This window comes from Sapajus apella, unplaced genomic scaffold (assembly GCF_009761245.1).
Source record: "Sapajus apella isolate SASKATOON/1434 unplaced genomic scaffold, GSC_monkey_1.0 scaffold16, whole genome shotgun sequence".
Lineage (NCBI taxonomy): Eukaryota > Metazoa > Chordata > Mammalia > Primates > Cebidae > Sapajus > Sapajus apella.
The window spans coordinates 16,936,132-17,078,101 of record NW_022436956.1 but is presented as its reverse complement, the minus strand read 5'-3'; the positions used below and the strand labels follow the sequence as shown (position 1 = coordinate 17,078,101).

The 141,970-nt window shown below is 45.7% G+C and overlaps 5 protein-coding genes across 11 annotated transcripts in view; all 5 read right to left on the bottom strand.

The window, feature by feature from the left end:
- SCN4B (sodium voltage-gated channel beta subunit 4) overlaps positions 1-20,773 on the bottom strand; it is a 23,629-nt gene extending 2,856 nt beyond the window's left edge. The window contains exons 1-5 of one of the 3 annotated variants that reach the window (XM_032285353.1): positions 20,468-20,773; positions 8,834-9,006; positions 7,635-7,863; positions 5,029-5,158; positions 1-993 (exon numbers count right to left, since the gene is read on the bottom strand). The exon at positions 1-993 is cut by the window's left edge and continues 2,856 nt beyond it. In XM_032285353.1, coding sequence (XP_032141244.1) covers positions 900-993; positions 5,029-5,158; positions 7,635-7,863; positions 8,834-9,006; positions 20,468-20,729 — 888 coding nt within the window. In that variant the 5' untranslated portion in view covers positions 20,730-20,773 and the 3' untranslated portion in view covers positions 1-899. Of the gene's footprint in view, positions 994-5,028; positions 5,159-7,634; positions 7,864-8,833; positions 9,007-16,574; positions 16,706-16,996; positions 17,363-20,467 lie in introns of those variants that run through there. The other 2 variants (XM_032285355.1, XM_032285356.1) reach the window with 2 other exon arrangements.
- A 6,393-nt stretch (positions 20,774-27,166) lies between these two features.
- SCN2B (sodium voltage-gated channel beta subunit 2) lies at positions 27,167-41,042 on the bottom strand. 2 transcript variants are annotated; one of them, XM_032285351.1, is made up of 4 exons: positions 40,736-41,042; positions 32,915-33,081; positions 32,424-32,634; positions 27,167-31,446 (listed from the first exon to the last, which is right to left on the bottom strand). In XM_032285351.1, the coding sequence occupies exons 1-4, from the start codon at positions 40,803-40,805 to the stop codon at positions 31,247-31,249; spliced, it is 648 nt and encodes a 215-aa protein (XP_032141242.1). In that variant the 5' UTR covers positions 40,806-41,042; the 3' UTR covers positions 27,167-31,246. The 2 variants fall into 2 exon arrangements, with proteins under 2 accessions (XP_032141242.1, XP_032141243.1); XM_032285352.1 differs by lacking the exon at positions 40,736-41,042 and adding an exon at positions 40,305-40,329 and having other exon boundaries at positions 30,213-31,446.
- A 12,356-nt stretch (positions 41,043-53,398) lies between these two features.
- Positions 53,399-92,499, bottom strand: JAML (junction adhesion molecule like). Of its 4 annotated transcripts, none has more exons than XM_032285346.1 (10): positions 92,351-92,499; positions 75,131-75,193; positions 72,393-72,547; positions 70,493-70,718; positions 65,756-65,865; positions 62,958-63,195; positions 59,931-60,069; positions 57,431-57,524; positions 56,147-56,233; positions 53,399-53,891 (listed from the first exon to the last, which is right to left on the bottom strand). In XM_032285346.1, the coding sequence occupies exons 2-10, from the start codon at positions 75,171-75,173 to the stop codon at positions 53,802-53,804; spliced, it is 1,182 nt and encodes a 393-aa protein (XP_032141237.1). In that variant the 5' UTR covers positions 75,174-75,193; positions 92,351-92,499; the 3' UTR covers positions 53,399-53,801. The 4 variants fall into 4 exon arrangements, with proteins under 4 accessions (XP_032141237.1, XP_032141235.1, XP_032141238.1 ...); XM_032285344.1 differs by lacking the exon at positions 92,351-92,499 and adding an exon at positions 87,319-87,341; XM_032285347.1 differs by lacking the exon at positions 75,131-75,193 and having other exon boundaries at positions 92,351-92,481.
- Positions 92,500-94,087: 1,588 nt separating this feature from the next.
- Positions 94,088-119,887, bottom strand: MPZL3 (myelin protein zero like 3). The gene is made up of 6 exons (XM_032285349.1): positions 118,875-119,887; positions 107,329-107,495; positions 104,006-104,216; positions 102,403-102,568; positions 100,466-100,529; positions 94,088-96,982 (listed from the first exon to the last, which is right to left on the bottom strand). The coding sequence occupies exons 1-6, from the start codon at positions 118,945-118,947 to the stop codon at positions 96,956-96,958; spliced, it is 708 nt and encodes a 235-aa protein (XP_032141240.1). The 5' UTR covers positions 118,948-119,887; the 3' UTR covers positions 94,088-96,955.
- Positions 119,888-120,036: 149 nt separating this feature from the next.
- Positions 120,037-131,413, bottom strand: MPZL2 (myelin protein zero like 2). Its single transcript, XM_032285350.1, has 6 exons — positions 130,981-131,413; positions 129,815-129,981; positions 129,321-129,531; positions 126,997-127,144; positions 123,846-123,921; positions 120,037-121,893 (listed from the first exon to the last, which is right to left on the bottom strand). The coding sequence occupies exons 1-5, from the start codon at positions 131,036-131,038 to the stop codon at positions 123,858-123,860; spliced, it is 648 nt and encodes a 215-aa protein (XP_032141241.1). The 5' UTR covers positions 131,039-131,413; the 3' UTR covers positions 120,037-121,893; positions 123,846-123,857.
- Between the last annotated feature and the right edge of the window lie 10,557 nt (positions 131,414-141,970).

Sequence of the window (141,970 nt, the reverse complement as noted above, 5' to 3'; positions counted from 1 at the left end):
GTGCCCGGAGTGGCCATGGTCCTGCCATGCCAGGGGAGGGGTTGCCAGCTTTGACAGGGCTGGGGCAGGCATCCCAGAGACCCAGGACACTGGCTTGCTACCCCTGTGGCCCAATTCCCCAAGTAGAATACTAGGAAAGGTATAGGGAGCACTCAGGTGCTGCAGGAAGGCTCATGGGGGCCCTTCCTCAGCCCCTCAGTAACCCGGAGAGCAGAGGAACAGGCTAGGTGGGCAGGACCTCTCAAGACCAAGGCAGCCAGCCCTGGTTGGGAGGGCTGAAAAACTCTGAACAGGGGAGGGGATAGGCACATAGGGTCCTGGGGCAGGGGAAAGGAAATTCCCTACTTGGGGATCTGGGGGGAGTCTGGCATCCTGTGAAGCCAAGGCAGCTCTCACTGTGGGCCCGCCCCCAGCAGCCCCCACCCAGGTCTTTTCAAGAACCCTCGAGCCCCCTCCCACCTCCAGAGGAAGCCACCTCTTCCTACACCCCATCTCCAGGGCCCAGCTCTTAGGACAGCCCTCACGGATCCCCCCAGTCCCCTGTGAAGAGGAGTCTGGAGGAAAACCAAGGCTCCGCTTGTGCAGGGTGGGGAGACCGAAGGAGATCCCATCTGCCCAGGTGTCAGGGGACCAGCCCCTCCACACCACCCTAGCCTCTCCTTTCTTGCTCTTGAATCTTCCACAGACCCCCTCCACTGGCCATCCCTTGTCCCTGGGGAGCCCTGACTGAGAAGGGGACGGGCAGGCTGGGCAGGACTCCGGTTTCTTGTGCCCGGAAAGACTACAGTTTGAGCCAAGCAGCAGATGTCTCAGGCACGTGGGTTCTACGGACGGGGCTCAAGCATCAGTTTCATCATCAGAAAGGGGGCTCCCTGCAGCTGCCCAGCCGAAAGCAGGGCTCACACTTTTGAGGGTGGTTTCTCCTCTGCCTTGGAGCCAGGCAAGCCGTTCTCCGTGTTGTCATTCCCCGAGGAGCTCACGAGACACTCCTTCCTGGAGAGGAAGAGAGGGGACAATGGCGAGGAGGAGTAAGAGCAGGGGTGGATGGCAGTGGGAGCTACGGGCCCTGCACCCAGCCCTGTGCCTCTCCCTGGCCTTCTACACAGCTAAGGCAGCCACAGGCTCTGTCACCTAACCTCTCCACACCTCAATTCCCTCATTTGTGAAATACATTAAGGGATGACACCTTCCGCGTGGGATTGCTGGAAGGAGGAATAAGCACTTAGAACCATGCCTGGCATGTAGAAAGCTCTCAATTGGCCAGGCGCAGTGGCTCTTGCCTGTAATCACAGCACTTTAGGAGGCCAAGGCAGGCGGATCACTTGAGGTCAGGAGTTTGAGACCAGCCCAGCCAACATGGCAAAACCCTGTCTCTACTAAAAATACAAAAATTAGCTGGGTATGGTAGCACATGCCTGTAGTCTCAGCTACTAGGAAGGCTGAGGCAGAGGAATCACTTGAACCTGGAAGGCGGAGCTTGCAGTGAGCCGAGGTCATACCACTGCACTCCAGCCTGGGCAACAGAGTGAGAATATGAGAAAACAAAAAGAAAAGAAAGTTCTCAATAAAGCTTAGCTGTCACCTAGTTGTCTCAACCTGGCAGAAAGCAAAGGGTACCAGGTGCTGTTCCAGGGGTCACTTTTCCCTGCTATCCCTGGTCTCACCAGTTCTGCCCTCACCAGGTTCTGTGCTACGCCGGGGGGGTGTCCAGGCCAGCAAGGAGTGTGCAGAGGACACAGAGTCCCTTTCCCCAGGGCCCCCCAGACCTTCCTCCCTGAGCTCTCTGTGACCAGAGGTATTAATAGAACAGAGTCTATGGAAGGGGCAGAGCAGGCAGTGGTTTGTCCTCAAGGGTGACAGATCTGAGCAGAGTTTGGTGGGATGGAGCAGAAGGCAGCAGGAAGGAGAGACCGTCCGATGGGAAGACACCTCCGGGAGCCACTCCACCCTGACTGCCCTGAGCTGGACATGCTCTGACTTCAGTTTGCCCCTCCTCCGCAGTAATGTCCAGGCTGAGCACACAGAGCTCCCCAGGGAGCACCTGCACCCCTCTGAGCTTTCTGCTCATGAAAACGGCCACGTCTTTCACAGCTGCTATGGCTAAACTACGTCCTACCCTCACCCTGCGCCTGGGCAGCTGAGATGGAGGCCTTTGGGAAGGACTGAGTATTTTGTTCTCATTAATTTCATCTTGCCACATTTAGTTCCCAGCTCCAGCCAACCAACATCTTCCTAGATCCCATTTTTTTCCAGCACAGTCACTAGGCTTCTGGAAGTTTGATAAATACGACAACACTATTGTAGTTCAAATGTTAATAATAACAACGAACAGGCGGAGCCCTGTGGAATACACCAAAGACTTCTACTCAGATGGATCCGTCTATCTATCTATCTATCTATATTGCTATCTATGTCGCTATCTATCTCTATACCTAAGGTATAGTTCACCAAGCCAATTGATAGCCACCTAACTGTGTTCCATGCAGTCCATAATTCTCTACTGAGAACCTACTGGGTACCAGGCACTGGGTCAGGAAATGTGCACTCTCGTAGGGGATGTGACATTAAACAAGTGATCGTGTCACTGTGGCAAATAACAGGATGGGGGATGCAGGCAGTAGGGAGCCAACCTAGGAAGCCTCCTCCTAGGAGTCTGGGAAGGCTTTTTGGAAGCATACTTTAAGCTGAAACCAAAATGATGAGCAGGAAAAGAGAGAGGGTAAATTCCAGGCAGAGGAAACCACACCTACGTTTCAGAGTCGATGCAAAAGAGAAGCCCAGAATGGATGGTGAGAGGCTGTCCAGTACCTCCCTGTTCTTGAGAAACTCCTGTCTCTGCTTTTCCCTGCCACTCCAAGGACCCCCTCAAGCTTCCCTATGGCCTGTCCCCCGCCCCCAGGCTCTCCCACCCCATCCCTCTGCCCACCATAGCCAGAACCTTTCTTCTGAGGCTCTCTGACCATGCCAGGGCCCTGCAGTCAGAAGTCAATCACAGCCAGGACTCCCAGGTCCCCAAGTGTCTGTCCCCAACCCCCTCTTCAGGCTTTTTTTCTCCTCCCCCCACCCCACCATACCCAGCTCTCTCAACAAACAAAAGGCTTGTCCTCCAGACACAATCCCACTTCCCAGACTTTTTGCCTTGGTGGTGCCTCCATCTGGAAGAAACTTCCCTCCACTCTCCCCAGGGCTTAAGTTACATTCACCTTGCAAGGCCTGCCACAAACACCTATTCAGCCAGAAGTCCTTCCCCAGAATTTCACCCTGTCCAGCAGCATTTTATCAAACCTCTCAACTGGCACAAATCCCCCTCTACCTTATATTACATTTATTTATATACACATTGATTTGTATCTGATCTTCTTTAGTTACGGGCAGAATCTCATTCTTTCCAGAATTTCCTATAGCACCTAGCACAGTGCCTTGCATACAGTATCTCAAAAATAGCCATGAAATGAACAGATAAAGGAAGAAACTCTGGATATGCCCAGTGAGTCAGCAGAACATCCTGGCAATGGTGTAAGCTTTGAAGCCTAATAGAGTTCAAATCCCAGCTCTATCCCTTGCTAGCTGTGTGGCCTTGGGCAAGTCACTTCACTCCTCTGAGCCTCACTTTGTAATATAATAATTATGAATAGTGTATAAAATTGTCTGGTGGGATTCCTAACATACGGCAGGCATGTGATGAATGACAGGGAGTATTATTTTCCAGAGCATCTCCTGTTCTGCCAGTGTCCTATCAAGAAAACAGTTAGCATTCCTCTTTTTTTTTTTTAGGAGATGAGGTCTTGCTAAGTTGCCCAGGCTGGACTCAGACTCCTGAGCTCAGGGCATCCTCCTGCCTCAGCCCCCCAGGTAGCTGGGACTTCAGGCACACGTATGCAGCTTGGTGTGTCTTGTTTTTGAAGAACCCACTGTGGCTCTGAAGGACCGCTATCTTTTCCAAGTGTTTTTAAACCATATATTGACAAATTTGTTCTCCATCCATCGAGGGTAAGACTGGTTGTTAAAACAGAACCTAGTTAAGCTCCACACTTCTAGTCTCTCAAAATCACCAAAGCCCTCACTGCCTCTGGACACAAGGCAGGCAGACAACTCTTGAGCTCTTCATTGACAACCGAGTTCCGGGGTCCTCCCCTGTCCCCAGCCCCAACACTGCTCCTTGTACGTCCCCGCCCTACCTCTAACGTCCATCCCCTCTTTCCAGAGTAAGTTGTGCCCTTTCTGGCAGAATTCCCTCTTCTCAGCGGAGCAGAATGTTTCAGCACCTTTTTGCTTCTCGTGACTGCCTTCACCCTCTCTGTTCCAGTGGAAAGCCATCTCATCACATCTGACTTGCTCAGAACACAGCTTTCAAATGCCTTTCCCTGCTCTAGTTTTGCAAGGTTCACCACATGCTGCTCTGGAGCCTGTCTGATACCACTCCAAAAACTCTGGACCTGAGGGTTGCACCCTCCATGCCTCCCCCATCTTCCCTCCCCTTCCCCTTATAGATGTCTATTTTTATACCCGAACTTAGCCCAGGGCTTCCTGGGGGGCCATATCTGCCTTTTCAAACTTTTTAAAAATCACCGTCATCTGAATTTTCAGCATTTCCTAACAGAAGAATCTCACTCCCATCTCCCTAGAAGGGTCTTCCCATTTTAGAATCTCTGTGCATGGAATCTTACATTTTCTCTAATTTTTAAAGGCTCCCTAAGTCCTTTGGTAAAGCACTAGGTTGGGTGCTATAAACGGAAAGAGAGGCTAATGGAATGGGAAGGAAGGCGGTGGGATGAGGAAGAGCAAGTGGCTGGTGTTTGTGTACTCAATGAATTGAACATATTCAACAAATATATATAGGGAGGATAAAAGTGGAAAAGCGATGAAGAAGGGGCTGAGAGAAGGGGAGGAGGCTGCAAGGATAGAACAGAGAGCGGTGGGAATAGGGAGGGGGAATGAGGAGGCAGGTGGAAGGCCGAAAGCTGGTGGGGGTCGATGAGAGGGTGTTGGGCTCGTGGGAGGACAGGAGAATGCTCCAGGCCAACTCACTTCTTCTCTCGAGTCTTCTTCAGGATAAAGATGATGAGTTTCTTGATCAGCAGGATGAGGATGAGGAGCCCGATGACCCCGCCCACGACAGCCAGGATGATGAGTGTCACTGTGTTGTCCACTTCTTCCACTGTGTGGCCCGAGCAGGGAAGAAAGGGAAGGAACAAAGGGAGCTGGAGTCACCTGGAGCCGAGCACCATGGCAATGCAAGGGCTGTGTAGCTTCCACCCCACCCCCTGGCAGCTGGGTGCATCCACTCCCAGACCCCCAGCCCTCCCCAGGCCTGCAGCAGGAAGCTGGAGAGGCAGAACATGGCATCCATCAGGCTAGGGCACACACAAGGGGTGCCTCTCCCTCTCCCCCGCCGCGCACATGTCCTCCCACAGATGCGCTCACACAAGTTCTGGAACAAATCAGAATTGAAGCCCATAACACTCAAGTTTGAGTCATGATTCGATCCCCAGATTGCCATGCAAAAATGTCATCGCCTCTTTCTAGACCTCCTTTGCTCACACAGAAAAAAATTAAGAATCTCCCTATGATACATCTTAGATGATGAGAAGACTGTGGAGTCAGAGAGTCTAGATTTTAAGTACAGGATTTAACTGTCACTAACTAGCAGATGATATCGGGCAGTCCATTGAACCCTTCTAGCCTCGGTTTCTTCATCCAAAAATTCAACTCCTGACTCCTTCCCGACCCTGCTCCTCCCACAGTCTTCCTCCTCTCCACCACCACCAACTTCATCCTCCCAATCGCTCCAACCACAATCCTTGGAGTCTTCTTTGATGCCTTTTACTCAAATCCTTTATCCGGCCTACCTGAGAATCCTGATGGCTGTAACTTTTAAAAATTCCAGAACCCGACCGCTCACAACCTCCCTGGGCCCTGGCCCCAAGCTGCCTCTTGCGTGGCTGTCTCAATAGCTTCCTAACTGATCTCCTCCCTCTATCATCTATTCTTGGCATAGGGGCCTAAGCGAGCCTGTTCAGGCCTTAACTCCTCTGTTCCCAGTGGCTCCCACCTCACTCATCCTTCCAGCAGGGTGGTTACACAATCTGGCTTGACCTGACTCATCTATCACTCCTGTGATTTTTCATGCATCTGCCTCAGGGCCTTTGCACTCGCCATTCCCTCCCTATCTTCCCAAAGACACCCTCAGAGCTTCTCTTTCAACTCCTTTAAGTATCTCCACTCTATCGCCTTTTCCAGAGAGCCCTTCCCTATTCGCCTTGCTGGCACCCCATCTTCCTTCCCTGCTTAATGTGTTCTTCTTAACACTGGCTATGTTCTCTTTTACAATATCATTTTCTTCTTTATTTTCTATTGCGTATCTCCACACACAGAAGGGGAGGAAGGTAATCTCCACAAAGGCAGGGATTTGTCTATCTTGGTCATATCGCACCCTCTGGACCTCGAACGTCCGTCCCATACATGGTGCTCCGTAAATATTTGTTGAACAGATGGATGAATGAATCTGTAAAGATGGAGAGACGATCCACCTTGAGGGGAGTTGGTGAGGAGCAAAGGAACTAAGGTCAGTAAGAGCACCTAACTCGGGACCTGGCACCCAGAAATGCTCCATAAATGTCGGTTCTCTTCCCTCTGAAAAGGCTGAGCACAAGTGGGGTGATGGGAGCCCAAACGGAAAGGAAGAGGTGACACCATAGGTAGGCTCAGAAAAGCGGATTGGACTGCCTCTGGCTCTGCCCTTGCACACTGAAGATTGAACTCATGGGTGTCTCCCTCTCCAGGGACTCGATGTCATCCAGGAGAGCAGCAAATCCCCGGTACACACGAAACACATCAGAGTCAGGATTCTTGAGTAAGCCCCCTTCCCTTTTTCTCTCTGCTTCACTTCTCTAGTTTTCCAGGCCCTCCCCTCCGTGGGACCACGCCTCATTCTCCAGACCTGGTTAACACGTCCTCCTTCTCTAACCACACCAGGTCTGCTCAGGGACCACCTGGCCCCTTGTCTTATGTCCCTTCCTTGTATGATTGGTCCTCCTGTGTCAGACAGGAATCCCAAGTAGGATGTAAGCCCACAGAGGACAAGGGCCATGTCTTACTCCATCTCTGTTGTTTTCACCTCTACTGTATGTATCATGTATCTCTCACGCTCTGCCCATTCCAGTTATTTATTTATCTTCTGTCCTACCTTGTACTGTGAATTCCTCAAGGAAGAATGTAATGTATCACTCATAGCACTTCTTAGGCCAATACCTGACATTCAATTTTTGCTAATGGAATACCCAATGGTATTAATAATCAGCATATGTGGAGAAAACCCTACTAGCCACAAAACACTCCCAGGTAGCTTCTCTAACCCTCAACACAACCCTAGGAAAATGCAGCCATATTCCCATTTTATAGATGAGGAAAACGAGGCTTAGAGAGGCTAAACATATTTCATAAGCTATTTGGTAGCAGAGTAAGTGTTCAAGCTGAGTTCTTCTAGCTTTTAGATGTAACTCCAGCAACTCTGGAAAGGGTAAAGCAAAAGAAAACACCAACAGGGTCTATTTTGCCATTTCGCTGTAATGCTGAGTTGGGTGCCCCTCAAATCCTTCCCACTCCACCGCCCTGGGCCAGCCCCTACTGCATACGTCTATCAACGACTTGGAGGAAGATGGTGGCGTGGTGCTGGAGATTATTCTCCTTGGGGTTCTTCACATGGCAGGTGTATTTGCCCGTGTCGCTGAACTCCAGGTCCCTCAGCACAATGGAAATGTTGTTCATCTTCTCCTTAGTAGAGCCCACCAGAGTGATGCGGTCATCGTCTTTCAACGTCACCTTGGGGTCAGATTTCTCATTCTTCACAGTTCCCTCTATAAGCTGGCGGAGAAAGGGGATTGGGGAGAGAAGGTAGCCAAGAAAGAATCAGGGTCCTCAAGGGTCATGACATCACACCAGCCCACTCCTTGGGTGCCTCCCCTGTCCAGGACCAGGAAGAGCCTGCAGTCACAGCCTGCTCCTTCCCCCGTGGCTTCCTCTTCCAACGTCAATAGCGCTGCCTGTCTAACCTGAATTTTGTTTGTTTCAGTCTAAATCCATTTCCTTTTATTAAGGTCTCCCTGGAATGCAGCACAGCTCTTACCACTCTCTTCATAAAAGCCTTTTATGTAATGACTCCTGCAAGCACCACACTCATTTCCCTCTGTCACCTCCCACCCAGCCTTTGCTGACACTATGTCCCCTGCCCATCTGAATTCTGGCCTTCTATCAAGACCTGGATCAATCCCACAACTCTGCCCATCAGCATCCTCTGAGGTCAGCATTTAATTATAGCCAGAGTTGGTCTCTTGTGGCTTCCCTGTGACAGTCTCAGGTTGGATCCCCCACTAGATTGCAGAGTGAGTTCTCAATAAATACCTGTTGATTGGTTCACTCCCACCCCCACCACAGCCCGCCAATGCTCCCGAAGCTCTTCCTCCCTTAGCTCTCTCCTTTCCCTGCCAGTCCTGTTTCTCAGCCCTTCTCTCCAAGCTTTCCAAAGGCCTTTCTCTCTCCTGTCTGTTAAACTATTGTTTTCTAAGCAATCCGAGTTCTAGGTGTTTCTTAAAACCAGACAGAAGACTCTAGCCAAGAATTCCAGCAATCCCCAAATTCTGGCAACACGATCTAAGCATCTCTCCCAGTGACATCCTTCCCGGCAGGCTCTGTAAAGAATACTGGGAGAAAGGGTGGCAAAAGGTGGGTTCTGGGGACCATCGCAGTGGGTCTCAGTCCAGAAGGGACCAGAGCCTGGGAGGGGAGGTATGGGTGAGGGAGGCTGGGCAGTCCTGTCCTTCCCCCAAATACTTACAACCCTGAACGCATCACTGCTGTTGTAGGTCCACCGGAAGTGGAGGTCCTCAAAGCCAAAGCAGCTGGAGAAGGTGCAGGGCAGCAGGATCTCCGTGCCGTTGACAGCGTAGATGTCGGTGGCCTTTCCCACAGACACTTCCAGCGACAGGGTTACGGGGAGCAGGAAGAGACCTGTGTAAGGAGCACCTCGCTTAATAAAACCCCACCAAAGCCTCTGGCTGGAGCTCTGGAAGGGGATGCTCGGGCAGGGCGGAGTGGCTTGGCCAGTCAGGGAGGTCTCTATCACCCTCAGTGCCAGCTTCGGGAGGATGACTCTCTACTCCAGTCAACACTGCCTGGGCCACCCTCCAGCATTCTCCATTTCTCCCCTGGACAGGACTGAATTCTGGACCAGGTAGCAGCCCTTGTGGCGCTCTGAATGACCACCAGGGGTCACCCCAACCCAAGGAAACGAAGGCCTGGCCACTCCCGCGAACCTCTGCCAGTCACCTGGGGACTCGGCGCCTTGCCTGGAGGCGCTCCCGCCGCACGCACCCCGGCACGCGCGGGGCGGGCTCCCTTCTGTTTGCAGGGGAATTCCCCCAGGACAGTGCGCGCCTCTCACCAGGTTTTCGGAACTGGAAGGCGGGGTGGTCGGGGCCGGGGAAGAGCCGGGTGCCGTAAGGTTAAGAAGAGAAACGCGGCCGCCGCAGTCCCGGGCCGCAGTCCAGCAGCCTCTTGTCCTCGGGCCCTGGAGGCTTCTCCCCGGCCCCCTGGGGCAGAGAGGCAGAAGGACTGGTTCAGTGTGAACCTCGCTGGGCCAGACGAGTCCGACGCCCTCTGGCCGCCAAACGGGACTCTGGGAACCGCAGGAAGACGGCCGGGCGCGGGGGAGCACTGCGCGGGGCTTGGAGCTGGACGGCCGCGGGGGCGCGCGGGGGCCGCCAGGATGGGAAAGTCAGAGGCAGAAGATACCCTGGGGAGGGATTCCCGGCCAGCCCGAGTGCACGAGCGCGGGGGCGGGACGGGAAGTGCGCTGGACCCGCGGCCCCCTCCTGAGCCCTGCAGCCAGGCCTCCCCCACACAGTCCGCCCCCTCGTCCCGGCGCGTCCCCAGAGCGCCCCTGGGCTTCTTTCCCACGCTTCGAACCTCCTCCCCAGCACTCCAACGCGGCCCCCTCGGCTGGGACGAGGCCTCCAAACTCCCGCTCCCGAGTCCTTGTAAGGGGGCCTGCCTGGTTCCCCACACCCTCCCCGTCCTGCAGATGCTTCAAGGAAATCCCACTCGCCTCACGGTCGGTGGGGGAGGGGAGGGTGTCCGGAAGCGGATGCCTGCCTCACCTCGTCCCTGGAGGAACCCCCACTCTCAGGAATGCCCTCTGTTGTCTAACTTAATTCCCTGTTCTGCATCATAAACCTCTTGTTTTGCCCCCACCCAATGATAATGCGTCTGAGCAATGCTTTTCAAATGACAGAAAAGGAGAGCTCCAAGGAGAGCAGCTTCTTCCTGTGCCCTTAGCCCTTAGCTTCTGATGACAAAGTGGAGTGCCCGTAGCCCCCAGCCCCAAAATCACACCCCGTGGTCCAGTAACCCCAACGCGCCACTGTCAATAACAATAGTAACAGCTGATATTAACTGAGCATGTACTATGTGCCAGGCACATTTCAACCTCCCGCCTGTTATAGCTCCACGTTATAAGTGAGACAACTGAGCCTAGAGAGGTTGGTAACTTGCCTGAGAGACCCGGATTTGCCCACCAGAGCTCCAATTAGTGCTGGGAAGTTATTTCAGTTAGTCCTTATTTTTGGTCAGCTCCTAGGATTTGCAGCCAGCCAGAATTTGTTCTAGAGCCATGGTTTTCAAACTTGAGAGAGCATCAGAATCCCCTGGAGAAAAGTTACAGCTAGCTCTGCCCAGCCCCCGGAGTTCTGCTTCGGTAGGTCTGGAGTGGAGCCTGAGCCTTTACATTTCTAAAAAGTTCCCAGGGAATGCTGTGTGCAGGGACCACACTTTGAGAACCACTGTGCGACAGGATTTGTGTATACTAACTCAAATTTGTTTGTTTGTTTTTTGAGACGGAGTCTCACTGTCGCCTGGGCTGGAGTGCAGTGGCACAATTTGGCTCACTGCAACCTCTGCCTCCCAGGTTCAAGCGATTCTCCTGCCTCAGCTTCCTGGGTAGCTGAGACTACAGGTGCTCGCCACCACATTCGGCTAATTTTTTGTATTTTTAGTAAAGATAGAGTTTCACTATGTTGGCCAGGCTGCTCTTGAATGCCTGACCTCGTGATTCACCTGCCTCAGGCTCCCGAAGTGCTGGGATTACAGGCAGGAGCCATCTCGCTCCACCCTAACTCCAACTTTTATTAGAATGCCCAAAGGCAGGTATAATGTTCCCATTTTATATATGATGGAATTGAGGCTCAGACAAGTTAAATCGATTTTCCCAGGGCCACATAGTAAATGGTGAATTCGAGACTGAGCATTTACTATAGGATAGAAGAGGTATTTTATATACACTGTCTCAACCCTCATAATCATCCTATAAGTTACTATTTTTATTCTCAATAAACAACTGAGGAAACAGGCTTAAAGAGATTACCTTGCACATGGCCAGCCACCCAGTGAGTGGCATAAGCAGCACTCAGACATTAGCCCCCCTTCCACCACTCTGCCACGTGCTCTCCAGGAAAACAATGCTGTCCTGGCATAGCGCTCCACAGAACCCCTGCCTTTCTGTTTACCTCTGCTCTCTGCCCCATCTCCCCCAGAGGTCTAGGGACCGAAGCCAGACACGAGCCCACTCTCCAGGCTGCGGCCAGCACTAGAACCTTCTGATGGGAGACACCAACTCTGCTTCCCACCCTCCAGAGTCCCCACAAACAGGAACTGAATGCAGAGTGGTGGACAGCAAAGCTCTCGGACAAGGCAGCTTCCTGATAACTAATGGCCTCCGTCCGGGCACCAAGGAGTGTGGCAGCTCCTACCACAATGCTCATCAGCATACCGGTCCAGGAATCAGCGTCCCGGAGGAGATGGGGGAACTCAAATCAGTGCCCAAATCTCCCCACCTCAACCCCAGCCAGAAAGAGAGGTTCAAGAGCACAAAAGATACATGTCAAAAGGGAAATCTTGTTGATTGATTTAAATAGAAACAAACAAACAAAAAGAGCAAAAGACGGGTCCAGAAGAGAGGAGAACACTATTTCTTTAAGGTCTGGCTCATGACACAGTACACATTTCTGCCTGGTTTGTGTGCGCCTATGTGGATGACTTAACTCTAATACACTCAGGACTCTGCGAGTGAAGCATTGCCATTTCCTTAATAGCTATGAGGGGAAAATGAAAATCGGCACAAATGGCTTCACAGAGTCCAGAGCCCTGCCCCAGTGAAAGCATCAGAGAGGGTGGGCAGGCCTGGCTTCTTCAGTGCACGGCCCTCCCGGCCGGGTGTCATGCCATCCTGCCAATTACATCTGGGAGGATCCTGCACAAGAAAGCCAAGAGGCCTGCCTTCCATACCCAGTGTCTCCTGTGAGGCTGCTCTGGGGGGAAGGGGACAGCCAGAGGCAGATGTTGGTCCACAAAGGACCCCAAGGGAGGCTTCAGGATGACCAAGTCCAGAGAGGACTGGTGAGCACACACAAGCAGGCCCCACTCTGCTAGCTGACCTTGAGAAAGTCAGAGGTGCCACATTCAGTGAACGGATCCCCACGCCAGGGCTGGGATGCCTGTCCTTCCTACTTCTAGAGCTTGGTGTGAAGCCAAAGCAGTAGATTATAAAACACAAGAAGGGCTCCCATGAGTGGGCACCCTGCAGGTCGAGGAGGGTGGCGTTTGAAAGGGGAGCAGGGGACAAGGGTGTCCCTTATCACAGGTAACCAGGGCACCCCCAGCTGCCCTTAATAACCAGTGTCAGCCAAGAATGTCTCCCAGCCATTGCTACGTTGATCCGTATTTTCACCCTGTGCTACATCTTGGCTTATTTCCATGTGGCCATGTCCCTGAAGTCAAGAAAGCCTTGCTTCGCTTTTCTAAACTTATTTCTAGAATGTTAAAGTGGACATGTGTGTGTTTGGTGGGTGGCCTCTTTCTGGCATTGTGGAATTGACAAGTCCTCCCAGTCATGATCCCCTGGATTTCAATCCTGAACCCGAAAACCTTGCTTTTCCTCACTAAAAGGCCCTATATCCATTTAGCCACTCTCAGAATGGCCATTTTCTTTGCCTTCTCCGAAGTCCTCGGCCCCCTGCCATCCTCATCTGGGGCTTTCTCTGAAGATTGACTCAGGATCACTTTTGTTAAAGTGGAAAAGAATGGGCACGTGCAAATCATATTGTTAAATATTCACACCAGCAGGAATATTATGGCAGCTGCCATATATCCCAAGACAAATGTGAAGGCAAGAAACCTTCCCCCACAGTTTCCCACATCCAGGGATCAGTCACAGCCACACCAGAGTGGTGGGAGGAAAGAGAGTCAGGCCAGTACAGACTCTAAGTGTAGCTCTGAGGGCTTGCTGGCATGGCAAGGGGACACACGACTGACTAATAGGGAGGCTGATACACTCCGGCCCAGGGAGGTAGAGGGGCTCAAAGTTAGAGCTGGGAGGCAGAAAGTGAGCGGAGGCCGGCAGGACTGGACCCCTCCTGGGGTGGAGGCCCTGGGGACCTTGGGAGGCAGGACTGGCTGGCAAGGCCCCTGGGCCAAGAGACAAAGGAAAGATTTCAGCTCCCTCGCCCTAGGCAACCTGCCTGCTTCCTTCGTATCCCCAGGAGCTTTGCTGGGATGGAAGCATGCCCCTGAGACAGCACGGGACATTCAATGAAACCAGCTTTGCAAACAAGTCCCAGCAGCGTGCCTGCCCCTCCTCTTACAGGCCACAGAGCAGCTTGTGTTGGCATGACCCGCCCCTGGTTTATGCAGAGATCCCTACACCTTCCTGAGGACTGGCAGCAGGGCAAGGTGGTCCACTGTGCCCAGTCTCCCTCTCATGCTGATCCCACCAGAAAGGGGGCAGTCATAAGAGCTTTGGGACCCCAGCCTTCTCTCGGGTGCTCCCACAGGCTTGCACCTCCAGCAGGTTCAGGAGAACTAAGCGTGTTTTCCAGATTCAAATCTGTGACTCCGGATTCAAACTCCCTCCACTTCTCCCCTTCCCTCTCTTCTTCCCCACAGTCTCCTTGCTTCCTCTTTCCTTCTTCTTCCTCTGAGTGGGACTGAGCACCCTCTCCTTAACTGCATTCTCTTTAAACAAGCCCTTAATAAATATACACCAGGGGAAATAGGGTTGTGCAAGTGATAATTAAAGTGATAATTAAACACAGATCACAGCAATTAAGTAAATGGGGGAACAAGGAAAGAGTGGGCAGGGCAGAGATATTACCAGTTACATGCTTAGGAAGAGACTGGAATCCACAAGAACCTCAATGGCAATGATACAGCCTTGGAAACTGCTTTTCAGTTTAAGAAAAGAGCATTTTGTTAGGTTATCAAAAATCACTTTGGTCTCAGTCTGTGGGATTGTGTTTGATATGGGGAGAGGGGAAGAGGACTCCTGGGAGTCCACTGCTCTGTGTTCAGTCTCTGAAGCTGTGAAAACAGCAGCTCTAGGCCCCCCAAGCCTGTATCCTTCCACACTCATACCCCAGAGCCTCAATCATTCTTCAGCCCTAAGCACAATCCCTATTGACCTTCCCCCTCACCAGACTTGGGTTAACTGGGAAGCAGTGTGGTGTGACAGAGCCCAGGAAACCCAGATTCTGTCCCATTTGGCCATCAGTTGGCCATGCATCCCTAGACAAGTCACCATCCCTCTCTGAACCATGACTTCCTAATCCTTAGGAGAGCTCTGTGTTCTGGTTCCCCAAGTCCCTGCCAGCTCTGATGCTCCCAGAGAAAACCTCCAGTTGGCTGTGCACTCGTCTCTGTGTCTCCCCCACTGGACTGAGAACAAGGATGTCATCTATGTCCTAAGCTCAGACCAATGCCCCTGTGAGGGCTCAGTCAGCGTTGCCTGGTCAAGGGCCAAGGGGACTTTGGTTGGAGTCCCTCTGCAGACCAGCGGGGCAGGGGCAGAGCCAGAGCAAATGGGGCCAGTCCTGCAGGTCTCCCACCAACAGTCACTTTGCTCTCTCCTGGGCTCCCAAAGGCTAGCTCAGAAATTCATCCAAACCCATATCAATAAGCCTTAGCCCCCACCTGGTCTATACAGCTGACCAGTCCTTGGAGAAGGTGGGGCATGGGCGGAGAGGCCATCCTTCCTGCTCTGTTCCCCAACAGTGTTGGATTAGACAGACATTTCTCTTGCCTCCTCTGGACTCAGGAAGAATGATGACAGCTGGTCAGAGTCTGCCCTCATGCAATTCATGGAGAAGGGTGGCTGTGGGAAGGTTCAGGCGGCTCGTGTCCCATCTACATACTGCTGGATCCTATTGACATGTGCCAAAGCAGCCCTAAGAAGTTTAGGACCAAAGGCCTAAACTTTGGTTTGGCTGGGGGCTCCACTGTCCCAGACAGGCCTCATTCTCTCCTGTTCTCCATTCTTCTGTCTCTTTGCATCTCTCCGTCCCCCCCTTGCACCACTCCTGCACTCACTCACGCTCTCTCTCTCTCTCTCAAACACACACACACACACACACACACACACACACACACACACACAAACAATCATTTTTAGGGCCCTCTTGGTTGCCCACTGAGGCCTGGTTCTATGAGTATTCTAACAAACCAAGGACTGGCATCCCACCACCCAGGAAGGTAACCCAGAGGTGTGAGGTGGGGTAATTTAATGACTGTATGAGTTTGAATTCTTCAGTGACCCCCTACCCCTGCCATGGCCACCATGGAGACCTAGGCTGCTCTGAGGTAGGATGAGGGGAAGTAGCATGGAATGGCGCTGTGCCCATCTGGTGCAAAAGAGCCTCAGGCCTCACTGAGGCCCACTTGGTTAAGGTCACTGTGAAAGCAGCATGACATCTGTGCCAAAGGTACAGGAAAAAACACCGGTGTCTTCCATCTAGAGGTACAGATGTAAATAAACATCCCAAGTACAAGAAATACTGTCTCCCCTCTTCACCACCAGGCACCAACCTGCTAGGCTGCACACAGTTTACATTCGCAGAAACACTAGCCACTTCCTGTATAAGCTTCTATCTCCCTGTTTTCAGCACAAATACCTACACCGCGTGTCTTACCCAATGCAGGGAGCTGCCAAAAGCCAAATCTGACCAATACAAACAGGAAGAGATGCCGTTGCCAGAGCTGGAGTCGGCTTACATTAAAGTCTGGCTATGATTTATGAGATTACATTCTGGACTAATAAATATTCCCTAATCTCTTGGAGTTTGACAGTCAAAACTCTCATGTGCATATTAAAGATATTAATAATGCTTCTCCCTCCGTGTCCTCTGGACATGTGTCCTCTGTCTCCATATTCACTCCAAAAATGAAGAGCCAGGAGCAGGTCAAAAAGGTCTTCCCCATGGAATTTCTTTGCAGGAAGAGAAACAAGGCCCTTCCTAAAGGGCCTTGAATGATCCCGCAAGCCCCTCCAACCCCTTCCAGCTTTCAAGTGCCGCTACAGAGAAGTCAGTGGGCCCTGAAGGAGGTAGAGGGCAGAGGGGCAAAGCAGGAAAATGGCCCAGGAAGAAGGGGACTCCCCCACCCCCCATTGGTGCCTGCTTGGTACCTGGGAAACAAGCGAATGGCTCTGGGCAGGGAGGGAAACCACCATCCCAATAGCCACACGTGCAATCCACCTGGCATCCCCTGCACCCAAGGCACGGACCCCCTCCTCCAGCATCCCGAACCTCTGAACTCGTAGACCGGCGCTGCAGCCCCAAGATCCAGCCCCAAAAACCTGGAGCTAAAGGCTCTAGATACAGCAAAAAAACTACTCCGGAGACTGGCGGGCTGAAGGGGTAGAGGGGGACACGCAGGGTCCCCAGGGAGCACAGCCTCTGAACCAGCGTCCTGGAGGGCTGAAGGGGTAGAGGGGGACACGCAGGGTCCCCAGGGAGTACAGCCTCTGAACCAGCGTCCAGCAGGAAGCCTGCGGCCACCGTCCTCATTCCGTGCTGCACTTCAAAGCCCACCCTATCCAAGGCATCTCCTTCTCCAATGTCCCCTTCTTTGGGGGTGGGAGGAGGAAAGAGAAGAGACCAAGCTGGGGCTGCCTTACCCAAAAGCCCAGTGCCCAGCCATCTCGCCGGGGCTTTGCCTCGGTCCCCAGCCCCGGGCATAGTCCTGTTCTCTCCGGAGCGCGCCAGGGGCGCGAGGATGGAACACTGGGCACAACCGCGCTCTCCGCCCGAGGTCGGCATTCGGCCACCAAGCTGCCCCGGAGCTCTGCGCCGCAGGTCGGGGCTCGGGAAAGTTAGCCGGCAAAGAGCGAGAGGAGGGGGAGGGAGGGAACGGAGGGGGAGGCGCGCTCGCCCGCCGCTGGAAGCCGGCTGCGGGAGCGGCGGCGGGAGGGAAGGAGGAGGAGGAGGAGCCGGAGCAGGAGCGGGAGGAAGACTGAGCGAGCGCCGCGGCGAGCAAGGCTGCGCCTCTGCTCTGGAAGTGCTCCAGCCGCAGGAGGGGCGGTGGCCGCCGCCGAACCCAGGGAACCCCCTCCTGCTGCGCACCCTGCCCCGGGCTCCCAGCCTCGAGGTCCCGGAGCCCCCAGACCAGGCCGTGCCCCCAACTCCCTCTCCAGTGGGGCTGGGCTGCTGCGGCTGGCACTGCAGGGCCGGCCCGCAGCAGCCCGCATCATCCCTTGCGCTGAGCTGCCAATTAGGAGCACAGTTCTGGGGGGAGTAGAGGTGGAGCTTTTCTGTTGTTGGAAGGCTTTTTTGCTCTGCTTCTGGGGAACACGGGGAGGTTAGCAGCTCCCTCTCCCAGGACCCCCAAGGGACCGCTCGAAAGTCCGCAACGGACACTGCCGCAACGGGTGGGCGTGTGCGGGCTTGCCCACTGCAGCCTGCGCCTCCTTGGTGGCCGTGCGACTTGCGGCGCGTGCAGCCTCGGGACCGGCTCCCGCCACCTTAGGCCCCGCGGCTCAGCAACTCCCACGGTTGTTTTAGGAAGCCCGGAACACAGCTTTCCAATTGCAAACTGCCCGGCTCTCCCTCCCCGCACCTCACGCCGCCCCGCCTCACATTTCTGTATGGACCCCTTGGAAATCGTCATGCTCCAGGTTAGGAAGCATGACGGTCCGCGCCTGGTCTGTGGTCTGAGCCCCATTTCACCCTCCCGCTGCACCCCTGCTTCTCATTTTTCCCAGCTAGGCCATCCCCCTCAGACTCTGCCTTTTCGCCCTCCTCCAACTCTCCAGTTTTCTTTGAAACCGCAGACTCCCTCGGCCTCTCTTTTGGGGTAGGGATGGAGAAGGGAGTTCAGGGTGACAACAAGGGCTGAGGTGAGGCTGTGAACGAGGAAGACTTTTCCCAGACAGTTCCAAGTGCAAGAGTGTCACTTAAACAGAGCTACTTGGGGTGGAGGTTCTGTAAATGAGTCGATCTCCTCCTGAGCGCCTTTCCAACCATCCAGGACCCTCCCTGCACCACAGGTCCTCTTTGCTGTCTAGGACTGGTCGGAACTGGGAAGCCCGCTCCCACTTCATGGTCTGGCTTCTGCTGCAGGCACACCAGTGCACCACCTTCTTAACCGGGGGTCTCTGGGTGGACTTCGGAGTGACGCAGACCGCCTGAGGTTGCCGGCAAAATGCTGAATGTCTGTTTGCTTTTTCGGGACAGAGAATCGCTGCCTTCCCAGTAGTAGCACAGAGGCTCTGGCAGCTCCACCATTTATGACTTTATGGCTTTGAGCAAGTTGCACAATCTTCTGGGGAGCCTCTGCTCCTCATCTATAACATCGTGAATGTAATTATGTCTGCCTCTTAGGCTTATTAAGAGCAATGTTGCCCTTAGACCTGGGCAACAGGAGCCTTGGCCCTGGGCTCCTGATTTCAAAGGCCCTCATGCTGGCCCTCCTCTGGCCATGCCCCTCCTCACTGGTGAATGAGTCCATGGGACCAAGGGGGCAGGGCAGGTGGGGGCATGCACCTCCTCCCCTTTGAGGCCGTACTCCCAGTGTCAGAAACTCTGGAATTCCCCTATTCCCCAGGTCTGTCCTTTCAAGAGCTGACCATACTGGGTATACACTTAAGTGCTAGAGAAGTAGGCAAGGGACAGCTGTTTGCAGGTGATGGGGAATGGATGGAACTTGACTTACACCCCAGGCATGCACAAGAGCCCCTCTCACTACAGGACCAGAGAAGATCGTGTACCAGGGAATGGCCTGAAAATTCCATTTTGGACATGGTTTTCCAGGTGATCATGAAGGAAAATCAAAGGCAGAGGATAAAACATCAATCTTAACGCTTTGTTAATCCTGATTAATATTTAGACGCATGTATAATTTCCATTTGTACCTTTGCTCCAGGCCTTGCAACATCAGAAGTGGACCTAGCTGTAAAGAGGGAATGAGATGGGCCAGGCGTGGTGGCTCACGCCTGTAATCCAAGCACTTTGGAAGGCCAAGGCGGGCGAATCACGAGATCAGGAGATCAAGACCAGCTTGGCTAACACGGTGAAATACAAAATATTAAAAAATACAAAAAATTAGCCAGGTGTAGTGGCATGCACCTGTAATCCCAGCTCCTTGGGAGGCTGAGGCAGGAGAATCGTTTGAACCCAGGAGGTGGAGGTTGCAGTGAGCCGAGTCTGCACCACTGCACTGCAGCCTGGGTGACATGGCAAGACTCCATCTCAAAAAAAAAAAAAAAGAGGGAATGAGATATTATCGCATGGAAAAGTGCTTAGCAGACTGCTAGGCACTTAGTACATTTGGACTTAAAGAGGTCTATGGGCCCAGAGACTAAGCCTCCCAACTCTGTCTCTAGGTTCTCAGGCTGACCCTTCCCCCAGGATGTCCTTGCACTAGATCAGCAGGGCCAGGCACACACACTGACCACTTTATTTTTACAGCAGGGGTCATGTTTCTCAGAGCCCTAGACTGAGGGGAGAGAGGAGGTGAGCCAAAGGGAAGGAAATGACCCCTGCCCAGAGCAGGAGGAGGAGAGGGACAGAGCTGCAGGGATATCTTTAGATCCTGGCAACGGGAAAAGGTAGCCAGTGTCCTCAGTGCCCTCTCCCTGCTTTCCCTGCTACCTCACGGCTACCTCACCAATTCCTAGAGTTTGAAGGGTCCTTAGGAAACCCCCATGTCTTAGAGATGAAGAAAGAGGTTCAGAGAAGTAGAATGTGTAACCCGAGGTCACCTAGAAAGTGACTGCTAAAGTCAGGGTCAGAACCTCCCCCATTACTTCATTTCCCCGATCTACACCACAGCTTTCCTCTAAAGAACTCCAGGAAGGCTCCACAGCTGGGCAGAAAGAGTGCTTGGGAAATACATTAGCTTAAGGGCTAGAGGATTTTTACATTTATAGAGCTCTTTCTTCAAAAATTCTCAAAAACCTGGTCCATTGATCTAGCTCAGAGGCTCCTACTGAAGCCGCGGGGAGTGAAGGGTGTCAAAAGGTCAGAGCTCCTTCTCTCTTACCTTTTGAAAATTATCTTTTCCAGCACCCCCCACCCCCATGTAGTGCCTCTTCACCCAGCTCAAGAGTCCCCAGTCACTGGGTAGGGACAGGAAGAAACAGATACCATACCTTGGCTCCTGTCCCTTGGGAGAGGGCAGGGGTGGTGTCTAGTCCCCAGCTGTGGCCGGACAAGCCAGATTCCTGGTGATGGGGTAATGCACACGCCGCTCTTGGGTGGCCTAGCCCAAAAATACATTGAAGAGCAAGTTTTCAAAGATGCAGAGGCAGATTGGGCCCTGTGCCACGGAGCTGTGAGAGAACTGCCTGCTCTCAGGCTGCAGGAGACAGGCCTAGATTTCAGAGGAAGGAGACTGTTTCTTTGGGGATTCATGTATGGTTCTTTGAAGCAGTTGGCCCAACAAAAATCCTCCGGGACCTGGCAACTGACTGTCTCCTCCTCCCTTGCCCTCCCAGGGTGCTAGATTGGAGCTAGGAAGGAGGGTGGGTGCCTGTTTTCCAGGAGGGGCCAGACTGGAGGAGAGTCAGTGTTCTCCTGGGGGAGTGGGGTGGGTAGGAATGGGGCCGAGCTCCAGCTGCCAGCCTCCGGAGCTGCGCTTACAACTGGACAGCATTCACCCCTGGAGCTGGATCACCTTCTACAGATAAGGAGTGGGGGTATGTGGAAGGCTTCTTCCCCTGCCAGTTCTCAGAAAGCCACCGAGACCCTGTGCAGGGGAGGAAGGGCAACAGAGAGCTCCGAGGAGGTCTCCAGCGCTATTTTGAGAGGAGTTCCTCCTAAGTAACAAGAGCCTGGCAGGGAACCTCCTCCCACTCTGGCTCCCCTATTGCCCTTGCCCGCCTGTCTCCTTCTCCCTCCTCCTTCCCCATAAACCCTCGCGCTCCAGTAGGGGCATTGCAGGTAACGGAGGGAGCTCGGTGCGGCGCTGACTCGGCTCTTGGAGCTGGAGGACAACGGGCTCTGCAGGGAGTCCCCCTCCCCCCGCACACACCCACTTCACAGCTCCTCTCCAGAGCAACACCAAGAGCTGCATCTGCCCCTCGCCTTACCCGAGCTACCCTCTGGTTTTAAACAGAACCCTGGTCTTAGGACGGAGAAACTGCAGGCAAGTGATTCTCCACTTGCACTAACAGAATGTCCACAAATCCTTTTGTCGCTTGGGCTGGGGTTGGGTAGACACTACCCTGACAAACTTTTGGGAGCTTCCTTCTGCTGCACCGAGGTCTGCTCTCTACCTTCCCCTACTCACCACCCCTCCCTCCAGCTCAGAGCACCAGCTTGCCTCCAGCCAGAGTCTCAGCATCCACTGAAGTTTGGCAGATGCTGAGGGGGTTAACAGGACAGCATGCACCAAACTAACCCGCAGTCCAGCCAGGAAGACCACACAGAGTCCACCTCACACCAGCGAGTTGGAGTAAAGATAAACTCTGAACCCTTCTCCCAAGGAGAGTGGATCGCTTCTTCTCACTCCTCTCTGCTTTCTAGGGGCTCTGGGCAGAGGCAGGTAGGCAGCCACCTCCTCCATCCATCCTTCCCGTCCTCTGTTTCTGTTTTCTGCCAGGTTCTGTCCAAACATCCTTTCAGGCTAAGGGGGGTAGGGAGCCCCAGACAGATGAGCTCATTGGAAGGAGGAGAACAGAGGGAGGAGGAAGCTGAAATTCCCTGACCAGAGGGCTGCTCACCAGACAGTCCCAAGCTGGAGAGGGTGTGTGCCCACTTCCAGGAGCAGGCCTGCGCTTCCCGTGCAGTAGCTCCAAGAAGGGGTGAGTCCTGGACATCTCTTTACTATAGGCCACACTGGGGTGGGATTTGAAGCCCCCGGGCGGGGGTCAGCCCCCTACCCAACACCCCAGAGCTATATTTCTCTCTCTGCTTCATGGGTCACTATGGCCCCCCACCCGCCCATCAAGGGAGGATGATGGCTCGGGAGGGCTGGGGGCTGGGGGCTCTGGGAAGGTTTGTCATTCACTGCAGCCTGCTGCTCACAGGACTGCCTTGTCAGCTGAATGGCCAGATGCCCTCCTGGACCACAAGACCTGGCCCTGACTCTGCAATGGGCACCTGAGACGGACTGACCAAGCTAGCTGCACAGCATAGCATGGAGTACCCGGCAGGACTTCCCAGATGCTCTGGTCTCATGCATTAGGAGCATTTTAGTGTGGGAGCAGTGAGTCTTGTAAAGTGAGGGGAGAGGGAGGGTGTGGACCAGGAGAGGAAATGTGGCAGGGAAGGTGGGGGACGGAGGAGAGAAAGAGAAGAAGCTTGGGGGCAGAGGAGAGTTCCTGAGTTGAGGGCAACTTAAAGAAGTTGGAATGTGGCTCAGGCTGAAAGGGACAGATGGGGAGACACCTGGCCAGTAGGTGAAGCAGAGGATACACAGGCTTTCGGCAGGAAAGGAGCGGAGCGAGAAGCCAGGAGAGGAGAAAAGGTGGCCAGCAGATGCTGCGGCTGTTTACACAAGCTGTAGGGCCGAGGCCAGGCCATGTAGGGGCGGGCAGGAGGGGCCCAGTGGGAAAACGTGGCCTCTGCTTCTAAACACTTTTGCCCTTATATTGTTGTCCATGGTGCCACCCTTCCCCCACCCCCAAGTGCTTGATCTGCAAAAGCCCAGTTCACTGTCCTTTCTCCTGGTGTCATGTGATGGCTTTGACCTCACCAGGCTCTAAGTGTGAATTTGGCTCTGCTGTTTCCTAGCTGTGCCACCTTGTTTGTACACATACTTATAGTACTGCAGAACTTTGTTTCCTCATGTGTAAAAATGAGAAAAGAATGCATCTGGGCAGGGGTTGCCCGGAGAATGAAGTAAGCTGATATCCATCGAATACCTGAATACCTAGGTCAGCACCAGCCACGGTAAATAGCCTGGGTAAATAGCGGCTCTTCTTAATGATCTAGCCAAGGGTCCCATACTCCCCTTCCTCAATCCCCTTCAAGTTCAGGATGGACATGAAATCCACCCCACAGCCCTTCCAGCAGGCTTAGCTCCAGTGGACAGGCTGCACGGGTGTGAGCATGCTATGGGGGAGGGTGGGAGATGTTGACAGATTTGGCAAAGCTGGGGCAGAGGGAGGCAGGGAGGACTTGTATCTTCCATCTACAGTCTTGACTGGAAAGACAGGGGTTTCTGCCCTGGCTGGCGGGCCTAGGAAGGCACATCTATTCCTATCACCTCTTCCCCGGGAACTTGCTCCCTTTTCCCCTAGGCTAGGCTCCGCTGACCTCCCCTCACCAAGTCCATGTGCCATGTCAGGATTCCAGGAAGGCAAGTTAGACTTGACCTCATCTTTGGAAAGAAGCTCCCCAAGGTCACCTGGTTTCAAATTTCCACCCTCTCCCAGCATATTTCTCACTGTACATAGAAGTTCGCCAACACCCCCCACACCCCTACCATTGATAAATCAGATAAAGAAGAATCAGGTAAAGCGGTACAAGGGTATAGAGGGGGGCCTGGGGAAGACCACAATTGAGTAAGAAGGCAGATGGGCAGATATCTGTGCACACTTGCCTATTCTGTGTTATACTTACCATCAGGCAAGCAAGACTTCTATCCCACTTCAATCATTTGAGTCCTAAAATGAGGACTGCAGAGGGCCGCTATCAGAAAATGTAAAGGCCATCTAAAAGTATGCCCTGATATATGAATCTTCTCAACAACACCCCTAAGCTATGCTTAAATGCCTTCCAGGATGGGGATCTCATTACCTCAAAAACTCAACCCTCTGCACAGTTCTGATTTACATTGGATCAATATCTGTCTCTGCCTGCCAGTCCTAATGTCTTGCCTTGGGACAGAATGGGACAAATCTAATCCCTGTCCCTGAGGCTACAGCCTGGGCCACTCTTTCAGTCAACAGCTGTGATGCACACTTCCCCTCCTGGCTGAACACACCCTCCTCTTCTGCCCATTTTCCCACAGGAAGAACTCTCAATCTGTTGGGGCAAACAGTTCCTAGTCCCTTTGCCACCTGTTTATTGGGAATTTGTCCCACTTGAGAAGCAGAGGCAACTGTGGTTGGGATAGACGTGACTTTGCCAGGGCCCTAGGGGAAAGCCCCGCTCATGGAATCCCAAGTAGCCAAGCTGAGTGCCTGGTGCCCACTTGCCCCTTCTTCCCCAGCACCTCCTAGACCTCAAGGTTATTATTGCCAGAGAAAAGAAAAAGTTGCCATACCAGGCCACCCATTCCCCCACCCCAACACATCTATTCCTATCACCTCTTCCCCGGGGCCTTGCTCCCTTTTCCCCTAGGCTAGGCTCCGCTGACCTCCCCCTGCCAAGTCCGTGTGCCATGTCAGGTTGCCAGGATGTGGTTCTCAGCAGGGTTCCTTCCCCAGGCCCTCATTCACTGGGCTGCCGGAGCCTGTCCCAAGAGGTAGCTGGCACTCTGGACATCAGCAAGGTAGCAGGCAGCCAGGAATTACTAGAACATAGTGGGTTTCAGGGTACGATTCTGTAGGAAGAGTTAAGGGCAGTGCCATCAGGGCTCTCTGAAAAGAGTTCCTGCAGAGCCCTTCCCGTGTGGACCTTCTGAGCCCCTAAGAGCCAATGAAGAAGGCCAGGAGACCTAGTGGGGGCCTGCCCTCCTGTCCTGTGTCCAGTTGCCCAGCCTGCACCCCACCAGACACTACCCCAGGCTCCTGTCACCTGAAGATGTTTTGACACTACTTTCCATGCCTGCAAGATGGGAGGGAGATAAGTAGCCTAAGAGGGGCCATATGGAAACTGACATGAGGCACGTCGCTGATGGGGTGTGGGAACGGGACTTTGGGAACTAGAATTGTCCTCTAATAGGACATGAGCCTACTTGCCCAGGGACATCAGGTCAGCCTAGGGAAGGCCTTTAATGGGGGAAGAGAGGCTTGGGTTCTATCCCAGGCTCTGCCGTTAGCCAACTGTGTGACTTTGGGCAAATCACTTTTCCTTGCTGAACCTCAGCTTTGAAAACTGGGCCCTTAAGGAAGCATGAGTGCCTGTTCTGCACCAATGCAGACCAAGCTAGGGAGGGCAGGGGAGGGGCCTGGGCTTGCGTGTGCTGCTGTGTCGAGCACTAGGCCCGGCACCAGTGGACTGTAGGCAGAACAGCAGACTCGGATTCTGATGCCAGACCCTGTCTCTGCTTGACTCATCATGTCACCTTAAGCATGTCACTTCTCTGTTCCAGTTCTCAGTTTCCCCTTTAGAACAACGAGGAGGCTTGACAGGTATTCCTGGGGGCCCTCCCACCTCTGCTGTTGTAAAGGTCTACTCTGTCACCCTCACTCCTTTTGGTCCAGATTCCTGTTCACTAGCAACCGTCCTCAGGCAGCCAGTGGCTATCCCACTGGGATATCCCATGCATGGGGCGTCCGGTGGGAACTGGGAGGCTCTTGTACAGGTACCTCGACCCCAACTGAGGAGTGCAGGAGACCAAGAATGTTGAGCACCAGGGTGGGAGTTAGTCCTTCCCCTACCAAGGCAGCTCATTCTGCAATCGAAATTACTCCACCCCGCCCCAGGTAGGCTGGGCCAAAGAACCCAAATTTAGGGGAAATGCCTGAGCCAGTTTCAGCCTTCCCAGAAGCCAGGCTCAGTTTGTGACTTCCAAGAGTTTTGGGGGAAAAGCCCAGTGAGGAAGATGCTGCTGGCCTGGCTGAATGTCAGGAGCCTGTGTCCCTCCTGGAAGGAACCAACCAGAAAACCTGGTGCCTTCTGCTTCTCAGTCCCTGTCCCTTGCCCAGATTTTCCTATCTGTTAAGGACAGAAGCATCCTCCCTGACTCCATCCTTGAAAGGACTCAGAGGCTCCAGGAATAGACATCCTTTTAAACCAAGGGAACTTTGGCTGTGTTAAACACCAGCCACCTTTGTTTAACGCTGCCACCTCCTGTCTGACTTCCCTCCCAAGTGGCAGCTGCTACCCTTTAAGGCATTAGAACCACCAATATTGAGGTCTTCTTGGCATATTTCTAACTACTAACCACTGGTGAGGGTCTCTGGGTCACCAGGGAGCAGACAGAAACGAGACAGAAACCAAGAGAAAAGTAGGAACCAACTACTTAAGTATCTCCTTGCCATTCCACAAGTTGAGGTTTTTCTTGTCTGCCAAGCCTCCTAGTTGAGAGAGAAAGAGAGAGAGAAAGAGAGAGAAGCCATGCAAGGAAGGAAAGGAGAGATGGAAAGAGGCAGAAGAATGGAGAACAGGAGAGAATGAGGCCTGTCTGGGACAGTGGAGCCCCCAGCCAGGGGGTCGCCTTTGGTCCTAAACTTCTTAGGGCTGCTTTGGCACATGTCAATAGGATCCAGCAGTATGTAGATGGGACACGAGCCGCCTGAACCTTCCCACAGCCACCCTTCTCCATGAATTGCATGAGGGCAGACTCTGACCGGCTGTCATCATTCTTCCTGAGTCCAGAGGAGGCAAAAGAGATATCTGTCTAATCCAACACTGTTGGGGAACAGAGCAGGAAGGATGGCCTGTCTGCCCATGCAAAGAACAAGCAACATCCGTGGGACAGTCAGCCTTGGGAGCTTCCAGGGTTGTCTTCATCCCCAAAATAATGGAGAGCCTTCCAAGAAGTAGGTGTTTAGCCACGCTGCCCCAAAGTGGGCAGTCCCCAGGGGGTTGGGGAAGGCAAAAGGATGAAACATCCATAACAAATGTGGGGTACACAACCTTACCCTTGTAAGGCAGGGGCGCTGAGGCCCTCAGATGCTGGAGATCGGGCAGCACCAATGGGATTACCAGGAAAGGAGCACCTGGGGTTCAGTCAAGATCCTTGCGAATCTTCAGCCTACCCTGCCCTGCACCCCTGAAGAAAGCCACACTCGAGGGATTTTCAGGGGAGACAGTTTATTGTTGCCAGTAGACCCAAACAATAAGACAAATTGCAAAAGAAAGTCAGTCTGCTCCCAAAAGCAGATACATCCCAGCAGTCGGGTCATAGAGGGCCAGCTCAGTTTCTCTCCCCTTCCGACCACCCCTTCCAGCCTCTCGATAGCACACACAAGCGAGAAAGTGCGTAAGTAGTTGGGTTTTCCCCTCCAAGTGTACAAAGTCCAAGAACATTCCAAAATTTGCCTTTGGTGAATCAACTCGAAACACTGAGAAGTGATTACACATACACACACACACACACACACACACACACACACACACACACACACACAGTGTAACTTCTGGGGTGGGTGTGGTGAGATGTTTGATATTTGTATATATAATATAGCTATACCTATAGAGACTATGTACAGTGCATCAGCAAGCTTCAATAAAGGAAGACTCCAGCAAGAGGCACAGCAAGAGACACAGGCTGCCCATCCTTAAGACATAAGTAGGAAGGAAGATTTCTCGCTTCATCACCCGTGAACTGCACCAAGCCATTCCTATGGCCTGGGACTATCCTTTTGGACCTGCCCAGTATTTTCAATTGTCTGTCTGCTTAACCTGACCTTGTAACTATTTACCAGCCCAACCTCCCCAAGGAGACTCGCAAAGAGAAATATGGATCCCATCAGCTTTTCCTTTTTATAAACTGGAACTGTGATGAGTCCATAGCTAGGAGGCAGATAGCAATTTCCAAAGCCAGTTCCAAGGCACCTCAAGGCATTTCAGTCCTGAAAAATTGTGCTTTGTTCTTATAAGCTAAATCCCATGGGTTAGCCAGCCCGTCTCTCTGTGCAGTGGCCCTTAATTAGGAGGAAAAGACAGATGGGGGGTGGGGTGAGGTGCTGAGAGAGCAGGAGAGGCTGGAGCAGTTGAGAGTCAGCAGACTGAAACCAGCAGAGCGTGGTGGTGGGAACCTGCAGCCAGAAGCTGGGATCGAGCCCCACGGTAGGAAGAGGAGGAACTTGTCAGCGTAAGTTAGGAAGCAGGGTAGCTGTGGAAATGGCCGCCGTGGAAACATCACACTGATTTTCCGCCTCTACCTATAGAAGCCCCATTTTGCTCCCGATCTCACCACCCTGGGGGAGACAGCTCTGAATCCTCTGGAGGAGAGTCTAAGACGCTCCAGAATAAAATGCGTATGAGGGCAGAGCACCTGGGGCAGAGATGGCTCCTGACCCAGCCCCATCTGCTGGGGCCATGAGGCCCCTGAAGAGACATTGCTTTCCCTGGGCCCCAGTTGGTCAGGGCAGAGGGAAAAAGAAGACTCCAGAAATCTTGGGCTTCTTGATGGAGAGTTAGAACTTCTCAGAATACACTAGGAAAGCCCGCAAATAATTCCCCTAAAAGTTAATGGATCCTGGAAAAAGATAAGATGCCAACATCAGCACAGATCCTCACTCATCCTGGGAGAGAAGGACACTTAAAGGGTGACCAAAAAAACAAAATCTGCAAGCTGCAGAAATGTAGACAACCACTCTTGGTCCCAGCTGGCATGACGTGCCCACCACCCACCTCTCTGCCCCCAGCTGGCAGGCTCAAGGATGGGCAGCGTCCATCTGCTGCAGGCATCCCGGTAGCTTAGCCCACCCCTGTTGGCAGTGTGTTGATTGGCAGTTAGGTACTGAGCTGATTAGTTTAGCATTTCCAGATGGGCTTGACTCACCTCACACAGGTGTTACCAGGCTGCTTGCCCATGCCCCACTCTGCACCCACTCTGCCTGGCCTCTGTATCCTTGACCCTGTTATATTGCCCCTCTTCCCTGCTGGGTGTCCCTTCCCAGGGTTCAGATTCTAGAATCTCTTCATCTTCCCCAACTGTAGCCTTGGAAGCAGCGTCTTGCAGAAGTGGAATTAGATGCACCAAAAAGTTAATCTTGGTCCCTACAGTGCTGACCTGGCAGTCCCCAATGCTTATGGCTTTGTGTATATCCCTGGTGCCCCACACAGTGCCTGGCACATAATAGATGCTCAATAAATGGTTGCTGAATTGAAGCAAATTAAGCTGGATCTCCTAGATGATATTTCTCTCTCCCCAAATTGGCCATGTGAGGGGCAGAGGCAGGGATTGGTCCCTGAGACTGTCACTGTCCTGCCTCCACCCCCTTTCCTCAGACTTATTCCCTACCCTGGGCACCTGACTGACTCCCTGAGCAGGGGTGGGGCTGAACTCCTGGAAAGGCTGGGAAGTGCTAGAGCAGGGAATGGGGCATTGCCAGCAGCTGCGCCCTTCCCACTCTGGCTCCCTCCCTCCCTGCTTCCCTCCCGATCCTCCTTAGCCTCAGTTAGAGGGGCTGGGCTCCTGGGAGAGGGGTAGGGCTAAAGGAGCCCATCCCTCCACCTCGCCCCATCAAGAACCAGGCCCCAGAAACCCCTCCCACTGGAAAAATGATGGCTCTGTTGATCCAAACTGGAGACTGAGGAGCCAGAGAAGACGGCAGGACCCTGTTTCTGTCTGTTGGAACCTCAGTTTCCCCCATCTGTAAGTGAGTGACTTGGCTAGTTGATCTCTGAGGGTCTTCCAAGGTCATGTTCTCAGAGGCAGTGTTTCTGTCTCTTGCTCCTTCTCTCATGCCTAATCAATTTCCATTGAATGTGAGTGTAATGGCAGTGATGGTCAGCTCCCCACAATTGCCACTTTTTTTTTTGAGATGGAGTCTCTCTGTCACCCAGGCTGGAGTGCAGTGGCGCGATCTTGGCTCATTGCAACCTCTGCTTCCTGGGCTCAAGCGATTCTCCTCCCTTAGCCTCCAAGTGGCTGGGATTACAGGCATGCACCATGCCCAGCTAATTTTTGTATTTTTAGCAGAGATGGATTTTGTCATGTTGGCCAGGCTGGTCTTGAACTCCTGACCTCAGGTGATCCACCCACCTTGGCCTCCCAAAGTGCTGGGATTACAGGCGTGAGCCACTGTGCCTGGCCCACAATTGCCACTTTTGTCCCCACAAAGGGAGTTGTTGGGAGAGGAGCAAGTAGCGTGGCTGCAGATGGGACAGGGTCGACGCTGGGGTCTCAGGCTCCAGGGCCTCCCTCATGCCGACCTCAGGCTTTCCCTTCCCTCTGTAGCCAAAAGCCAAGTGGAAACCCTGCTGAGGGGAACTGGGAGAGTTCTCACTGAAGTCCCAAATAAAGCTTCCCCACCCTGTGCTCGGCCTCCTCATTTCCCAGCCTTGGCTGCCCCTTCCCAGGCGAGAGTAGTCACGCCATGGAGAAGGTAGAGCCTGTAGCAACCTCCATTCACCATGAAGCTCACCCCTCAGCCCCTCGGCTGACTTTGAAACTGGCCTCTGTCGGTGGGTACCCCGCTGTGGAACACCGCCCCCTACCTGAAGCTGCTCTTCCAGTTCTGGCCTCATCCAGAGTCCCAAGGGTTAGGAGCCAATGGGAGCCCCAAGGAGGCCACTAGCAATGGAAACGAGGGCCCAGCACGGCCTCCTGGGCCAGGGCGCATGTCCAGCTTTGCCCGCAGCCCCAGCTTTCCTTCAGTGCCCTGGAATGCACAGTCGCCCCTTTAACATACCCCTCCAGGTTTCAGGAACTCCAGCCTGATGGCTGCTCTGGGCTGGGAGCAGGGGAGGAGCACAGCTGTGCCAGGCCAAGGCCGCCCTGAGGGAGCTCTATCAGCACAGGAAAGCCCTCTCTCCCTACCAGGCCCTCTCTGAAGCCACTGTCAGGCCAAGCACTGGGCAGGTGGACAGCGGCCCCTCCTCCACCCCTGCCCACCCACTCCCTTCTCTCTGGGGACCTTCACACATGCCTCCTGCCTCCTCCCAGGGACTGACAGGTGGGAGCCCCTTCTCTCCTCTCCCCAGGGCCCACACGTCCCAGAGCATGGCAGGTTTCTCAGATGGAAGAGAGTGGGTCACTCTTGGTGCAGGGCGGGAGATACAAACTGGGGGGTTCAGGAGGCCCCAGGTAGGCCCTGGGGTCCTAGGTCACGGGATGCACACCAAGAGCAGGCAGGCAGGGTCACTGTACAGGGCGGATCGGAAGGAGACGGGACGCGGGAGGCTGCATGGCTGCCCACCCACTACTTGGCGCCATCATCTGCATTGCCCTCGCCGTCTGTCTTGCCCTCCTCCTCAGTCTTCAGGTCATCTGTGCTCAGCTTCTGCTCTTTTTTTCTCCTCACGCACTTGACCACCATCAGCACCAGGATGACCACAGCCAGGAAGCCCCCGACGGAGGCACCCACAATCACGGCCACAGTGGAGTCCCGCTCAGGGGGCTCTGGAAAGAAAGCAGGGCCACTGAGCACCAGGGCCGGCAAAAGGGCCTCCTCCACCACCCCACTCCCCTGTGGCATGCGTGGAGCCATCCTGGCTTTCCTGTCTTTAGCAAAGCCAAAAAGCAATCCAGGTGACTGACCCTGAAGCGCCCCTGCCCCCAAATCCCAGGACACTCAAAGCCCTCAGAGGAGGTAGGGTGATAAAGTATTTAAAAGCATTAACTTTAAGATCAAACAGACCTAAATTTGAGTCCTAATTGTACAACTTATGAATTGTGTGACCTTAGGTAACCTAGCGTGTCTAACCTCAGTTTTCTAACCTATGAAATGGGGATAACAATCGTACCTCCCTCATAAGGTTTTTATGAGGAAAAGATAATGCATAAACAGACCTTAACCCGAGGGCTGAGACACAGAAGTACCCAACAAATGAAAGCCGCCACATCGCTGTCATTGTTACTGTTGTCATTTGAAACAGGGTCTTGCTCTGTTGCCCAGGCTGGAGTGCAGTGGTGTAATCAAGATTCACTGCAGCCTCGACCTGCTGGGCTTAGGTGATCCTCTCACCTCAGCCTCCCAAGTAGCCGGGAGTGCAGGTGTGAGCCACCATGCCCAGCTAATTTTTGCATTTTCTGTAGAGATGGGGTTTTGCCATGTTGCCCAGGCTGGTCTCGAATTCCTGAGCTCAAGCGATCTACCTGCCTCAGCCTCCCAAAGTGCTGTGATTACAGGTGTGAACCACCACACCCCGCCCCATCCTCAAGAGCAGCATCATAGTCTATATCATTACCTGGACTCTCTGGGACATGTTCCCAGGTCCTTGAGGACGAGAGGGAAGAAAATGGATGCTTTCTATGCAGCACAAGGTTTCTCCCACCCTCAGGAGGGCACCACCTCTCCACAGTGCCCTGAGCTGATGCTGTGGACAGCAGGTGGGTGGGGAAGGTCAGGGCCCCGCAGCTGGCACCCCAGCCCTCACCTTCCATAATGACCTCCAGGTGGATCTTGCCGTGGCCACGGTGGCGGTCAGGTGGGTTCATGATGTAGCAGTTGTAAATGCCCTTGTCCTCCAGCTGCACGTTTCTCAACATCACGGACACATCGTACTTGCTGGGGTGCCCCGAGAACTCCACGCGGTCTTGAAACCGCTCCAGCTTCAGGTTAATGATCTTCATGCGGAACTGGAGGAACTGAGGACGGGGCAAGGGACAGGATGGGCGGCTGGATGAGCAAGGAACTACAAGGACAGTGGGGATGCCCCCATCCGCTCTTTTCCTGGGGAAGAGAAGCCGTTACCTCCAGGGGGCACCTGTGGTGTGCAGCACACCTGTGTCAAAGCTCCAGAGCACGCAGCCCACCCAGGGTCCTCTGGGGCCCTGGTCCAGTGCAGGGGCCGGTGGTGGGACAAGGGGCTTCGTGCTGCGGGGCTCCTGCCTCCTCCCCCAGCCCCGCCTCCAGCCCAGGACTCACCATCTCCTCCGAGCAGTTGTTGCACTGCTGGTAAGTCCAGTTCAGGGAGAACTGCTTGTGGTTTACCTTGTAGCAGGAGTTGAAGGTGCAGGGCAGGCGGGCGTCAGAGCCATTGAGGACGTTGAGGATGGGAGGTACTGTGACCTCCATGCTCTGTCCTGGTGGCACTGCAGATGAAGCCACAAGCTGTGAGGAGTCTGGATGAAAGGGCTGGGGAGAGCCAAGCCCCCTGTGCCTGGGGGGTGTTGGGGGATGAGGCAGCACGGAGCTACAGGCGGGGAACTGGGTCCTTGACAGCTCCAGTTAGTCAGGAGGTGGGAGTTACTGTTATTTGCAAAAGAGTCTCACTCTGTTGCCCAAGCTGGAGTGCAGTGGTGTAATCATGATTCACTGCAGCCTCGACCTGCTGGGCTTAGGCGATCCTCTCACCTCAGCCTCCCAAGTAGCCGGGAGTACAGGTGCAAGCCGCATGGAATTGGGCTTTGTTCTTCCTGGCCGGGGCCCGCTCAGCCTCCCCAGTTTGAACTTCTGGAGTGGGAAGGCACTTGGGACACCAGATGTGGTCTTTGGGGCAAAATGAGGTGGCAGAGCAGGTAGGGGAGGAGAGGGACCAAATCATCACATCATCTGTCAAGCCAGGGGCAGCCAAATGGCCCCAGCATTTTCTAGAACCACGGCTGGGTGACCCCCCACCACTTGCCCCAGTTCTGTCACATGCTGGCAGAAGACCACGGACAGGGGGGTTCCCTATGCTTGCCCCCTTATTCTCACCACTTCTAAACATCTTTGTTCGGCCAAAGCCCTTCCCCTTCCAGCTGAAACTGCAGGGCTCCCGCAGTTCTGTTCTCAGGACAGCAGTGTGAGAACAGCTGGAGATTTGGAAGGCCTCGATCTCCATATCCCAAGGACAGAGCAAAGCTGTGTGCCAGCCCAGCCCAGCCCAGCCCCTACTTTCCTCAGGCTTGTGACAGACAGGAAAGAGGGCAGACAAGCCGTGGGGGAAGAGGTGCCCCAGAAGAAGAGGCACCATTCCAAGGACCAACTGATGGGTCTGCAGGGACAGGAGTCCCTCTCAGAGATGTCTGAGAGACACCACAGCAAGGAGCTGCCACAGGCAGGCAGGGTGACGAGACAAAGGCCAGGAGCCCTTGGTGCTGGGGCTGAGAAAGGCCTGTCCCACTGTGATATTCTAAGCTGGACAGAGCCTACAGGGAGGCAAGTGAGGGGCCTGGGGCACGATACTTAAGGGGTATCCACTCTCTGGTCATGGAAATACCTCCTTAAATGTCACGCCAGGCACCTCACTGGACTCACCGGAGTCCAAGATTCTCTGCCTGTATCATCAAAAACCTTATCTCAGAAGATTCCTCTTCTTTATGGAAGATAAACAGCAGTGTTCAGCACCATTCAGTCACTCATTCATCAAATATTTCTAAATCACCAACTGTGTGCCAGGCACCTGGTCTAGGCCCTGGGGGCTACTGCTGTGAACAAGACAGGCAGGGTCACTGCGTCATGAAGCTTGTATTCTGGGGAGAAGGATAGACGTCAACAAGGAAAAACATCATGGAATTGTAGATGGAGATCCACGGCAAGGTAGAGGGGCATTGTTTGATGTCGGGTGGGCAGGGAAGACAGCTCTGTGCCCCCCTGAAGTGAGGGAGGGAGTGAGCCCGTTGAGGTTTTGAGGGAGCCAAGCTCCCAGGCAGGGGTACTCCCAGGGGCCAAGACCCAGTGGCTGGGAGGAGTTCCGTGTGCCTGAGGCAGAGGGAGCAGAGTGACCGAGGGGGTGAATGGTGAGACTTGAGGCCCAAGCATTGGGCATGGGCCAGCTCACAGAGGCTTGTGGGCCAGGATGCGGAATTAGTTTACTCTTGGACTAACTAATAGGAGGTCGCTGCAGGGTTGGGGAGTGTGGGGGCCGCGGGGAGGCTGTCCAGCCTGATAGCGGCTGATATGGGAACAGCATAGACAAGGGGATGCGACCAGACTTGGGTTCAATCCCAGCTCTGGCATTAGAAGCTGGGAGAGTGAGGGCTGCTCTTTTGTAAAATGCAGATGGTGACACCTACCTCCCAGGGTTGTCTTGATAATGAAAATAAGCAGAAAATAGGCAAATGGTAGCTGCCGTTGTCCTCCATTCTCCCTTGCTGCCTTGTAAACAGGAAGGGCTTCTAGAGGAGCCTCTGGCCTGGCCTAAGGGTACCTTGGAGACTGCCCCCCTCCAGCTAATCCATAGGAATTGGCGAACAGCACTGGGCGGGGCAGGGCTCCTATTTTTCAAACTGGCTTTTTTTTTTTTTTTTTTTTGTGCACAAAGCTGCAGGGCCCCACCCCAGAAGCCCGAGCCCTGCAGCCTGTGCGCAAGGGAATCAACGTCTGCCTGGAGCATCCTTCTGCCAGCCCAGCCCCCCAGCCCAGCGACCCCGGCAAGTAGCAGGACTTAAGCACCAGAGATTCTCTGAACTGGCAAAAGCCCTGGATTGGGGGGTAGGGATGGGGACCTCACCTGTCCTCCAACCTGGGTGACAAGTGTCACCATCTGCGTTTTCTAGAGGAGGAGCCCAGGGCGGAGGATTCCAGGTGTCAGCTTAAGTGCTCATTAAGGAAGTTGGGACTGGGGAGGCTGAGTGGGCCCCTGCCAGGAAGAACAAAGCCCAATTCCATCTCCTGCACTTTCATCGCCATTCGGAAAGCATCTGGCACTGCACCAGCCAGGGAGGAGGTGTGCAGAAAATGCCAATAGCACCCCCATCTGCAGAGGCCCAGGGCTCTGAGGGAAAGCATTCACAGCGCTTGTCCTGAGCTTACCTCCCATCCCAGGACTGTCCTGCCCCTCTGGCCCTTCCCTTGGAAGGTCGGTCACCTTCCCAGGGGCTCCCCAGGCCAAACAGTCAGCGTTCTGTGAAGCCGAGCTGACCCTGTGCGGGCCTCTGCCCCACACCAAGCCCAAGGCTCCGCTCCAGATTAGAACTTGAACCCCACGATCTCGAAGGAGCTAGCACCCTGCCGTGGGGGAAGGCAGGATAGAGAGGAGTGCGGGGGCGACTTTTTTGGCCGGCAGGACTGGGGCAGCCGGAGAGGTGCAATGCGGGCTCCGGCTCCCCACCCTGCAGCGCGGCACTGCAGAAGGCACTGCAGAAGGCACCGCAGAAGGCACCGGGCGGAACACGCGTGCCCTCTAGTGGTCACAGAGGTCAAACGTCAAGTTTCATCCTGCGGAGCGAGCTAGGGCTGGGAGTTGGGGGATCCCCAAACCAGAGAAAGCCAGAGCTTAGAGCTGAGATCAGAAACCGTAGCTCCAGCCCCACTGTTTTGCCGGTGAGGAAAGAGAGGTCATGAGCGCCACACGCAGAGAATAAGGACAAGCTGAGGCCAGAGTCATGGTTCCTGGCCCCTAATCCAAGATCCCCACGTGAGCCTGTGGCCTCACCAGAATCCCAGCAGCTCTAGGCTGCTCGGCCTCAGACCTTCCGCCAGTCCGGGGCCCTCATTAAACATGAGGGGACCATGGTTCAACAAAGTCAGAGCTGTGAGCCAAACTCTGGTCCCTTGATTAACTCTCCTGCTTCGGGAAAGCACCCGAATGCACGGCCAAGGCCACAGAAAGGACTTCATCATAATCACAAACCCTTACAAAATGCTTACAAGGAGCCAGGCACTTGTTTAAGAACTCTATGTATATCCCCTCATTTAATGCTCACAAAACGCTGTTATCACTCCTACATTCCGGATGAGGAAGACGGAGCACAAAGAATTTACGGGAAGAGCCCAAGTTCACGGCTAGTAAGAGGCGAAGCTTGAATCTGAAGCCAGACTGCCCGGCTCCAGACAGGTTGAAGCTGAGTGGGGAAGTGATCCCCATTCCAAGGCATCAGGGGACCATACCTCTTGCTGACTACATGGCAGGTCCAACTCCAGTCAGGCCAGCCAGCAGGGAATGGACTCATTTAAAGGAACCTCCATACAAAGTGGCGGGGCGGGACCCACAATCTTCCTGGTCATCCCATTTGAGGCCAGGTCTGGGGCCTGTGTCTCCTGACTTTCAACTCACAGAAGGGAAATAATCATCCACAGGCTGTGGCTTCTGATCTTAGATCCAAAATCTCAGCATCGCCGACTCCCCCCCCCCCCCCCCCCCTCCCCCCCCCACTCCCGCTGTCTCCAAGGCACATCTGGACCCCTCAGGCCTGGTGTCATCCACTGTTCTAGCTAGCCCACCTTGCAGAGACTGTGAACATTTGCTCATCTGCCAGATGCTATCTCTTGCAGAGACTGGAAGTTAATTTCTTCACTCCTCTTTCCACTCTACAGCAACCTATGAGGTAATTATTTTCTTCTTGGTTAAAAAAAAAAAGTGTGTAAACAGGGCAGTTTAGACACTAAAAAGTGTCTCTGGGGCAGCCGCTGCCTCCCAGGTGAGTATGGCATCCAGCCCTTATATCCGCACCTGAGCTGCCTTAGCACCCAGACCCATCCTGCTCCAGGGTCTCCCCAGCCCCAGCCGCTCTAGTCCATCCCCAGGCATCCAGGAGCAACACACCCTCATCACGCTTCACCTCCAACACCTACCCACTGCTTTCCAGATTGAGTCCAGGCTCCTGGGCACAGCTTCCAAGCCCTTTGCCATCTGGGACCAACCTATACCCTAGCCTCATCTCCTGCCAGTCTCTGTCTCCCCAGGTCCCCTTCACTCCAGTGACCCTCAGTTCTGATTTTTGTGAAAACACCTTCCTTGCCTCCTTCATGCCTTTGCACATATTTTGCTTCAGGTTGGGAAGCTCATTTGCCCTCCTGCCCCTGGGACCCTCTTACTTATCCTTCAGGTCCCAGCCCACAGGGCATAGCCTCAGTGGCTCTCCCCAGTGTCCTTGTCCTCACCCCAAGCCTGTTCCTATCTCTTCCACATGACGAGGGCAGACTAGCAGGATAGTTAACCTCCCAGAGATTCTGTTTCCTCATCTGTAATAGAGAGGACGATCAGAGCCCAGCTTCCTAGGGCTGTCTTAGGGCTGAAATGACTTACTACCCGTATGGAGCTCAGCACGGTGCCTAGCACACAGCCTGGACAAAAGCTAGCTGTGACTGTGATTCTCATTGTTGCTGTTATTGTTACCATACATACAATGTTCTCTTTTATTACTTGTTTTCCTGAAGAGGCTCTGGGGAACCGATTCTTATTCATCTGGGTGTCCCTGACACTCAGGACAGTATATGACACAGAGTGAGGACTCAATAAAGTCTGCCAAAGGAAGAAAACACAGCTTTCTTTCCATGTCTGGGTCCCTGCAGCCTTAAGCAGCAGATATGTGCAATGGATGAGAATGAGGACCGGACTTCACTTTCTTCCTTCTTTTTTTTTTTTTTTTTTGAGACAAGGTCTGGCTCTGTTGCCTGTGCTGGAATACAGGGGTGTGATCACAGCTCGCTGCAGCCTTGAACTCTTGATACTCCTACCGCAGCCTCCCGGAGCAGTTAGGACTACAAGCACACAACGCTATGCCTGACTCATTTTTCTTTTTTTTCTTTTCTTTCTTTTCTCTTTTTTGTAGAAACAGGGTCTTGCTATGTTGCCCAGCCTGGTCCCTAACTCCTGGCCTCAAGCAGTCCTCCCACCTCGGCCTCCCAAATCGCTGGGATACAGGCGTGAGCCACTGTTCTCAGCCCAGACTCCCCTTTCTATGCCTCCCCTAACATAATACATACCTTTGGTAACCAGGCCAGTGACTATGGAGTCAACAGTCTCAAGAAAAACTTGAGGGAAGTCCAATCACTTGAATTGTTTCTAGCTAAAACTAGACTTGTATGCTTCTGTCTGGGGTAGAGCCAGTTGCCCACCTGCCCTTTCTCTTTGCCACCTCCTCGGTCATTCCCACAAGCCCAACCCGACACAGTCCCCTCCCTTGTCACTTGTGGCATCCTCTGTCCTGGGAATCGATGCTACTGCAACACCACCGAAGTTCCGTTGTCAACTCAGCCCTCAGCATTGGAGTGCCAGGGGCATGCCTCATCACGGCACCAATCAAGGTCAAGTTCAAAGTCCCCACTCCTTCATCCTCTCCCACTCAGGTTTGCAGAAGCTTTAGCTTCTTCCCACCACCATCTCCCAGCCCCAATACTCAGACTTCTTCATCCCAGGCTCCATCTTCCCCTAGACTGTGCCCTGGCCCAGGGGGCAGTCACTGAACCCCCTTTCTATCTTTACGTAGCTAAGGCTCTCACCAGATGGCTTCCCTCCTGCAGGAAGCACTTGAGGCAGGAGACCTGTTGTCCAGCTGGGGCGCCTTACAACAGGCCACTTGCCCAACTCCTTCTCCTTCAGCCTGTCCTGAGACTCTGATTAGGTATTGTTAACACAGCAATGCCATTTCCTGAACATTGGGGGCAGTGGAATCCAACGTTTAAGAGAATGTGCTGAGATCAGGCACAGGGAGTTCAAATCTCAGCTCCCCTGTTTACAGTAGTCAGGTAACCTTACTGGGCAACTTATGTAGCTTCTCTGTGCCTCTGTTTCCTCCCTGTAACCTGAGTGTAATAGAATCCACCTCCGTCAATGGCTGTGAGTGCTAAACAACATACGCAGCTCGTGGGCCCATGGAAGCATTCTTAAGTTAGCCATTGCTGAGTTCCTGCCGTGTACCGGGTCACAGACACGCCAGGAAGTAGGCATTCTTTAGTTTACCTGGGAGAGAACTGAAGCTCAGAGGGGTTGTGTAACTTGCCTGTGGTCATTCCGTAAATGACAAAGGTGGCTTGAAACCTAGGTCCTGCTCTGATGTTAATATGCCAAGTAACTCAGCAAAGCAGGCTGGCAGGGCATCCGCACTGCCTGTGGTTAGAATCCTACCCCACACCCAGCGCATCACGCCACAGAAAGACAGAGGCTTTGCGATGGGGAATATTCCCATCAACAGTCCTTGGATTTGACTCTCAGCAGCTGCTCCAGCAATGAGTAAGTTTAGGAGCAAGAATGAAACTCTACAAAGCAGGCTTGCAAATAACTTTCTAGCCCACCTCCCCACTGGGAAGTCTCTGAGTGGTCGAATACAAAATTAATATTTGGGGCCACTTGACAGGACAGTCTGCAAGACTGCGCTGGGCAGTTCTGAGGCTGGATTTAAAGGGCCGCAACCTCGCTCAGCCCATGGGTTCCAATTTTTCCTGAATCTCTACACCTGGCCCCTCCTCCATTCCATCCGGCCCAAGCCAAAGGTGCCTTCTCCATCAGTGCATGCCTCAGCAGGTCTCCTCCCTACCCAGATATCATTCCCCAAGCCCGCTTCCCACCTACTCCCACACACGTTCCAACAGATCAGTGAGACTGCGTGCCAGGAAGCCAGACCCAGACTCAACTTTCTGCCGCAAGCTCCCCCACACACTCTCCTAATACCTGAAATCCACCAGAATCAAGGTTCCGAAAAGAAGCCCCTTTGGGGAGCAGTAAGTCCCAGTACCCCACATTTGCGGCAACAACAACAACAACGACAAAAATCCCTGGAGAGACTGCAGATCAGTCCACTCTCTGCCCCACCCCCACGTAGGTCCACTTAGGGAACTTCCAGAGCAGATTCACCTTCCTTGACAATGGTCAGCCCCCAGCAACACTCAGATCCCCTGACCCAACATCTCTGTGACCAAGTAGTCCCAGGGTTCTGCAGTCCCCAGCAGCGTCCCTTCCAGTCCCCAGCACCTCCCTTCCCAAGGACACAGAGGGAAGCGCTAGCAATGTCTCCTTTCCTGTCCCCTGCCCCCATCCTCTTCACATTGCGGCTACACTTCTGAACCCTCGGGAGCATGCAGATGTGAGTGAGTCTAACTTACCCAAAGAGAAAAAGAGACTGAGCCCCGTGAGACTGAAGGCAGGGCGAGGTAGCCAGGCATCTCTGTGCATTTTCAGAGACTGGGATGTTAGTCGGGTGGGCTAAGGGAGAGGGTGATTTGAGGGGGCGAGGACGACAAGGGAGGAATGGTTGGATGCTAAAAAAAAATGCACGGATGTACTTCAAAGACATATACAACATTAAGGAAGCTTTATTTCCATCTCTCTAATATGGCCGGCTTGTATGTTGCTGCTAAAAAGAGAGAGAGAGGGAGTGTGTAAAGGAGAGAGAGAGAGATGGTGGGGAGAGAAAAGGGGGGTGGGGTAAATATTGTGGTTGGTGGATTTCAAAAAGCAGGTGGGAGGGCATAAAAAAAAGTCTCTTTGAAAAGAACAAAATCCCAGAAATTTTTACCCTCTAAAACAAGAAAGTCGTTTTGAAAAAAATAAAATCCCAGAAATTTTTACCCTCTAAAATAAGAAATAATACAAACCCTGCATTTCTACTTCACTGGGATGATTGTTGGATTTTGAAAGCTATTAGAAGAATCCATGTATTTTAAAGATTCTGTAAAGGGGGAACACTTTTTGTCATTTAAAAATGCCCCCAGGCTGGTGCAGTGGCTCACACTTTTAATCCCAGCACTTTGGGAGGCCAGATGGATTGCCTGAGTCCAGGAGTTCAAGACCAGCCTGGGCAACATGGCAAAACCCATGTCTACTAAAAATACAAAATCTAGACAGGCGCGATGTGGCATGCCTGTAGTCCCAGCTACAGGACTGCACTCCAGCCTCGGCCCTGTCTCAAAAGAAAAAAAAAAAAAAAAACCCTAAAAAAACAGAAATGCTTGTGTTGTGTTATTGAAAAGGTTCTGGAAGGTGAATTGGAGAAACTTTCAGGAAGTAATGATTTCCTCATTCTAGAGTTTCCACTGAAAACAGAACATGTTGAAGCAGGCTGATATAAGAATACATAAAAGATCTTACGATCGCATGTAACACGAGCCTTTGGAGAAACCTTATTCGAACAAATCAACAGGAAAGAAAAGTTTCTGAGACCATTGAGAAAAGTTAAATTTGGACTACATATTAGATTATATTAATGAATCATTCTTAATTTCATTGGGTGTGATAAAATGTGGTTTTGTTCTTTAACATCTTTATCTGTTAAAGACACACATGTGTGTTTATAGGTGAAATAATATGACTGGATTTGCTTTAAGATATTCAAAGAAGCCGGGCACAGTGGCTCACACCTGTAATCCCAGCACTTTAGAAGGCTGAGCCAGGCGTATCATCTGAGGTCAGGAGTTCGGGACCAGCCTGGCCAACATGGTGAAACCCCGTCTCTGCCAAAAATACAAAAATTAGCCTGGTGTGGGGGCGTGTGCCTGTAATCTCAGCTACTTGAGAGGACTGAGGCAGGAGAATTGCTTGAACCTGGGAGGCAGAGGTTGTAGTGAGCCGAGATCACACCACTGCACTCCAGCCTGGGCCACAGAGCAAGACTCCATCTCAAAAACAAAACAAAAAAAAGATATTCAAAGAACAAAAGAGATGGGAGAATAGGTAGCACGAGACTGGATGCTGTGGTTGACAGTTGAAACTAGCTGGTGATGCACTCCAGACTCCTGTAAGGGGCTTGTGATATAGTCTCTCTTCTTTTGTGTATGTTTAAAGCTTTTTTCTTTTGAAGAAGGAAGAAAAAAATAAGCTAATGTCAGAAGCAGGAGGACTCAAGGGGTGGAGTCCAAGGTGGCCCTAAGCAAAGATGACCCCCATACTTCTGGGGAGACAGTTAAGTAGAGCAGAGATTCGCAAGCAGCAATCACCTGCATTTGTGACGGGCGCTTTATGTACCAAACGAGGAGCAACTAATATTTTGAGCATTAACTCTGTGCCACTCTACATGTGATATCTCAATTATTTTTATTTTTTTAATTTTTATTTTTTTCGACAGGGTCTCGCTCTGTCACCTAGGCTGGAGGGGAGTGGCAAAATCTCAGCCCACTGCAACCTCCACCTCCTGGATTCAACCAATTCTTGCGTCTCGGCCCCCAGATTAGCTGGAACTACATGCACATGCCACCACATGCAGCAAATTTTTTTGTATTTTTAGTAGAGACAGGCCAACATTTTACCATGTTGGCCAGGTTGGTCTCGAACTCCTGGCCTCAAGTATTCCACCTGCCTCAGCCTCCCAAAGTGCTGGGATTACAGGCATAAGCCACCGAACCCAACCTGTGGTATCTCAGTTTAATCATAACCCCTGGGATAGGTGTTTTCTCACTCCTATTATTTCACCTTTGAGATGGAGTCTCATTCTGCAGCCCAGGCTGGAGCGCAGTAACATGATCTTGGCTCACTGCAACCTCCGCCTCCCAGGTTCAAGTGATTCTTCTGCCTCAGCCTCCTGAGTAGCTGTGATTACAGGCTCTCACAACCACGCCAAGCTAATTTTTTATTTTTAGTAGAGACAGGGTTTCGCCATGTTGATCAGGCTGGTCTCAAACTCCTGACCTCAAGTGAGCTGCCTGCCTCGGCCTCCCAAAGTGCTGGGATTACAGATGTGAGCCACTGTGTCTGGCCTTTATTCTTTTTTTTTTTTTTTTTTTCCCAGGTGGGGTCTTGCACAGCCACCTAGGCTGGAGTGCAGTGGTACAATCTCGGCTCACTGCAAACACCATCTTTCGGGTTCAAGTGATTTTCTCATCTCAGCCTCCCGAGTAGCTGGGATTACAGGCACGTGCTGTCATGCCTGGCTAATTTTTGTATTTTAGTAGAGACAGGGTTTCATGATGTTGGCCAGGCTGGTGTTGAACTCCTGACCTCAGGTTACCTGCTCACCTGAGCCTCCCAAAGTGCTGGGATTACAGGCATGAGCCACCGCACCTGGCCTATTCTTTATTTTAATGGCAAATGAGAAAACAGAGGCTTATGGGGTTCAACCTACCCAAGGTTACCTCTGGGAGTTTAAGGCCAGAGTCAGATTCAAAACGAGGTCTTCGTGAAACCCTGGGTGTCTCCAGCATTCCACATCACTTAGCACCAAGGGAAGGAGACCTGGAGCTACTTGCTACCCCCCAGGTTGTCTAGAAAGGCACCGAGAAGAGAAGATCAGCAAGACAGATGAAGCAATTAGCCCTGCAGATAACATACAAGCAAGGGCTAAGAGGCAAGCCATGGAGGAACAGTGGGAGTCCAGCACAGTGCCTGGCTCAGAAGAGAAACTCCGTCAGCAGGCGGTGAATGACTGCACAGAGGCACACCTGCATGAGCTAATGAATCTGGAGAGGGAAGCGGGGAAGTAGACATTGTGGAGGAAATGAAATCCTGCCACAGGCTCTCAAGCTGTTCTAGGCTGGGGCGGAGCAAGGGGGCCAGAGCTTTGAGGCAGAGTTGCCAGAAGGCAGAAGGGTGGGTAGTCTAAGAGCCCTTTGTGGTTGTCCCTGCCCATATCACACACAGACTCTGTCCCCAAGTACCTCTGTCCCATTCCTAGGGTCTGGCTCTGGCTGGCCCATTCCCAGAGCACAGGGCCCATGGGGCAGAATTGCAGGGAGGGAGAGGCGGGACAGCCTGGGAAGAAAAGTGTCCTTCAGTGGCCGTGCTTGGCCCCATCCCCAGTGCCCTCAAGCCCTGAGGTCTACCCCACTGTCAGCAGCTCACAGCTGTGCCCTGAGGGGCGGACTGCCATGAGCTGGGCCTCAGCTCCAGCTCAGGCGTGCACTGCCAAGTCCCAGTCTGCAGCACAGCCATCCATGCTGCCGCAGACACATGTCAGCCCTGCCCCATTGCCAGAGATTTTTGGTTTGACGTAGCCGGCCTCCTCTTTTTTCTTAATGCAGCAGAGGGTGCTTGTGAGGCCCAGAAACTGAAGGAAGCTGCTTGCCTGTCTCACTTGGTCTCACATTAGGTCCAGAAGCCTCTATTTTGGAGGCATCTGAGGCAAGAAGTGGATCCAGAAGTTCTGCTTCTAACCAGAATTCAGCAAAGAGAAACTAGGTGTCCAGACTTAGAACAACAGCCTTTGTCCAACTCAACCCCCCAGGACCAAGGCTCAGGAGGAGCCAAATCAAGGGTGAGGGGCAGTAGCAGGCAGAGTCAAGGAGAGAGAGGAGGAGAGCTACCCCGGCACTTCCCCACAACCCACTTGGGCCTCCAGACACCTGTTTGCTCCAAAAGAGTAAACCCTCCCTAGGAGCCAGTGAAAGTCTGGGAAGCAGCAGCTCTAAGAGGTTTTGCCAAATGAAGACACCATTGTCAAAGATGCACTTTTTTAGGAGTGAAGCCCTGTGGTTTTGGCATTGGTGCCCAGGATTATTTATCACTGAAAGTTTTATTAGACAGCACTCAATTACCTACCCTACTGGGAGAAGTGGTGTTGCAAGTAACTCAAAGGCAGGTAGTTCCCTTTTACCTTTGGAATGCCTCACCAAGGCCCTAGAGAGCCTCCCTCTTTATTTTCCTTAGAGCCTCACTTCTCAAAGTGTGGTCCGCAGGCCGGCATCATGGGTGTCACCTGGGAGTTCGTGAGAAAGGCAGAACTACAGGCCCCATCCCAGTCCCAAGGAATCCGAATCTACATTTTTAACAAGACCTATGGGTGATACTTGTTAAAGCTTGAGAAGCACTGCCTTCAGCCTCAAAAGGTTTGCATACTGTGAGCAAGGGGCCAGGAGAAGCCAGGCTTGGGTTCAGGGAGAGGGGTGAAGGAAGCAGGAACAAGCCTCAGATGCAATGCTGGCCTCCTGTGATCTGCAGGGCATGCAGTAGTCTGCTCGCAAGCTACGAGGATGGGATGCATTTCACTCACCTCTCTTCTCTGTCCCACACCCTTCTGAAGCCCTTCCTCACCAGGCAAATTTTCTCTAACCCCGCATGCAGCCTCACATCTCTATGTCTTTGCCTTCACCATTTTCCCTTGTAGGAATGCCCTTTCTCCCTTGCCTGCCCATCAAGCTCATGGTCTCTCTTCAAAAATGTGCTCCAAATTCACCTACTCCTGCTCTTCTGAATACCTCTTCTCTCTGCTCCTGTGACCCTGGGCACATTCACTCATTATCAGTCAAATTTCTCATTCAACAAACTCAAATATCTGTGGAACAGCCCCTATGCACTAGACACTCCACTAGAAACTAGAGACCAAGAAATGAATGAGATACAGCTCGCCCTTGGAGAGCTCACATTCTAGATAAGGAGATAAATACATACACTCGCAACACAGCATGGTGGGTGCAGTCCCACCCACAGGAGGCATGGGAACCCAGGAACACCTTATATTGAACAGGAGTCAAAGCGTATTTTTATTAGTTGCTTACCCATCTGACCTCCCCAACTGAGATTGCGTCTTATTCTTCTGAGCATGCACTGGGCCTCTACTGGTCCTTGAGCAGACGAAAATAAGTGAATATCTACTTCACATCTGGGGAAGGGGCAGAAATTCCATCAGCGTGATCTTCCCCATCCAAGGTATGGTACAATTGGGAATGGGAGCCAGGTCCAGCTGCTCCCTGCCCATGCTGTTCCCCTCCACCGCCCTGCCGCCCCCATTCAACAACGGATTGTCTCCCTTGGGGTCAAATGCTACAAGATAAGACCTACAGCAGAATTTTCCTTTTTTTAAACGGTCTCACTCTGTTGCCCAGGCTGGAGTACAGTGGCAAGATCACGGCTCACTGCCACCTTCACCTCCCAGGCTCAAGTGATTCTTGTGCCTCAGCCTTCGGGGTAGCTGAGACTACAGGTCTGCACCACAACACCTGGCTAATTGTTGTATTTTTAGTAGGGACAGGGTTTCTCCATGTCAGCCAAGCTGGTCTCAATCACGTGGCCTCAAGTGATCCACCCACCTCGGCCCCCAAAAGTGTTGGGATTACAGGCATGAGCCACCGCACCTGGCCTAAAGCAGAATTCCTAAGAGTTTGAGATCTCTAAGAGAAAACAAAGTATCACACCCATGAAACAATTAGAAGACAATGAAAGACAAAAGCAGATCAAGTGCAGAGACATCTAGAAAGAGGTGAGAAGAGCTCACCCAGGTAGGTGACCTCAAGCAGGGCCTTGAAGGAACGTTCATGTGGGGAGGAAGAAGGAAAGGAAGAGGGCATCCCATGCCAGAGTACACCAACAGCAGGAAAGACAGCAACGCACAGAGCAGAGGGCTCCTGTTATGGAAAAAAATGAGGCATGCAACATCACTAATCATCAGGAAAATGCAAATTAAAGCCACACAGAGATAACACCTCACACCCGCGAGAATGGCCATAATTAAAAAGTTAAAAAACGGATGTCGGTGTGGATGCAATGTAAAGGGAACACTTTTACACTGCTGGCGGGAATGTAAATTAGCACAACCACTATAGAAAACGGTGTGGAGATTCCTCAAAGAACTAAAAGTAGGCCGGGCATGGTGGCTCACGCCTGTAATCCCAGCACTTTGAGAGGCAAAGGGGGGTGAATCACCTGAGGTCAGGAGTTCAAGACCAGCCTGCCCAGCATGGTGAAACCCCATTTCTGCTAAAAATACAAACTTTAGCCGGACATGGTGGCGGGTGCCTGTAGTCCCAGCTACTTGGGAGGCTGAGGCAGGAGAATCGCTTGAATCTGGGAAGCAGAGGTTTCAGTGAGCTGAGATTGTGCCACTGCACTCCAGCCTGGGCAACAAGAGTGAAACTCTGTCTCAAAAAAGAAAAAAGAAAAAGACTACATATTGGGTACAGTGTACACTGCTCAGGTGATGGGTGCACTAAAATCTCAGAAATCACCAATAAAGAACTTATCCGTGTAACCAAAAACCACCTGTTCCACAAGTTTTGCTCTTGTTGCCCAGGCTGGAGTGCAATGGTGTGACCTCGGCTCACTGCAACCTCTGCCTCCCAGGTTCAAGCAATTCGCCTGCTCAGCCTCTGGAGTAGCTTGGATTACAGGCACCTGCCACCATGCCCAGCTAACTTATTGTATTTTTAGTAGAGACAGGAGGGTTTCATCATGTTGGCCAGGCTAGTCTCGAGCTCCTGACTTCAGGTGATCCACCCACCTTGGCTTCTCAAAGTGCTGGAATTACAGGCGTGAGCCACCGTGCCTGGCCTAAAGCTATCTTTTTTAATGAAGTATGGATAGGCAGACAAGATGGCACCAACATACAGAAGGCCATGAACATACAGGGCAGAGTTCACACAGCTTTAAAATTCTCAGACCGGTAAATCACTATTGCTCGCACCATCTAAGAAATGAGAAAGGTCTCAGCTCTCTGAGAAAACTTCAAGTTCCCTTATTTTTTTTGAAGAAGGGATGTTTCGATGGTTGGGTTTTACAGAAGTGGTCATGGATTGCCTGACCTCCCTAGAGCACATCTGCAAACTAGCTGGCCAGGACCGAACGTCAGTGGTTCTGGGAAATTTTGTTTATGCTGAATTAAGAGAGTAACTGTAACCGCAGGCTCTGCAGCTCCAAATAACTGAGCTAATGCAGTGGCTCCCGCCACCACACACACACAGACCTAGTGTCTTATGAAAGAAGACAATTACTAACGTAGACAGGTGAGCATACCAACTAGTCAAAAGAGAGAAAAGGACCCTGGGGTTGGGAGCAACGGGGAACAGACAACTAAAGGGCTGGCAGAAGGCTGCAGGCTTTGACAGGAGGCTCAGCTCGTCTTCTGCAGATCCTCAGTGGACAAGTGGACCTGTTTTCCGTTGCAATCGCCAAATTCTGAAGCTGCTAGGTTCTCCATTATTCATGAGTGGCTCCACTCCTGCCACCCTTGGGGCTGCTTTCTGTTGGCAAAGGCCTGTGTACTCTGCAAACCTTCAAATATGAGAGCATCTGATGTTCCAGGGATCTAAAATACTGCAAATTCAGACAACAAACTGCTTGCTAAAGGCTCTACTACAAGGACCTTCAGTATCTTTCTGGTCCTTCAAAATCTGTCTCCTCAGAGCTATACAAAGCCTTAGCCTAAGCTCAGCTTCCTAACTCTGTCTTTCTTTGGATGGGAAGAGGGATTTAGGGATTTTGGTAAAGGGCTTTTTGCCCATAAAAATCAAAACTAACAAAGGACGAGGACTGAATCACCGGAAGATATTGTCATCCATACTGGTTAATTATGTTATTAAGATTGAATATCAAAGACTGATTAGCATTAAATAGAAGATAAAAGAACTCATTTCTGAATGGCGGTAGTTAAGACAATACGTCTACCTGGAAAAACACGTTTGAAGATGGAAGGCTCAGGCCAGGCCCTATCCCCTATGCTGCCTCACCCAGTCCTTCCAAAAACACTCTGAGTCCCCATTCTACCGATAGGGAAAAGAGCCTCAAAGGATTCAAATAAACTTGGCAATGTTGAAGAGTAAGAGACGGCCAGGATTTGAAGCAGGACTATTTGATCTTGAAGCCCATTTCCTGATTTCCCTTTGTGTTCCTGGATGTAATGGACAAACCTCCTCTAGTAGAAGGGCTGAATGGGAAGTGAGTCTCTTTCCCAGGCCCCTTAGGGCTGCTTCGGCTTTAGGAGAAATTAGTGTTTGACAGCTGTGGACTTGGCTCCATGCCTGTGGATAAGGGGAAGGTTTGTGGGGAAGAAGGCTTGGAGCAGAGATGTGGGCTTCCTCTTCCTTCCCCTCAGTCCAACTGCCGAACCCAGAATGGAAACGAAACTCTGAATGAATCAAATTGGAATTTGGGCACACCTACACTTTCACGATCCAAATTCCCACTGTGGATCATGTGGATAAGCTGCCCAGCCCACCCTCCTGCTCTTATCCTAATTATTTTCTTAGACCCAGAGCAACAGATTTAAAATCACCATCCACCCACCTAACTCTGTATCCTGAAAGCCATCTTCAAATGCACGCAATATTTGAGGAAGCGGAACGGGGCCCCTCATTCCAGGAGGGAATATTACTTAATAGCCCAGAAATGAAACCACTTCCTCTTCGTGAACACTCGAGATACCAGACAGTCCACTTCCCCCTTTACTTGTCTCACCAATATATATCCCTGGTATGTGTGGGACAGGACACTGCCTTCAATACCCATATGGAAAATCACTGACATACTCCTCACCGAGAGCTAGCAGATAAGAAGGAAGCATTTAATGATGCTTATCCATGGCTCAATGAGAACAGCTGGTAAAAGAGGGAGTTCATAATGGGTGTTATGAGAGGACTCTGATGTTTGGAGAGTTGGCGAATCATTCAAAAATGCAGGCCCATTTAAGACTGGATCAGAAATCAGAAAACCAGAAAAGACCTCCTCTTTATCTGGCCCTGCATGGCTAAATGGGAAGAAACATTGCAGAGAATGAGAAAGGTTCTGTGGCAGTCAGGAAAGGAGGCCAGGGCGGAACCCAGGAGGATCCTGGAAGGCTGGAAGTTGTTCAGAACCAAAGGATTTTCTTTTGTTTCTTCCTTTCCTTCCTCTTTCTTTTCCCTTCCTTTCCTCTTTCTTATTTTGAGACAGGATCTCAACCTGTTCCCCAGGCTGGAGTGGAGTGCAATGTCGCAATCACATCTCACTGCAGGTTCTAACTCCTGGGCTTGAGCAATCTTCCTACCTCAGCCTCCTGAGTTGCTGGGACCAAAGGCATGCACCTCCACACCCAGCTAATCTATTTTATTTCATTTCATTTCATTTCATTTTGAGATGGGTCTCACTACGTTGCCCAGACTGGTCCTGAACTCCTGGTCTCAAGTGATCCTCCCCCTTGGCCTCCCAAAGCACTGGGATTACAAGCATAAGACACTGTACCCAACCCTATAGGATTTTTTTAAGTTTTTGGGGAACAGGTGGTGTTTGATTACATGAATGAGTTCTTCAGTGGTGACTTCTGAGATTTAGGTGCACCCATCACCTGAGCAGTGTACACTGTACCTAATGTGTGGTCTTTTATCCCTCACCTCCCCCACCCTTCACCTGAGTCCCCAAAGTCCATTATATCATTCTTATGCCTTTGCATCCTCATAGCTTAGTTCCTACTTACGAGTGAGAACATATGATGTTTGGTTTTCCATTCCTGAGTTACTTAGAGTAATGCTCTCCAGTTCCAACCAGGTTGCTGCGTATGCCATTATTTCATTCCTTTTTATGACTGAGTAGTATTCCATGGTATTTATTTTCTTCATCCATTCATTGATTGATGGGCATTTGGGCTGATTCCATATTTTTGCAATTGTGAATTGTGCTGCAATAAACATGTGTGTGCAGGTATCTTTTTTGTCTTTTTTCAAGACAGAGTCTTGCGGTGTCACCTAGGCTGGAGTGCGGTGGTGCAATCTTGGATCACAACCTCCATCTCCCAGCTTCAAGCAATTCTCCTGCCTCAGCCTCCCGAGTAGCTGGGGTTATAGGCATGCATCAACACGCCCAGCAAATTTTTGCAGTTTTAGTAGAGACAGAGTTTCACCATGTTGGCCAGGCTGGTCTCAAACTCCTGAACTCGTGATCCGCCCACCTCGCATCCCAAAGTGCTGGGATTATAAGCATGAGCCACTGTGCCCAGCCTATCTTTTTTGTATAATGACTTCTTTTTCTCTGGGTAGATATCCAGTAGTGGGATTGCTGGATCAAATGGTAGATCTATTTTTAGTTCTTTAAGGAATCTCCACACTGTTTTCCGTCTTGGTTGTACTAGTTTACATTCTCACCAACAGTGTAAAAATGTTCCCTTTTCACCACATCCATGCCAACAACTATATTTTAAAAAAATTTTTTTATTATGGCCATTCTTGCTGAAGTGAGGTGGTATCGCATTGTGGTTTTGATTTGCATTTCCTGATAATTAGTGATGTTGAGCATTTTTTTTCATATGTTTCTTGGCCATTTGTATATCTTTTTTTGAGAATTGTCTATTCATGTCCTTAGCCACTTATTTATGGCATTGTTTTGTTCTTGCTGATTTATTTGAGTTCCTTGTAGATTCTGGATATTATAATAGTCCTTTGCTGGATATATAGATTGCGAAGATTTTCTCTGACTCTGTGAGTTGTCTATTAACTCTGCTGATTATTTCTTTTGCTGTGCAAAAGCTTTTTAGTTTAATTAAGTCCAATATATTTATCTTTGTTTTTGTTGCATTTGCTTGTGGGTTCTCGGTCATGAAGTCTTTGCCTAAGCCAATGTCTAGAAAGGTTTTTCCAGTGTTATCTTCTACAATTTTTATGGTTTCAGATCTTATATTTAAGTCTTTGATTCATCTTGAGTTGATTTTTGTATAAGGTGAGAGATGAGGATCTAGCTTCATTCTTCTACATGTGGCTTGCCATTTATCTCAGCACCATTTACTGTAGCCCCACTGTATCTACAAGTAACCAGCTAGCTTTTGATTTTACAGGCTCATAGGTGGAAGGTACTTGTCTTGTCTCAGATGAGACCTTGGACTGTGGACTTTTGGGTTAATGCTGAAATGAGTTAAGACTTTGAGGGGCTGTTGGGAAGGCATGATTGGTTTTGAAATGTGAGGTCATGAGATTTGGAGGGGCCACAGTCAGAATGATATGGTTTGGTTCTGTGTCCCCACCCAAATCTCATCTTGAATTGTACTCCCATAATTCCCACATATTGTGGGAGGGATCCGGTGGGAGATAGGTTGAATCACTAAGGTGGTTTCCACCATATTGTTCTCATGGTAGTGAATAAGTCTCATGAGGTCTGAGGTTTTATCAGGAGTTTCTGCTTTTGCATCTTCCTCATTTTTGCCACTGCCATGTAAGAAGTGCCTTTCACCTTCTGCCATGATTCTGAGGCCTCCCCAGCCATGTGGAACTGTAAGTCCAATTAAACCTCTTGTTCTTACCAGTCGCTGGTATGTCTTAATCAGGAGTGTGAGAACGAACTAAATACAGGCAGTATGGCCATTTTTACAATATTGATTCTACCTATGCATGAGCATGGGATGTGTTTCCATTTGTTTGTGTCATCTATCATTTCTTTCAGCAATGTTTTGTAACTTTCCTTGCAGAGCTCTGTCACCTCCCTAATTAAGTATATTCCTAAGTATTTTATTTTTTTATGCAGCTATTACAAAAGAGGTTGGGTTCTTGATTTGATTCTCAGCTTGGTTGCTGCTGGTGTATAACAAAGCTACTGGTTTGTATTTTGTATCTTGAAACTTTGCTGAATTCATTTACCAATTCTAGGAGCTTTTTGGATGAGTCTTTAGTGTTTTCAAGGTTTATGATCAGGTCATCAGCAAACAGAGACAGTTTGACTTCCTCATTACCAATTTGGATGCCCCCCCACCAAGAATTTTTAAGACTAACTTATCAAATCTTAAAATCACAACCAAAAGTATAGGAACTGCACATTTCAGACCAATAATTAAATCAGTGGCTATCCACTGAGGCAACCCATGAGTATCGAGAAAGTTAAATGCCTAAGCTGCACCCAAAAATTTCAAATTAGGAGGCCTGTGATGAAGCCCTGCAAGGAGCCACCAGCAATGCCCAGCAGGATTGAAGAACCGCTGGGTTAAATTCCAAAGCTGTATTCACACCCCACTTCCAACCCATTCACCCCTAACCTTTCCCAGGACCAAAACCAGCCCTAGTGTGTTGGCACGGTATGGCTTTCCTCCAGGAACTTCAGTTTTTCCAGAAGTTTCTAACTGTAAATTCCTCATCAAGATTTCACTTCCTCCTATAATCAGGGCATAAAGATGGGACGATTTTCACAAACCACATTTATTTAGAAATAATGTTCCAGAGGAGTGATTTGGGTTGGTTTTTATCTCTGCTTCTTCTCAGTAACTCATCCACTAAAAACACAGCTCACAGGAGGGTCTGATCCAATGGGGGGCTTGAGGCCATTCAGCTCAGCCCAGTTCCCAGGGCCAGTGTCCCATTCCAGAGGCCAAGTCCATGCCCCCCACCCATCATCAAAGCCTGTTCCTCTAGAGCTGTCCAGTCTCTCTGCCAGGCCCCAAACTCTCCATCTTCAGCGCTTTGACCAAACAAGACAGGAGGACAGCTGGGAGGGTGGGGGTCTAAATTCACTGGTAGAGTGGCCCAGGACACACAGAGGAGAGAGTCTCTGCCACTGCTGAGATGAAGGGACTCTCCATTCTTCTCAATAGGCTTGCTGTGTTTTTGGCATTCCCCCATCTGACATTTTTTCAAGTGAGTTCTGATCTGACCTCAGAGAAGGCCAAACTGGGTGCTGTGGGGGAAGGGAAGAAAGAAGCAAAGCACACTTGTAAGAAGTAGTTCCGCAATCATAGCAGCTGCTGTTCATTGAGCTCTCTTCATGAACCCGGCCCAATTCTGAATCTCATATGCATTATCTCACTTGATCCTTGCCAGGAGGAGGTAGGTTTCATTATTCCCATTCTAAGGATAAGGAAACTGAGGCTCAGACGGGCCAAGTTACCTGCCCAAGACCATCTGGCTGCATCAGAGTCAGAATTTGGACCCAGGTCTGTCCAACTCCACAGCTTGTTATTTGAACCACTGCGTACAGCCTCAGAAAGGGAAACCAGTAAGGTACCACTACAGGTACATGAATTCCATCAACTCAACAACAGAAAACAAAGGCTCTTTGTTACTCCTGCTCCCTATCGGAGAACACCTTTGCAAATGAGGTCTCAAACAAGTGGCCTGCAGTCCTAAATTCACCAACAGGTTTATTTAACTTGGCACATCATATATTAAAATAACCTGACCAGCCCCTGCCGGCCTTTGAGTTTGCGGCCCAGGCCTCTCCTCTTACTCTGTTGGATCTAGTTCAAGAGGACAGGAATGGCGTTTTCCACAAAATCCAAACCATCAGTGCCTAGCTTTAAACCCAGGGGAGGTAGCTGTGAAGACAATTGTTCTTCCTGCATCATCTCCACCTCGGAGACTTTCTGCAAGCAGGGCCACCCTGGCTGGTGACCCACTCAGCAGTAGCCACAAGGCAGCTGCATCAGCAGGATTCCAGGAGCCAGGATAAGGCCTGGCAAGTGACTGCAGCATCATGTAACAATAATGGGAGGAAGACACAGGCGGAAAATGACTCCATTCAGCTGCAACTTCAGAGTGGAGTTAATGTTTCACTCAGTGGATCCAAGCCAGGCCTCTGATCTCACACTTCCCTGGCAGACGGTTCTCTGCAGCAATCAGCTGGGAGTCATGTGTCCTCAGGGCTGGTGCCGCACGAACAAACAAAGCCCATCATTCCACAAGCAGAGGAGGCCAGCCTTCCCGAACCTAGCAGAACACTGCTCCTTAATGGGCTGGGTGCCTATAATCAGTCTACAAATAGCACAGTGCTCATTGCCAGCTCACTCCGTTAGTCCCTACCCCTACTCACCGCACGCCCCGAGGCGCCTTTTCTAGGTGTAGAGTTCCCTAGGGGGCTACAGAAGTCTAAGCAAAGGGAAAGTAGAAATCAGACTCCAAAATATTGTAGGAGATCCAGCATGTAGCCCGCCTGGCAGTTAGCTTATGACAAACTATAATAAGTCACAAAGTTAAAAAAAAAAAAAAAAAGCCTACTTTGACCTTTTCATGGGAAGAAAGCAATTCATTGCAACACAATACTTGCCCAAGGATCTCATCCTATTTTCTTAGGAGTGCAGTGGCACAATTTCAGCTCACTGCCACCTTCACCTCCCAGTTCAAGCAATTCTTCTGCCCCAGCCTCCCAAGTAGCTGGGATTACAGGTGCCTGCCACCATGTCCGGCTAATTTTTTGTATTTTTAGTAGAGATGGGGTTTCACCATGTTGACCAGGCTGGTCTCGAACTCCTGACCTCAAGTGATCTGCCTGCCTCAGCCTCCCAAAGTGCTAGGATTACAGGCGTGAGCCACTGCACCTGGCTTTTTTTTTTTTTTTTTTTTTTTTTTTTTTTTTTTGAGACACAGTCTCCCTCCGTCACCTAGGCTGTAGTGGTACCATCTCGGCCCAAGTAACCTCTGCCTCCCAGGTTCGAGCAATTCTCATGCCTAAGCCTCCCCAGTAGCTGGGATTACAGGCACATGTCCTCACACCTGGCTAATTTTTATATTTTTAGTAGAGAGAGCGTTTTGCCACATTGGCCAGGCTGTCTTGAACTGGTCTCAAGCAATCCACCCACCTGGCCCTCCCAAAGTGCTGAGATTACAGGCATGAGCCACCACACCCGGCCATATTTTCTTTATTAGGTCGAACTGATGAGGCAAAAGGCATTCTCCCTGCCCCCCGGTAAAGGTCACTCTTGACTTCTTTTCACCACTAACATAAATAACCTCTGGTGATGACGTTTAATACTTGAGACTGGGTAAAAAAGTTCGATATTACTCTTCTATCCAGTAGAACTTCAGTTTCTCAGACTTTCCTGCTACTTAGAAAAATCTCTGCCCTCAGCAGCCTCCCAGGACAGCCTAGCCATGTCTACCACCAGCGCCACCCGAGCCTCTGACACCTGGCGCAGCTGGGGCTGGAATAATTCTCACCATGGTCATGTAGGCGGACTCTGAGTTTTCACTTGGTTTTTCTTCCTCAGTCACCTCCCGTGTAGTTATTGAGGAGTAAATGTGTTTCTAGAGGGGGAAAATGGTACAAAAATTCCTAAAAATTAGATGACTCTTACACACCAGAGTAAAGGCCGCCCAATCCTATTTGCTGGGGATTGACTACCCAAATTGGTAGGTTCAAAGGGTTACTGAGAGCTAGAGAATACTCAAAAATGTTAATTCAGTCTTCAGTCTTCTTGAAAATTAACTGCCAAAGAACACAGTCTTAGGAATCAAACTCTGCCTCAAAAGCCAAACATCTTTGTTTAGATGGATGTTTAGGTAACAGCAGGAGTTCCTTATCTTGCTAAACTCCTTGTATTCTGTGGTTATTTCCTTCTAATTACAATAAAGGCAGAATGGCATTAATCAGCAGTGAATTGTCATCATCTCCCTAGAGGGTTTATGTGGCAGGGCCAGCCCTCATTGAGCCTCACAGCTTCGAGGTTCATGGTCCTGTCACTCATTGGGAATGCAGTTTCATCACCAGTGACCCATTCTTGGACTTCTGGAGGCCCCTGCACTCTATCGGGAGAAAATCCTACTCTCGGGACAAAAACAGCCCAAAATAGAGAAAGGTAACTATTCAAAGAGTTTCTTAAAAATTAAAGAAAAAAAAAGCAAGGAGAACAGGAGTTAAAGAAAACCCATCCATTTCTCAGTCTCTAGAAGCAATTATTTATAACTCCATTACAAATCAATGTGGAGAGAAAAGTCCTTCTTAATCCTTTCTTGCCAAAGGTCTTAGACGATTTCATGTTAAGCATTAAAACTCCTTGACTCCTGAATGTATTATAATTCTCCATTAGACTTTAGACAAATAGCACCTCCTAGATTACAAAGCATTTGCATATCATCATCTTATGTGAGCCTTACACCAACCCTGTCAAGCAGGCTGGGCAACTATAATATCTTTATCCTTATCCTCATTTTGCTGATGAGACTGGGGGGATGGCAGAGATTTCTGACTCCAAGCGCAGTGCTCTTTCCTCAGCCCAATACCAGGGTCTGCTGCCCGGGGCTGACCCAGCCCACCCCCACCGCACCCGCCACGAATTCTAGTCTTCAGAGGCTCAGATTCTAATGACAAAGGCTTCCTGAGTCCTTGCTCTGTGCCAGACACTGGCCTGCGAGCTGCAACATACAGTGGGTAAGACACGGTTCCCAGGGAATGTTAACCACCCAGGCCTGCATCTACACTTTTATGCTGAAGTGTGTGCTCACCTCCCCTTCATAGCGGGCAAAATAGCGGGGTTCTTCTTTCATCTCTGGATTAGTCTTCTTTGTGTTCTTCACCAAGACTGTAGAATTCACTGAACTGCAGGGCATGAAAAGCATGTGGAATTAACCAGCTGGTATGGTTTATCCAAGGGTCCCTGTAGGAGACCCCGATTGGCTTTGTGAAGAGAGAGACCCCAGAGAAGAAACTATTCTCTCTGGACTCCTACAGTCGGGGCTACACGGCTCACCTGGAAACCTGAGAAGTGCATTTCGGTTTTTTTTGTTTTTGTTTCTGTTTTTTGTAAGACAGAGTCTCGCTCTGTAGCCAGTAGCCAAGCTGGATCTCAGCTCACTGCGACCTCCGCCTCCAGGGTTCAAGCTATTCTTGTGCCTCAGCCTCCCTAGTAGCTGGGATTACAGGCACGTGCCACCACACTAAGCTAATTTTTGTAGTTTTAGTAGATCATGTTGTGCAGGATGGTCCCTGTCTCCTGACCTCGTGATCCGCCCGCCTCGACCTCCCAAACTGCTGGGATTACAGGCATGAGCCACCAGGCCCGGCCAGCGCATCTCTTCTAATGAAGAACAAGAAGCCATTCTGGAGGTAATTTAGGCTGAAAAACAGCTTCGACTTCTCTATTATCACCCAAACCACTTTCTGCCCTATGGGAGATGTAATTTTAAGTGAATGAAGAGAGAGGGGCCATGGGATTCCACCTGACCATCCCCTCTGCATTTCTGAGGACCAGGGAGTGCAGTGGAACCAGCAGGGGGCAGCAGGAGCTCAGCAAGACGCCTGTCCGAAGGGCTCCTGGCCTCCCAGGGGGCGGAGCCCACCCCACCCAAGCCCGGAGCCGGGAGCTCTGAGCCTGTCCTGTCCCGGGCCCCTTGGCCTTTGATCTTATGACCATTTGCTTTCTGAATATACTTTCTTTTTTCTATTTTGGCCTAAGGCAGAACTGAAAAAATCTCTCTCTCTCTCTCTCTCTCTCTCTCTCTCTCTCTCAAGGTTTAAGCTAGAAAATAAACCATATTTTTTGGTCTCAGTGGAAATATTTTAATTGAATCTTCTGATTTTAAAGTTGTATCTTCTCATTGTAAAATAATTTAGATAATACAGAAACGTAGACAGTTGGAAGCAGAAGTTCCCTGCCACCCCTCACCCCATGGGATCCACCTTCTCCTTCATCTCAAATACCACACCTTAACTCCTGAAAACTCCTTAAGTCCTTAAAAGGATAGATTTTACAACTATCCTTCCAAGCCTCTCTCAGTGTAAGTATAAGCTCACATAAAATGTATTTACTACATATGCTGCTGGAGTGAGCGTCATATTATTTTCTCCTTTATAAAAGTGAGATCATACTATAAATTCTATATTATTACCCCTTGGATATCTTTCCATGTCATTACATAGAGGGGTCTGCAGCGTTTCACTGAGTGAAACGCCGGTTCCCTGAATCATTACCTTTCTGACAGACACTGGCAATGATCCCTACTGTTAATTATAAGCAAGACTGCAGTTTTTGCACCAGTCTCAGCATATCCATCTAATTATTTCTTTAGAATAAACAACTAGACATGGAAGTACTACCCTTCCTTTGGAGGGAAACTGAGGCCCAGACAGGGGAAGTAAGCTGACAGTGGAACCCAGGTTGTCTAGCTCAGTCCTATGAGCATGCCCAGGGCAAAGACCTTCAGAGAGGCAGCCAAGTTCAAAATCAAATCAGAAAGCCCTAGGGAGTGGAAGTGAAAGCCCAGTAGGCACAAATGTTCTTCTGTAGGATTCATGACCCACTGGGAAAGAACACTCAAAAGTCAGGATTATCCATGAGGCCCTTTCCCACTGACACTATTTTAATGAGTCAATCTGCGCTACCAACATATTCCATTGATAGCCGGATAACCTGAGGGACATGGATCTGCACTAATATCCCTGTCGGAGCATCTGGGCACTTCTGAAACTCTGAAAGAACTACTGATGAAATTCAGGCCTTTAAAAGCCCATTTTAACAATAATTCACTTAGAACCTGAAGGCACCCACTCAAAAATCATGTCTCATAATTAGAATGTGGTCCTTTAGATAAAACCACTGGCAACCCTCATGATCTTAGCTTCTATGCAGAACGTACAGTGTGGGTAATTTAAAAATCATTTCTCTTAGGTAGTGAATGGTAGCATGATAGTACTTGTGTAAGATTTATACTCTGAATTATGCCCTACTGAGACCCCCATTTCTAAGGGAGTTTGTAGTCTTTACGTAATACCAAAGTGAATGAGGATAGCATAGGAACATCCAAGTCTTTCGGGGGCACAGTGAGCAAAGCGGGCAGGGTTACTATATGATGACATCTAATTTGACAACCACAGATGATTCCATTTAAAAATACCCCCTTCTGTGAGAATGGCATAGGTAGGGCCCTGTCACCCTCTTCCACTTTGGGGTAGAGGCAGCCCTGCACTTCTAGCCTCCCAACCCAAGCGATGAGGGCAGCCCTGTACCTCTTATTCCTACAGGTCCTTTTCACGATCAGTAGCAGAACAGGGAGCAGCACAATTGTGGCGCAGACAATCCCCACGATGATCACCAGCTGATTACCACCCAGGACCACAGGCCTCAGGGCCGCCGGGGTGACCAGTGCTTGGGAAAGGAGAAAAACAAGGAGAGGGTCTCAGTACCTTAGCAAAGAGCTGAGAGCCCCACAGCCCTATGCCACACAGCACCAGCACCAGCCAGGCCAGGACGTGGAGGGGAAGACCAGACTCCACCCCATATCTGGACACTGCGGACGCTGTCTCCATGAGATTGAGAACCAAAGTCTAACCCCCTTGTTTACCCTAAAATGTAGATTAAGGTGGGTGGGAGAAGAGGCTAGCACTTCACCTGTAGTAAAGTTTCCTTTCAAAACTTGGCTTATCAAGTGACTGAGAAATAACAGGCATCTTAGAGGTTGCTGATCTTCCTAAGGGCAAGTAATTGCTTTCAAAAGAACGCATGCCGCAAGACTCAGCCCCACTGTGACGATACCAAGTAAAGCCTTCGCAGGAACTTCTGCCCATACAGTACCTTCTACTCATCTGCTTGGTTCTAAATACAGAAAGCAAACGCCTCCTCAGTGCCAGACAGCACTAGGTACAGAGGATTCAGAGACAAATGATGTGTGGTCGCTCCTTCCAAGGAAGGAGACAAACATGTCAACAGAAAACCACACACTGCTCTAGGTGCTGCAAGAGACGTCTGCATGGGGAACAGAGGGGCCCAGAAAAAAGAGTGCCCAATTCTATGTGCAGCAAATGAAAATTTGCCAGCAAAATTTCCAACATTTAGCCCGAGACTTATAGAAAACGTCCAGTTTGTTGGGCAGACATACCCAACATGGGGAAGGACTCGTATTTTCTCTGTGAATTGGACTTCTGAGAATGAAGTGCACAGAGAGGTGATGGTTCTTTAAGAAACCCATCTGCCTGCTCCCCCATGCAGAGGGGATGTTCTGCATGAGGTCTGGAGGCCTGACAGAATGGTGGCTTTAGAAACTTGAGAGAGTTCAGTGGGTCTGGCACAAAGGTGGCATCTGTGGGTGTGCTCGAGAGACGACAGGGTCCAAGGCAGGAAGGACCTTGACTATCTCAACCAAGAATCTGGCGTTTTTCTGCAGGTGATGGAAAAGCCATTGAAAGATTATAAGCAGTGGAAGAGAAAGCTCTGAATGTGATTTGGAAAGATGCCGCCAAGAGCCATATGAAGAATGAGGAGCAGTGGCTAAGAGTGAAAGCAGAGACTGGTTAGAGGCCTACAGTTCAAGACAGAGATAAAGACAGCCAGAACTAAGCAGTGACAGACTGGAAGACAACTTCAGGAGTCTGAAGCAGAAGTCAAGGACTTGTTGACCTGTTAGATGAGGGGTCTGGGAAAGAGAAAGAATCAAGCACACCCCAGGCATCTGGTTAGACAACTGAGGTTGGGGAGATGGGCTGAGGAGGGTGTGTACGGGTAGGTTTAGACATGTTGCATTTGAAGGATTTGTGGGGAACTTGTGTAGGGTTGACTGTATATATCTGTGGGTGCGTGTGGGATTGTGTCCAACATAGAATGCATATGGAATATAGTGTCCAATGCTACTGAGGTGCAGAAGGCTGAGGGTGGATAATGGGAGTGCCATTGGTGATCTAAGCTAGAGCAGAGGTAAAGAAGCCAGAATGCAGTGCACTGAGGAGCTAATGGGAGATGAGACAGTGAGACACCAAACACAGGCCTTTAGCAATGATTTGGCCATGTTGAGAAAGAAATACAGGATTGTGGTGGTGGTTATACAGCTCTGAATGTATTAAAACCATTGAGCTGAACGCTTTAAGTGGGCAAATTGTATAGTATGTGACTTGTGTCTCAGGAAAGCGGTCTTTGGAAAAAGGAAGACATAGAATGGAGCTGAAGTAGGTAAGTGGTAGACTTGGGCCAATGTTCCGGTGAATGGTCGAAACCAACAGAAAGTGAGAGCTCAAACAGCCATGCTGTAAGGCTCCTGAGACGGAGGCCACCTGGGCACAGGGGGCCACAAAAGCCCAGAGCAGAAGGGACTCTCCTCTGCCTCCAGATTTCAGGGCAGAAATAAGAATGGAGACAGATATGTTTGTGGGTGGAGAAGCTGCCTGAGGCCCCGTAATGGCTCATATTTCTCTGTGAATTGGACTTCTGAGAATGAAGCGCACAGAGAGATGATGGTTCTTTAAGAAACCCACCTGCCCTGCCCCCCTCTCCAGCTGGAGACAAGGCGCCTCCACAGACTTAAGTCTCAGGCCTGAGGTATGAGGTATGTTCCATCCTCACCCATCTTCCTCACCCATCTTCCCCACCCCCAACCAACCACAGCCAACTCCTGAAGGCCCCAGCGAGAGGCAAAGTCCACAGGCCACATCCTGACTGCTAACGGGTTATGGTTTAACTTTAACCCCTCACTTGTCAACCTCTCTCTGTCAACACAATCAAGTCTTTCCTCTCCTACACGCCTCTGGCCTTGATGCACACTGTTTGCCAGAATCCAGAACCTCTGATCAGAAAACCCCTCCATTTTTAGTTCTGGTGCCTTCCTGTTTCTCTCTGTTCCTGGCTGTCTCTCACTAGCTCAAGGTCATTTCCTGCTCCACTATAGAGCATTCTGCACTTGCTTTCCCATGCAGCCAAGTATGCTGACTTTGGACATCAACTCCGATCCTTTCCTGAGCTCCTGTACCTTTACATCAGTAAATGACCCTGGCAATGAGGGGGGTCTGGCAGAGGGTTGGTATTCACTACATTAGCTCCCCTCTCCTTGACCTAGAAGCAGGGCCAGAACTAGGGTGAGGCAAGTCAGGTATCTGAGGAGCCACCCCTAAGGAGGCATCATTCTCAGGGTTGTGCAAGGCCAGAGTCAGCACCTGAGAGGGGTGCCTCCTTCAATTTGCATCCCAGGAGCCTCTCCGGCCTCACTCTAGTCCTGGCCCCATGCACCAGCCAGGAGGTCTCTCAGCGCTCCCCAGCCAAACGTTAGATACTTCGAGGTTGTTCCGGGTTCACATGCAGCACAATGGTTTTCTTGAACACCAGGTCCCCTATGTAGATACTGCAGGTGTAGTTTCCTCCATCAGACTCCCTCACTCCTTGAAGCACGATGGAACCATCATTGAGGAAAACATCCCCGACCAGTTCCACACGATTCTGGAAGTGGCCCCAGCTCTGGGAGTACCGTCTAGTCATCCCGAGTTTGTGGGAGTAGCGTAACACAATCTCCTCCTAGAGGGAAAGGGAAAAAGTATGAGCTTGTGAGGACTGGAGGGGAGGAGGGAGGAGGGAAGATGGGGGAGGGAAGATCTCAGGACTCCCAAGGCCCTGCTAGGTGAAGGCAGTAAGGGTATTATCAAAAAGCATTAAATAACACAGAGTCATGTATACACACATGTGCAGGTGTGTGTACTTGTGAAGGACATCACCAAACCATGAACAGTTTTTCCATCTGAACAGAGGGATGCGAAAAGGAGGACTTTCATTTGTGTACTTTTTCAATAAGAAAAGCAGTATACTTTTATTCCTGATGACACTTCTCATTGGATTTCCAACAGGAGCCTGAAACACATCTAAAACTGAACTCGTCATTTTCCCCCCAAATCAGTTCTTCCCAGTCTACCCCATTTTGATACATGGCAATGCCTTCTGCCAGATACTCAGGCTAAAAATCCTGGAGTCATTCTTAATTCCTCTCTTTCTGGAACAACTCACATCTAATCCCTCAGCAAATCCTATCACCTCTGCCTTCAAAATATATTCCCAATGCAGCCAGTCCCACCTCCTCCACTGAGGCCATTCCGGTCCAGCCCATCTCTCACCTGGATTCCTGCAACAGCTTTCTTACTTGTCTCCCTCCTTATTCTCTACGACAATCTATTTTCAGCAGATGAGCCTTTAAAAATGTAAGTTAACTCATGTTACTCCTGTGCTCAAAACCCTTCATGGCCCCGCTCTCATTTCTACTATAATGTAAGGCCCTGCATGACCCAGCCCATCTCCTTTTCCTCTCTGACTTCAATTCTAGTTGCTCTTCCCTCACCTACTTGGGTAACTTCACTCAAGCTACATGGAGCTGTCGGCTGCTCCTTGCATACTGACCTCAGGGCCTTTGCACTTGCTACTGTCTATGACTGCAAGAACACTCTTCCCCGCCAGACATATGCAGGGTTCACTTCCTCACTTCCTTCACACCTCTACGTAAGTGTCATCTCGGTGAGACCTCCCCGAGCACACATATAATAAAAACCACAAAACCATGTCTTTATTTTTTTTTTTTTTGAGACGGAGTTTCGCTCTTGTTACCCAGGCTGGAGTGCAATGGCGCAATCTCGGCTCACCGCAACCTCCGCCTCCCGGGTTCAGGCAATTCTCCTGCCTCGGCCTCCTGAGTAGCTGGGATTACAGGCACGCGCCACCATGCCCAGCTAATTTTTTGTATTTTTAGTAGAGACGGGGTTTCACCATGGTGACCAGGATGGTCTCGATCTCTTGACCTCGTGATCCACCCGCCTCGGCCTCCCAAAGTGCTGGGATTACAGGCTTGAGCCACCGTGCCCGGCCAAAACCATGTCTTATTCTTCCCTATAGGCTCTCACTATTGCCTGATATATTACATGCTGCTTTATTATTTTACTGTGATCCCCTCCACCTTGGTTGTCAGTTTCCCATCAGGACAGGGAAACTGAGTATTCATCATACAGCAAATGCTTTAAAAATAACTTGTTAAATGAATGTTGGCATTTAAAAAAAAAAAAAAGACATGTAGATTGCTTTTTTATAGCTTTTAAGAAAAGGTAATGAGTGTGTAGACACAAACATGAAAGAAGTGACCTGGCCCCCCACATTTTGTCTCTCGTGATTCAAATTCACAACCTTAAAATGTCAACTCTCATCCTATTTTCTCCTGTGAATTACTCACTGGATGACATTTACATGCACGACAAGCTCTCAGAAGTGAACCTGGGACCACATATAGTTCCCCATACTCCACCATGATGTCACCCACTGTGACCTACTCAGATACCACAGGGGAATCAAGTGAGTGCAAATGACTTTGTTAGAGAGATGACCTGGGATATGTTTTAATTTATAAAAGTTAGTCTTTAATAAATTTTACACCTTAACTTTTATTAGTAACAAGTTACTTGGGATATCCCCATGACACATGTTGAGCCATAAATATATGACCACATCATGGTTGAGATCTACTGGTCTAATGAACGAACTTGCTGTTTACTGCTTTATAGAGTTCCCATGAAATACCCCTCACCCTGGCCCTTAGGATCGATCAATTCCAACACTCGAAGTACCGATCAAAAGTCCCTCCATCACATAAATGGGCAAGGAAGCACAGATGAAAACTCACAGAACTAACCCCAGTAAGAATAAGAGTGTAATCACTTTTATGCCTAGCCCATTGCTTCCCTTGCTGGGCCACAAAAGTCATCTCCCTCCTTCTCCCATGACCTCTATAAAAAGGAAAATGGAGGAAGAAGAAAATGAAAATGCAGTGGCCAAGTCATGTACAAAATGCTTTACATGTACAATCTCATATCAGCATCTAAAAGTTAAGCATCATCATCAACAACTTCCTCCTCTTTCTCCTTCTCCTTCTTCTTCATTGGAGTTATCTTTCCCACCAGAAAGCTGAAATTGCTAGAAGGTCCAGTTCTGACAAGCCCCAAACCCTAGGCTCTTGCAACACCTTCTCACATGTCTGAGTCTACGTCTGTCCTAACACCATCAGCCAGAGCCTTCTATAACACGGGTGATGTTTCCTCCATGTTACCTTGGCACGCTGTCCTGAAAACATCCATTCTACCTTGGTCACGTGTTTTTCTTCTGTGCTCTGGAAAACACATCTCATCTTAGTCAATTCACCCACACGGACCATGAACTCTGAGGATAAAACAGTACATCAAGTCAGACACAAGTTATAATCTGTAGAAAGCAAAGAATTTCTAGAAAAGATCATGTTTAGCCAAAGACCCTCAAGCAGCAAAAATCACTGTCACCACCAAACACTGTACATATTCCCTCTGTAGGTGATCCAGATGATTCCACTTAGGCAAAGTACTCAGAGACCCCTCCCTCAGACCAGCCAGCATCGACCCCAAATTGAGAATACCTTCTAACTATCCACATGTACCAAGCTCGAGGGTTTCTGCTGTCTCCTTATTTCAATAAACACTTTCTGGTCCTCTTTAATTCCTTTCTCTTTCCCCTTTTCCAGAATTCCTTCCATGAACTCTAATTCAACATCAAATTTGTACTAAAGGAAGTATGGAAAATCTCAAAGCCCCCACTTTGTGCTCATCATCTTAGACACCAGCATCTGCTTAGCATAAACAGGAAGTGGAAAGTTATAGAACTCTCATTCTTATATTTAACCCACTGGCTCTACCAAAAATGAACCATGGATAACTTTCTTCAACTTCTTCTATTATTTTTCTTTTATTCTAGGACTTAGTTCTGGCCTCAGTACAAGTCACAGGACTCCTTGCTAATTAGGTCAAGACAAAAGAGCTTTCTCCTTGACTTTTCTTTCTGTTTCAATCCCGCTCTCTCCTGCTCCTACCCTCCCCACTTGACCCCCTTCCTCTGCTTCTGGCTTTCCAACTCCTAGGCTGTTCCTTCTGCCTATTGTACAAGCAGCTGACCCACCATATGTTTATTACATAAGTCATTTTAAGAGGCCTATGAAAAAGAAAAGAAGTGGACAGACGTTTCTGATTTTTCTGTAATGCTGTATACAAATCAACCACAAAGTTGATTAAGCCATGAAAGGCAGGGTGGTATATTAAGAAGACACGAGCCTAGGTCTTAAGTGCACAGAGTGCCTTCAAAAGAGTGTTAAGCAAAGCTCATGAGGGAACAGAGTGCATAAGCCAACCTTTCATCCAAATTGTTTCCCTGGGAGAACAGTAACTTCCTGCCCAGCAGGAGAAATGCACAATAGGAGGAAAGAAAAAGAAAATATTATGAACTCTAAACTCTGTGGAAGGAATTATTTTGAAAGCGATAAAAAATTTACTCCAAAGAATACCAGTAAGGAAGGAAACTCCCTTTAAATCTACAAGCACAGTGAGAACTAAACTCTATTTTTCAAATGCAATAATAACAAGTGAACATTCTGAGTCCTTTCAATGCACCAGCCATGTGCTAGACACCCTTTATACAGCAGACCAGTTAGTCATTACAATATTTTGAGGTTTGCATGATGACTCTCCCATTTTACAGAGAAGGAAAGTAAAGGAGCCCAATACCACATGGCCAATCAAAGGTAGAGCCAACATTTAAGCCCAGGCCTAAGTGAAAGCAAAGCCTGAGTTTTCTCACTCACTCTACTATGGTACCCCACGTAAGTAGAAGGATGGCTGATTCTAAAGCAAAAGTACAAGACATTAATGTTATTACTATTTTTTATCTATACTATTTAAATTAAGAACAATGAAAAAAGAATTGAAGTGGTAAAATCACAGAGAGATTGTCAACTGAAGGGTAAACTTTGTAGAAAAAGTTATAGATGACTGCAAAAAATGGAGTTTCCACATCGATGGAGGCAACTTACATACAGCAAGTTGGAGCACCTTTCACTAGGCAAAATTGTTAGGGGTTGGATCTATTCCCATTCTGGCTGGAAGAAAAAAAAAATATTTCCCTAGTGGCTTGCTCCACTAGCCACTGGGGAAATATCTGACTACCTCTAACATTGCCTTAGCCTATTTCCATGGATTCCTCAGCTCTTGAAATTGACTCCTTGTGGTTCCCTCTGTGTCTCTTCTAAGCAGAAAAAGGCCAGTATGGACAAGTGTTCAGGTACGGCATTAGAGACCAAAGGCAGAAAAAGGAAGCAAAAAGAGAATCCTTTGCAATCCTAGCAATTTTGGGAGGCTGAGACAGGAGGATCACTTGCATCCAGGAGTTTGAGACTGGCCTGGGCAACGTAGGAAGACCCCGTCTCTACTTAAAAAAACAAACACACAAAAAAGAAGCTGGGCGTGGTGATGCACACTGTGGACCTAGCTACTCAAGAGGTTGAGGCAGGAGAATCACTTGAGCTCAGGAGTTCAAGGCTACAGTAAGCCATGATCGCACCACTGTACTCCAGAGCCTGGGTGACAGAGCAAGACTCTACCTTAAAAAAAGAGAGAGAGGGAGAGAGAATCCTTTGGCACAGGCATCTGATTTGCATCTTCTTCCTGGAGAACCAGAGCTTTGAAATTAAGAGAAAAATGGCAATGAAACAAAGTAGGATAACTAGGAGAGGGGCCAGAGGCTACCTCCTACAACTGCATTTTTTAGAAATCAGATTCAAGCAAGGGATGCTAACTCTGTAATTTTATTCATCCCACAAATGTTTATTAATTGCTTACTCTGTGCCAGGGGCTGTGCCAGGCAAGCAGGGAAGACACAAGTGAATGGGTATGATGAGTGTCATAAGAGAGGAAAGCAGGGCGCGCCGGAGGAGCTCATTAATAAAGCTGGATGCTAAGGACCTAAGCTGGCTGCAGGCAGGAAATGGCCCCAGATTCTAGTTCCCTAACTACATTGCAAGCTTTTCTGGGGTCACAGACTGTTCTTTCTCTTCCACACTCTCAAAGAAAGCTTCTAGTTCTGTGGCTTGCAAACCTTTACTTCCATTTACATATTCTTATTTGTAAGTGTTTATATCAATAAGCAAAACTAAATTTTAGAGACACTGACTAATGTTAGTTTGAATATCATTAGTTTATTATAAAAGACAGACAGGGAAATCTTTTACATGATGAAAGATTTCAGAACTCCAGTGGAATGAGTAGCTTCACATGAGGCCCTTTCCGTAGTGATTTATTTCGGTCTATATACTTTCCAAGAATGCCACCATCTCTAAATAAGAAATGATACCTGTCATCCAGAACTACTTTGGTGCCTCCATATTCTAGATTCTGGGGGAAGAATTTTATCTCCAGCTTTCAGGCTAACTGGTTGAATCTCTCCACCTTTTCCCTTAGAGCCGAATACAACAGCTTCTACAGCTGCTTGCAATGCTGTTGAGATTTTTCTGGAAGCATAATGCCTCCTTTGGTTACAGTCTCAGCTGCATTTCTTTCAACTAATACCCAGTCAAAGCAGAAAAAAACTTTCCAAATGACTCGGGCCACCACAGCTTATGCTGTCTCTTTCAAACTGCTTGCAAGCACAAGACTTATTCACATCAAATCTTACCTGGCAGCACAATGAATATAGCAGAAAAAAGGAAAAGGACTTTGGCTGTGATACAGGCGGGAGCCTGGGGTCCTATCTGAGCAGGCATGCCTGCTACCAACCCCCTGCCCTGCTCTTACCCTTCATGTTCTTTGCAGCTTAAGGTTCTACAGAGCACAAATTTTAAAACCACCCATCTACTGAAGCCATTCCCTCCACTTACAAATGGGAAAATAAAGTGTAAAGAAGGGTTAGAAAGATCTGCTCCTTTTTTCCTCTTTTTTTTTATGCCTTTTTTCAGAGACACCCTGCCCAGCGCTCCTTTTTCTCTTTCTTTCTCTCTTTCTTTCTTGAGACAGGGTCTTGGCTGTGTCACCCAGGCTGGAGTGCAGTGGTGTGATCAGAGCTCACAGCAGCCTCCACCTCCTGGGCTCAAGTGATCCTCTCACCTCAGTCTCCCCAGTACCTGAGACCACAGTTGTGTGCCATCATGCCCAGCTCTTTTGTTTGTTTGTTTGTTTGTTTGTTGTGTAGACACAGGATCTTGCCATGTTGCCCAAGCTAGTCTCAAACTGGCCTCAAACTGGCCTCAAGTGATCCTCCCACCTCGGGCTCCCAAAGTGCTAGGATTATAGGCATGAGCCATCACACCCAGCCTTTTTTTTTCTTTTTCTTTCTTTCTTTTTTTTTTTTTTTTTTTTTTTTTTTTTTTTTTTTTTTTTTTTTTTGCTTTTTAGATAGACTCTTGCCTCTTCCTCCATCACCCAGGCTAGAATGCAGTGGTGCCATCATAGCTCACTGCAGCCTTGAACCCCTGGACTCAAGTAATCCTCCTGCCTCAGGCTCCCAAAATGCTAGAATTACAGGCATGAGCCACTGTCCCTGGCCTGCTCATTTCTTTTATACCCCCAAGAACACCTAACATAGGGCACCTATAAAATACAGATGTAGCATCAATGCGGATAACTGATGAAAGGTATTAGGGCATAGTAAAAAGAACATGGACTTTGTTGTCAGAGGTGCCGAGGTTCGAGTACTAGCTATACCATTTAATGAATACGTATCCAAAACATTTGGACGCATGTGAACAAAACATCCTTCACGGGGCTTTTGTCAGGAGAAAGTATGTTTAAAGTAATAATAAAATAACTATCAATATTTTATTTAATAAAATAACTTATTTTTATCGACTGAAATAATTGTGATCATTTATTGAAGATTCAGCCTGTGGTAAGTACTTAGCCCAAAGGCAGGCATTTGCTCAAGAAAATCAGTTTCCTTGCGTCCTGCACATACAACCTCTTGCCCCTTGGCCCTCTTTAAGTAAGCATTTGTGTACCTTTGGGCTCCTCTGGGAGCACGTGCAGAACCACCGCCTTCTTGAACACCTGGCTCTCCCTTTCGAGGCGGATTTCACAGGTATAGGTTCCCTGGTCAGCCTCTTGCACATCTTGGAGCAGGAGAGAACCATCATTGCGTAAGATGTTCCCCACCAAGCATGCGCGGCTCTGGAAGCGCCCTGTAGGCACACTGAGATTGGAGTAATAGTACAGCACATATTCATCCTGGAGGGCAAAACAGTGTTGGAGAAAATCAAAACAGGTGCCGGACCGAGGAACCTGGATCCCAAAGGCTCTGTTACATGGAGGCAGCAGAGCCAACGTCATGATCATGATCCAAAAGCACTTGGTGCCCAGTTAATAATGTGCCAGGCAACGGTCTAACTGGCACAAGCTCTGCAACTCACTTTCTACAGAGACAAATGGAGGAATGCGGTCCACATTTTATTTCTTACAGTTTAAGGTAAAATACAGCACCCACTCTGAAGATCACTCTACCGTTTTAAACTTACAACTATTGAAAACCATCTCGAATTTTCACTCTATTTTCTGCCACAGCCCCAGATTAGATGGCATTCAAATGCACGATCTATTTTCACTAGTGCCGTGGGCGGTGTTGGTGTGAGAATTCTAGGGATGGCCGGCTGGCTGCCGTTCCTCTCATTTCTGCCCTCCTCCTGGCAGCGGTATCATAACACAAAGAAGGAGCCATCCACAGGGAACGCTCACAGGCTGGGCCCTGGGGAATTGTTTTGCTTTTGGTTTGGTTTTGTCTTGTTTTCCTGTCACCCAGGCTGGACTACAGTGCCACAATCATAGCTCACTTCAGCCTCGACCTCCTGGGCTTAGGTGATCCTCCCACCTCAGCCGCCCAGGGAGCTGGAACTACAGGTACATGCCACCACAGCCAGCTAATTTTTGTGTTGGTCTTTTTTTGTAGAGATGGATTTTGCCATGTTGCCCTGGCTGGTCTCAAACTCTTGAGCTCAAGTGATCCACCCACCTCAGCCTCCCAAAGTACTGGGATGACACGTGTGAGCCACCACACCCAGCAGAAATTCTTATTTTTACTTACACCATGGGCCTATCCTTCTTACAAAAATAAAGGGCAATAAAAATTTGAGTGAGAGGTAGCATTATAGGGACAACAGGGAATATGCTCTGAGCTACAAAAACAATCTTTTATTTGCAAACATTGGGACTTTATGTTATTAACAAACTACTTGGGACGTTTTTCACAAATGATCCTGATATACGAGAATCTATACAGACTCTCTGATGAGGCTTAATACACTGTTCCCCACTCCAAAGAGCTCCATGAAAGACCCTAACCACGCTGCATCTACTAATCCCAACACTTCAAGCAGCCACAAAGGAGATGACTCCCCGCTACATAAATGGAGCAGTGAAACACTGAAAGAATCTGTCTTCCTTCCCACCTCAAAAAAGATCATTGTGGCACAGTTCTTACACCTAGGTCAGAGCTCTCATTTCTAGAACCCAGGAATTTACCCCTTTCACTCGCTTCTGCTCCTTAACAAAGGTAGAGATGAAGGAAGGAAACTAAAAGAATTTCATGTGCAAGAGCAAGGAACCTCCCATTTCATGCGTGTGTCTCCCATTAGCCCCTTAACTACTTGAAAGGTAAGCATTACCATTATTGTAATTGCCTTCCTTTTCACAGCTCAGGAGGCTAAGATCAGCAAGATTGAGTAACTTACTTGCCCAGCTGATAACACAGCCAAGTGGCTGAGCTAGGAGGAGGCCCAGTTCTGGTAAGCTCCAACCCCCACCCTTGCAACACCTCCCGGTGGCACCTGACGCCTGACTCTCACACCACTCTGTCCTGACACCATCAGTCAGGGGCTTCTACTACACAGTGATGTTTCCCCGAGTTACCTTGGCGTGCTCTCCTGATGAGAGCATCCAGTCTACCTTGATCATGCGTTTGTCTTCTGTGCTCTCGAAAACACACCCCATCAGAGCTGAATCACCCACATGGACTGTTAGCTCACGGGAGGAAACAACCTTGTCATTCAGGCCCAGGGAATAATCTATAGAGTCAAAGGCAAGAGGACATATCGTTTAGACAAATACCCTCAACAACAAAAATCAATTTCAATCATGGGATACTAAACATCCCTCTCCCTGGATGATGCAACATAGACAGAGTCCTCAGAGGCCCCATGTTCAAAGGCAGTATGGCATTCCCGTCCTCTAGTTACCTATATGATTCGTCAGAACGGTTCTGCAATCTTCATACTATAACAAATGCTCTCTGGCTCTGTCCTCCTATCTAGTCCCTTCTGCTTTTCTGGAACCTTTCTAAAGAAGGAAGGGAAACCCGGAAGTCTCTCCTTTCTGATTAATGATCTCCTTTCTGAATATCAAGTTAGACACCCACATCCACTTACCACAAACAGGAAATGGGATGTTCCTTGCTCTTAAGTGTCCAACTGGCTCCCTATCTGAAAAGAGATCTTTTCTTTACTTCTTCTTTTCCCTTTCTTTTAGTTTCTTTACAAAAGCTTATCTCTGCATTTGCTGGCTGATTCTGGCTGTAGTGCAAGTCCTTGTAATTAGGCCAATACAGAGCACAGCTTTCCTCCTGCCTTTGCACTGTGTTTGTCCCCTCCCTGCCTCACGCTCCAGCTTTGCCATCAGCCTTCCAGCCTCTAGGTGCTTCACCCAGGGACCCCTGTCCATTATCTCTGTGTTGCTCAAGCAATTTCAAAAGGTCACTACAAGAGAAAACCATTACATGGATATTTCTGTTTTCACAAGATATGCTCTATGCAGAAAGACAACAAAATCAAGAAAGACACATTTAGATGCTGCCCAGTTCATGTCAGATAAGAGCCAACTGATGGGAATGAACAGAAAATGTGCCAGTCTTTTCATCCAAGCTGTTTCCCTGGGAAAAGAGAGTTAACTTCCTGCCCAACAGCAGGCTCACATAGCAGGGAGGACACAAAAGAAAACATCAACTCTAAACCCTTCAGAGGGAATTGTTTTGAAAGAAATCAAAAGCAGCTCCAACAAATATTTGGAATTTTCCTGTAAGGAAGAATTGAGCAACTCCACGTGTGGTTGAAGGTGTAATAAGCGAATTTAACATTAAGAACACGGTATGTAGAATTAAATGAAGAACGGCTAGGAAGCAACAACGGCAACCAAAGCAAACAGAAACTGCTGTGTGAAGGGTCATCTTAATAGAGAAACAGCTGAAGAAGATGCGACTTCCTGCAAGAAAGGGAAAACTGTACCACAAAAGAACTACAAAATCCCCAGGGCCACCAAGCTACCACATACAGGGGCTGGACTGGTAGCTCTCCGGATCGGAAGGCAAAAACCTGCAGGCTGCTCCGCAGACCTCTGGGAAAATGTCTAAATACCGTCTGAGATCATTATAACCCTGCTTTTTTTTTTTTTTTACATGGAGTCTCGCCCTGTCACCCCGCCTGGAGTGCAGTGGCAAGATCTTGGCTCACTGCAACCTCTGCCTCCCAGGTGTAAGCGATCCTCCTGTCTCAGCCTCCCAAGTAGCTGGGACTATAGGGGCATACCACCACACCCAGCTGTTTTATTTCATATTTTTAGTAGATACAGGGTTTCATTGTGTTAGCCAGGATGGTCTCGATCTCCTGACCTCATGATCAGCCTGCCTCGGTCTCCCAAAGTGCTGGATTATAGGCATGAGTCACCACACCCGGCCAACCCTGCTTCTCTGAGAAAAATTCTCTAATGCACACCATTTTGGTGTGTATGTGTGCATGTGTGCATGTTTGTGCACACTCTGTATTTCCTGGAATAGGCGCAAAGGCAACCCTGTTGTGTACTTTGCTGAGTCAGGGTTTAAATCACCGTCCACAGTTCAAAAAATAATAATAAAGAAAAAAACAAAAGGCTCTGAGAACAGAGCACTGATTAATTTCTTCTCCTTCCAGAACTACATCCATAGGATAAAGAAAAAGGCATGAGGGAGAAGAATGAAAATTTAGAAAGCAATGGAGATGAGCGACAAGAAGCAGCACTTAGGTAGAGGCGTAAACAGGAGACTGATCTGCTCAGAGGAGATGGTCAGGTCAGCCTCCTCAGAAGGAAATGGAGCGTAAGGGGAAACCTGAAGGATAAGGAAGCCTTGGGCGGACTTGCTGGGATGAAGTGTTAAGAGGAAAGTCCCAGGCAAAGAAAACCACCACAAATTGGGAAAGAGCTCAGTGTGTTTGAGGAACCGCAAGAAGGCTGGCGTGGCAGTAGCATGAAAACAGCTCTGGGTCTCTCATCGGTAATTTCCGTTCCTGATCAAAGATGAACTGTGGTTTTAAAGATAACAATTTAAAGTGCAGGAATGCCACCGAGAAACTTTCCTTTTATTACGTAAGAGAGTCCCAGAACACCCTTTAGGACCCAAAGGCATTCAGTTTCTAGTGGAAACGGGAAGATTCAGCTTCCCAAGAAACCATAAGCTAACTGGCTTCAAAAACAGCTGCTATAGCAAGACTGTGAAGTTCCACCTTAGGGTTTCTATCTTCAAAAAACCCAGAGGAATTGAAAATATATAAAATTGGCTTTTAATAATGCACAGAACTTAGGAGAAATCAAATACCCTGCTCAATCCCTTGGCTTCTACTTACCCAGTACCACTGGCAGCAGGATGAGTTTCAGTGGGCAAAACATGCTGCTCTCAACTTTCCAATCTTAAGGTAAAAGAACAAAATTCAGAAAATCATGTCAAGATAAGTTCATTCATTGAAAAAAACCAATAGTGAAGGACTATATGGAGCAGCCTCTGTTTGAGACACTGGTATGCAGCATTGAACAATAAAGACAGATGAGGTCCCAGCTCATTTGCAGTTTATAATGTGGCAAGAGGTAGGGAAAAAGAAGCAAATGAATGAATGAATAAGAAAATACCAGATGTCAATAAGTGCTATGACGAAACAAAACAAAGTCATGTTTGGAGAGTCACTTGGGAGCTACTTTAGATTGGCTGTAAGGAAAGATTAGATGAAAGTTGCTTTTCAAGAGAAAAAAAGCAAACGATTGCAGGATGCCCTTGAGATTACAGCCCTAGACGTTCCACTACCTGTGTGCTTCACACAAACAAAAAATTACAGGTATCCAGCCTGAAATTTTCCCCATCTCTCCACCTAAATTAGAATCACTGCTCTTTTGGGAGGGAGAGGTGGGGGGCGGGAACAGAATCTCACTCTGTTGCCCAGGCTGGAGGGCAGTGATGTGATCTCCAGGGCTCAAGCAATCTTCCTCTCTCAGCCTCCTGAGTAGCTGACTACAGGCATGTCACACCACGCTTGCTATTTTTTTTTTTTTTTTTTTTTTTTTTTTTAGTAGTAGTAGTAGAGAGGTCTCACTGTGTTGCCCAAGTTGGTCTCAAACTCCTGGGCTCAAGGGATCCTCCCACCTCAGCCTCCCAAAGTGCTGGGATTATAGGCGTGAGCCACTGTGCCTGGCCCATGGTGAACTTTTCCTTTTTCTTTTTCTTTTTAATTTTTTAAAGGCAGGGCAGTGTGGCTAGAATGAGAATTGGGCTGTGCATTGGGCAAAAGTATGTGTTTGATATGCATGTTGTCTCTGTGGTATTCCTTCCATTGCATTTACTAGCCCCTGGAAAAGGATTCACTGTTCCACATAATACCCCCAAATTTTCTTAGCCAAACAGAACTCTTGACTCTAAGGAGTTACAATGCAACTAGTCTTGGGTTCCCACCTACTACTGCATCTCAGCTGTGGTCTTTATCCCCGGCCACCATGCCACTGAAGGAATTACACCTCACAATCTGCTAAGTGGAAAGATCTCTTTTTTGCATTAACAGCAAGGTACCCCACCCAGCTCTGCTGGGACATCTGGCACATATGGTAGCCATTTTAATTGGTATAAATTGATTACCTAAGACATTCCGTAATCGCATTCCAATCAACAAAACCCTCTACCTGGTAAATCAGGGTCAAGCTATTCAAAGAGGTTTGTACCTTAGGTCCCACTTACACAGAGAAGTCAGTTGATCTTGATGAGCCGGTTTCCTTGCTATTAAAAGGGATTGATTACACTTTAAAAGGATCAAATAGGATAATGTAGATAACAGTGATTTGAAAAATAGGAAACATGACCACGGAAGTTCCTTTACATAGATAACTTAAGAGTCAGAAACAGAGTTTAGGGCTTTAGAGGAGATTTCAAGTTCTGAGCTTCTACCTTCCTAAGAATGGTAAATGATGAATCAGAATGAACTGGAAACTCTTAAGTTTCCATTTTTGAACCTCATTTTAACAGTGTGGATAATAATTACACGGAGCCAGATATACCAGGAATCATTTAGTTTCCATTCAACAGAAGAACATCTAATGAAAACACAGACCTCTCTCAACATAACCAAAACCCCATTCCTGCTCCATGCCACCCGCTTTGCCCCACGTACATGGATGAGGATTATAAAGGGCTTCCTTTATGGCATGTCTTAACATTAGTTCATCACATCTGGGACATCTGTTGCCTTCCCCAGTAAGTTGGTTGTGCTCCCTCCTCTGCCCAGAAAACAGCACTCAGCAGTGGGACATTCCCCCAGAAGCTCACCAACCACATGGAGGAGTAATGATTAATCTATGTCTGTCACCAGCTCAAGTCTGCAGACTCTAAAGGGCAACCCCATATATGTCTTGTTTATGTGTGTGTCCTGTTACTGTGCTACAGCACCGGTAAAATGCCTGACATGTACTGGATAAATGCTCATAGCTGCCAGTGCGACCATGAAGTTGAAATCAACTGAAAGACATCCTGCAGCAACCTTGCTTCACTCTATTCTAGGAGGGAGCCAGTAACCCTAAAAAGATTCCAAATCTCAGCACTAAACCTGAGTCACTCAGAGCCATACCCAAACCATCTTCAAACAAATTCTAAAAAACATGAATATCATGAATAGAAGATACCCACTGTCAGCCCTACATACTCAAATGTACCATGAGAACTCCTTGAAGACAGAGCAATGATTTTGGTGGAAAAATTACTTAGAGATTTTTTTAATGCTCTTTTGAGCTCAAACCTTTCTTTAACTCTTTGATCTTTGAGAAAATCACTGGTTCTTGTTGCCAATATTAAAAGATCAGACTTTTATTCTTAATAGAGCAGCACACTAGAAATCAGTAGCTGATATGTAATAAACCAGAGAAGGTTAATGCCAGGCCCTGGGTGCTTTACACATTAACTCATTTAAGCCTCACCACAACCCCATGAGGTTTTACAGGTGAGGAGCCTGAGGCAGAGAATGGCAATTAAGAACACAGAGCAAATGGCAGAGCAAGGGTTCGAACCCAGGCTTTCCGAATCTGAGCCTGCGTCTTTGCCACACTATGCTTTTCCTCCACATTTGGGAGAGTAAGCAATATTTTACAGCAAAGCTTCTCTGAACTTTATTTGTCAAAACAAGATTAATCTGCTTCCCCTGACTGAATGGGCTTCCAATCCACCTTGCTCAGGCCTTCACCCAGTTATCACCTACTCAAATTGCCCACATCTCAAGTCAAATGTCGTTTCCTTAGGAAACCTCTCCTCAACCATTCATCCCAGGTCAGGCCCCCAAGCCACATGTCTTAATAGTACCTCTACCTTTCCTTTAGGGCATGGGCCACTATGTCTAATTATCTATTTATTTGTGTGCTCACTTAATTAAGACACTGCTCTCTACCTCCACCCCCAAGATTGCAAGCCCTTTGAGTTCAAGAGCTGCCTGTCATAGATGCCTCCTCTACCCCTTTCTGGAAATACCTTTTGCTTATATGGTAAAAATCTGGAAAATTACTATCTGGACTTTAACAGGCTTTTAGATTGAGTCACACTGGAACTGAGTACACCATTAAAGGAACAAGGCTAAATTAAAAGAAGCATGTGTAATAATAACATGGCTAGTCCTAGAAAGTTCTCTTGAGCAGTTAAAATCCTTTGTAAGCTTGCAAATGCTCTAAAATCCTCCTGGAAAAAAATAACAGCAGCCGCCTTGCACTATAGGTCAGTGGCCCCCAATCTTTTTGGCACCAGAGACCCGTTTCATGGAAGACAATTTTTCCACAGACAAGGGAAGGTGGGGGATGATTTTGGGATGAAACTGTTCCACATTAGATCACCAGGCATTAGATTCTCATAAGAAGAAGGAAACCTAGGTCTCTCTCATGTGCAGTTCACAGTGGGGTTCATGCTTTCATGAGAATCTAATGCCTCCGCTGATCTGACAGGAGGCAGAGCCCAGGTGGTAATACTCGCTTGTCCGCCACTTACCTCTTGCTGTGCAGTTTGGTTCCTAGTAGGCCATGGACCAGAGCCAGCCTACTGCCCTGGGGTTGGGGACTCTTGCTGTAGCTCAGTTGCTAAGGTTTTATCCTCTTACACTGGTGCCCTGGGTTCAATTCCTGGCTTCAAAAGTGAGTTTTCTGGGGTTTAGTCATTTATTGATTCTTTTTCCCTCCATGGACAGCTCCTGATTTCCTGTCTTGAAATTTTCTTTTCTCTCAGTTACCTTTGGGGCAATTCTAGATCTTGTAAATTGCTTACCATCTCTTTGGAGACACCTTGTGTGTCTGTGTTTAAGTCATCCCCTTATTTAAGGCTTATTAATTTCACATAGGAGGTTACCTTTAGGTAAAGATTCAAAGGCCAGAAATATTGGCCATTTGTCCTAGCTAAAATCCGGTAATAAAAGATTTTTAAGGGATTTTTATTTTGAGAACGCCATAGTCAGAAATCAACTTAATTAAAGATGAGATTTGGCCTATATGTATACAGATACTGGTTTTTTTTTCCCCCATTTATTTATTTTATTGCATTTTAGGTTTTGGGGTACATGTGAAGAACATGCAAAATTGTTGCATAGGAACACACGTGGCAGTGTGATTTGCTGCCTTCTTCCCCATCACCTACATCTGGCATTTCTCCCCCTGCTATCTCTCCCCAGCTTCCCACCCCCCACCGTCCCTCCCCTATTTCCCCCCAACTGACCCCAGTGTGTAGTGCTCCCCTCCCTGTGTCCATGTGTTCTCATTGTTCAACACCCGCCTATGAGTGAGAACATGCGGTGTTTGATCTTCTGCTCTTCTGTCAGTTTGCTGAGAATGATGGTTTCCAGGTTCATCCATGTCCCTACAAAGGACCCTAACTCATCGTTTTTGATGGCTGCATAACATTCCATGGTGTATATGTGCCACATTTTCCCTATCCAGTCTATCATCGATGGGCATTTGGGTTGGTTCCAGGTCTTTGCTATTGTAAACAGTGCTGCAATGAACATTTGTGTGCACGTGTCCTTATAGTACAACGATTTGTAATCCTTTGGATATATACCCAGTAATGGGATTGCTGGGTCAAATGGAATTTCTATTTCTATGTCCTTGAGGAATCGCCACACTGTCTTCCACAATGGTTGAACTAATTTACACTCCCACCAACAGTGTAAAAGTGTTCCTATTTCTCCACATCCTCTCCAGCATCTGTTGTCTCCAGATTTTTTAATGATCGCCATTCTCACTGGCGTGAGATGGTATCTCAATGTAGTTTTGATTTGCATTTCTCTGATGACCAGTGATGATGAGCATTTTTTCATATGTTTGTTGGCCTCACGTATGTCTTCTTTTGTGAAGTGTCTGTTCATATCCTTTGCCCACTTTTGAATGGGCTTGTTAGTTTTTTTTCTTGTAAATCTGTTTTAGTTCTTTGTAAATTTTGGATATCAGCCCTTTGTCAGATGAGTAAACTGCAAAAATTTTTTCCCAATCTATTGGTTGCCGATTCACTCTAATGATTGTTCCTTTTGTTGTGCAGAAGCTGTGGAGTTTGATTAGGTCCCATTTGTCTATTCTGGCTTTTGTTGTCAATGCTTTTGGTGTTTTGGTCATGAAGTCCTTGCCTACACCTATGTCCTGAATGGTTTTGCCTAGATTTTCTTCTAGGGTTTTTATGGTGTTAGGTCTTATGTTTAAGTCTTTAATCCATCTGGAGTTAATTTTAGTGTAAGGTGTCAGGAAGGGGTCCAGTTTCTGCTTTCTGCACATGGCTAGCCAGCTTTCCCAACACCATTTATTGAACAGGGAATCCTTTCCCCATTGCTTGTTTTTGTCCGGTTTGTCAAAGATCAGGTGGTTGTAGATATGTTGTGTTGCCTCCGAGACCTCTGTTCTGTTCCATTGGTCTATATCTCTGTTTTGGTACCAGTAGCATGCTGTTTTGATTACTGTAGCCTTGTAGTATAGTTTGAAGTCTGGTAGTGTGATGCCCCCCGCTTTGTTCTTTTTGCTTAGAATTGACTTGGCTATGCGGGCTCTCTTTTGGTTCCATATGAAGTTTAAGGTGGTTTTTTCCAGTTCTGCAAAGAAGGTCATTGGTAGCTTGATGGGGATAGCATTGAATCTGTAAATTACTTTGGGCAGTATGGCCATTTTCACGATATTGATTCTTCCTAACCATGAACATGGAATGTTTCTCCATCTGTTTGTGTCCTCTCTTATTTCGTTGAGCAGTGGCTTGTAGTTCTCCTTGAAGAGGTCCTTTACATTCCTTGTTAGTTGTATTCCTAGGTATTTTATTCTCTTTGTGGCAATTGTGAATGGAAGTTTGTTCTTGATTTGGCTCTCTTTAAGTCTGTTATTGGTGTATAGGAATGCATGTGATTTTTGCACATTGATTTTGTATCCTGAGACTTTGCTGCACTTGCTTATCAGTTTCAGGAGGTTTGGGGCTGAGACGATGGGGTCTTCTAGATATACAATCATGTCGTCTGCAAATAGAGACAATTTGACTTCCTCCTTTCCTATTTGAATACCCTTTATTTCTTTTTCTTGCCTGATTGCTCTGGCTAGAACTTCTAATACTATATTGAATAGCAGTGGTGAGAGCGGGCATCCTTGCCTGGTGCCACATTTCAAGGGAAATGCTTCCAGTTTTTGCCCATTCAGTATGATATTGGCTGTTGGTTTGTCATAAATAGCTTTTATTGTTTTGAGATACGTTCCATCGATACCTAGCTTATTGAGTGTTTTTAGCATAAAGGGCTGTTGAATTTTGTCAAAGGCCTTCTCTGCATCAATTGAGATAATCATGTGGTTTTTGTCTTTGGTTCTGTTTATGTGGTGAATTACGTTTATAGACTTGCGTATGTTGAACCAGCCTTGCATCCCCAGGACGAAGCCTACTTGATCATGGTGGATAAGCTTTTTGATGTGCTGTTGCAATCGGCTTGTCAGTATTTTATTGAAGATTTTTGCATCTATGTTCATCATGGATATTGGCCTGAAGTTTTCTTTTCTTGTTGAGTCTCTGCCGGGTTTTGGAATCAGGATGATGTTGGTCTCATAAAATGATTTGGGAAGAATTCCCTCTTTTTGTATTGTTTGGAATAGTTTCAGAAGAAATGGTACCAGCTCCTCTTTGTATGTCTGGTAGAATTCAGCTGTGAACCCATCTGGACCTGGGCTTTTTTTGGGTGGTAAGCTCTTAATTGCTGCCTCAACTTCAGACCTTGTTATGGGTCTGTTCAGGGTTTCGGCTTCTTCCTGGTTTAGGCTTGGGAGGAGGCAAGTGTCCAGGAATTTATCCATTTCTTCCAGGTTTATTAGTTTGTGTGCGTAGAGTTGTTTGTAATAATCTCTGATGATGGTTTGAATTTCTGTGGAATCTGTGGTGATATCCCCTTTATCGTTTTTTATTGCATCAATTTGGTTATTCTCTCTTTTTTTTTTTTATTAATCTGGCTAGTGGTCTGTCTATTTTGTTGATCTTTTCAAAAAACCAGCTCCTGGATTTATTGATTTTTTGAAGGGTTTTTTGTGTCTCTATCTCCTTCAGTTCTGCTCTGATCTTAGCTATTTCTTGTCTTCTGCTAGACTTTGAGTTTTTTTGATCTTGCTCCTCTAGCTCTTTCAGTTTTGACGATAGGTTGTCAATTTTTGATCTCTCCTTGCTTCTCATGTGGGCACTTATTGCTATATATTTTCCTCTAGAGACTGCTTTAAATGTGTCCCAGAGATTCTGGTATGTTGTGTCTTCATTCTCGTTGGCTTCGAAGAACATCTTTATTTCTGCCTTCATTTCATTGTTTATCCAGTCAACATTCAAGAGCAAGTTGTTCAGTTTCCATGAAGCTGTGCGGTTCGGAGTTAGTTTTTGAATTCTGAGTTCTAACTTGATTGCACTGTGGTCTGAGAGACTGTTTGTTACGATTTCCGTTCTTTTGCATTTGCTGAGGAGTGATTTACTCCCAATTATGTGGTCAATTTTAGAGTAGGTGTGATGTGGTGCTGAGAAGAATGTATATTCTGTGGATTTGGGGTGGAGAGTTCTGAAAATGTCTATTAGGCTTGCTTGGTCCAGGTCTGAGTTCAAGTCCTGGATATCCTTGTTAATTTTCTGTCTGGTTGATCTGTCTAATGTTGACAATGGGGTGTTAAAGTCTCCCACTATTATTGTGTGGGAGTCTAAGTCTCTTTGTAAGTCATTAAGAACTTGCCTTATGTATCTGGGTGCTCCTGTATTGGGTGCGTATATATTTAGGATCGTTAGCTCTTCTTGTTGCATTGATCCTTTTACCATTATGTAATGTCCCTCTTTGTCTCTTATGATCTTTGTTGCTTTAAAGTCTAATTTATCAGAGATGAGAATTGCAACTCCTGCTTTTTTTTGCTCTCCATTTGCTTGGTAAATCTTCCTCCATCCCTTTATTTTGAGCCTTTGTGTATCCTTGCATGTGAGATGGGTTTCCTGGATACAGCACACCGATGGGTTTTGTCTTTTTATCCAATTTGCCAGTCTGTGTCTTTTGATTGGGGCATTTAGTCCATTTACATTTAGGGTTAATATTGTTATGTGTGAATTTGATACTGCCATTTTGGTGCTAGCTGGCTGTTTTGCCCTTTAGTTGAGCTGGTACTTGTTGTTCCTTTATATGTGTAGAGCCTCTTTCAGGAGCTCTTGTAGAGCTGGCCTGGTGGTGACGAAGTCTCTGAGTACTTGCATGTTCCCAAAGGATTTTATTTTTCCTTCACTTATGAAGCTTAGTTTGGCTGGATAGGAGATTCTGGGTTGAAAGTTCTTTTCTTTAAGGATGTTGAATATTGGCCCCCATTCTCTTCTGGCTTGTAGGGTTTCTGCTGAGAGATCTGCTGTGAGTCTGATGGGCTTCCCTTTATGGGTAACCCGACCTTTCTCTCTGGCTGCCCTTAGTATTTTCTCCTTCATTTCGACCCTCGTGAATCTGACGATTATGTGCCTTGGGGTTGCTCTTCTTGAGGAATATCTTTGTGGTGTTCTCTGTATTTCCTGGACTTGAATGTTTGCCTGCCTTGCTAGGTTGGGGAAGTTTTCCTGGATAATATCCTGAAGAGTATTTTCCAGCTTGGATTCATTCTCTTCGTCGCATTCGGGTACGCCTATCAAACGTAGATTAGGTCTTTTCACATAGTCCCACATTTCTTGGAGACTTTGTTCATTCCTTTTTACCCTTTTTTCTCCAGTCTTGCCTTCCCGTTTTATTTCATTGAGTTGATCTTCGACCTCTGATATCCTTTCTTCTGCTTGGTCAATTCGGCTGTTGATACTTGTGCATGCTTCACGAAGTTCTCGTGTTGCGTTTTTCAGCTCCATCAATTCACTTATATTCCTTTCTATTTTGCCCATTCTCGTTAGCATTTCATCAAATCTTTTTTCAAGGTTCTTAGTTTCTTGGCATTTGGTTAGAACATGTTCTTTAAGTTCACAGAAGTTTCTTACTACCCACCTTCTGAAGTCTGATTCTGTCATTTCATCACACTCGTTCTCCCTCCAACTTTGTTCCCTTGCTGGTAAGGAGTTGTGATCCCTTTTAGGAGGAGAGGTGTTCTGGTTTCGGGTGTTTTCATCCTTTTTTCGCTGGTTTCTTCCCATCTTTAAGGATTTATCCACCTGTCGACTTTGTGGTTGTTGGCTTTCAGATTGGGTCTCAAATCTTTCAGATTGACGTTCTGTTTGTTGATGATGAGGTTATTTCTGTTTCTTGGTTTTCCTTCTGACAGTCTGGCCCCTCTGCTGTAAGTCTGCTGAGGTTCACTCCAGGCCCTGCTTGCCCGGGGTTCACCTGCAGCAGCTGCTGAACAGCAAGGGTTGTTACCAGTTTTCTTCTTCTGCTATCTTTGTCCCAGAAGGATACCCGCCTAGTGTCAATCTGATCTCTCTTTTATGAGGTGTCTTTTTGGATATATAGGGGTCAGGGAGCTGCTTGAGGAGACGGTCTCTTCTTTATAAGAGCTCAAACGGTGAGCTGCGAGCTCTGTTGTTGTTCATTCAGAGCTGCTGGGCAGGTACTTTTAGGTCTGCTGTAGCAGTACTCATAAACTGCTTTTTGTTCCCAGGTGCTCTGTTCCAGGGATTTAGGGCTTTATTTATGAGTTTCCGTTATGCTGCCGCCTTCTTTTTTTTTTTTTTCTCCTTCAGACCTGCCCAGCCCAGCAAGGAGGCAGCCTAGTCACTGTCGGCCTATGGCAGCTTTGCTGAGCTGCTGTGGGCTCCGACCCGCTGCCGAGTGAACTTCCCTGCAGTCCTGTTTATATGGGTGTAGTTAGAACTGCTTTGGCGATGGTGGCCCGCCTCTGTTGGGGCGGAGTCTCTGCTGTGGCGTGTTGCCTTGGCAACGGCGGCCTCCCTCAGCAATGGCGGGTTGCCTTGGCAACGGCGGGCTCCCTGGTAATGGCGGACGTCCCTCCCCCACAGAGCTGGACCGTCCCGGGTTCAGCTGCGCTTGCTGTGAAACTCTCAATCCAGAGTTTCTGGTTGCTGTTCGTTTGTGGGGGTGGGGCCAGCCGAGCCTGATCGCCTGGTTCCCTGCCTCAGAGCCTTTTTTAAGTTGGTGCTCCAGTCGCCTGTTGAAGAGGCGCCGGGGTCTGTTTGTTTTCCCCTGCGGCCACTCACTGTGCTGGCTTAAACAGCAGCACTGAGGTTTGTGGCGCTTTTTTTTTTCCCCCTGGAATCTACTGTCCTGGTTCTCTGCTCAGTCCCCTTTTTGAGCCGGCGTACGGGCGACGTCCCGTGGCTCCAATCGCCAGCCAAAAGGGCCCCCGGACCGGTGTATTTTGTACGGAGAACCGCGGCTCCGGGGCGCTGACAAAGCAGCCGCGCGGGGCAAAGCAGCGGCGCTGGCCGGCACAGCCGCGTTGGCCGAAACAGCCGCGCTGGCGACCTTGGAGCACCTCCGCCCGGGAATTTCCTAGTCTGTGGGCAATAAAAACGCGGTGTCCACTCACCCTCTGCGCTTTCACTGGGAGCTGCAATCCTGAGCTGTTCCTAAACGGCCATCTTGGATCCAGATCAATGCAATGTCCAGATACTGTTTTAAAAGCCCCTGCTGGCCAGGCACAGTGGCTCATGCTTGTAATTGTAGCACTTTGAGAGGCCGAGGCAGACAGATCGCTTGAGCCCAGGAGTTTGAGACCTGTCTGAGCAACTTGGCAAAACCCCATCTCTACCAAAAAAAAAAAAAAAAAATTAGCTAAGTGTAGTGGCAGGCATCTGTAGTCCTAGCTACTCAGGAGGCTGAGGTGAGAGGATCACTTGAGCCCAGGAGGTTGAGGCTGCAGTGAGTTGTGATTGCACCACTGCACTCCAGTCTGCCTGTCTCAAAAAAAAAAAAAAAACAAAAAAAAGCCCCTTCTCTCTAAAAACTTCTCAATCAATGGAATTTTGTCTTGATTCTCCATTTCTGTCTGTGTATTTATATGTGTTGTGTGTATAGTATTTATAGAAAAGCTCTAATTAATTGGCTTAAAGAAATTAAAATCAAACATATTATCAGAAAAATTGAAACTTTAATCTCTTTTAGGTCACGTGAATCTAATGATTTAAAAAAATAAAGACAGTGTAAATAAAATATAAAAGGCAGTGTAAATAAAATAAAAAATAAAGACAGCGTAAATATAATACAAAATAAAAATAGTGTAAATAAAATAAAAAATAAAGACTGTAAATAAAGAATGTGTTCTCAGTGGGAGGTTATAAGAAGGCATGTGAGTATGGTTTCTGTTAAAGAGAATATAATTTTGTCTAGCTCAGAGGGTTCTAAGTATTGGCCTCACCTAAAAGAGTAATGAGACAGCTGGGCATGGTGGCTCACGCCTGTAATCCCAGCACTCTGGGGGGCTGAGGTGGGCAGACCACTTGAGGTCAGGAGTTTAAGACCAGCCTGGCCAACATGGCAAACCCAATTTTTGTATTTTGTAAAAATACAAAAATTAGTCAGGTGTGGTGGCAGGCGCCTATAATCCCAGCTACTTGGGAGGCTAAGGCAGGAGAATCACTTGAACTCGGGAGGCAGAGGTTGCAGTGAGCCAAGATTGTACCACTGCACACCAACCAGCCTAGGAAACAGAGTGAGACTCCTTCTCAACAACAAAAAAAAGAGCAATGGTTCAAAACTGATGATTTAAGCAAGTTGAAAATGATTTGTGAAGGGTTAATCTTGTAAAAAGTTCTGTGGGTATAGGGGATCATTTAGTTTTTGCATAGGTCAAACATTGAAATAAAAGCATACTAATGTAGGGCCAGAATCTGGGCCCATGTGTCTGAATAATGGTTTTCTAGAGAATTTGTTTGTTCAACAGAAAGTTGTAAAGAATTATGAGAGGTTTATGGACATTTTACCTTATGGTCAAACTAATTATGATTGTATAGATTTGTTTATAAGATTTTATTAAGAATTAGGTTTAACATTAATAACATACTAATGCAAAGGTGAAATTTGGCTTTGTCTTTTAAACAAGATTTTTACATAATGTTTAAAAATAATGAAAGATTTTTGCTTACCTTTAATAAACAACAGAAAAAGGAGGCGAGAGAAGACAGATTCGGCTGGCCTCATGCTGTCTTTATTGTGACCTGTTTGGAAAGTTGAGTCTCCCCTCTATTAGCAAGTAAAGATTTTTGCCGTTTAGAAATTTTGGAGTTATCCTTTTGGCTACAGAAATGACTTGTAGTGACTCTACACTAAGCTTCTCTGAGCAACTCTCCTCCAAACCCTGTAGAGTAATAAGAACAAGTGGCACCCCCTCCCTCCAAAAGAAAAGGTCCATACTCCCTCATATTACTTAAGGGATCAATTACCATTCCCCTACCAGTCCCTGGTAATATCCAAATGCCCCACACCCCTTTGAGGCAAATATATCCCTTCCAAGATGGGTGCTTGCTTAATGTTTACTCAACTTCTGAATTCATCTTTCCCTCTAATATCTCTATTTCTCCCAGAAAAGCTGCCTAAATCTTTAACCAATAGCTTCAACCTAGATAGTCCTATCTCAGGGGTTTAAAAATAGCCCACACTTATTCAGACACACCCTAGCAAGAAATTTAACCTAGCAATCTCTTGAGGGGGGATAATCTCTTCATTTGTGCCCCTTTCACAGAACTCACACAGCAGCACGCAGTATAAACCTTAACTTCCTAACAAAAGGAAAATATTTTTTGTCTAATTCAAAGGTAACTTAAAGGTTATATATAGGCTGGGCATGGTGATTCACTCCTGTAATCCCAGCACTTTGGGAGGCCAAGGCGGGTAGATCACCAGAGGTCAGGAGTTCAAAACCAGCCTGGCCAACATGGCAAAGCCCTGTCTCTACTTAAAAAAATACAAAACTTAGCTGGGTGTCGTGGCACACACCTGTAGTCACAACTAATTGGGAGGCTGAGGCAGAACAATTGCTTGAACCCATGAGGTAGAAATTGCAGTGAGCCAAGATTGTGCCACTGCATTCCAGCCTGGACAATAGAGTGAGACTCCATATCGGAAAAAAAAAAAAAAAGAGGTTACATATAAAACAAGGTAAAAGGAACCAGGAAATAAGAGAGACATAAAGAACGACATAAAGGTGAAGGCCAGGTGCAGTGGTTCAAGCCTGTAATCTCAGCACTTTGGGAGGCTAAGGAGGTAGATCACTTGAGGTCAGGTGTTCAAGACCAGACTAGCCAACATGGTAAAACCCAATCTCTACTAAAAATACAAACATTAGCCAAACATAGTGGCATCTACCTGTAGTTTCAGCTACTTGGGAGGCTGAGGCATGAGAATCACTTGAATCCAGGAAGCAGAGGTTGCAGTGAACTGAGATTGCACCACTGCACTCCAGCCTGGGCAATAGAGTAAGACTCTGTCTCAAAAAAAAAAAAAAAGGATCCAAGATAGCCGTTTAGGAACAGCTCAGGATTGCAGCTCCCAGTGAAAGCGCAGAGGGGACATGGATGAACCTGGAAACCATCATTCTCAGCAAACTGACAGAAGAGCAGAAGATCAAACACCGCATGTTCTCACTCATAGGCGGGTGTTGAACAATGAGAACACATGGACACAGGGAGGGGAGCACTACACACTGGGGTCAGTTGGGGGGAAATAGGGGAGGGATGGTGGGGGGTGGGAAGCTGGGGAGAGATAGCAAGGAGAGAAATGCCAGCTGTAGGTGATGGGGAGGAAGGCAGCAAATCACACTGCCACGTGTGTTCCTATGCAACAATTTTGCATGTTCTTCACATGTACCCCAAAACCTAAAATGCAATAAAATAAATAAATGGGGAAAGAAAAAAAGAAGAAGAGGAGGAAAAGGTTATAAAGGTGAAAAGATACTTTTGGTAAGGAGAGTTATAAAGAAAGAGATTTTAGGTAAGAAAGGATCTTGTGTTGTAAATTCTTGTTGTAAAGCAAAATGACTAATTGTCAAGAAAGAGGGATGTTGACTAAGCACAGTGGCTCATGCCTGTAATCCCAGCACTTTGGGAGGCCAAGGCAGGTGGATCACCTGAGGTCAGGAGTCCGAGACCAGCCTGGCCAACAAGGTTTCACTGTCACTGCTAAAAATACAAAAAATTAGCTGGGCATGGTGGCAGGTGCCTGAAATCTCAGCTTCTTGAGAGGCTGAGGCAGGAGAATTGCTTGAACTTGAATGTGGAAGGCAGAGATTGTGGTGAGCCAAGATCACACCACTGCACTCCAGCCTGGGCAACAAAAGCAAAACTGCATCTCAAAAAAGAAAAAGAAAAGAAAAATATTTAGGAGAAGTCATAAAGTCTAAGCATGTCATAGATGGTGTAAGTCATGAGAAAATTCATGAAAGAAATTTATAAAAAGAATGTTGTATGTAACTAAGGTATAATAGTCCAAAATTGGTTCCCTATGCTGTATCTATTTAAATTCAAATGCCTTTCATCAAGAAACTTCCAGGTTATCTAAAAGGGCTTTCAATAAGGAAAAACAGTCAGACTGCAAAAGATGTTTCTTCACCTTTTCAGTAACTGGCTTAAGAAACAAAATTTTATCTTCTGGAATTCAGCAGTTTCACCTTCAAAGGATGTTGTGAATGGGATATCAGTCTCTCCCTAATGATGGCTGCTACCTTTACAAGTCTCCCCTGAATTCAACTGGACACCAGTTTTGCCTTGACATGCTCTCTCCTCTGATGAGACCCTTCCTCCAGCAAAATCTAATCCCACAGTCCAGGACAATGATCCACAGGGTCCCTTAACAGATCAACAATTCCAGGTAGGGAGAACTCTATGCCCCTGGTCAGCAGGAAGCAGTTGGAAGATGAGACCTCTGCCCAATGCCAAAGATTTGTCATTGTTGTTCTGTCAGGGGTGGAATGCAGCGTCCTGATAAGTAAGCAACAATGAGGGAGGGTCCCCAAGTTGGCGAGGGCCCCAGGTGGGGAAGAACAATGAACAACTGTTCTGAGAGACAGCTAATCAAACAACCCAAAGCCACAATGACCTCTGTGGGCACAGTGACCTCATTCCACAGGTAGCCCCCTCTAGCAAAACCCTATAAAACTTCTCTCTAGTCTCTGCCTCTTTGTAGACAGCCCTTTCCTGTTGTGATGCCCATGGCAACCTTGCAACATATTTTCATACCTTCTCTAATAAATCTCCCTTTCTTTGCTTACGACTTTCTTGGTAAGTACCCTTACCTCCCATGACAGCAGCCCTGGCTAGTCACTATCCAAGACAATATGGAGGTCCCTCAAAAAAACTACAAATAGAACTACCATATGACCTAGCAATCCCACCACTGGACATTTATCCAAAGAAAAGGAAATCGGTATATTGAAGAGACCTCTACACTCCCATGTTTACTGCAGCACTATTACAATAGCCAAGATACAGAATCAATCTAGGTGTCCAACAATAAATAAATGGGTAAAGAAAATGTGATATATGTACACAGCGAAATATTATTTTGGCATTAAAAAGAATAAAATCCTGTGATTCACAGTAACATAAACAGAACTGGGAGACATTCTGTTAAGTTAGATAAGCCAGGAACAGAAACTTAAACACTGAGTGGTCTTTACTCATATGTGGAAGCGAAAAATGTTGATCTCAGAAGTAAAAAGTAGAACAGAGGATACTAGAGGGGAAGGGACATAGGGAGAGATTTATTAAAGGAAATAAAATTACAGCTAGATAGGAAGAATAAGTTTTAGTGTCCTATACATTAAGATGGTTATGGTTAACAATGATACATAGTTTCAAATAGCTAGAGGGAGGATATTGAGTGTTCCTAACATAAATAAATGAAAAAATCTTTGAGGCAATGGATATGCTAATTAGCCTCATCTGATCACTATACATTGTTATGTATTAAAACATCCCTGTGCACTCCATAAATATGTGTGATTATTATGTGTCAATTTTTAAAAGTTACTAAACAATGTAGGGGAATTGTTCTCCTTGGCAGTTACTACAGAAAAAAACAATCTTTAGAAAAGTGACAAGCCACATAGGATGTGAATGTTACCTCCCAAAATTACAATATCATGAGACAAAATAAGGGAGAGTTGCTGTCTCTCAGTCAGTGTTTGTCCCTAGTAAGGACAACTAACCGCTGAGCAAACGAGCAACTGCACAGCCTTGCCTTACTCAAAGAGTGTTGTCCACCTGCAATGCCAAGTCCCCTCAATCTATCTGCGCACTGCTGTGCAACTGTGGGCTCTCAGACGTTTTTAGGTATACAAGTCCATGTAACCACTCTAAACCATGCCTCTTAAAATATGCCTTCATTTTTCCTTCTTAAGCCACTAAATACAGACTGGTAGGTTACATGGCTTCTGTAACATCGTCCAGGTCACATCAGTTAACCTTCTACACGAATGGGACCCTGGAAGTCCTTACTCCTGCTCCCTTCTTCAGACTGGGTTATACTTAAACCTTCATACATCAGCCTTTCCCAAGGTCAGGGCTGTGCTGAGGGTATAATAAGCATGGCCAGTAGCCTAGCTCTCTTGGGAGGTTTAAGTCTCGGGCTCCTAAAGGTTAAATATTGGCTTGCCTATAATGGGGAGAAGAGAAACAGTGGTATAACTATGTGAAATGATGGCTGTATTAATCTGCTTCACCATAGTAAACTTTTTACTATCTACATGTATCTACAGCATTATGTTGTATATCTTAAATACACATAATAAAATTTGTTTTAAAATAAAATTTAAAACTCTCTTCTAAAAATAAAAACAGTGAAGGAAGAGCTCTGCCATGAGCTCAAGGCCAGCCAGTCACAGCTCTACCAAAACCTATACATGACTTAAAAGCTGAAGCCTTAGCATCATCATTGTCATATACTCATTATGAGCAAACTTTTTGCTTCTCTTTTTGCTGAGTAGATTCACCTAAGTTACTCTACACGACAGTAACTGAAACAGCACCCACTAGACTACTCTATGACATCCCCTGCAGAGATCAAGAGCTCTGCAATTCACAGTCCTGAGAGACTGCCAATTCAACCAGCCTTCAGAACTGGCACACTTCCGAATGAGAAAAGTTCAAATAATGGCTTAAGAAATTCAAACCAACTGCTTACCCAAGATGAAGAGCACTCAGGAGAAGCAATGCACTGAAATCTTCCCACAGCTGCAGTTCCCAAGCGCAACTGAAAGACTTCTGTGAGCACTCTAGGTTAGGCTCAGAGCAAACCAAACACGTGCCTTCTGAAGTGGCTGCAGAGATGCAAACAGGAACTCTAAATTAAGTTTCTCGTTTCAGTCATCTAGCCCATTACCCAATTTTTATGTATACTTTCATTCTAAAAGGAGGCAACAAATTCAACATCCTGAGGTGAACCTTACACTCAGACCTCTTCAGCTGCCGTCCCTTCTTTTAGATGACAAGGTGCCATCTCCTACCTCTGAGGGTAGGAACTTGAATGGCACCAGGCATATAATAGGTGCTGAGAAAGAAATCCATTTCATGAAAACAAAATACAATAAATTTAATATTAACAAAAAATATTCTGTGTTTAAGATACAGCAGCCTCTTCTATTTTTGCTCTCAAAACAGAGGTGTAACCTTGCCAGGCAATCACCCAACCCCTGCTTCCAAAGATATGCCTGTCCAGTCCTCCAGCTCACCACCTACACATGGTAGTTTCTTCTGGTCATGTGATATCAGCTTTTCCAGAATACAGGAAGCAATTTATTCACACAGAGAACCTCTTGGGTGACTTGGACATCCTAGATAAGAACTCAAGGCTTCTTCACTTCAAGATACCTCTCAGTCACCACTTCAAAATAGGTGTTTTCAATGTACACATCTTCAATCTTGACCTAGGCATGGGCAGACTCATCTTATGGAACTTGTCCTGTATCATCTGAAAAGCTGTTGAATGTTTGCTCCCAAGTACTATGCTACGTGGTCCTTGAGAACTGATGTGCTGGACAGCCAGCAATCTCCACGGCGCAAATATCCCCATCATGGCCTATTTCAAGCTACCAACTGGCTTGCAAAATTCCTAAAAATTTAATATGGGTGGAGTATCCCTTATCCAACATGCTTGGGAGAAGAAGTGTTTCAGATTTCATATTTTTTTCAGGTTTTAGAATATTTGCCAAAAATATACCAGTTGAACATCCCTAATCTGAAAATTCAAAATCCTCCAATAACCATTTCTTTGGAGCATCGTGTTGGCACTAAAAGTTTCAGATTTTGGAGTATTTCGGGTTTTGTATTTTCAGATTAGGGATACTCAGCCTGTAATCAGCTCTTGCTATGTGAGCTGGTTCCAGCACACCACGGAATCTCTGCAGGTTCTTGCTGGGGTACAGCCCAGACATAAGTGGTTGCATGATGCTGGAAACCACTGTTAAATCAGGCTTAGCCTAAAGCTGCCTCCTTACATATTTTAAGTTTGGCCTAAAGGTTTTTCTGTACATTATGAACTGTAAACTAAATGGAATAGCATACAGACTGTAGTCTACTCTTGCGTCAATCATGGAGTTTGGCCAGTCGAAGACAGCCAATGGTTCAAACGGTTCAAATAAGGCAAACACCGAGCTGTAACCAATCCGGCTATTTCTGTGTCTCACTTCTGTTTTCCGTACATCACTTTCCTTTTTTCTGTCCATAAATCTTCTACCACATGGCTGCGCTGGAGTCTCTGAGCCTACTGTGGCTCAGGGGACTGCCCGATTCATAAATCATTCTGTGCTCAATTAAACTCTTTTAAATTTAATTCAGTTCAAGTTTCTCTTAACACCACAAACCCCTGTCTCTTTCACATGACAACTCCCACCTTATATGTAGATATCCACACACAAAAAGGTAGCCAAAGGATGCAAAGAAGTTTATTAACTATGATGCAGTAAAGATACCAAGAGTTACAATATCTGTGCATATGCCCCAACAGTGCCTACTCTCCTACAAAAAAACAAAAACAAAAAGGCAATGAGGTGCGGCAGTTAACAGCCCAACACTGGAGTCACAGGAATGGAGCTGCCTCTTCTGGCAGCGAAGTTTCAAGTTGTGCAATTAAATAATAGTCTTGGCCCACTCCTTATGGTCTTCTTACAGTTTCCCTTTAGAACCATAACTGAGTGACTTAGTAGAACGTTCATATTCAGGATGTGGCCTCCAGAAGGGTCATTTTGTTTTGTTCCGTTTTGTTTTTAACAAAGACATGCTACCTTCTCTCCTGAAGCACCAGTGCTGAGTTCAGGAGCTGCAGAGGACTAAGATGTTCTCCAAGTAGCCTGAAGTAGCAGGTCACATGGAAAACACAAAGCAATCGACAAGTTCACATTTTGTAATAGAATTAAGAGCTTAATGCATAAAACTCCAGGCAATGTAACCACGAGTAAAAGCTTCAGCAGCTAAAGAAAAATTCTGAAAGATTTCTAACCCCTTCTGAACTAAGTTCCCTTTCTAAAAGAAGCTGGTTTCCAGGGGTATGATAAGAGCCCGTGGAGTAGCAAAGAGAGCGAATAGCACCTTAGAAGTTATTCAACAACAGGTGAAACAAACAAGTAAACAGTAAACCACTTTATCTTCCTTTCATCCTTAAAGAAGGCAGGTGTGTGTACACTGCTTTGGGACCCTTTGAAGAATAAAAGGCTGTAACTCAAATCTCAATATAAGGGATAAAGAAGGAAAATGATAGCAGCCAATGACTGGGATGTGACTACAAACCCATGAAGTCAACTAAATTAAGTAAACTAAATTGTCAACATACTCACTTACCACGAAGGACTCTATTGTTCAGTCATTTAAAAAGGAAGGGACTAGTTCAAGTCATGATTCAGGCTACAAAATAACATGACTGAGTATTCATAGAGCACCAACTACCTCAAGTTTAGACTAGGTGTCAGTCTACAAACACACTACCCTGCAGTGATCACAACACACCTGCAAGGGCTTTACAAGAAGGCCCAGCCAAAACTGGTTCCTCATTTAATGGGATGCGGCTTTCAGTGAGTTCCTGTGACATTATCTCTTTCTCGGAGAAATGAGGACACACAAGAAAGTTCCCCTTACAATTAGATCTCTATCTTCAAATCTCTGAGAGATTTGAATTATTTACTCTCATTGCTCCAGTTGCTTTCCTCTCTCTGTTGAGGTGTCAGAAATGGTCACATTAGATTGGCCTGTGACAACCACATAAGTTAACAAGCAGCCCAAAGTACTGTGAGGTTTAACCACGGGAAATGTCAACGGCTGGTCCTGTCTTCGCCTCTCCTACTTCCTCGCGTGACCAAAGTCAAATCACAATATCCTCCAACTAAACGGATTTGCTAATCTGTGGACCCAGGTTAACAGTAGAAACCAGGCCAAATCTATGAGACAGATCTAACAACCCACGTTTTAAATTAGATCTTGGCAAAAAAAAAGAGAGAGATTGAGAGAGAAAAGTGGTTTTTAAACCAACATATACACTCTAAAATGCTGTAATATGGAAACTTCCTGAACCACCTAATGAAAACCATGAAAAGGGATCAACCTGTTCAAAGAATAGAGACCAGTGAGGGGATAATTTTTGTCTCCTGTAATTGAGAAGTGAACCCGATCACTATTACAGAGGACTATTTATATATGCACTGTTCATCTTTACTGATATGCTATCCATATGCCTTAATGGCTTATAAAAAGTCCCATGTAAATTAAACTTTGAAACGAGCTGTTATAGCAGAATGGAGTAAGCTGTTATAAGGCACTGAGAGAACAGAAAGGAGAACTACGCTATACACAATCTCACTTCCTCATCTCAAATATTATGTAAAAACAGCTTGCAAGTACTCATAGTTTACTCAGAGTTGGCACATTTTAGAAATCAACAAAGTTTTGAAAAACAATACAAGTGAAACATGTTGTAATTGCAAAGAACTCCTAAAATACTCTATAAGCCCCTACTAAAAACCTGTAAAGAATTTTTCTTGCCTCTGACTTGAAAAGTCAAGAAGAAAAGTAGCAGCTATAAAAGACTCCTTGGCCCAAATTGTACCAGCAAGACTAAAGAAAATAATTATTCTACCTCGCTATTCCCTTCCTTAATTGTAAATTGATGACATTGTATTTAATACTTTAAAAACCCAGTCAAAGCAAACCAATGATTTGATCCTAGCAACTTTAAGGAAACTAAGAGTATACACTCTAAGTTATCCAAAAACAACTGAGGTTGAGGTCATTAAACCAATGAGTATATGCCCTATACTACTCACAGCTGACAGTGCACATGGAGCAAAAATCAAAGAATATCATCCCAAGCAAATATTTTGTCTGGTGACAAATCAGGAAGCCACAAGCTCCACTTCATTTAGAAAGTGGTTTTGGCGTCAGCAGTGTGGCATACATGCAGGCTTCTCCTTCGAAGAGTTGGAGGAAAACGTAATACATTCCAGAGCAAAGATGAACCATAAAGTATCTTTTTGCTTAGGAAAAGAATTTCTTCATTCAATTACAACATAATTTCTTGAAAGGGGAAATCATGAGTCTCTTATGAGAGTTCTTGAACAGTTTATAAATACAACAAAACATTTATTCAATAAATAAGCGGTTCCTAAAGTCTTTACTGATGATCTCCAGGATTGTCCATCACTGTGGTCCAGGCCAGCTCCACTTCTCTGACAGGCCGTAGCTGCCAGTGGAATGGGATGTTTCCTGTTATTAGGTGACTCTTCTTATGACATGCAGACTTTCATCAATATGTCTCTTCATAGTCTGAATCCTGGAGGGAGAAAATCAGTAGATGTGAAACACAATTCCACAATCGGAATTTAGGCAAAGACCAAATGGAACCTGGCTTGGGAAACAATCACAGTGAAATGCCACTGACTCAATACACCTAAGTTCCCATGGAGTTTCACAGGACCTCAATATAATTGGTGTCTATGGGGCTAATTTCTGCTCTGAAGCCCTAGTGGTTTCCTTTCCCTTGGTGAATATTTTTTAAAACCTCCACACACAGGCACATTTTCTTAACACTACAAGCATCAGTGGAATCACCCCAGCAATCCTTTCCTCACTCTCTTGCAGAAATGTGCAAATTTGTGGTTAGGAGTTTAGACTAGGTATCAATCTACCACTGAGTTCACCTCTTGCTGGCTGTGTGACCTGGGATAAAGTTATCAACTTCTCTAAGCCTCAGTTTCCTCATCTGTAAAATCGAATAATAAAAATACACCTCATAGAACTGTTACGAGAATTGAATGAGATAATATATGTAAATTACTTAGCACTGTGCCTGGCGCTTTGTAAGCACTCATTCAAGACTAGCTCCTGCTACCATTATTATGGTCCAAACTCATGTTCATTACTTCTAACTTCAAGTGGGCCATTAGTATTATCTGGCATACCACATTTCTCTGGTCTATTCATTCTCCTTCATGACTATTTCATACCCTTCCCTCTTTCCCCAAACTTCCAGCACCTCCCCTTCCCATCATTCTCAGCTGACAGGCCTGCTTTTTCCCATCATTGGGAATAAAGAAGCAGTCAGTAGGGAATTTCCATAAGCTCCATCATATGTGGCCACTCATCTGCATCCTGACCCATCTATGTGGCCTTCCCTATTGTTCTTATGCACTCTCCCTGCCTTTATCTAAGGTCAACATCTCCATGTATGCACCAGACCCTAGCATTACCCCAACAATCCTCTCCTCTCTCTCTTGCAGCACCAATTTTTCCTTCTCTACGACACAATTCCCATCTGCATACAAACGTGTTCAATTTCTCCCATCTTAAAAAGAAAAGCCACCCATGACAACACCCTCTACGTAATGCCTGTCTCTCTGCGTTCCTTCACAGTAAAATTCCTTGGAAGAGTTCTTTATACCCACTGTCTCCAATGTATTTTTCTGCAATCGTTCTTGACCCCACCCAGACAGGTTTTCCTTCCCACCATTCCACTGAAGCTCCTTTTGCCGAGGTCACCAATGACCTCCATATTCCCAAATCATCCAATAATCAATTATCAGCTCTTATTTTACTTCACCTGACTCCACAGCAAATGACACAGTTAATCACTCTCTTTTCCTAGAAACACTTCTTCACTTGACTCCCAGGATACCAAAATCTCTTTACTAATAATTCCTCTTCATCACCCCATCCAAGAAATCTTGGAGGGCTCCAGGCTCTGTCCTTTGACCCTTCCCTATCTACACTCATTTCCCTGGAGGAAATGTCTCTATCACTCACTATCTGCTAATGGCTCCTAAATCTATATCTCTAGTCTAAGCCTCTCTTCTGAACTCCACACCCACAACTGCCTACTCCACATCTCCACTTAGAAGTTTAATAAGTATTTCAAACTTAATATGTCCAAACCCAACTTCTGATCTTCCTCCTAAAATCTGATTCACCCACAGACTTCCACATATTAGCAAATGGTAACTCTATTCTACCAGTTGCTTAAGTCAAGAATCTTGGAATTATCCTTGAGTCCCCTCATTTTTTCATACATAAATGTAAAAGCAGTAAATCCTTCTGGCTTTACCTTCAAACTATAATCAAAATACAACCACTTCTCACCTCTTCCACCACCATCACCCTGGTCCAAACTACCAGCATGTTCAGCTATCTGGATTAATGCAAATGCCTTCTAACTGGACTCTCTGATTCTGTCATTGTTCCTTACCAACCACTCTCAAGACAAAAACCAGAGTCATATTTTTTAAACAGACATCAGTTGAGAGTGCTTCTCTTCCCGAACCCTCCAATGGATTCCATTTCAGTGAGTAGAAGTCCAGGTCATTACAATCATCTATAAAGTTCTGTAAGATCTAGCTGCTGCATTACTTCTCTGATGTCAAGAACTACTATTCTTTGCCTTGCTGTCTTCATTCCTGCCATACTGCCCCCTTGCTACTCAAAGAACACGCCAATCATGGCCCCTCTTCAGAGCCTTTGCACCCGTCATTTCTTCTGCCTGAAATGCTCCCTGGCAATAGCCATATGGCTTGCTTCTCTTAGGTGTTTGCTTGAATATTCTCACTGAGGTTGTCCCTAACCTAGTTAATATCGTACCCCTATCCAGCCATCCCATCCCCCTTTTCTGCTTTTTTTCTTCATATACTGTATATATACCATCTCATCTACGATATATTTTACTTATTTTTTAAAGCTTTGTGAGTTATTTGTACCCTAATTCAAGAGGTGACATTTCAGCAGAGTTTTAGAAGATAAGAAAGAGTTTTCCAGGCAGAGAACATTCGGTTCTCTGAGGGCAGGAATTTTTGTCAGTTTTGTTCCCGGCCATTTCCTAAGCACCTAGAACAGTACACATGGCACGTGACAGATGTTCAACAAATCACTGGTGAATGGATTAAGGTCTGAAATGTGGATAATAATTGCATGAATTTTAACTTATTTTGTGTTCTCGAAGTAAGGACCTAATACCAACCTTGGAGGCTGGATTAGATTCCATTTTCTCTAATACCTGGCATTACCGACCTTTCTCTCATCTCTCCTACAATACTCAAGTGCGTGAGAGAAAGAGAAACGGAAAACACTGCAATCAGTCATGGAGCCAAGTCTGAACTTAGCAAGAAGTACACAGGGGGCAATGACAGGTATGTATCATATGAGATCAGAAGTTCCTTGTGATCTGGTTTCAACTGCACCACATCAGAGAGTCTTCCCTCCTGCTAGGATCCTAGGACAGCCACTCGAGTCTCCTAATTGGAATATCTGATCCTGTCATCAGTCACACCAAGTACCCAAAGCAGGAGCGATGACAACCTTTTGACATTCAAATCAAAACTTGGACCTTCCAGTGTGATATTTCTTACTGATAAAAGACATCAAGTTACCTAAAAGGTTATATCACTGTAACTCCCTGAAAAATACTATGGCTCAGTGGAAAAGTTAAATTCAGGGTCGGGTCCAGCAAGTCAGTCTCCTAGTATGAATTCAGTGGCATAGGACACTCCTGTTTTGGGATTTTCTGTCAGTCTGCAGAAACTACTCTACACGGCCCCCTTTCCCTAACCTGAGACTACCACTCTGTGCCCATGAAACAGGAAACAAAATCATGGTTAGAATTAGTAGGGGTCCCCTGATTCCAAAATGCTTTGAGGGAAGATGCTGGCTCATACCTTGCTTGGACCTACCTGCATATCCTCTGCTGCCTCTGAAGGCATAGGATGGATCCTCTTAGATAAGCAGGAAAGTGAGACATCAACAGTGAGCAGAAGGAACAGCATGCACTTACCAGGCACTCAGCGCAACGGACGCAAAGCCTCGCCATGCACGCATCTTCCTCCTCCTGATCAGTGCTGTAGAAAGAGGACAAACCAAATCTGAATCACCACTATCCTCAACAGCACAGAGCAGTTAATAGTACAGGTGTTGAAATCAGACAGGTCTGGTTTTAGATTCCAGTTCTTCCACTCACTAGCTGGGTGACTGGGCAAACTGTTTAAGCCCGAGAAGCCTGTTTCCTCATCTATAAAATCCACATATTGGCCAGGCACAGTGGCTCATGCCTGTAATCCCAGCACTCTGGGAAACTGAGGTGGGTGGATCACCTGAAGTCAGGAGTTCAAGACCAGCTCGGCCAACATAACGAAACTCTGTCTCTACTAAGCACACAAAAATTAGCTGGGCGTTGTGGTGCACACCTGTAATCCCAGTTACTCAGGAGGCTAAGGCAGGGAATCGTTTGAACCCAGAAAGCAGAGGTTGCAGTGATCTGAGATTGCACCACTGCATTCCAGCCTAGGCAATACAGTGAGACTCCCATCTCGAAAAACAAACAAACAAACAAAATGCACATATTGCCACCCACCCTTAAAGCATAGTTCTGAGGCATAAATAAAAAATAAATGTGAAACATGTACCATAGTGCCTGGCATATAATAAGTGCTCAATAAATAGGAGCTAGTCATAAACACTCATTCAGAAGTGTACTGAGCACTGACAATGTCTGAGCATTGTGCTGGCCTAGAGGTAAAAAGATAAATAAAACTTGGGCCTGTGAAGAGCTCATGATGGGGGTGATAGACCAGTTAAAACTTAACAAATATGTTATAATGCCATGTGATAAGTGTTTTAATAGAGTTAAGGTCAAACTGCTGCAGCAGCGAAGAGTGGGGAGTGACTAATTGTCCTCTAAGGACTCAGGGAAACTCAAGAGAAGGGGCTATTTCAGCTGGGTCTTGGAGGATAAGAAAGAGTTTCCAAGCAAACAAGAGAAGGAAGGAGGGCATTCCAAGCAAGACAAAAGGGGGGTTCTTAAAGGATGAGAGAGAGGAAAAATATTTGAATTAAGTATAATATGTTAGGGCAAAAAAAAAAAAAAGCAAAGTTCATGGCAGCTGGGATGTGCGGAGACAGGAGGGAACAATGTGACTTAAAGTAAGATCACAGGGGGTTTCTACACCACGCTTAGAAACAGACATTACTATTTTTACTAAGAGTCCTTTGCCTTTTTTGAGCCACAGCTTCCTTGGAAAGTGCACAGGGTACTCTCTCATCATTAAATAAATGCACATACACACACACATACAGAGAGAGACAGAATGTTGGACCTTCTCAATGTAAGACTCCCCTCCCCTGACATAGACTATGGAGAACAGGGGTTCTATGTGGCCTTTTGTTTTGATTTCCTTTTACTACATTTGTTTTTAGGGAATATACCAGGTCATGCCTGCTCACTGGCAGAATAATGCTTAATAAATCTTTTTGATACACACAATCCATGTAGCCCCTCCCTTCAGAACATATGCTGACCAAGAATAGGTCTTGCTTATTCAAATCACTTTTGCCCTCCACAGCTGTTCTTAAAGCCTCTCTCATTGCTCAGGCATTTTCTGTCAGGAGATATCATCAGCTTAGTGCCAAAAGCAAGGAGAAAGAAAAATCATTGACTTCAGAATTTACTGAGAACCATGGCATTGTACAATCTGATTTCCAAAGCAGAAGATCAGGGCCATATTTCAACTCCCCCATCTCTCTCCAAATTAGCATTCACACACTTCACTGTCAACCTTCCTTTTGGCATCCCTTAGCAGAACTATTCTCTTCAAAAAGAAATTTCACCAGCAGGACTAAACTCCATTCAGAAGAAAGAGAAGTGAGGATGTAGGGGTCTGGGTAGGGTGCTCAGGAGGAAACGGGTTTGCTGCCCAGGGCTCCCACTGGACTTACTCATCTGAAACCTCAATAGATGACTTCTTATAGCCAGACCTGCTCCTCTTCTTCAGCCCAGCAGCCTTCCTCCCCATTCTCACCAGCAGCAGAGCAACCACCACGGCTGAGGGCACGAAGACAAGGATGGAAAGAAGGGCCACAGAGGAGAGCATGGTGCCAAAACCTAGAGGTGGAGAAAGAGAAGGTAAAAGACAGGGATATGCAAACTTGCCTCCTGTGATGTGAGCTAGGTTCTATGTTTGTTCTTTTATTTCTTCTAATTACAAAAGTAATAAGACATTGTGTAAAAGGTAGAAAATACACAAAAGTACAATGAAGAATAAAAATTTACTCATAACCCCACTACCTAGGAAGAACACTTTGGTATCTACCCATTTAATCTTCTAGGGGTATTGGGTATAGGGTGCATGGGAGGGCATATATATTTTTAAGTATGGATCATATTTACATATTATTTTTAACCTCCTTTTTAAATTTATTATATGATAAATATTTAACAATTCCTTCCACATATGATGTGTAATGGCTGCATAGGATTCTATCATATTGAATAATTCATGGAACTAATCCTCTAATGCAGGACATTTAAGTTGTTTCTAATTCTTAGAATCTACAAGTTACATTAGGATGGCCATGCTTGTACATAAATCTTCATGTTTAGCTCTAACTCTTTAGATGAAATTTACAATGGAATTACTAGATCAAAGGGCCTATACTTTTAAGACACCTGATTTCATACTACCAAACTACCTTCCAGAGAAACTGTATCATTTTCTTCTTCTGCCAGCAGTATGAATGTGCTCATCTTTGAAACCTACAAGTTATTATTTCAAAAGAAAAGAAAAAAAAGAGAAAGAGAAAGAAGCAATAAGAGAGGGAGAGAGGGAAGGAAGGAGAAAGGAAGGGAAGATGGGAAAGAGAATGGAACAGAGGGAGGGAGAGGAGGAGGAAAGGCGGGAGGGAGAGAGACATGAAAAAGACTTAAGAAATGATGACTCATCTATAATGAGCCATAATGTACCTCTAAATCTTTGGTTCAAATCCAGTTAAGGACTAGAATAACCACTTAAGTCGTCACCAGGGAATAATGGAGAAAAAAAAAAAATCAGTCCCTAATCTACTCTCCTCCTACTTCACCCTAAAGAGAAACTACCGTTCTTTGCAGTATAAAAGAAATACGCTAGCTCTCATCATTAGAGGGGGTGCCCTTTCAAGACACAGGCAAGAACACTACCTCATAACTGCAAGTATGAACATGCTAGGAAAACTGGAATGACTTCTATTTCACAGAGACAACAACCCTATACTTACCCAGGGATTTTCCATACATTCTACAAGACCTTTGGTCACCTAAAGTTAAAACTAAAAAAGGTAATGGAGAAACTATGATAACATTTGAAGAGAAAATTCCGTTTTCAAAATAAAGATTAAAAATTCATCCCAACCTTACATATCAGGACGGCAGAAAAATTACTTTGACTCACTGATTTAATTACCCAACTGGCTTACAAAGATAGACAACTTTGTTTATCATCAGACTCTCCAGAAAGCACGACAGCAGTCTCAGAGCACTGCAGAAGGTTGGTGACAGTGAGCTTACCCCTTTCTGTGACTGTTAGCTCTGTCATGGGAATATTATGGTGCACGTCTGGGGGATTCTTCACAGCACAGCTGAATGTCCCATTGTCCTTTATGGTAGGGTTGCTTATACTAATAGATGCATCCCCTTTGTATACATTTCCAACCCAGGATATCCGATCCCGAAATGTGCCCGCTGTGGTTGGGTACTGGAAAGACTGATAATGAAAGATCTAAGAAAGCAACCACACGAGAGAAAAAGTTAATTTGGAAAATGCTATGAAAACGTAAAGCTCAGTAGATCCAAAATAAAATACGACTGCATAATGGGTTTGCTTTTTCAGTTGGGCAACATTTCACGCTTTTTTAACCTGCATCCTATATGTTAATACAACTGTTCTGAAAAAGGCTCAATGAGAGGCTTCTGGGATCCTAACCCTTGAATCTCTTCTAAATTCTCCCTGGAAACCTAACGTAATAGTTCTCAACCAGAGATTTCACCCTCCAAGAGGCATTGGCAATATCTGAAGACATTTTCAATTGTCACAACGGGGGAGATGCTACTGGCATCTAGTGGGTAGAGGCCCGGGATGCTGCTAAACACAGCAAAGAATTATCCAGCTCAAAACGTCAACAGAACCAAAACTGGGAAGCTTTGTTCTAAAGTAGCATCTCAGATTTGAATAGCACTCTACAGTTTGTAAATAATTCCCACGCATTTACTCACTTGAGCCTCATAACACTGAACTACATGAGGCAGACATAATCATTCCAAATATATAAAAAGGAAAACAGGGTGGACATGGTGGCTCACACCTGTAATTCCAGCACTTTGGGAGGCCAAGGTGAGCATATCACTTGAACTCAGGAGTTCAGAATCAGCCTGGCCAACATGGTGAAACCCTATCTCTACTAAAAATACAAAAATTAGCCGGGCATGGTGGCACACACCTGTAATCCCAGCTACTTGGGAGGCTGAGACATGAGAATTGTTTGAACCCAGGAGGTGGAGATTGTAGTGAGCCAAGATTGTGCCACGGCACTCCAGCCTGGGCAACAGAGCTAGACTCCACCTCAAAAAAAGAAAGAAAGAAAGAAAACAAAGCCAAAAACAAAAGACTAAGGGGGTTGCTCTAATGTATACAACTAGTAAGTGACAAAAAGGAGATTTTTGTTTATTCTCAAAATCACAAGGAGGGTAATATAATTCAGCCTTTCTCAAGTCATCTATCTTGACAATTAATATAATCCCTAAGTCTAATACCTGACAAGTACGCAACAAATATGTGTTGAATCAAAACAATGCTGCTTAGGACTTGGTGATCAGACACTTCATCACTAAAAAAAAAAGCATAATTATACCTAGAGGCAGGCCAGACAGGTATTACAATACAATATGACTTATGTAAAATACAGGCTTTCCTCTTTCTTTGTTACTTGGTAGCTTCCCATTTAGGAACCTGGGTGTTTACAACCACTGAATTGCCCAATTTTGAAAAGCAACTTCCTGGAGAAGATGCTGACTCATTTATTTGTTCATTTGTTCATGCATTCCTTCAGCAAATATTTGGTGCAGACCTCGAATGTGCTAGGCATTGTTAAGTAAGAGCCACACAGGTGTACTCCCTACTCTCACGAAACTTACATTTTAGTGATAAAGACAGATAACAATAAATAATAGGCCAGGCACAGTGGCTCACACCTGTAATCCCAGCACTTTGGGAGGTTGAGGTGGGCGGATCACAAGGTCAGGTGTTCAAGACCAGCCTGAACAACATGGTGAAACCCCGTCTCTACTAAAAATACAAAAATTAGCCAGGCATGGTGGTACACACCTGTAATCCCAGCTACTCAGGAGACTGAGGCAGGAGAATCGCTTGAACCCAGGAGGCAGAAGTTGTAGTGAACTGAGATCACACCACTATACTCCAGCCTGGGCAACAGAGTGAGACTCCATCTCAAAAAGAAAAGCAAAGCATAGTGTGTTGAACATTTCAAAGGGGGAGGTAAAGAATCCCTAGCACTAATTATCAGCATCAGTGTAAAAGAGTTTGAAACTCCTTATTGACAAAACCTGGCCCACTGTGTATCCTCAAAATTAGTCTAGCCTGTAAATTCAATGTTAAGTTCATGAAACTGAAATCCTTGCTAGCTGATTAATCTGACACAATCCTGATTGATTAACCCATGACTGCAACATCATGTTATGCAACTTTAATTTCAACTTGTGTGAGTTTGCTGACTTTCTGACCAGCCTCGCAGAGAGAAGCACTAGAAGAGAACTGTTGTTTCTGACCCAGGAAGCTCCCCATTGCTTGCTGTGTCCTATTTTTGACCAAGGAGGCAGAGCCAAATAAGGCCAGCCACAGTTTCCTGACCATTCAGAATCAGGTGAACTATTTCAAGTCTGCAAAAGGGGGTGGGAAGGACCATGAATACAGTCTAGCTTCTTTCACTGGAGTCCCCTGCCTAGCCCCAAGCTACATGGCATTCTATAATGGCTCCTAACACAGAATGCAAAGCTTACTTATACATGAAAGTCAAAGAGGACATTTTTCCAAGAAGAAAACAGGATAAATAAATTAACAATACTTTCAAAAATATAATCTTACATACAGCTATGACATTCACATTCTTGAATAACATCTATCCTGAGCTAAGGATACTGCTGGAAGCTTAAAAAGTTTTTATAGCATTTTAATCTTCAATTAGACAGCCACAATGCAACTTGGACCATAAATGTGTTTTACATGTATGACTAAGGTATATTGCTTCCAATATTGCAAAACCATCTGTCACCAACATCTGTCACCAATACGAGGTGCCACCATTTCCTTCAAAGGCAGCTATATAAATCAATGCAGATGTTTATACACTGGGAAAAGGTGCCAAGATAAATCCACAGAACACAAATATGTAAACACATACACCCTTTAAGATAACTTAATACAACAGAAAGTGAGCAGCCTTAAGAGAAAGGATGTCTATGACTGGACCTATAGAATTTTTCCATTCAACAGTCCTGAAGGTACCCTTTTAGTACATTAAATCTGAAAATGAAGCTATGAAATCATGCAAAAACAAACAACGAAGGGGAAACAAAATTAACCACATTTCCTCTGAGCTTCTGACAGTTTTTTCCTTGCAGCTTATTTACAGAATTCTCACATGGGGCCCTATCTGGCCAAATGAACGTCATATAGGATAAAAGTTCAGCTACGTCTATTAAAGTAGAAGGCCATTTTCTACTCTAAGATGAGATGGCCTCATGCATGCCTGCGATTTGCAGTATAACAATTCCAAAACCGTTGACCAAAGGAACGTTTCAAAAAAGTACACACTTACTGATTCTGCGCGGCTGCTGCTGGGAGGGCGATACGTCCAGTCTATAGTCAGCCTGTCAGTGACAGCTGAAGTTGACTTGAAAGTGCATTTCAACTTGATCTTTTCTCCAACATAACCTCGGACATGGGCATCTGCATGAATCTCCAAGGAAAGGACGATATAAACACCTAATCAAAGCAAACCCAAACACTTAAAATGAATTCATTTGGGTGGAATATACAGACGTGAGTGAACAATTATTTTTAGAGCCCTCATCAAAAAGCCAGGGCAATAAATACTAATAAATATCTTCTCGGGCAAGCCCACAAGGGACAAGGAGTTGGTATCTGCATTAATCAAAGATAGTATTTTTCAATCATTTTCTAATCTTAAATTATAACTGAATGCTTGTGAAAAAATTTAAAATCTGGTCACACCAGCATTTTCCCAAATACAGGCTTGTGGTTCAATTAAGCACAAATAATGGGTCTGCCCATGGCTGGCTAAAAGGCAACATAACCCACCCATCCCCGCAGACACAAACACACACTCGGGGAATATGGCAGCTTTTGTGGTCTAAGGGACTTACCCCAAGTATAGCATGATTGCATCATGAAGCTACCACTGCCTCAACAGCAAAACGAGAATAGGAAGTAAGAATGGAAAAATTTCTTTCAAATAATTTTCTAAAACGGCCCCCAAGGTACTATCTATTTTTCCCATTTTCTTAGAGCTGGCTGAGGAGACACACATCCATTAAAAGTAAATTGTGGGGAAGAAAACAGAATAGGTGAATGCATTCTGTCATGTAAAAATAAGGTATCATTTTTAAACCCACTAGAAACTTATTTCTTCCAAAACCACTCATGTATCCAGCTCTGACACTTCACCTCCCTGAAAAGGACTGGCATATTCTAACCAGTTCCTTCTGCTTTCAGAGAACAAAAACTTATCTTTCCCTACAGAGGCATATTTTAGGAAATTACATTGCCAATACTTTGTTCTTCCTGCTTCCTTATCCACCTCAAGAAGCCATGAATCTTCTGGTGGCCAAGGCAAACAGAGCAGCAAGATTTCAGAAAAGTGCAAACCCACACACATCCTGAATACCAATAGTGCTTCTGTTACAGACAGAATGGGGTTGTGATTGAGTGCACAGACCCTGACTCCTATGCCAGAGGCTCTGGGTTCCAATCGCAGCCCTGTTACCTGCTGGCTCTGCAGCCTTAGCAAGTTACTATACTTCTTCAGTCTGCTCACCCTCATGGGAATGATAATAATAGTACTTAACCTCAGAAGGCCACTGTGAGGATTAAACGAGTTAAAGCACACAAAACACTGAGAAGCCTACCCAACCCACAGTAAGTGCTCAGTGCATGTGAGAATCATCGTCATTATTGCCAGCTCTTCAGTCCTGCCCACGCTCTCAACCTTTCTTGTCACAGTTATGAGTCATTAGTTCCACTGCCTTTACCTCTGCCAGCTTTGAATCATTTTTCTTGCTCCTCTCTAGACAATCCAGTCTGTTGACATTCTTCTTAAAAGGAGGACACCAAAACTGAACCCACTAATAAGAACTCGTAAGAATTTGACCCATCCCGAAGATGAAGATTACTTCTGGTCTGCCTGTGGCACCCCTTCTGACTTTGCCATGCTAAACCTGTCATGCCTTTCGTGCCTTTCCAAATGCTGTCCCTCTGTTGAAAAGCTTTTATTCTGCAGTCCCCACTCTCTTACACTCTCAATCCTGACCCATCACTGTAAGAAAATCCTTATTTATCATTCAAGATCTAGCTCTAAAAACTGGAAGGTGGAAATGAATGGACAATCTACACTCTCCCTATATCCATTCTTTTATCCTAAAACATAAGTAGAGTATAGAGATTTAAAATACAGATTTAGAATTGGCCAGACCTGGACTTGAGTAGCTCAACTACTTTCTGGCTGTGAGACCTTGATCTCAGTTACCTAACCAGTTCAAGCTCCAATGTCTTCACGTGGTAAATGGGAATAATAACAAGATCTACTTCACTGGATTACTCTGAAGAGCCACTACGATCAAAAAAGATAATTTTTTATTATGATCATGTTGTTCATTTCACAACATGAAATGCTGGGCACGGCATCTGGAATAAAACTTTAATAAATGTTAGGTATTATTATTAAAATGAACATCACACATATTCAAAAACTTTCAATAATTTCCTATGGGCCACAAAATAAAATTCAAACAGCAGCTATCTAGCCCCAAACTTCTGTCACTCCATCCATCTACCTTCCCAACCCCCTCACCATTACTTGAATGTCCTGCTATTTCCCACATGTACTGTGTCTTTTCATGCCACCGATCCTCTCTTTAAACACGTCTTTGTCTGGAAGGCTCTCCTCCCTACCTCTACCAATCCTGCCTGGGTTGTTCCCCACCACACCACATCCCCAACATTCATACACCTTCAAATTCCAGCTCAAATATCAGCTCCCTTTGCGGTGCCTTCCCAAACTCCCTGATGTGATTCATCGTCCTTTCTCCTCCTAACACTAGGTACATAATCCTGCTTAGGCACATATGCCATTGATTGTACCTAGTTATAAAGGCTATTCCTCTATTAAATGTCAGCACCTTCAGGGCAAAAATTCAGAGGGAGGGGAGCAGAAAGGGAGACACTGAGAGAAACAGATAAAGTCACCAGAAACTCTAGTATAGGAGCAAAGCATGCCTGTAAGTCACCCACTTTATTCCTATCACCTTTTTTACAGTACATTCAATACTCTTACCTCCCCTACACTCCTATCTTTCCATTGCACCCTTTCAGGAAAAGCTCAGCTGTAGATGACTACAACTAGACTGGGCTAGTATACCCTGAACGAGAAAAATCACACAGCTTGACAGTTACCATAAAAAGTCATGAATGACACCCACCACTGAGTCCTCAACGAGGCCTGGCAAACCTTTAACTGGCCTTGGTTAGCTTCCCATTCCATGATTCCTCAAGCCCTTGTCATTCTCCCTCAATCCTCTATGCAACGTCCAAACCCCTCATTTTCAGAAGAAAATGTTACCTCTTACTTCATCATGAAACTTGAGGCCATATAAATGGCCCAGGCACATGCATTCCTGCATCTGCTCCCCTCCTTACTTCCAACCTGAAAGCATGTGGTGTCCCTTTTCCTATGCAAAGTCAAGCTCCTCCATGACCTGCTTTAGCAGAAAAACCCTCTCTAGGCTGCACGCAGTGGCTCACACTGCTGTAATCCCAGCACTTTGGGAGGTTGAGGCAGGCAGATCACATGAGGCCAAGAGGTCAAGAGCAGCCTGGGCAACATGGTGAAACTCCATCTCTACTGAAAATACAAAAAAAGTTAGCTGGGCATGGTGGCACACGCTTGTAGTCCCAGCTACTCAGGAGGCTGAGGCAGGAGAATCGCTTGAACCTGGGAGGCAGAGGTTGCAGTGAGCCGAGATCGCGCCACTGCACTCCGGCCTGGGTGACTGAGCAAGACTCCATTTCAAAAAAAAAAAAAAAAAAAAAACCCTCTCTACTGCCTTCAACCTTTAAATACACAGAAGTTTCTCTCATCCTTAAAAACAAATAGCAATTTTTTAAAAATCTTTCCTTAACCTGGTAATATTACTTTAGTTACCAGCTACTGCCCTTTGTCTCCTTTCTAAGCCAAGCTTGTGAAAGAATGGTCTACACTTGAGGTCTCCCGTCTCCTCCTTCCCATTCACTTATAGACCTTATGGTACAACTGAACTCCACTACCACTTTTGGTAAAAGGCATCAGATATCTTAAAATTGTAAAATTCAAGGGATAAAAACTCCAGTAGACACTTCTATCCTTATTTTCCTAGACCCTCTACCAGTGACTAATTGCTCCTTGAACTTCTCTATCCCAAAGCTTGCCTGACAATGCTTTCATTCTTTCACTCATTCTTCAAACATACATTTATTGAGCATCAGTTTTGTGCCACCCTCTGGGTTTGGAATTAAATGCAAGCAAAATAAATATATTCCTTTGTATACTTGAAATACAGCAAAAGTTTGATACATAAATTAAATAATCGTAAAGACAAATGCATAATTATAAACTCTGATAACTACTATGAAGGAAGGACAAAGAAAGTAGCTAAGCTTCCCTGAAAGCTCCTCTTGAGCTGAGGTCTGAAGGAAGGGGTAACAAGGTGAGGAGAGGGAGGGCATTCCAGGCAGAGGACACAGCACATGTGAAGGTCCTGCACCAGGAAGGAGCTTAGTCAGTCAAGGAGCTGAAAAGAATGAGTGTGACTGCAACATAGAAAACACGAAAGGGAGAGAAAATAGAATAAGATGTGGCTGGGAGGTAAACAAAACCCAGATCAGGCAGGACCTTAGAGATTTGGGTCCTTACCCCTAGGGAAGTAGGAAGCCATGGAAAGTACTTAACTGTGGGACTGAACAGGAAGAGACCTGATGAAATTTGCATTCTTAAAAGATCACTTTAGAGAAGATACTTAGGAGGAATCAAGAGTGAATATGGGAAAAATCAGCACTTTGAGAGCCCCAGGTGGGTGGATCACCTGAGGTCAGGAGTTCAAGACCAGGCTGGCCAACATGGCAAAACCCCCGTCTCTACTAAAAATACAAAAATTAGCCAGGTGTGGTTGTGGGAGGCAGAGGTTGCAGTGAGCCGAGATCACACCACTGCACTCCAGCCTGGGCAATAGAGAGATTTTGTCTCTTAAAGAAATTTTTTTAAAAAGGGAATGAGTGAATATGGGGAGATTACTGAGGAGGTTACTATGATATTCAAGTAAGAAAGAAGGGAAGTTTGAACTAAGTATGGATGTGGAATGTTAGGGAAAGGGAGGCGTGAAGGGTGACTCCCAGGTTTCTGACTTGCTGATGTCATTCACTGAGAAGGGAAGACTAGAAAAGTAGTAGGCTTGGCAAGGGAACAGGAGTTTGATTCTAGATGCACTTAAGGTGCCTCTGAGATACCCAAGGGATAATGTCAAGGATGCAGTTCGTTTAGAGTAAAGGTCAGCAAACTATGGCGCATGAGCTAAATGGAAGCAAATGGATCTAGTAGAAAGGGAACAAACTAAAAATAACTAGCAACTGAACTTACTGCTAGCTCTGGGTGTGACCAGATTGGCCTAAATCAATTATGACATCCAGTGGTCTTTTGGTAAACAGCTAAAAAAATTTACAGTGTCCCTTTTTTTTTTTTTTTTTTTTTTTTTTTGAGATGGAATCTCACTCTGTCACCAGGCTGGAGTACAGTGGCATGATCTCAGCTCACTGCAACCTCCACCTCCTGGGTTCAAGTGATTCTCCTGCCTCAGCTTCCCGAGTAGCTAGGATTACAGGCGACCATCACCATGTCCAGCTACTTTTTGTAATTTTAGTAGAGACAGGGTTTCACCACCTTGGCCAGGATGGTCTCAATCTCTTGACCTCGTGATCTGCCTGCCTCAGCCTCCCAAAGTGTTAGGATTACAGGCATGAGCCACTGTGCCCAGTCTACAATGTCTTTTAAAACAAAGTTTTATTAGAACACAGTCATGTTCATTTGTTTATATATTATCTGTGGCTGTATTTTTTGCAGAATTGAATAGCTGCCACCAGAGACCATGTAGCCCACCAAATCTAAAATACTCTCTGGCCCTTTATGGAAAAAGTTTGCCAACCCCTGGTTTAGAACAAAGAGATATGGGTTACCATTTAAAATCAGAATCTCTTTAGTCTCCCTCCAACCAACTCCCCCACTGACTGTGTTACACACACACACCCACACACACACACACACACACGTACTAACTCACTCTCTCTTTATCTCTATCTCCCCAAATCTCTGGCAGTGCGTATCAAATATCTAAAGCTGTTCTTTTCCTATCCATCCTTTAAACACTGGTGTTCCTTAGAGCTCCAGCCTGAATCTACAGTCATTCAATGTGTTCTCCTTGAACAAACCTATCCACTTGTAGATTTAATAACCACTAATAGGGCAATGATTTCCCAATCTGTATTACTAGCCATGACCTACCTCTGAGTGTTCAAGTGTTACTGGATCTGGATATACTCACTTGAATACCAACACCACATGACCTCAAATCAAATGTAGTAAACATTTGTTTGTTGCCAGTTCAACATCCATTTCCCCTGATCTCCTAATAATATCCTTTTTTTTTTTTTTTTTTTTTTTGGATACCTACCTTTTCCCACACAGCCTATGAGTTAGGAGGTAGATGACACTATCAGTCAGGATCCAGGCAGGAAATGGAAGGCAAAATCAGCTGAGATTTTGAAAAGTATATGGGCCACTTTTCTTTTCTTTTTTCTTTTGAGACAGGGTCTCACTCTGTTGCCTAGGCTAGAGTGCAATGGTGCAATCTTGGCTCATTGCAACCACTGCCTCCCAGGTTCAAGTGATCCTCCCACCTCAGCCTCCCAAATAGCTAGGACTATAGGTGCATGCCACCACACCTGGTGAATTTTTTGTATGTTTGGTAGAGACAGGATTTTGCCATGTTGCTCAGGCTGGACTCAAACTCCTGAGCTCAGGCAATCCTCCCACCTCAACCTCCCAAAGTGCTGGGATTACAGGCATGAGCCAACATGCTCAGCGTGGACCACTTTTCAAAGGAACTTTTCCCAAGGTCAAGAGAACTGGCAACAGCACAAAGCCTTTACGGTCCCCAGGTCGACATGGGAAAGGGAGGAAATGGTGTTACTAGATCCTGGTAAGAGTGGGAGCTGTGGCTCTGACAAGGGCTGTTGTTAGAGGGATATAGGTACTACAGAGCATGGCACCAAGACAGGGAGGGAGCAGAATAGAAACATCCTGATTTTCTCTCTCCTGCCCTCCAATCTCCTGCCAATGCCTCCCATTGGCCAAATCTAAATGGAAACAGAGGAAGAGAGCCTGAATGATATACTCTATACAGTCAGCTTTCCAAAGAGTGGAGTACAGCAGAGAATGAGTCTGGTAGGAGGGGAGAAAACTAACAGTAAACAGCAACTGACTTTCCTGCCAGCAGAGGCTGACTCAGATTGACCTAAACCAATCACTACATCTAGCGGTGTCCTGGTGGGAGGATCACTTGCGCCCAGGAATTCAAGACCAGCCTGGGCAACATAGCAAGACTCCATCTCAAAAAAATAAAAATAAAAACAAAAAAATAAAAAACAAGGCAGGGAGGCATTAAATAACTTTCCAAGCAGGTTTTCTGAAACTGGCTTTGATTGGATTAGCTTAGATCACATATTGACCCAAAACCTATCTTTGTGACTGGGAAGATGGTGTGCTCAGCCGGCTCCTCTTGGCTCTCAAGAGCCAATTAAGTATTAATATATTTCTTCCCACATCAACATTAGGGACTTAACCTATGTAGCTTGAAATTGACCATGGCAGGAGTATTTGCACCACAGAAATTGTCCAACCCTATGTATCTGGACTTTTTAGTTTTTGTAAAAATGTTCTGCTGTTTACCAGGACACCACTAGATGTAATGATTGGTTTAGGTCAATCTGAGTCAGCTTCGGCTGACAGGAAAGTCGGTTGCTATTTATGCTCTTCTCTACATCTAAAATTTTCTTCACTCTCTATCTCTAACTAACTGTTCTTCCCCTTTCAAGATTTAACTTCACCTCCAGGAAATCCTTCCTTTATCTTCCTGCCAGGTCAAAAGCACCTCTTCTCCATGCTCATGGTTTCTAATGAATTTATCTCTTAGCATGACTCTAAAATCATCTGTTGACTTATGTCATCGCCAATAGATCCTGAGCCCATCAAAACAGAGCCTAGCATATTGTGGATGTTTAGCAATATTTATTCAAGTAGAAAAAACAAACAGTTGTGTTTTTGGGGGTTATTTATTTATTTATTTATTTTGAGGCAGAGCCTCTCTCTGTCACCCAGGCTAGAGTGCAGTGGCACAGTCTCGGCTCACTGCAACCTCCACCTCCCAGGTTTAAACAATTCTTCTGTGTTTTTAGTAAAGACAGGATTTCACCATATTGACCAAGCTGGTCTCAGCTCCTGACCTCATGATCCACCTGCCTTGACCTCCCAAAGCGCTGGGACTACAGGTGTGAGCCACCACGCCCAGCCCAGTTTCCTTTTTATAAAAAAAATTACAAAATAAACATTAAAATTATATATTCTGGTTACTAAATTATAGTAATTTTTGGTTATAAACCAAATTTTGTTCGCTAAATTATAGTAAGTACACCATCAGTAAACACACCTACCTACTAACTTTTTCCTTGTTAATATATTTGAACTCCATATTTATGAGCATGATTGTGCCACAAAGTTATCAACATTTAAAGTCACTTAGTTGAAATCTAAATACTGGATACGTGGGTCTTAATTATATAGTTACAGAAAAATAAGAGAGTAATAGTTTAGTTCATCCGTGGATGACTATTCTATACTGTTAGACATCAGGATGTTGACTCCTTTTTGGGGAAAAGGAATAATGACTGGAAGGAAGCACAAAGGAAGGCTTTTGAAATTCGAGGAACATTCTATATATCCTGATTTGGGTGCTAGTTACCCATGTGTGTTCAGTTTCTGAAAATTCATTGAGCTGTATACACTTATAATACCTGCAATTAAAAGTGTCTTAAAATCAATGGATGTAATATAGGTTGTCTCCTTCTCTTGTTAAAAATTCCAATCCAACATTAATTCATTCAGAAAGGTCCATCCTAGGCCTAACATCCTTATCTTTTCACCTGAGCAGAAAAGCATTCTTGCCAGGTAAAAACAGCCCAACTATAGAAATATTTATAATAACAAAAATTTTTTAGTCTGGGGGAAAAACAAGAAAATCACATTTTAACGTAAGTAATTTTACACATGGAAGAATTAAATGTGTCAATAAAGCCCCCAATTTTGTATGCCTCATTTTCTAAAATATAAATCTGCTGATTTTTTATTCATATTATTGTACACTTACGTAAAAATACAAAAAGTTTAAGAAGCCTAGGCCTTCTAGTCTACCATTTCTAAATACTTAGATAACTGATATAGCAGGACTAGACTTATAACTTAAGGAGAATTCAAATAATCTAATAATTTAAGTGGCCTTATCTTCAAAAAAGAAAGGCAAATAAACACTGATATGAAACCAAAATCTACCACATAACAGATTTAAAAGACCAAAAAAATAGATGAACCTTTAAAACATGAGAAGTGAAAAAGGCCAGTCACCAAAAAGCACATATTGTGTGATTCCACTTTTTTTATTTATTTTATTTATTTTATTTTATTTTTGAGACAGGGTCTCACTCCATCGCTCAAGCTGGAGTGCAGTGGTGCAATCCCAGATCACTGCAACTCCTGCCTCCTGGGTTCAAGCAATTATTCTGCCTCAGCCTCCCAACAATCTGGAATTACAGGGGCATGCCACCACCCCCAGTGATTGATTGATTGATTGATTGGTAGAGATGGGGTTTCACCATGTTGACCAGGTTGGTCTCAAACTCCTGACCTCAAATGATCCACCTATCTCAGCCTCCCAAAGTACTGGGATTACAGACATTATTCTATTTATATGAAATGTCCAGAATAGGCAAACCCATAGATACAAAAAATAGACTGGTGGTTGCCAGGAGCTAAGGGAAATGGGGAATGAGAAGTGATTGTTAATAGGTATCAGGTTTCTCTTTGAAATCAGGAAAATGTTCTAAAATTGATTATAGTAATGATTGTATAACTGTGAATATACTAAAAACCATTCAATTATACCCTTTAAGACAGTAAATTGTTTGATCATCTGCAGGCTTGAAAAAAAGGGGAAAAAAGAAAAAGAAAGAGTAAATTGTATCGCATGTGAATAATACGATAAACCAGTTTTTTCATTTTTTTTTTTTTTTTTTTTTGAGACGGAGTTTCACCCTTGTTGGCCAGACTAGAGTGCAATGGCACTATCGCACCTCACCGTGACTTCCACCTCCCAGGTTCAAGTGATTCTCCTACCTCAGCCTCCCGAGTAGCTGGGATTACAGGCACCTGCCACCACACCTGACTAATTTTTTTAAAAAAACTTTTTAGAAGAGATGAAGTTTCACCATGTTGGTTAGACTGGTCTCAAACTCCTGACCTCAGGCCTTCCAAAGTGATGGGATTACAGGCAGGAGCCACTACGCAGCCACCAGTAATTTTTTAAAAGGCAAAAAATCTGACATCAAATTTTGGGGAAAAATTAAAAATAAGAAAGAAAAAAGAAAAAAAGGCAAAAAATCTATTCCACAAGTATATCAAGATCATAAAATCCACTTTTAGTGTTTGATTGAATTATATGCTCTGCTGAACTTGACAGATGCTTTTCAAAGCAAAATGACATTAAGTCCATTTCCAGATTTTTTCTCAATAAGACAATATTTGAATATTTCTCGTGTGTGTGTGTGTGTGTGTGTGTGTGTGTGTGTGTGTGTAAGAGAGAGAACTGGGTTTATTAGGAGTGACAGTAAACCAGCCTAAATACCATACTGCAAAATAATTTAGCTAAAAAACAGGAGACTTATGATGACACAGGCAGCTGGGAGGGATCAGGGGTGTGCTGGCAACATGAATATTAGTCATCAGTTAAAAACTTTCCAGCCCTATCTGCTAAGATTTAGAACACCTGAAGTCTTTAAAGTCTTTATATAAATTAAATATCTCTTTCAGAAATCCCCATTACCCTCAAGGAAATTGTATAAAGTTAGCAATTCACTCTAATGCTAGATATACTAATATTTTATTTCCCAGGAAGGCACACATACACAAAATCCAGAAAATAATTGTACCTTAAAATGAAGGTAATTAGGTTGGATTGAAATTTACCCAATTTGAAAATTATATGAAAGCAAAACTCACCTAAATTTTAAGATGTGAATGTCAGTATGAACACCCTACTTCTGATATTAGCTAACAGATTAATTTTTAACAGAATTTATATGTTCTTTCTTGTATTAAAAAGTTATTTAAAAAAAGGAAAAAAATCAGATCTTGTGAGACTAAAAAGTTATTAAAATGCTAAATCAGTTGCTTTTTCATCAATATGCTTCCCTATAATGAATCACATCACATCCCTTCTGTGACTAACAAATATTTCATTTTAGAGACCACAATAATCACCTACAAAAAATAAAATTACCAACGGTCATGATTTTGTTTCTCAAAACTATTGGAACAAACTACTGAATGCTAGACCTGCCTTTTTTCTAATCAGGGTATACAGTCCCCAAACCGCAGATGTCAATCACTGACAGTCTCATCACAAAATAACACCGGGTGCCACCAAAGCCAGAGCTCTTTGTGGTTCCATCAAGTTATGTCATCACCAAACTACAATGACAAAAGTCACACAAGGTGGTCAAGCTCCCAAAGCTCAGGAAAAGACTGACAAAATACCAACACCCCTCAGCGGGGTGGTGACGTCATCCTCCCCACGTCCTGCTCCCTCCTTCCTTCCTTCCATCCCCGAGCGTTCCGGGAGCTTTCCGGAGACCCTCCCCGCCCGGAATCGGAAAAGCGACCATCTTCCCTAACCCCGCAGCCGGAAGTGGAGCGCAGCCAGCCACAGCACTCACCCTGGAAGAACAGGACGCCCAGCACAGGGAAAAGAGCGCAGCCACGGCCTCCAGCCGCTCCGCTCTGCTGCATCCCGCCAGCTCTTCAGATGCTTGCACACCTTGTTTACAGCTCCCAGTAACGACACAGGTAACACCGGAAGTGACGTCAGCAGGAGGCAGTGCGACAACTTAACGATCCGAAGTTACCATAGGAACCTGGCTTCTTTCCAGAACCACACCTGGTTTCAGTGGCCCCGATTCGCTACCTTTCAGTTGGAAGCTAATTGCTCTCTTTTGCTTGAAAATTAAGTAGGTTACAAACTTGGAATCTTTACAATTTTGTTTTATGCAGAACTAAATAATTGTGATGCTCTGACTGCATTCCAGACATGGTTTTTACATCTCGAGATTATTTTAGTTGAAGGTTCTCAGAATACACTCCCGTAAATTTAGAGTTCAGAAACACCTGGGAGATCATACAACATAGATAAATATGTATTAGGCGCTTGTGGTAGTAATATATACCACGAGCATCTTTGGTTCCTGCTCTTTTTAGTACAGCTAGTACAGCATCCAGAATTGAGTGTTTATTAAGTTACTTTTGGCGATGGCAATGATGATCAAATCATTACAGCCTGTGTTAGAGAAAAAGGGAAACTGGGATTTGTGTATCTTTGGTTGGAAAAGCAAAAAACTTATGTTATCAAAGTACCTGAAGTGAGATGGTGTCATATACTTCTGAATAAGAGATGGTACAATAAGTAGGCTGCTTTAATAATCAGTAAGCCTCTTCCCTGGGAATTGCCACGTCAGTGAAAGCAGTAGGAGAATAAAAGGATGCTTTCGCTTTGGAGAAAAATTAATAACTTTCCATTTTTCAATTTCTATTCCTTTACCAGACTTGAAACCCAGTAGTTTTCCCTATTAAAACTAGTTTAGCAAAGTACTAAATGGAATCTTTTATACTGTTCTTTGAAAGAGCCCTCAAACTAACTAGTATTGTTGTGCCCAATTCCCAGCTATCCAAAGCAATGTGAAAATTCTGTGGAAATCCGTATACTTCTCCATTGTTGACTTCTAGGTTGTCTCTACTAAGAAAACTTTTCAGTAAAGATAAAATATATATCCATCTGTTTCCCCTGCAGTGTAGAACTTTTAGATATGTATATACACAAATTACATAATTCATCATTCTTTATTACTAAAATTTATTTACATAGTGTTTAATGAATAATAAAAAATAAATTACAATACAAAAGTGCTCTTTAGGAAGGAGACACTAAACAACGGGCCCATATTACTGCTTGACTATTTAGCCAAGACATCAGCTACAAATTTTGCTGGAAAAACTGTCTGTACATTTTTAACTACTTCTTCATTATGCTTATGGACCATCATCTAGGACATCTGTTTGAAGAAATATCCAGTTATAATATTTTCAAAGGTTAGAATTGTGAAGAAAAAATATAAAATGTGATTAAAGGAAATACAGCCTTCAGATGTAATTTACTGTGCATTTAAACTGCACAGTTTAAAACTGCATTAAAACTTTGCTTTTTTAGACAGTATAAAAGGCAGAATGAGCTATGTAATGAATTTCAGAATTGAGTTTCATATGTAAATCATACAAATTTTTTTAAAATAGTATTGGAAAAATATCAAGGTCCATACCTTTAAATACAGATAATCTATTTGAAAATTCCATTTTGTTAAAAGAAATAACATCTGCAGCCTAAAAACTGAAAATATCAGTCTGTAAAGATTGATCTTGAGCCTAAACTTTTAGATGTTTTCTATCCTTTGAACAAATGCTTCTGTATTTTAAGCTTGGAAAGACACCGGGAAGCTAAACACTTTCAAAAGGCACTTTTCTTTCAGTAGTCCACTTATAAAGTTTGCTTTATCTACCAGTACAGAGGGAAAAAAAAGAATAAAGCTGGTTTTATTCCATTTAAAGTAGTTTTGGTATTTCTTTGCTCCATACCAAAGTCTTCCTCCCCCAAAAAAAAAAAGTGAATTAAAACAAAAAAAAAAAAAAAAAAATCAAGAAAAAGAAAAAAGTTAATAATTTCTTCCAGTTCTCGGAGTTTTATATAAACTGTACAAAATTATCATCATTTAGAGTTGATATTTTTTCACCAGCCCTGAATTTTCAAAGTTGTAATATACTATTTTAGAATCTTTTTATTAAACTGCTTAATGATTCCAGTCTGCAAATGAGCATAGACTTTGCTCGGTTATAGATCATTGAATTGTGGGGGAAAACATAGTAAGCTAAACAGTCAGTCACTGCTCATGAAAGACCCACATTGTTGATTATTTTTCACAGCACAAAAGAAAAGTGACAAGTGATTCATCCCGCAATGTCATCTGCCAATCTTTTCCTATTTATGTAATCTTTTGTAGTTACTGTGTGATTTCGCATTGTGCTATTGTAAATCTTGGATTAATTAACATAACAACTAAATTGATCACCTGGAGTATTGAAAAAATTTCAATAAAATAAGATGCGCCTCATAGTTAAGGAGAGACATAAAAATCAAAATGCCATGTAACAGTTTGAATTTAGGATTTACTGTTAATCAAAAACACCTAGGAGACTTAACTCACCGTTTAACTGAGAATATGGGAAGGAAAGAGAGTAAACACATTAACTTTAGTAGCAGGAGCGCTGCTAAAAGAAATGTAAAAGGAAATACTATGACAGACAAACTGGCTTTTATGCCCTTTGATACCAATATATGTGCATACAAGTCATAACACTACAGTGTTTTAAGGGCAAAAATATAGCTTCTTAGTTTATAAAACCTAATGAGCACTTGAAAAAATTTACACTCTGAAATTAAAACCTTAATAATGAGGCTGTATATGACTGGTGATATGGAAGAGCACTGTGCTGGCTCCAGAGGTATGTTGCTTGTCTAGGCACATGCTGCAGAACTGATTGGAAAATGGGCCACAATTGGAAAAGCCAAAGAAGAGTTTCCGTTAACTTCAAGAAATACTGGGGTTCTTGTTCTTAGAAATCGTCAGCTTCCTAAAACACAAAAGTTTACATGAATAATATATTCGAAAAGAGTGCAACAGGAATACTTGGCATTATGAATTACATATGTTATTAGATCTTCATTCTGAAGGAAAATATTCATATTCTCCCCCAATTTAATTTTTAAAAGAAGTTTCCTAATCCTTATTACATGATTTTCAGAGTTAGTATCCTTAAATTGTAGCCTCTAAGTACCTTGCATGGACACTTGGATGATCCACAACTTGCTCACATGCATACATTCCATATCCTCCCCACTTCTCTCTCTCGTTACAAACAAAATCAGACATACAGAAAAGTAGAGAAGACAGCATGTGGAATTTACTCATCCCCTACATTTATTAATTCTTTCTTTTCTCACCTCCTCTCCCCATCACCTAATTCTGAAGCCTTTTTTTGTTTTATTTGCTTTTTTCCCTAAGCTTTTAAAGCAAATTGCTGACATTTAACCCTAAATACTCCAGTAATCATTTTTCAAAATTGGTACGTTTTCTTTATAACTACAATACCATTACTAGACCTCATAAAAGCTAACAATAATTCCCTAATGTTATCCATGTAGTTAACATTTTCATATTCAAGACTTTCCCAATTGCCCCTCCAAGGCTTTTTTTTACAACTAGTTTGTTCACACTATTATTCATCAGTTGGGGATCACACATTGCACTTTGATTGTGTTTGTCTCTTAAGTTTCTTTCGATCTAAAACGTCTCCCATATTTATTTTCCATGACCCCAACTAGTTAGAGAATCCCTTTAATTTTAAAGAGACAATAGCCATTGGCTGGTAAAAACTCTCTTATGTTAAATTTGGTTTTCTGGTTTTACAATACAGTCATTTTTCTCCATATTCTATTTTATAAGTCTTTGAGGTCTTTCACTGGAGCTTTAGCCTATAAAAAATGTGACCCTCTATAATTTTCTCCCATGTAAGAGAGCCAGAGTTTTACAGGATAAAGTCATTAATATCAAGACCTTTCTTATGAGTATACAATTTAAGTTTGCATGTCTGGATTTATAACATCTAGAAATTAAATGTGTGGACCTATTTCAGAAAATGGGAGAAATGCTGAGCATATGAAAAATAAATTGGCCAGGCATGGTGGCTCACACCTATAATCCCAGCACTTTGGGAAGCTGAGGCAGGTGGATCGCTTGAGTTCAGGAGTTTGAGACCAGCCTAGGCAACATGGCGAAACCCTGTCTCTACAAAAAGTACAAAAATTAGCTGGGTGTAGTGGCATACACCTGTGGTCCCAGCTACTTGGAAGGCTGAGGTGGGAGGATCCCTTGAGCCTGGGAAGCAGAAGTTGCAGTGAGCCAAGATCGCACCACTGTACTCCAGCGTGGGTGCCAGATTGAGACCCTGTCTCAAAAACAAAGAAATGAAAAATAAATTATCCTACTTTTTAAGCCTGATGAACCTGAAAACTGGAAAAATAAAGTTATATACTACTGAAACTGGATTCATTTTATGTAGCTATTAATACCAATAACTAAATAAGAGGAGTTGAAATCAATTCCAAATAGTACAAAAGTTCTCCTTTAAAAAAATGCCAGATATATCTATTGAGTCACTCTCTTAATACCATGATTGAGAAATAAGAATAAGCAGATAATAATCTTTTGATTTAAAAAAGATTTACATGTTGAATATTTTTTATTATTAGTGGTAATAAATATAATCCCGAAGCCACAAAAAAACCTTAGAATTCTCTCAGCTTTAATGGCAGTAGAGTCCAGCTTCTTAATCCTTTGCACAAAATACACTCAAAGGAGGAGGCTTCCATAAGAGTAATAGAAGACTTTTGTCTCCCTGATCCAGCTCCTCTAATTTCATATGAGAAACCCCTAACTGTCAAGTGATCTGGGAGATCCTCATTAGAGATGGGCTGGACGCATCAGAAAGCTGAGGAAAGAAATCAACATATTTGTGAACCTTACCATCTAAAAATGTTAGTCTGTGTCTTCTAAATAAACAGAGACCTTTTTCTCTTGGTTGAGCCTTTCCTCTTCATTTCTGTAACAAAGAAGCAGAAACCACACGTCAGGTGAACAAGACAAGAAGCAAGTAGGCAAATCCTACAGAAGCTTCCAGTAAGGTATTTTTCCCCTATACTTTCGAAACAATCATATGCACTTGGGAGTAGATTGAAGCTTACACAGAGCTAAACTGGAGATATCTAATTACTAATATTCACACCTCTGAACTTAAGACAATTTTCAGAATATAAGGGAATACAGTTTGCATTCTGACTGGGAACTCCAGAGTTTTAAAGAAAACACCTTATTTTACCATTAGTATCCCACCTCTAATTTATATTATTCAAAATAAAAAAAGTTTTATGTTGACCTAAGTCATCTTTATTGATTCTATTCAAACTATAAACCTCAGAGTTGGGTTTGTTTAGGCTTCTTAAAATCAGTTCTGGTTGGCTGGGCACAGTGGCTCATGCCTGTAATCCCAGTCCTTTGGGAGGCCGAGGCTGGCAGATCACTTGATGTTAGGAGTTTGAGACCAGCCTGACCAACATGGTGAAACCCTGTCTCTACTAAAATTACAAAATTAGCCAGGCTTGGTGGTACATGCCTGTAATCCCAGCTACTTGGGAGGCTGAGGTAGAGGAATCACTTGACCCCAAGAGGTAGAGGTTGCAGTGAGCCAAGATCGTGCCATTGCACTCCAGCCTGGGCAACGAGTGAAACTCCATCTCAAAAAAAAAAAAAAAAAAAAAAATCAGTTCTGTTTATTTCAGTAAATGTTTATTAAGGAAATGAAATAAATGGTGCTGGAACCACATGCAAAAGACTGAATCTGGACTTCTGCCTCAACCATATACAAAAATGAACTCAAAATAAATCAAAGATCTAAATGTAAAAATTAAGACTATAAAACTCTTAGAAAAAAACACAGCCAGAAACCTGCATTATCTGGGGATTAGGCAATGGTTTTTTAAATGAGATAAAAGCACTAGCAGCAAAAGAGAAAAAATAAATAAACTGGACTTCATCAAAATTTAACTTTTATTCTTCAAAGGACATTGTGAAGAACATGAAAAGACAATCCACAGAATGGGAAAAAGTAATTGCAAATTGTATATCTGATAGGGAACTAGTATCCCTTAAAGAACTCTTACAGCTTTATAAGAGTAAGTCAAATAAGGTACCCCATATTAAAATGCGCAAACTCTGAATGTATGCATCTCCAAATAAGATATACAAATGGCCAATAAGAACATCAGAAGGTGCTCAACATCAAGTCATTAGGAAAATGCAAATCAAAACCTCAATGAGATACCACTTGACCTCCACTAGATGGCTTGATTAGCTTGGATATTTGTCCCTGCCCAAATTTCATGTTGAACTGTAATCTCCATTGCTGGAGGTTGGGGCCTGGTGGGACGTGTTTGGATCATGGGGGCAGATCCCTCATGTCTTGGTGCTGTCTTCAATAGTGAGTCAGTTCTCACAACATCGGTTCATTTAAAAGTGTGTAGCACCTCCCCCAAACTCACTTACTTGCTCCTCCTCTCACCCTGTGAAATGCCTGGCCCCATTTTGCCTTCTGCCAAGGGTGAAAGCTCCCTGAGGCCTCCCCAGGAGCCAAGCAATGTCAGCACCTTGCTTGTACATCCCGTAGAACCATAAGCCAATTAAATCTCCTCTATAAATTACCCAGTCTTAGGTGTTTCTTTTTATAGCAATGCAAGAATGGCCTAATACATGGTTATGATAAAAAAGACAATAATGAGTGTTGAGGAGGATGTGGAGAAATTGGTCCCCTCATATCTTGCTGATGGGAATGCAAAATAGTCCAGCTGTTTTGGGACAGTCTGGCAATTCCTCCAAAAACTAAACAGAGCTACCATAGGACCCAACAATTCCACTTTTAGGAGAATTAAAAGCATATGGTCTACATAAAAGCTTGTAAATGAATGTTTATAGCAGCATTAGTCACATTAGCCAACAAGTTGAAAAAAACCTAAATGCCCATCAATTGATGAATGGATAAACAGTATGTGGTATATTCACACAATGCAATATTATGCAGTTATAAAAAGGAAAGAAGTACTAATACATACTGTAACAAGGATGAGCCTTGAAAGCATTATGCTAAGTGAAAGAAGCTGGGCATAAAAGGCATAAAATCATATGATTCTATTTAAATGAAATGTCCAGAATAAGCAAATCCATAGAGATGGAAAGTAGATGAGTAGTTGTCAGGGGCTGGTGGGAGGGGATAATAGGGAGGGATAGCTAAGGGATATGAGGTTTCTTTAGGGGAGGGAGCTTAATAAGATTCTGCAATTAGTTATGATTGTTGCACAACTTTATGAACCTGAAAAGGGTGAATTTTATGGCACGTAAGTTTTATCTCAATTTTAAAATACATTTAATGAACACCTGTTATCAGCACAACAGACTTTTGTAGGCACTGACTCATAGTGACCCTGCTGACTGCCTAGACCAGTGGTTTTTACAAATGTATGCTTCCCTTTGGCCGGGCGAGGTAGCTCACACCTGTAATCCTGGCACTTTGGAGGCCAAGCTGGGCAGATCAGGAGGTCAGGAGTTTGAGACCAGCCTGACCAACATGGAGAAACCCTGTCTCTACTAAAAATAGAAAATTAGCCAGGCGTGGTGGTGCATGCCTGTAATCCCAGCTATTTGGGAGGCTGAGGCAGGAGAATTGTTGGAACCTGGGAAGCAGAGGTTGTGGTGCACCGAGATCACACCTGCACTCCAGCCTGGGCAACAACAGCAAAACTCCATCTCAGAAAAAAAAAAAAAAAGTCTATAAATGTATGTTTCACTCTAAACATAAGGGGTTTTTTAGAAAAGCTTTACATACGCAGATTTTTATAAAATCAACCCCCCCACACACATAGTAAATCCCATAAGGAAATTTTTGTAAAGAAACCTTTTGTAAAGTTACTAGTTCATACCTAATTTGTCTGTCCTGCAAATGTGAATTCTTTTATATAGGATTAACTTAAAGGGAAGAACATCTGTTCAGCAACTATTTAGCCCCGTTGCAGAATACCAAGAGTCACCATTAGACTGTTAGAACTTTCCCAGAACTGCCCAGCCTTACGATTTTATCTCCACCACTTTATGAGCTCTTTCAGCCCATCGCTTTTTCCGGAAATGCTGGACAAGGACCACCACAATTACTATTATGATCATCAGTGCACAGGCAGAACCAATGGCCAAAGCCAGGAAGTGGATCTCAGAGAAGCGTACTGTAAGGAGAAAAAGATTAGGTTAGGATTCTGAAAAGAGGAGGACTACAATAAAATCTAATGACATAATATACTATATTACCTTGTAAACCCTACTAGCAATAGGAAAACCATACAGATACTTTAGTGGTTCTCAAAGTGTGGTCTTCGAAGTAAACGCAACACTTAAGAACTTAGAAATCTCAGGCTCCACCCCAGATCTACTGAATTAGAATCGCCAGGAGTGGGGCTGAGCAATCTGTTTTAACATGTCCTCCAGGTGATTCCGATGTAGTTTTGAAAACCATTGGGTGGGTTGAACTACCTATGGGGTAAGGTTATTGCTAACCTCATCAAACCTAGTGCCCAACCCATTTCTCCCTGACTTCTCATCACTTTCACTCCATCAGTCATTTATTCAGATTTATTAAGGGCCTACTACGTTCTTGGCACTGTGATAGAAATGCAAAGCCAAAAAGACATCACCTTCAAGGAGCTCATGCCGCTGAGAGGATAGGAAAGTAAATCAGTAACTACAGTCTAGTGGATAAATGACAGAAAAGGGAAACCAGAGGGAGGAGCCCCTAAGCCACAGTAGAGTCTGTGAACCCTGGTTCTGTGGTCCCTTAGCTTGATTTCTGATTAGACTTCAATAAGCCCTCAAAGCCAGAAAGGACATTAGAGAATGTCTAGCCTAGGATTCCCAGCCTTGAGTCCATGAAGGAGGATGGGGAAGAAGGATGGAAGGTAATCTACAAGCCCACAGAGGCCCTGTCTCATTGTGTATGTCTCCATTGTTTTAGGGGAAGCAGGACCATGGCTTTCATTTTATTAATCTCTAAGAATAATTATCCACATATGTTTAAGAACCATTGATTTTTTGTTTGTTTTACCTGTTCATTTTGCAGATGAAGAAACTGAGGTTCAAACTATTACATTATTTCTTTCAATACTCAAACGCTTTCTGTAAGGTCACACAGCCCCCTATTGGTAGGGCGTTGAGAAATGGTTTTAAACTGTGCTATGAACGAAAGGGAATCATACCACTTCACAGGCTTATATGTTTGGAGTAGTAATACTGTGCGTTGGTTAAGAGCACACACCAGAGAGCACTAGGTTGAAATACCTAGCTGTGTGATTTGAAGTAATTAACTTCTTTGGGCCTCAAGTTTCCTCATGTGTAAAACAGAGATAATGATATCCATCCCTTGAGTTCTTAATAAAACATAAAATAATTCCTGTAAATTGTTCCATGCTGTGCCTGTGCAAAATAAACAATGTACGGTAGCTATTAAGTACAATTCAGAGGTTGGGACACATTCACATTTATTATCTCATTTTATCCTCACCGTGATCCTCACTGTGTATTCTCACTTTACAGATGAGGAAAATAAGACTTCTTGATAGCTGGTAAATGGTAGCAATGACTCAAACCCAGATCTACAACTCGTAAGTTTCGTGTACTTTGCTCTTTGTTACTTGGCATGGTTTTCCAGATTGTCCTTTATGGGGATGCAGACAATACAAGGCACCAGTTTAGAGCACAGTTTTAGATTCAAAGGTGATTGGGTCTGAGTCCTAAGTTACTCCATTTATCAGCTACATGACTCAGGGAAAGTGATTTAACCTCTGTGAGCTTTGTTTCCTCACTGGCAAGATGGGAGGCACTAAATGCACAATAAGCTGATGAGGTATGTAAAGATTAAATAAAACGTGTCGTGTAAAGCCCCTGACATTTGGGAAGTAGTAAGTGTTAACTACCATTATCAGTCCCTGCCTCCTAGAGTAGTGTGGGGTTTAAATGAGATAGCGTATGTCATGCACTTTTGACAGTGCCTGGCATTACAGTAGTTACTCAATACGTATCTTGAATAAACGAGTGAGTGAACAGACCTATTGTAAGCCTTTTATCAAAGAATTGCTTCCTCTCCCTTTCACGGTCTCAATGCCATTTTTGTAACAGATTCTGAGTTCCTTTGCTTTACTTTCTGTTTATTTCCACAGCCAAACAAAGCCTTTCTCTTTTTACCCCAGGACTCTTCAGTCTCCCTCTGAGGCTCCCAGTTCTGAAGGGCTAGTCCCTCTCTCTATCCATCACAAAAGACCGTCCGTCTCTCTCGGCCATCACAAAAGATTGCCCCTTTCTTTTCTACAAACTCACATCCTTTCCAAAACCACTGTTCCCTGCATAACCTACCAGTTTGCACGACGCTGAGCCGGATCTCCCCTATCACCCCATCAACATCAGGTGGGTTCTTCACCTGACAGGTGTATGTCCCATTGTCGTCAAATTGCAATTTCCAGAGAGAGATGGAGGCATCGTACCGCTCAGGGTTCCCATCCCAAGACACCCGGTCCTTAAACCGTCCACTCATGGGTTGGAAGGGATCTATGTGGTAGTAGAATACCTAGAGAGGGGAAATGGCAAAAGGTCTTTCTTATTCAGTACCTGGGCAAGGAGGCCAAGATGGTAGGAGCAGAAGTGAAACATCAGCAAACCCAACTTTCCTGTCTGCAGCTCTGTCACTTGCTTTCCCCTTCAACGGCCTCTCAGTCTCCTTCCCAAGAATTGTTTCCCAGCTTAAACTTGTGCTTGCTGCTAAGAAAAATACTGGAAGGGAAAGGAGAAATGGACTGGCTTATTATTTCCCTAACCAAGGGTCCCCTGGAAAATGACAATAATCTACTTACAAACTGCTCAGGTCCCCCATCTAGAGGACGAAAATTCCAGGTCACTGTTAGAGCATCACCCACAGGGGCGAAGCTGGAGAAAGTGCATTTTAACCGAGCATCTGTCCCATTAACAGCCTCTAGCACCCGGGAGGTGTAAATTTCCACAGCTGCTATGGGCCAAAGAGCTGCAGTGAAAAAGAAGAAAAAGAAGGGTTAACAGGGAATGTAGTATTGTAAGAACTTCTGCTGACACTTCCAAAATAAATATCTGAGTAGGACTTAAAGTAAAGTGAAACTGAGATGCCCCAGCTCCCAAACTTACTTCACCCAGAATCTACATACTCCTACTCATATGCAACCTGGGCGCTCCCATTCCATGTGACGACTGAAACATCACACAGCAAGCCTTCGTAGTGCTCTTACTTTCTCCATAGCATAATAGCCTCGCCTCGTGGTACTGACTTAACTGTCATAACAAACTACAAACATCCGCGAATAGAATTGAAAGAATAAACAAATTTAAAATGAATCATAACATTGATTACACATTACATTATATATTAAGGTTAAGCATTATGTATTGTATGTAAAGTGATCTCCTGGCGGGTAAGTTTTCCAGATGGGGCCTTACGTGGATTCCTTACTTTTACTAGTCTATTGAAGAAATTGAATTAATCAACTCCAGACAGCTGTGTTTGCCTGCACTCCTGGAACCTTTTATACCACGTGGCATTTTTTTTTAACCTTGATATTTACATTTAGAATGTGCGTGTTGGGGCACTTTAAAACCACAGTAGGTCTCTGTGTAACAATCTCCACTTTGCTGGTGTTGCTGAGAGTCCCAGACAAGACCCACACACAGAAATCCAACTGCCAAGTCCTGCCGGCAGCAGGAGGTTGAGAGCAGCCACTCACACAAAAAAAACCTGGCATGTAACCTGAGATTAGAAAGCCCTCTCTGTGCCTGAATCACTGGCAGCTGAACACACCTAAACCTGTTCGGCCAAGAACAAGTCTCCAAAAACAGTCCACCGACTTTGGTTTCAGTAAAATCCAAAGTAAAACAAACTACAACCGTGGCTCAGGCTCCCAAACAAAAGTCTTGCAACTTCTAAGACAATTAGCAAACTTTATAGAGTGGGCAGTCAAGGAGGAAATGCTCAGAGAAGCCCGCCGGCTCTTACCTGTGAGCTGTATGCCAAGGAGAAGCAGCACCACACGAGTAGAGCTCTTGCCATACATGAGGGAAACCCAGCCTTGGCCCCAGAGACCAGACCGGGCAGACCCAGGGCTCCAACACCCTGCCAAGGCCACTCCGGGAGGAGCGAGCACCGCGTTTTCCCAGACAGGAGTTTGAGTTGAGTTCCTCACCTGTGCCTGTGACGCAGCCGGCTCTGCCTGCGCAGTTTTCTGAAATGAAAGGTGGGGCCCCAGCTCCTAATGCCCTCCTTCCTTTCCTCTCTCCCGCCCTCTACACTACGAGCACGAGCACGTCTGCACAAAGGTTCCAAACTGCCCCAGTCCTCTCTTTACTCTCGGTTAATCTGTTAGAGCTCTGGCCTCTAGATGGCCTCGGAAACAGCCAGAGGAGGTGGTGCCAGTCTGAAATGTCCCAGGCTGTTATGGGTTTGGCCCCCACACGCCCTTTTAAAACAGGCTGTAGGCTTACCTGGGAAATGAATGTTGAAACTAGCTTGCAGTGATTCCACTTCTCAAAGCACCACCCTGGGGCCACATTCACCTAGGACTGGATTCTGGATTCGCTACAATTTCAAAACGGGAGTCTGATTCCTTTCGAGTTTAAAGATAAATCAGGACACCATCCCTGCTCACTCACCCTGCCAACCCAGAGCAATCTGCAAAGTGCTCTCCTGCGGATTCTTTCACCACCACAATGCCCTGCGAAGCGTTCTCATTCTACCAGTGAGGACGCTAAGAACCCAAGGAAGGTAAATGATTTGCCCAAGGTTGCGTAGCTACTATGTGGCAAAACCAGAACTTTTCTTAAAAGTCTAGTGCTCTTTCCACCAAATAACAGCTAATATGAACAATCAGACAGGCGGCTCTCAAAGAAAAGGTTTTCATGATAACTTTGTTGTGCCTCGGATTTCATCTGCCATTTTTAGGACAGCTAAATGAGAAGTCTAAAGACTTGAGGAATTTAAACAGGAAAAGGGGCCTCCTTCTCTGGAAAGAGGGTGGGTCATCCTTACAGATGGATGAAGCAGCGCAGAAACATCGGTAGGAGGGGGATGAAGATTACACATGCAGTTAAGAAGTAGGCTGGGCCAGGAACCTAACCCTGAATAGAGACAGATTGCCCTTATCCCTGGGTTAGCAGTCTAGAAACTCTTCAGCCCCTCAGAAAATCTCCTAGCTGAACCCCAGAGCAGAGAGAGTGGCAGGAACAAGAGAAGGTGGCAGGCTGCGTAGAAAAAAAAGAAAACATCATAAAGAGGGAAGAAAAGAGAAAATTCTTCCAAAAGAAGGGAGAATACGGAAGTGCAGAAAACAAAGCAGCAGGAGAAAGATGACATAGGCATGGAGCAAAAACAGGTGGACAACCACAAAAGTCCATTGTGTTGGAACTAAGAAAACAGACGCTGCCCCAAATGCAGAACAGCTGTGTGCTGGTGAAAACCTGTTAGTATGGTGAGTGTTTCTGAAAACAGCGTGTGGCGCCTTTGTCAGCTTCTAGGTCAGACAGGGACCTAAAAATCCGTCTGCTGGGGAAACCTTTCAAATGGTGGTGAGGAAGGATAAGATACAGCCTTTCTGGTATGTAGGTCAGAAGAGTTCAGCTCCAGGAGCCTGAAAGAGAAAGAGTTAAGGAAACCTGATCTTGGTTGGCTTCCAACTTTGCAGGGAAATGCAGCTACAGAGGAAGGAAAGGTAGAGCCAGGATTTTGAAGTCTACAGCGAATTGCAAAAATTGGTGAGAGGTGGAGTTACCAAAGAGCTCAGGGATGCAGTGAAAAGCAACAGGAGAGGAATCAGGGCAGGCAGAGCTGAACAAACTGCCTGTTGTCAGAAGCAGAAATCCCTCCCGCAGGTATCCAAATGCCCGTGAGCTGGCTGCCAGCCTTGCTCTAAGGGGAGCAGCTACCCAGATCTCACTTTTCAGACGAGTTCAAGTTCCTGGCTTAGTGCCTGCAACGCCCAATTCCCTCCAGTCAGCAGGAGTGGCTCCACGGTCTACCACTTCCCCTCCCTGGGTAAGGAAGAGGCCAAGGGTAGAAGGTTAAGAAGAGAAAACGCTGAATAAAAAGCATGTTTGCCCCTCACAGTTTTCTGGACTCCAGTCAGCAGGACTTAGACCAAAACTGAAGGCATCTGCATAAGGCCTAAGTTATATTTGTGTCTAGGCAAATGAAAGAAAAGGAAGAGGAGTTCTGGAGATTAAAAAGAAGAAAAGTAAAGTTTTCGGAGACACCGTTTTCTTTCAAAACTTTTCCAGAGAATGATCCTGATTGTCATTTAAAATTGTGATATACCAATAGTTTTGAAAGAATCTCATCTGTCCCAACCCTGTACACATTTCCCAAAAATTAATTTCTAGGGGGTATCTAAACCTTAGCCAGTAGGAGACTCACTGGGGGCTCAGGAGACAGAAGGGACAACGAGCATGTGTCAATATTTGTAAAAGTTGTCTTTCTCAACAGCCTAGGCAAAAATCTTTTTTTCACCTAAGATGAAATTAGCATTCTGTGAAGCAAGGAAAACAAATAATTTAGCTTTTAAGATGATCAAATAAAGCATTTGTTTATTCGAAAGTTTCTGTCCACATGTTTTTACTAGGAAAAATTCAGACATACATTGAATATTTCTACCTGGAGGAAATTATAGAAGATAGGAAGGTGGAGTAAGCAAATTACGACCACATTCTTGACTTTTAAATTCAGTCCTTAAAGGATGAATTGGAATTCTGGAAAGGGGAGAAACAAAGTCCTTCCTAGTGGAACAAATGGATGGGAATGTGGTGCCCACAGGGACTAGCAAGCAATTCCTCAAACCTGGGAACAGGGAGGAGTGGCGGGCCAGGTGGGAGGCTAGGTCCACCTGGGCAGTGTCCTCATTCACCATTCTGAGGAGCGTGGACTTGATCCTGACAAATATACCCATTAAGATGGCTAATATGTGACCCAAGAAGAGTATCCCTAGAAGTAGAATTACTCAGATATTTCCCAGAACCATTAAAAAGAAGAAGGAAAGCCTTGGGACACCAACCACCACTTACTCTTCTGGCTTTCTTATGGGCTCCTGGCTTACAAGCCAGAATGAAAGTGTAGACCTAACATCTGTTTTCAGAAGACTCAGGGACCCCAGCCGTCCCTAACCAACAACTCCAATCTCTCATCCTTTTTCAGTACTTCCCTGGTTTAGAGAGCTTTTCAAAGATGAGAGAGGGGGCCTAGGCTGTCAAGAGTCTTAGATGAGAGGCGGGCTCTTAGCCCAAAAGAATAGTTGTGTTCCCTGTGGTCCTCCTCCTTGCCTCAAGTTTCCTAGAGATATTCCAAAACAGGTCTGGGCCTGAGACTGAGCCTCTTTGAGTTTAGAAAAATCCTGGGAGGGAATGTTCTCCTGCCCTACCTCATTACAGCTGATATGCACCTCTCCAATAAGCCTCAGGCTCCTCTGGTAATTACAGAGGAGAGGCATCATGCCCTTATTAGCCAGCCCAAAAAGAGACTCTGAAGTGGTTTAACCCTTCACTTATTCTCAAAGGAAGCTACATAGATTGTGCAGGGATAGAGATATGGGCATCTTTGAAGATAAATAACTTTGAGGAGCCTCTCAGGAGGGTAAAGGGATCTTGATAAATGAATTTATCTACCTCCGTGTTAACCGTACACACCACATCTAAATGGTGGGTGAGAATTTGCATTATACCGTGTTTATTGATGAACACAGCATCTCTTGTTATTCTTGCTCCAGCTATCTCTTGTTAAAATTGGTTGCCATGACCAATTTTTTATTCTTAGGAAGTTAATTAGTTTCCTGAGAAAAGAAACAGCCACATCTTTTTTTACTACTATATTCTAGGAGGCATGAGGTATAGGAGCTGGAGTCCAACCTGCCTAGATCCAAATCTAAGCTCAGCTGCTTACTAGCTGTGTGACCATGGGCAGTTATTTAACTCTCTGTGCCTCAATTATCTCACATGTAAAATGGGGACATTTTACCCAGGCAAAATAACATTTGCCTTATAGTCTGGGTGTAAGAATCATATGAAATACATTAATTAAGGCTCTATGCTCAGCACCCACAGAGAACATTCAATACATTTTAGTTGTTTGTGGCTATACTTAGTTAAGATGTTTGGGGAAAAGGTTGGCAGTTTCATATGAAGCTAAACATTCAGCCACCCTGGCAATTCCGCTCCAAGATGAATGAAATTATATATCCAGAAAAATATTTGTAGGAGAATAATCGTGGAAGCTTTATTCATAATACCCCAAAACTGGAACAGCCCAAGGGTTCATCAACAGAAAAATGGATCCTCTGTAAAATATTTGTATCATGAATCCTACTCAGCAATAAAAAGGAACAACTCACTGATACATATCACCATGATGAACCTCAAAAGTAAGTTGAGCAAATTAACCAGACACAAAATAGTGTAGACTCTTTGATTCCATTTATATGAAGTTATAGAATAGGCAAAACTACCCCGTCATGAAAAAAGCATAAAAGTTGCGTTTACCCCTGGAGGAATGGGGGCAGGGATGGACTGGAGGGGCATGAGAGAACTTTCTAGAATGATATTAATGTTCTGCATCTTGATAGGGGTTTGAGTTACACTTCTGCCAAAACCCTTTGAATGGTATACACTTAAGACTTGTACATTTCATTGAATGTAAGTTTTACTTGAGTGTCTTTTTTAAAAGAATTGTAAACAAATTCTAAACTCTCATTAATGCTGAAGTATTTACGAGGAAGCATCCTGATATCTGCAATTTAATTTAAAAATGCATCAAAAAATAAGATGCATTGATAAATGGATAGATGGAAGGAAGGACAGGTGGATGAATAGATAGAGGGAGAGAGGGATGGAGGGATGAACAGATATGCGATAAGGCAAGTATAGTAAAATGTCAATTGAAGAACCTAGATGGGGTACACAGGTATTTACTATATGATTCTTTAAACTTTTCTGCATGTTTGAAATTTTTCACAATAAAATGTTGGGAAATTTGCTCCAAAATTCACCAAGTTTCTTCAGCATTAAGTAAATGACAATATAAATTTAGTAATAAAGTGTTGGAGGTTCATTATATCATTCTAATTCAGACATACCTTAGAATACTGGCAAATTTTAACAAATAAAAATTACCATTAATAATTTTAAATTACTATTTATCAAGGGCCTACCATGTACCCAGCACTGTGGTAGGCATATTACATTTATTAGTTCTAATCGCCATAACTGTAAGACAATAAGCAGTTGTCTCCATTTTATAGATGAGAAAATTGAGACTCAGAGAGATTGATTAATTCTAATACCTGTTGAGCCCTGTTGCTAGATATTGTGCCAGATGCCACACAAGAAATTAGTGTGTACCCTCAAGTTGCTAACTATTTCTTGGGAAACACAGTCAAATAAACAGATAATTACAATGCAATGTGACAGATGACTTGTTATCAGAGAAACACAGAAGCCAGGGTCTTTCAGCCAGCCTTGGAGGCACTGGGAAGGCTTCCCAAAACAGGAAACATCCAGCGTAGTTGGCCAGCAGCTACAGGCTCTACAGTCAGAGAAACATGGGTGTGAATCAGAGGTCTATATCATTCATTCATTCATTCATTCAAGAAACATGTTTTCCATACCTTTGACATGCCAGGCATTTTCCTGGGCACACAAGGAATAAAATAGTGAACAAAGGGGTAAGGGGTGGTCAGGGAAGATCTCTCTGATAAGATGACACTTAAGAAATAACTGAATGAAGTGAGGTAGTGAGCCATGTGGATCAGGAGGAAAGACATTCCAGGCAGAGGAAACAGTAAGCACCGGACTTGAGGCGGGAGCCTCAAGGAGACCAACGTGGCTGGAGCATAGTAAAGGGGCAGTGGCGAGGGGCTAAGGATGGAGAGGTATGGGGCAGACCAGACCACCAGGGGCACAGGGCAGCCATTAAAGGGTTATGACAGACAGTCTTTGAAAGGGAGAAAATATTTCATATTTGCAAATCACATTTCTGCTAAAGGATTAATATTTGGAATAAATAAAGAATTCCTGCAACTCAATAACAACAACAACAGCCAAAGAACCCCATTAAAAAATGGGCAAAAGACTGGAATAGACATTTCTTCAAAATGATGTAAAATGGCCAGTAGGCACAGGAGAAGATACTGAACATCACTAGACATTAGAAAAATATAAATGAAAACCACAATCCATTAAGATGCTATTATCACATCCTTTAGGATGACTATCACCAAAAAAGAGGGAGAAAAGAAGTGTTGGCAAGAATGTGGAGAAATTGGAATCTTTGTGTAGTGCTGGTGGGAATATAAAATAGTGCAGTCACTGTGAAAAATAGTATTACAGTTCCTAAAAAATTAAACGTAGAGTTACCCTATGACCCAGAATTCCACTTCTGGCAAGTACCCAAAAAAATTAAAAGTTAAGTACTCAGATAGTTGAACACCAACATTCAAAGCAGCATTAATTAATCACAATAGCCAAAAGATGGAAACAACTCAAATATCCATCAAGAAAGGATAAGCAAAATGTGGCATATACATACAATGCAATATTTTCAGCCTTAACAAGAATAAAATTTTGTCAATTTGTTTAAGTTCTTTGTAGATTAGTTCAACCATTGTGGAAGACAGTGTGGCACTTCCTCAAGGATCTAGAAATAGAAATACCGTTTGACCCAGCAATCCCATTACTGGGTATATACACAAAGGATTATAAATCGTTCTATTGCCAGGCGCTGTGGCTCAAGCCTGTAATCCCAGCACTTTGGGAGGCCGAGGCGGGTGGATCACGAGGTCAAGAGATCGAGACCATCCTGGTCAGCATGGTGAAACCCCGTGTCTACTAAAAATACAAAAAATTAGCTGGGCATGGTGGTGCATGCCTGTAATCCCAGCTACTCAGGAGGCTGAGGCAGGAGAATTGCCTGAACCCAGGAGATGGAGGTTGCAGTGAGCCGAGATCGCGCCATTGCACTCCAGCCTGGGTAACATGAGTGAAACTCCGTCTCAAAAAAAAAAAAAAATCGTTCTATTATAAAGACACATGCACACGTATATTCATTGTGGCACTGTTTACAATACAAAGACTTGGAACCAACCCAAATGCCCATCAATGATAGAATGGATAAAGAAAATGTGGCACATACACACCATGGAATACTATGCAGTCGTAAAAATGGGTGAGTCCATGTCCTTTGCAGAGATGTGAATGAAGCCGGAAACCATCACAATCTGTACATGTACCCCAGAACTTAAAGTATAATTTAAAAAAAAGAATAAAATTTTGACACATATTTCATTATGGATGAATTCTGAAGGTATTATGCTAAGCAAAATAAGCCAGTCACAAAAGGACAGATACTGAATGATTCTACTTATATGGGAGCATCAAGAATAGTCAAACCCATAGAGACAGAAGGTAAAATGGTGGTCAGGAGGGGCAGGGGGAAGAGGGAAATGGGGAGTTATTGTTTAATGGGTATAGAGTTTCCACTGGGGAAGATGTAAAAGCTCTGGAGAGGGACAGTAATAATGGTTGCACAAGAATGTCAATGGACTTAACGCCACCGAACTGTACACTTAAAAGTGGTTAAAATGGTAAATTTGTTGTTGTGTATTTTTACTACAATACAAAAAAAGAAAAAGATTATGAGATGAGGAATAAAATTATCTGACTCATGTTTAAAATGATCACTCCGACTGCTATGTGGATATCTGGATCTTTCTCTTCAACCATTCAATGAGGATAGTTAAGCCTTCCTCATGGGGTGGTTGTGAGGATTGAATAAGATAGCGCAAATAAATCACTGAGCACATAATGACACTCAATTAACATTATCTGTTATTACAATTATTATTATAATTCTTCAATTCTGAAAATACATACAAGGTAGGCAATGGGAGGTGGCATTTGAGAGGTGAGCCCAGGTAGGGGCAAAAGTAGGCACAATGCCCAAGAAAGAAGAGAAAGCATAGCCTTTCTGGCAATTAAAAAAGTTGAGTATGAGTGGAGAGAAAAGGAAAAGTGAATGACCCCCAAAGATGAGGCTGAAAATCTAATCAGGAGCCAGACCCAAAAGGCGCTTGGTAAGAGTTAAGGAGTTTGGGCTTTATCTGGAGGGCAATGAGGAAACACTGAAACTGTTTAAGTAGAAAGTGATTTGATCAGATTTGTTCATTTAAAAGATCACTCAGTTGCAGTATGGAGAAAGGCACTGGAGGGGAATAAGGTCAGGCAAGAGGCTTCCAGGAACCCAGGCAGGAGATTATTTTACCTGAACTGAAATGGCAGAGGCAATTGAAAGAAGTTTAGAGTTTGAGAGCTATCAAGGAGATAGAAAGGAAAGGGATTGGTACACGATTAGAAGCGGACATGAGGGATATTAAGTATTGAAGGATAATTCTCAAATTTCTAGCCTCGATAACTGGGTGGAAAGTAACCACCTTTCTCTGAAACAGAGAAGATGAAGAGTTGTTGTGTTTGCTGTTTCTATGGGGCAGCCAAGCAGAGATGTTCAGTACAGTACTTTTAAATAAAGTTTATGGGAGGCCATAGTTTTGAGCTAGCCTCCTGCACTAGGTCCCAGCAGACCAGATCAAACCAGAACAGAGCCACTCATGCTAGGTGACATGTGATAAAACTGAACTCTGAAATGGGCCAGTTTAGAACAAACAGGAGATTCACAGTAACCCATCAAAAGGGGGCAGTGTACCTGAGCTGATATGATAAGGAAGTCTCTTCTGTTTTTTTGTTTTTTGGGTTTTTTGAGATGGGGTTTCACTCTTGTTGCCCAGGCTGGAGTGCAGTGGCGCAATCTTCACTTACTGCAACCTCCACCTCCCAGGTTCAAGTGATTCTCCTGCCTCAGCCTTCTGAGCAGCTGGGATTACAGGTGTGCACCACCACACCCAGCTGATTTTTGTATTTTTAGTAGAGATGGGGTTTCACCATGTTAGCCAGGCTGGTCTTGAACTCCTAACATCAGGTGATCCACCCTCCTTGGCCTCCCAAAGTGCTGGGATTATAGTCGTGAGCCACCGCCCCCAGCCAGAAGTTCCCTCTGTTTTAACCCAAGAAGAAAAGTCACTTCCAAACCACCCATAGGCTGGGTGCAGTGGCTCATGCCTGTAATCCCAGGACTTTCAGAGGCTGAAGCAGGAGGATTTCTTGAGGCCAGGAATTCGAGGCTGCAGTCAGCTATAATCATGCCACTGCACTCCAATGTGGCCATCAGAGCAAGAAGCTGTCTCAAAAGCAAACAAAAACAACCACCCATTCCGTTTTTGCTCCCTGTATCTGCTTTCTTCAGCCCCTTTCTACCTATAAAGCCAACCCCCTGTGGTCAGCTCATCAGAACACTCATTCTGTAAAACAGAATAAGGTGTTCCTCTCTCCTAGAATTACAAATAAAAATCAATTTGATATTTAAGCTAAATCTGTGGTCATTTTGTCTTTTGGCAGTGGTACCCACAGATCTGAGCTCTACAGAGAGTTTTGTACTGGAGATGCCAGTTTGAGGTCTTTCGCCCTTCTAGAAGGTAATTGTGAGAATGGGAATACACGAGATGGCCCGGGACAACAGTAGAGTGGGAAAGGACAGAATCTAGAGGCTGAGTAATTCCTAAGGGACAAAGGGAAGAGATGTCCAAAGTCACTGAATAAGCATGTCAAGAAGAAAAGGAGAGAGGAGAATTACCAGAAGAGAGTGGTCACAGAAGCCAAGGGAGAGAGGTATTTAAAAAAGAAGCAAATACACAAAATATCAAATGCTGTTAAAGTCAAATAAAACAAGGCCTGAAAATGTCTACAAAATTCCCCAATTGGTGATTTTGGTGGAAGCAGCTTCATCAGAAAAATTATGAGACAGAGCCCATTTTGCAGTAGATTGAGGAGTAACAGTAGGATGTATTTTACTCTCCAGAGGACAGAGCTTCCAAAAGGGGCAGAGACAGAGGCAGCGGAAAAGAAATAGGAGGAGAAAGGGATTTCAGATCTTGGTTTATATGTTGGTTCTAAAAAGGGAAAGACTTTAGCATGTTAAAATGCTTTCAGGACTAAGGCCAAAGACAGGAAGAAGTGTACCTCTTGCATCGTTAAAAAGAGGTAAAGAATGTTCTGGTTGCTTAAGTCAGCCCTAGCTCATACCTGTTATTCCACTGTAATGATTAGTTGTGCACCCTTTACGCTGTGGTGTTAGAGTCTGGAAGACAATTTATATGGTCAGTCTAGATAAAGGGGATCCCCTAGATGGGCACAGGTACAGTTAACTTTGAAGGTAAAAGGATTGGGACAGAAAGTTGAAGGAGTGTTTTATCTGTGTGTGTGTGTGTGTGTGTGTGTGTGTGTGTGTGTGTGTGTGTAATTTTATAGGGTTTTTCTCCTCTGTAAGGGAGTTATCATCTAGCGGTCTCTACTTTCTTTGTGTAATAGAGAAGGAAAGTCACTGTTCTAGAGTAGAGAAGATGGAGAGGCAAAAGTCTTGAAAATACAGGCAATCCAACAGTTTTTGACAGGAATGAGAGAGGAAATTGGCCTAAGGTCGAGACTTAGGGATCAAATAGTGTAACCAAGGTCACCCAACTAGTGATATAGTAAAACTCAAAACCAGACCTGCCTAACTCACAGGTCAACTCCAGAGACAACTTTAACTCTTTCTTCAACATCAATCTCCCTTACTCATTAGAATCTACCAAACATGTCAACAGTCAACCCTTGGTTGAATGTACCAGCCACTCTTTGACCATTAGTGCCTTCCTTCCCTCCCCAGGACGGCACCTCCACCATTCTGGAAAGCTTTTGAAGCAAAAGTAAATGACATAAACAGTAGGCATCCTTTTCTCAGCATCTCTCCTGAAAGAAAAGGTCGATGGGAAAATACTTGGAATTTTTGTCTACAATGACATTAGCATTGTGCCAAATCTCATTTTGTTCCATTTGCCTCCTATTACTTAAAAAAAAAAATAGTTCTG

Excerpts from the sequence above, each read along its gene's own strand:
- SCN2B (XM_032285351.1), bottom strand. The coding sequence starts at position 40,805 with ATGCACAGAGATGCCTGGCTACCTCGCCCTGCCTTCAGTCTCACGGGG. Across the intron at positions 33,082-40,735 it reads CAGTCTCTTTTTCTCTTTGG|TGCCACCAGGACAGAGCATG; the intron begins GTAAGTTAGACT and ends CTTCATCTGCAG. Across the intron at positions 32,635-32,914 it reads ACAACTGCTCGGAGGAGATG|TTCCTCCAGTTCCGCATGAA; the intron begins GTGAGTCCTGGG and ends CCCCGTCCTCAG.
- JAML (XM_032285346.1), bottom strand. The coding sequence starts at position 75,173 with ATGTTTTGCCCACTGAAACTCATCCTGCTGCCAGTGGTACTGG. Across the intron at positions 57,525-59,930 it reads AGGACCTGTAGGAATAAGAG|TTCAGTGAATTCTACAGTCT; the intron begins GTACAGGGCTGC and ends CATGCCCTGCAG. Across the intron at positions 53,892-56,146 it reads AGTCCGCCTACATGACCATG|CACCCAGTTTGGCCTTCTCT; the intron begins GTGAGAATTATT and ends CTTCCCCCACAG.
- MPZL3 (XM_032285349.1), bottom strand. The coding sequence starts at position 118,947 with ATGCAGCAGAGCGGAGCGGCTGGAGGCCGTGGCTGCGCTCTTTTCCCT. Across the intron at positions 107,496-118,874 it reads GGGCGTCCTGTTCTTCCAGG|GTGTTTATATCGTCCTTTCC; the intron begins GTGAGTGCTGTG and ends TGCTTTGATTAG. Across the intron at positions 102,569-104,005 it reads GCTAACAGTCACAGAAAGGG|GTTTTGGCACCATGCTCTCC; the intron begins GTAAGCTCACTG and ends CTCCACCTCTAG.
- MPZL2 (XM_032285350.1), bottom strand. The coding sequence starts at position 131,038 with ATGTATGGCAAGAGCTCTACTCGTGTGGTGCTGCTTCTCCTTGGCATA. Across the intron at positions 129,982-130,980 it reads CCTTGGCATACAGCTCACAG|CTCTTTGGCCCATAGCAGCT; the intron begins GTAAGAGCCGGC and ends TTTTCACTGCAG. Across the intron at positions 129,532-129,814 it reads ATGGGGGACCTGAGCAGTTT|GTATTCTACTACCACATAGA; the intron begins GTAAGTAGATTA and ends TCCCCTCTCTAG.